Below are 144179 nucleotides of genomic sequence, written 5' to 3'. Positions count from 1 at the left end.
TGGTTTACACATCAAACATCTCAGTTTCTGTGGATCAGGCACTCAGGAACAGCCTAGTTTTGCATTTCTACTTCTGGGTCTCTCATGAAGTTATAATCAAGGTCAAGGTGACTGTTGGGGCTGCAGTCATATATATATATATATATATTTTTTGAGACAGTCTCACCCTGTCACCCAGACTGGAGTGCAGTGACGCGATCTCAGCTCACTGAGATTACTGGTACACGCCACCTCACCTAGCTACTTTTTGTATTTTTAATAGAGATGGTGTTTCACCATGTTGGCCAGGCTGGTCTAGAACTCCTGATCTCAGATGATCCGCCCACCTCGGCCTGCCAAAGTGCTGGGAGTACAGGTGTGAGCCACTGCACCTGGTTGCTTTTTTTTTTTTTTTTTTTTTAACCTTTTTAAAATCCACCCTTCTGCACACTGTTGGGTTACAGTCATCTGAAGGCATCACTGGGTCTGGACAATCCATTTCTAAGATTGCTGAGTCTGCAGGCTGTTGACAGGCAGCCTCAGTTCCTCAGTGGCTACTGAGAGAGTTCACTTCTTTGCTACAGGAGCCTCTCCAGAGAGCTGCTGGAATGTCTTTACAACAGGGTAACTTGTTTTATCCAGAACTAATGATCCCAGAGAAAGCCAGGAGGAAGCCACATGCCACTTTTAGACCTAGTCTCAGAAGTTACACTTTGTCCTTTCTGCCACATTCTATTTGTTAGAAATGAGAGTCACTAAGGGCAGGCTGTACTCAAGGTGGTGAACTAAGTTCCACCATTTGAAGAAAGGTAGAGCCAAGGATTTGTGTACAAATTTTGAAAACATTCTTATTCCATATGTCAAGACCCACCTTCAAACATGTAAACTTCTGTGGGCAAAAATTCTTTTTTTTTTTTTTGAGTGCAGGGGTGCAATCTCAGCTCACTGCAACCTCCGTCTCCCAGGTTCAAGCGATTCTCCTGTCTCAGCCTCCCAAGTAGCTGGGTTTACTCATGCCTGCCACCACACCCGGCTAATTTTTTTTTATTTTTTAGTAAAGACGGAGTTTCACCATGTTGGCCAGGCTGGTCTCGAACTCCTGACCTCAAGTGATTGTGGCAAACATTCTATCAGAATGGCCTCCGTGCTTCCTAAGGCTTTCAATTACATCTCATCCATAATTGAGCACCAGATGATTTCTTGTGCCTGCAGGAGATAACCAAATGCCAAAACATCTCCTTGAAATGACGAAGGCAACTCGAATTTCCCATGTGAAAAATCTACCAGGGTAACATTAGTGAGAATTCAGTTTACAAATGATCAGAAATCACAGATACTGTGCTGTTTTCTTAAACTGTGATTCCCCCTGTCCCTGTGACACCAAGATGATAAGACTATTCCAGCAAACAAAAAGCTCATTTGGTGCAAGGACAGGGAATACCCCCAGGTAAGTGTATTTGTTAACCTGTTTTGTAACAAACCATCCCCAAATTGAGTGGTTTATAAAACACATTTATTTGTTCACAGTTGCATGATTTGGGCAGTGCGGGGCAGGCATAGCTCATCTTTCACTGTGGTATGACGTTTTCCTCATGTGGCTACATTCAGCTGCAAGTTCTACTGAGACAGAGTGTCCACGTGGCCTCACCTTGTATATGTGACGCGTTAGCTAGGGTGGTTAGGACAGGTGATAATGCACTGGGCATTTCTCTCAATGTCATCTCTAGACAGGAATAGCTTAGGTCTCTTTATGGTGGTGACGCAGGACTCCGAGGGAGAAATAAACTGCTTCGAAGACCCAATCCCGTTACCGGAACAGCATCTCTTCTATCACATTCTGTTGGTTAAAGCAAATAATAAGGCTAGCCCAAATTTAAAGAGAGAAAATAGATTACACCTGTTCACAGAAGACACAGAAAAAAATAAAATAAAACTAAACCTTTCCTTTAATCCACACAGTGAAATTAAAACAAGTCATGTTTGTTACAATATCTAAGTACAGCTTTCTGCAGGAGCATTTTCCCCAGAGCAAGAAAACTTTATAGAAGCCATGTGGCAAAATGATTTTTATATTCTCAGAAGGGAACTCGGCAGTGAAGAACTTTGGTTTCCGGTGCTTTTTTTGAGGCCAGGAGTCTCTCATATCACTGCAAGCTGGAGTGCAGATCTTGGCTCACTGCAGCTCCCCACCTCGGGTTCCACCATTCTCCTGCCTCAGCCTCCTGAGGCCCCTGACCTCTGGCTAGGTATTATTTTTGAAGCTAGAGACAGGGTTTCACCATGGCCAGCCAGGATAGTCTCAATCCTGCCTGATGACATAATTATCCGCCTGTCTCTGCTAAATGTTGGTACAGGCGTGAAACCACCCGAGCCAACGGTTTTTGAGAGGGTCTCAACTTCTATCTCTCGAGGCTGGAGTGCAGTGGCGTGATCTGGCTGCGGCAGCCTCCATCACCCAGGTTCAAGCAATTCTCCTGCCTCAGCCTCCCAAGTAGCTGGGACTACAAGGACGTGCCACCATGCCCGGCTTTTTTTTTTTTGTATTTTTAGTAGAGACCGGGTTTCACGGTGTTAGCCAGGATGGTCTCGATCTCCTGACCTGACAATCGACCCGCCTTGGCCTTCCAAAGTGCTGGGATTACAGGCATGATCCACCATGCCCGGCCTCCCAGGGTGATATTTGAAAAAAAGAAATACATGGATGGGCCGGGCATGGTTGCTCATTCCAGCGCTTTGGGAGGCTGAGGCAGGAGGATCACTTGAGTCCCTGAGTTCGGGATAAGCCTAGGCAACATAGTGAGACCTCCATCTGTACAAAGCATTTAAAAATCAGCCGGCCGTGGTAGCGCATGCCTGTAGTCCCAGTTACTTGGGTGACTGAGGTAGGAGGATCACTTGAGCCCAGGGGATTGAGGCTGCAGTGAGCCATGATCACACCACTGCATTCCAGCCTAGGTGACAGAGGGAAACCCTGTCTCAAAACAACAACAAGAAGAAGTTTGTGTGTAAGGTTTTAGGTTAGTTGCAGTGAGAAGTACAAAACGAAATACTACCTTCATTTTTAACACCTGTAATCTCAGCACTTTGGGAGGCCAAAGCAGGAGGATCTCTTGAGCTCTGGAGTTTGAGACCAACCTGGCAACATAGCAAGACCTTGTCTCTACAAATAAAAAAATTAGCTCGGCGAGGTGGCTCACTCCGGTGGTCCTAGATCCTCAGGAGGCTGAGGTGCGAGAATCACCTGAGCCTGGCTGGTCAAGGCTTCAGTGAGCCATGATTGCACCATTGCACTCCAACCTGGCCAACAGAGCAAGATGCCTTCTCAAAAAAAAAAAAAAGATAAAACATGGTAATACAAATTCAATTACTCAATTTTGACGATGTCAAGTCAGTTAATAAAAGCACTATACTCAGCCTAGGCAACACAGTGAGACCCTGTCTCTACAAAAAATTTTAAAAATTAGCTAGAAGTGGTGGCATATGCCTGTAGTCCCAGATACTCAGGAGGCTGAGGCAGGAGAATGGCATGAGACCAGGAGTTCGAGGCTGCAGTGAACCATGATGGCACCACTGCACTCCAGCCTGAGCAACGGAGCAAGACCCTGACTTAAAAAAATAAAATAAGAAAGCACTTTACCATTCATAACATTTGTTTACAAAGCCCTATGAGTAAGCAAGATTTGTCACTTTTATGGTTGTATCTTTTGATAACATATCAACATAAAGCAAAAATATTTTACAACTTCAGTGCACTAAAACATCTATATTTCTTTTCCGAGACGTTTCCATAGGATACCTAGTTTTTAGTTAGAGGATGATTATGGATAGGCTAACATCTTTTCACATAGTAGCTACAATTATTCCTGTTAGGTAATAGGGATTGAGGCAATTTAGGAATTTAACTTTACATAAGGCTCGTTCAACCACACTGATTATTTGTACCCAAGTAACAGAACCATTTAAGAATGATGGGAAAGTTTGGTCAAATATTTATTTATTTATTTATTTATTTATTTATTTTTGAGACAGAGTCTCACTCTGTTGCCCAGGGTGGCATGCAGTGGCGTGATCTCGGCTCACTGCAACCTCTGCCTCCCAGGTTCAAGTGATTCTCCTGCCTCAGCGTCCCGAGTAGCTGGGATTATAGGTCTGTACCACGACGCCCAGCTAATTTTTGTATTTTTAATAGAGATGGGTTTTTACCATGTTGGCCAGGCTGATCTTGAACTCCTAACCTCAAGTGATTCATCCGCCTCGGCCTCCCAAAGTGCTGGGATTACAGGTGTAAGCCACTGCGCCTGGCCGTTTTTCTGACTTTTTAATGATGGCCGTTTTTGCAGGAGTAACGTGGTATCTCCCTGTGGTATTAACTTGCATTTCTTTGATGATCAGTGATGTTGAGCATTTTTTCATGTATTTGTTGGCCATTTGAATATCTCTTTTGAGAAATATTTATTCATGTCCTTTGCCCATTTTTTGATGGCATTATTTTTTTTCTTGCTGATTTGAGTTCCTTGTAGATTGTGGATACTTGTCTTTCTTCCGATGCATAGTTTGCAAATATTTTCTCTTATTCTGTGGTTGTCTGTTTCTTTCTTTTGCTGTGCAGAAGCTTTTTAGTTAAATTAGGTCCCATTGATGTATTTTTGTTTTTGCTGCATTTGCTTTTGGGGTCTTAGTCATGAATTCTCTGCTTGGGCTGATTGTTAGACGAATATTTATTGAGCACCAACCATATATGACAAACCATGTACTAGGTGCTGGGAATACAATGGAGAACTTACATGAATCACCAATCACACAAATCTCTTTTTATCTTTTTTTTTTTTTTTTTGCCTTACTTGAGAATTTGGGTTTTTGAGTAAACGCCATTATTCCCTTTTTTTGTTTTAGCACACTTTTATGTCTCAACCACCTAACGCACTGCTGCCCTGAGCAACCCGGAGGGGCCGGTTCCTGCACTTCGGCCAACACAACCTAAACCCCAACACGCCGAGGACGAATAAAGGCCAACCAACTTCCAACCACCCAGTACAAACGTCGACAGACATTTGTAGATGAGGCCTTGTCAAAATTCAGAGGTGTCCTACGTCTGCTTTCCCAATGAGACAGTTCCTTTTTGTTTGTCTCAGAGACTGGGAATTTTTTTTTTTTTTTAAAGACTGTAGGCAGAAAAAACACCCCAACCGGCTGTTGGGACAATCAAACGGGTCTAAGAAAATTCAGCCAATGAGAGTGCGAGAGTGCCTCTGTGTTGGCCAATGAGAAGAGCGCGCCGTGCGCAGGGCCGCCCAATGGGGCGCAAGCGACGCGGTATTTGAATCCTGGAACAAGGCTACAGCGTCGAAGATCCGCAGCGCTGCGGGCCCGGAGAGCAGCCCTAACGGCGCCTCGTACGCTAGTGCCCTCCCTTTTCAGTCCGTGTCCCTCCCTGGGCCGGGCTGGCACTCTTGCTTTCCCCGTCCCTCATGGCGCTGCTCCGACGCCCGACGGTGAGTGTGTTCGGCGACCGCTGTCGGAGGCGAGTCCGTTGGCCCCACAGCTCCCCTGTCGCTTCTCTCATTTGCTCCGAGCTTCTCCGTCCCAACTTAGACTGCTTTTCTCTTCTCCGGAGCTCCCCGCTTCGCCCACGTCCCTGGCCCTGCGGCGGGTCGTCTCCTGCCGGCCTCTCCCCGTCTGGATTCCGCCCTCCCTGTGCCCCTCCCTGCTCCGGGGTGGGAGAAGTGTAGGAAAGCGCTTCCGAGATGGCACCTGTCAAGCGAGCCCCCAGAGCACTGGGCCTAGTACTCAGCGAGCGATCCCCAAGTGCTCTTCATTGCCAGAGAGTTATCTACTTACACGTTCCTGGGATTTCCCTCCCCCTTTCTTACAACTCCTTGCCAACTAAGGGATCTGTGGTGGGGGCTGGGAGGAGGACTGGAAGGGTTCTGTAGGCAGTAAAGTGTGCGTGTTTCGTCAGGCAACTGCCAGGCTGTTTTTCTGATTGTTCACATTTCTTTTTGTATAACTTTCCCATTTATTTCTGCACGCTAAGTCTTCCAGGCTACGTTCACTAATACATGGGTTTGTCCCCTTAAAAAATTTATTTACTCAAATGTAATAGAGATTTTTGAATATAGTTTGGACCAACGTGGCAGACTGAGAGAAAAGGGTCCAAATTCATTTATTTCATCCTTGCAGAGATCAAAGTGTTACGGTGTTTTGGGTATTTTTCCTGTGGGCTTGAATTGTGCCGGGACCTACTTTTTTCCTTTGCTGAAAGCTAGAGGGCCCTGACACACCTGAGTTCCATCATCTTGGCTATAAGGTTAGATAAAAGCTGCCAATTTTCCTATCCAGATGAATTTAAATTTAGTCACATTAGCTGGCTTCTACCCATAAGCATTACATTTTCAAACACTTTTTTCAGATTGGTAGTTGCTGCTGGAAAAAGTTGAACAGCCTGACTTTTGAGAATCCTAATAGATTGAACATATTCAGCGTTTAATTAATATCCTTTTGTGGATCTAAGTCCAACTGACAAGTAATTTTTTATAATAATGTATTCTATAACGTTATTTAATAGTCAAAACCTTTCTGTTCAGGGAAGGCCTGAGTTTCCCTTGTCCCTCTATCCTGGTAGATCCACTCAGACCCCTTGTTGGGAGTTTTATTAGAGTCAGGACCCTGAACTCTGAGGGATAGGACATGCTGGTTTTTTGTTTTTTTCTTTTTTAATGAAATGTTTATCACTTCTATAATAAGCTTTTTTTGGTATGAATTGCTTTTCCTAGCAAGTTTTATTTCTAAGCACATTATGTCTAAAGCAGGTTAAAGTCAACTGACAATTTTTATTTCATACAATTCCCACCTTCCCTGAGTTTGGGAGCTAAAACTGTATTATCCAAGGAAACTACTTCCATTCTAAATATCCTTAATATAAGAGAAAATCCATTCTATGGCAGCCTCATTTTAAAAAGCTGCACTTCTAAAAGATCATGCATACAGGAGCATTTCTTATTTGTAAAATGGCATAAGAATCAAAGCTAGTTTAGGTTTTAAACATCTGGTTTTTAAACAACCAGACCTATTATTAACTATTAATATTATAGCTTTATAATTTTTCATCTTAATTTACGTATTACCAAGCTCTGTAAAAGAAGGTTTTTAAGTATATGCCTTTAACTTGCAGGGATCTCTACCAAGTGATGTGGGTACTATGATAAATAATCATTAAATAGTAATAAGCTTTGAAGTTCTCTTACAGGCCCACTTGAATATTCAGAATAGTTTTGCAAGGTTAGTGGGAGGATCTTTATTACAGATAAAGTAGATGGGTGATTTGCCTAATTTAGAGTGATGTTATTAATCACGAATAGCCTTTTTGTAGACTTCCTGAAATGTACCTTTTCCATCTTGCAAATAGATCTTGACGTATTGTCCTTTCCCAAAGCAATTCTAAATTTGAGTATCTAATATTAGCAAAGTATTTCAAATTCTTTCAAGGTTTCATTACCTTTTTTTTTTTTTTTTTTCAGGTGTCCAGTGATTTGGAGAATATTGACACAGGATTTAATTCTAAAGTTAAGAGTCATGTGACTATTAGGCGAACTGTTTTAGAAGAAATTGGAAATAAAGTTACAACCAGAGCAGCACAAGTAGCTAAGGTAACAATGATGAAGACTGAATGTGAATACAGAGGCCGATTCTGTATAGTGCTGAGTCTCACAACACTGGCTGTCTTGCCCTATTCATGTTTCTTTTTCCTTATAGAAAGCTCAGAACACCAAAGTACCAGTTCAACCCACCAAAACAACAAATGTCAACAAACAACTGAAACCTACTGCTTCTGTCAAACCAGTACAGATGGAAATGTTGGCCCCAAAGGTAGGAAGTTCTGAATTTACAAACATATTTAATGAGGTAGCCTGTTTTTAGCCAGACTACAAGGGTGCCGTTATCATTGCTGCACCTTTTAACGAACATTCATAGCTAGAACGCTCCTTTGAAGCAACAGTGTAGGAAATGAGTATATACACCTTTTAAATGATGGTACTTAATTTAACATTATGACCTTGAAGCTGGGCATGGTGGCTTATGCCTGTAATCTCAGCACTTTGAGAGGCTGAGGCAGGAGGGTCACCTGAGGCCAGGAGTTCAAGGCTGCAAGGAGCTATAATTGTGCCACTGCACTCTAGCCTGGACAACGGAGCAAGACCTTGTCTCTGGAAAAATAACAAAAAAAAACAAAAAAAAACTACGACCCTGAATAATAAAGTTAATTACCTTAATAACCAAATAAAGGATGGAGTGGTTGGGCAAATTCATGGAATGAGTGAGATTTTTAGGGGTAGAGAGAAAATGATAGGAAAGGGCACCTTTTTGGAGAACAAAGTAGCAACAAAGATCAAGGTACCAAAGCGGTAATGGACCTATAAGCATGTCCTTTGGTTAAGGAGTCTGAAATACTTAATTGAGTCAGGCGGCTTGTGTGAGGAACCAGAAGGTAAGGCTGGGAAGAAGGTTGCAGTTGGATTTGAAGGTCTTGGGGATTTGAATTTTTATCCCATTAGGCTTGAGGAAACAGAGTTTTGAGGAGTAGAGAAATGATGAAAACAATGTAGGGAGGTAAGTTAGGGGGTATTGCACTTGTCCAAGCAAGAGCTGATGAGCTCGAGCTAGCCCAGATCTTCCCTAAGCGCCTGCCCATACATTAGTATCAATACTGGGTATGAAGAAACAACATCAAATGTGTTAGGATGTCTCAGAACGTCTTTCAGGGCACCATCTTATATTTAGGAAAGAATACTTTGGACACATGGCTTGCATGCAGGAGTGGATCCTTAACCACTTGGATATTAAATAAACCATTTGTGCAGTAGATGAACAAAAAGTAGGAAAGTCAGGAGAGGGCAGTATCTTTGGTAAAGGTATCCTGTTTGGCTTCCGATTTGTTGAGGTAACAGAGGGACATCTGCCTGGAAATGCAGTTGGAAATGTGGCAGCAACATCTGAAGGCAAGGAATGGATTTGTCAGCTTTCTCCACAGAGATGATGGTTGAAAGCATGTTGCTCTTTATGAGAACTAAAGCTTAGAACAAATAGTTGAGATGGGATTTCCTTTAAGAAGCCTTCCCTTGAAAGTTTCTATAATAGTGACCTCCTGAAAGCCAAACCCAAAGGCTGGTATTCAGACCTTGATGTCTTAGCAGTTGTGTAGTGTTTTGCATGTGTAAGGGTTTGAATGTGGTTCCTCCCACATCGCAGGACGGCCATTTGGCAATATATATATATTTTTCAGGGGGACAGAGTCTTGCTCTGTCGCCCAGGCTGCAGTGCAGTGGCTTGATCTCTGCTCACTGCAACCTCCGCCTCCCGGGTTCAAGCGGTTCTCCTGTCTCAGCCTCCCGAGTAGCTGGGATTACAGGTGTGAGCCATCACACCTGGCTAATTTTTTGTATTTTTTAGTAAAACGGGGTTTCACCATGTTGGCCAGGCTGGTCTTGAACTCCTGACCTCAGGTGATCTACCTGCTTCCGCCTCCCAAAGTGCTGGGATTACAGGCGTAAGCCACTGTGCCTGGTGGTAATATATTTCAAATGGTTATTCTCTGTACCCAGTAGGTCTGTTTGTAATCCAAAGAAAATGATCAGAGGGATAATCAAGTACTTTTAAATAGTGCTATGATGAATGTCTCTTATAGAGTAGAGAAGTTCTAGTTAAATCCATTTAAGGAAATACTATGCAGCCATAAATATGATGTTTTAGTAGAATATTTAAAGGCATCAAAATGCTTGTAACATTAAGTGGAAAAATCAGATTATAACAATATATAAAGAGTGCAACCCCAGATTTCCTTTTAAAATGTACATTTGTATGCAGAATATTGAAGGGTAGTTATTTTTGAGTATTATGTTGGACTTAAGATTGACTTGCATTTTCTTCCTTAAAACTTCAGACTTTTACCATGGGTACCTATTACTGTTCAAGTTAGAGAAGAAGAAAAGAAGACTTTTTTTTTTTTTTTTTTTTTAAAGCAAAGAGCTCAAATATGAAAGAAACAAAGAGAAAAATAGTTTCCTCCTGTGACCTCCATAACTTCACCCTTTTTGTGTTTCCTTTAATCCTTGGCTGACTCCTTTTTCTCTTGCTTCCTGGCAAAATTGAGGCCACTGTTTGTTTGAGATAAAGCATTATGGACCTGTAGCTCAGTTCATATAAAAATCAGTTCCAGGATTGAAACATATAGCTACATGTTCTAGATTTAGAAGTTATCAGGAATTAATGAACAACAGTTACTTCCAATTCAAATACATTTCCCTCTGAGAAAGACAGTAGTGAAGGAATCTCTAAGTCCATGATTTAGGTAGAGCCACACCTTCTAGCAGGTGAATCCCTCTGCCTGCATGTCTCTGGTCAGCTCTCTGGCTTTTACTTTGTCACCTGCTCTATCTGCAGGGTTATCACTGTTCTTTAGAGCCAATCCCTGGAGGTGTGGAAATACCACTTGAGTGCATGGGTTTCTAGCAATTTTCCTGGAAAGATGATAACATAAGCCATGTGTCCATTGTGTCCATGATAGGAGATGTTCCCTGTCTTCTAACCAAATTTATACCATCCTTTCTGCAAAACTGGAGGGCAGGTTTCTCTCTTTGTAGCAGCTGACACAACTGAATCACAAAGTGAGTCCTTGGAAGAGTTCCAGCCCTTTACAGGTAGTCATAGAAGCTTATTATCCTGCAGGTTTTGAAGAAAATGGTGTTTTTTGCTGATTAATGAGGCTTTGGTAAACACAGTAGTTTGAAAGGACAAGGAAGGCTTTTTACTAGTCCCATGTTTGCTGGACACTGGGGAAACAAGTTGAATAAACCATTGACTCTGTCCAGAGGAGCTCCCTGTCAAGTTGGAGAACATAGGAGTAAAAGCATGGCTTTATCTGTCACAGAGAGAGATGCACGCTTATGAGAGGTATACTGAGGAGTCATAGCTAGAACAGATTACCTGACCAGATGAGTAGGATCTTATAAAGGGTCTTACAATAATTAAATTATGTTGGAGTTCACAATGAATGCTTTCAAGTAATTCTAAATTAAGGGCCAGTGCAAGAATCTTTGTCTTAACCTAGTGGCTTTTGTTGTTGATTGCTTCATTGATGGACGAGATCTCATTGTGTTGCCCAGGTTCAACTCAAACTCCTATGCACAAGCGATCCTCCCACCTCAGGCTCCCAAAGTGCTGGGATCACAGATGTGAGCCACCACACCCTGCCCCTGTTGGCTTTTGGATATGGCTAAACTCAGTTGCACTTCTGAATAGGAGCCAGAAAAACATTCGAAACTGCTATGATAGCACATGATAACCTCTGGCTCCTCAAACCAGACTTTTTGGTATTGACTGCCCTTCCAGGGGTGGGTGATAATGCTTGTCCTTGAAAAAGCTAACCTTCATCTGAAGCTGCATCTACTTATTACAATGCAAATCTGATTCCAGTCACTTGCTAAACTCCTTCAGTTGTTGCACCTTACCTTTGGATAAAATCTAAGCTTCTTAGCCCGGCTCTTGTTCTGCTTTTCAGCTCATCTTCTCACACCTCACAGGCTATCCTGCTGACATCTCAAATCAATTTGCACTTCCCTGAATTGCCTTGATTTTCTTTGGTTTCCTTTTGCCTGTTCATCTTCCTTAAGGTCTTACCGTCTCTGGTACCCTGGGTACCTCTACTCATTTGTCCTAGCTCCTTGAGGTTTCCAGGTGTCCAACTTCTATTCTGTTCTATGCTATTCTTTCCTTTCCTTTCTTTTTCTTTTTTCTTTTTTTAGACAGAGTCACACTGTATCTCTAGGCTGGAGTGCAGTGGCATAATCACGGCTCACTGCAGCTTTGATCTCCTGGGCTCAGGTGATTCTCCCACTTCAGCCTCCAAGTAGCTGGGACAACAAGAGTGCGCCAACATGCCTGGCTAATTTTTGTATTTTTTGTAGAGGTGAGGTTTTGCCATGTTTCCCAAGCTGGCCTCGAACTCCTGAGCTGAAGCAATACACCTGCTTCAGCCTTCTAAAATGCTGGGATTACAGGTGTGAGCCACCGCACTTGGCCTGGGTTCTCAAATTCTTGAATAAATGGCATGCATGCCTGCATAGCTCTTGCTCACCTGGTCCCACCTCAGTTTTAAGACCTTTGATTTAAGAGGGGAGGACATGTTTTAAACTGCTCTCTGTTGTTGTTGTTGTATCCTCTAAGACTGGAAATTATAATCATTGAGCTTTACTGTAAATTAAAATTATTCTATCATAAAGCCCTCTCTTTTTTTTTTTTTTTTGAGACAGAGTCTCACTCTATTGCCCAGGCTAGAGTGCAGTGGCGCAATCTCGGCTCACTGCAACCTCTGCCTCCCGGGTTCAAGCGATTCTCCTGCCTCAGCCTCCTGAGTAGCTGGGTTTACAGGTGTGCGCCACCACGGGCCCAGCTAATTTTTGTATTTTTAGTAGGGACGGGGCTTCACCACGTTGGTCAGGCTGATCTGAAACTTCTGACCACGCCTGGCTGCCTCCTCTTTTTAAAAAATATTTTATTACCTTAATATATATTTGTATAGCTTAGCATCTTAATAGGTTTTACTTGGAGAAGTACTTCTTTTTAAAAGCAATGATTTGGCCGGGTGCGGTGGCTCACGGCTGTAATCCCAGCACTTTGGGAGGCCACGGTGGGCAGATCATGAGGTCAGGAGATCGAGACCGTCCTGGCTAACACGGTGAAACCCCATCTCTACTAAAAATATAAAAAATTAGCCGGGCATGGTGGCAGGCGCCTGTAGTCCCAGCTACTCTGGAAGCTGTGGCAGGAGAATGGCGTGAACCCAGGAGGCGGAGCTTGCAGTGAGCCGAGATTATGCCACTGCACTCCAGCCTGGGGGACAGAGTGAGACTCCATCTCAAAATAAATAAATAAATAAAATTTTAAAAAGCAATGATTTATTTATATTTCATTAATAAATGCTTGTTTTAACGACTTTATAAATTTTTAATTTGTGTAATTTTTATAAATAATTACCCAGTCAGCATAGGAAAGTGAAATACTGAGTTGTGTACTTGCTCAGTCTTTGCTCCCTTCACCTATTTTATTTATAGACTGGAATATGCTTTTCTCCTTTTTAGTTGCCAGTCTTTCAATTTAGAATAAATTAGTGAAGAGAAGAAAACATTATACTGCAGAAGAGGCTGCTACTAAAGTAGCTCCAATAATCTTTGAACCCAGGTGGTCAAGTTTCTTTCATTTATTGAGCACCTACTACGTATCAGGGATTATATTGATGTTTGAGGTACCTTAGTGGGCAAAACCAATTAAATAAACGTAAGCTTTTAGAGCTTACATTCTGGCAGAGGTAAACAGATAATAATACACATACTATATAAACTATAGAATTTTAGAAGTATAGGTTTTATGAGAAAAAACAGAGATGAGACATATGGGTAGGGTGGGAGGACAGGGATTGGAGACAGGTGATAATTTTGTTTTTTGTTTGTTTATTTGGTTGGTTTTGAGGTGGAGTCTTGCTCCGTCCAGCCCAGGCTGGAGTGCAGTGGCATGATCTTGGCTCATTGCAACCTCTGCCTCCCAGGTTCAAGCTGTTCTCCTGCCTCAGCCTCCTGAGTAGCTGGGACTACAGGGGGGCACCATCACACCCAGCTAATTTTTGTATTTTTAAAGAAGAGATGGGGTTTTGCCATGTTGACCAGGCTGGTCTTGAACTCCTGGGCTCAAGCCATCCACCTGCCTTGGCATGAGCCACTGTGCCTGGCCAGATAATTTTAAATAGGAATCAGGATAGACCCCATTGAGAATGTAACATTTAACCAAAACTTGAAGAAAGTAAGGGAATTACCCATATGGACATAGGGGCAAGAGCTTTCTGGGTAAGAAGAACCTGGTTTGAGTGGAGCAGTCAGGGGAGAGAAGCAGGAGATGGGTCAGCGAGGGAAGTGGGGAGGGCCAGATTATATAAGGTCTGTAGGCCATTGGGAGGACTTAAGTTTTCAGTTTGAGTGAAATTAGTTTTAAACAGATAAGTGTCTCTTGAAGAACTTCACATACGTTATCTTGAATTATTCACCTCTTGGTATGAAATTTGTTTTGTCTTCAACATATTTCAAATGTGCTTATGATATTGATATTTAAGCCAGTTGGCTCTGCATGTATTTGTGGTTAAGGCTTCTCCTACATGTGCCTTAATTTTTTGGTGTAGGGTCCTTCTCCCACACCTGAGGATGTCTCCATGAAGGAAGAGAATCTCTGCCAAGCTTTTTCTGATGCCTTGCTCTGCAAAATCGAGGACATTGATAATGAAGATTGGGAGAACCCTCAGCTCTGCAGTGACTACGTTAAGGATATCTATCAGTATCTCAGGCAGCTGGAGGTGGGTGGGTCTTTGTGTTTTGGTTGTATAAGCAATGTGGAATTTATCACACAGCTGGGAAGGAAACAAGGTCAGCTTTTTAAACTTTTGATTCTACCCACAGGTTTTGCAGTCCATAAACCCACATTTCTTAGATGGAAGAGATATAAATGGACGCATGCGTGCCATCCTGGTGGACTGGCTGGTGCAGGTCCACTCCAAGTTTAGGCTTCTGCAGGAGACTCTGTACATGTGTGTTGCCATTATGGATCGATTTTTACAGGTAGGTGTGGCTTCAGGGACTTCACGCCAGTGGCTCATTGAACATTGCATTTATGCTTGGGAGACAGAAAACTAAAGTGGGTACTTCTGAAAAAAAGACCAAAAATCAAATTATGAGAAGCCAAAGAACTTTAGGGACTAAAAAGGGAAGTAATCCAAATGTGTCAAGCCTTTGATGATGCTGACCAATATTGGGCATTTCTGTAAGACCAGTCAACTAAAAAGCACTTGGGGGAAATATTGCATTGCCACAATCCTTCATCAGAGGAATATACCATCAGTTGGGCTGGAAGTCCATCTGAAGCCTGTAGTGCCTTTGGATGCTGGTTTTCTGGGTCTGCTTGCACAATTTCCATAGTTTGGTGCTCTTTGGTGTTAAGTTTTAAGTTTCCTCTTCTGAAAAATAATGAGTTTGGCTAGAGAACCTCCACATTTCCAGCCAACTATGGCATTGAATCACTGTAGAAGAAGCAGGTGGAAGAAGAAGGTGCTTTTTTTAAAGGAGCAGGGGTGTGTGTGGAGTGGACTGAGAATGTAGTGTAATAAAGAGTAATATAAGAAAATGAGAGGCAAAAATAATCTTCAGCATATTTATCAGTGAGTAATGCACAGCCCCTGACCTGTTAGAAGAGAAAGCAGATATAAATCGCCAGTGTGTTATCTACCGAACAATAGCCCTGCAGATAAGGATTTATTTATTTAAAGTCAACATTCAGGATAGGGGTTTAAGTCAGGCACAAATTCTGTCCAAACAATGTAATAAAAATTACTTTACAATAATGGCCCTAAGATACTACAAAATCCCAGGTAGTACGCATTCCTCTTTGGGCAGGAAAGCACAACAATATTTTATTTTTTATTTTTTTGAGACAGGGTTTTATTCTGTCGTTGCCCACGCTGGAGTGTAGTGACACAATCTGGGCTCACTGTAGCCTCAACTTCCTGGGCTCAATCAATCCTTCTGCCTCAGCTTCCTAAGAAGCTGTGATTATAGGCGTATGCTACCACACCCAGCTAAGTTTTTGATTTTTTATAGAGATGGGGTTTTGCCATGTTGCCCAGGCTGGTCTCAAACTCCTTAGCTCAAGTGATCCGCCCACCTCGGCCTCCCAAAGTGTTGGGATTATAGGCATGAGCCACTGTGCCCAGCCATGGTAGATTTTTAATAATGAGAGTTGAAGCAAGAAAAGCGCAGAGTCCCAGTTTGGGAGGGGAAAAAAAAAAGCAATTAAGGGAAACACTTTACCTAGCCTGAGAGTCTCCCTGACTCCAAAGCATTAGTGAAAGATTTTCTTTTTTTATTTTTTTTTTTTTTGAGACGGAGTCTCGCGCTGTGTCACCCAGGCTGGAGTGCAGTAGCGCGATCTCGGCTCACTGCAAGCTCCGCCTCCCAGGTTCACGCCATTCTCCTGCCTCAGCCTCCGAGTAGCTGGGACTACAGGCGCCCGCCACCACGCCCGGCTAGTTTTTTTGTATTTTTAGTAGAGACGGGGTTTCACCATGTTAGCCAGGATGGTCTCGATCTCCTGACCTCATGATCCACCCGCCTCGGCCTCCCAAAGTGCTGGGATTACAGGCTTGAGCCACCGCGCCCGGCCTAGTGAAAGATTTTCTAAGCTGAATAATGGGTGTGCTTTTGGTAAGGATTAAGGAAATTAGCCATCCATTAAATTCTCACTTTTTTTCTTTGGCCTCATCTCTATTCCGACCATGCTTAGTGTGTCAGGTCAGGGCTGCCACAGATACTCAAGTCAGCATGAAGTTGTGGGAAGAGTGACTAGGAGCTTGGTATTCAGGCTTGAATTCTTCCCTTCTTGGCAACTGAATGATCTTGGCATGGTGTCTGAATCTGTTCTCAGGACATCTATTTGTAATTGAGGAATAAAATATGTCCTTCCTAGGATTTTTATGAGGATTAGATGAGACAGTATGTTAGAATCTTAGCACTGTGCCTAGCACACAGTACTCAATTACAGATAGCTGTCATGATCAGTGGTGGAACAGTCAGGTCTCCTGTGCCCTTATGAGGGCCATGAGCAAAGACAATGTGCACGTTTCCAGGACTGGGTTCCCTTTCCTCTTTTCCCACCCAAAGCTTCGCTCTTCTTGTTAGGTGTGACTTTTGATACGTTAATTTTGCATTAGGTTCAGCCAGTTTCCCGGAAGAAGCTTCAATTAGTTGGGATTACTGCTCTGCTCTTGGCTTCCAAGTATGAGGAGATGTTTTCTCCAAATATTGAAGACTTTGTTTACATCACAGACAACGCTTATACCAGTTCCCAAATCCGAGAAATGGAAACTCTAATTTTGAAAGAATTGAAATTTGAGTTGGGTCGACCGTTGCCACTACACTTCTTAAGGCGAGCATCAAAAGCCGGGGAAGTAAGTGCCTCCAACTCTGTAAGAGACTGTTTTTGCTTGGTGTCTCGTCCTAGAAACCTTCACCTAATTAAAGGAAAGCTTATTAATTTATAGGACGCATCCTTTAGATAAGTCTTAATGCTTACCTCATCAGTTCTTAAGAGATAGGCCTCATGATCTATGTTTACAACATAGTGTGGAATAGAGTAATTCTTCAGAAGGATAAGTGAGTTAAGTGAATTGGAGTTCCTAGGCTTCATGCAGACTTTTGCAAGATAGTAATTACAGTTGTGATTCTTACTGTCCGTTGCTGTTGTTTCTTAGGTTGATGTTGAACAGCACACTTTAGCCAAATATTTGATGGAGCTGACTCTCATCGACTATGATATGGTGCATTATCATCCTTCTAAGGTAGCAGCAGCTGCTTCCTGTTTGTCTCAGAAGCTTCTAGGACAAGGAAAATGGGTGAGTGGTGGATTTAAGAAGAAATTAATTAGGCTATATTTTAGTCCCTCATAATATGAAAGGCCTTAGCATTTTTACAACACTGTCATTGAAGCAATTGGTTTGGTTTTGTTATTGACACAGGGTCTCTGTCGTGTAGGCTGGAGTGTGGTGGTGCCATCACAGCCCACTGCAGCCTTGACCTCCCAGGCTCAAGTGATCCTCCTACCACAGCCTCCCGAGTAACAGGGACTACAGGCATGCATGACCATGCCTCGCTAATTTTTGTAATTTTTTTGTAGAGACAGGGTTTTGTCATGTTGCCTAGGGTAGCCTTGAACTCGGCTCAAACAGTCTACCCACCTTAGCCTCCCAAAGTGCTAGGATTTCAGGTATGAGCCACTATGCCTAGCCTGAAGCAACTGTTTAAAGTTCAAAGGCCTAAAGGAAAGCTGCTTGCAGAGGGGCGTGGGGGTTTGTGCTTATAGTTCTAGTTACTTGGGAGGCTGAAGGAGGAGGATCATTTGAGCTCAGGCTCAGTTCAAGTCTAGCCTGGGGAACATAGAGAGACCCCTGTCTCTTGGGAGAGAAAGCAAGCAAGCTACTTGGAACAGTTCAAATAGAAGTGAGTTGACTATATATACCAGGGTGCATGTATGCATTATAGAGTTGTACAGAATGAGGAAGGCCACTAAGAACTGACAATTTCTTAGATATTATGTTAAGTGAAAAAGTTGTCAAGCACACGAGACAAAGGAAGGCCAAGGCCTGACTGATTTAGCCAGTAAGAATAGAATGAGCCACTTGTAGATTCAGAAGAGTAGCCAAGGTTGGCAGCTCCCTGGGTCTTTGTTTCACATGGCAAAAAGGATAATGTGGAAACAAATGGAGCTGGATGGCTGCAGTGCAAGCCACAGGTACACTGCTGTGGAGAAGCCAGTTGTAGATGACTGCTAAGCAGTCTTCTAGTCTGCAGGTATACCCTGAAAGCAGCACAGCTGAAAACTTCATCAGAACCTAGGGGATAAGAAGCTGTCTTGGCCGGGTGTCATGCCTGTAATCCCAGCACTTCGGGAGGCCAAGGTGGGCAGATCATCTGAGGTCAGGAGTTTGAGACCAGCCTGGCCAACATGGCAAAACCCCCGTCTCTACTAAAAATACAAAAATTAGCCAGGCATGTTGGTAGGTGCCTGTAATCCAAGCTACTCGGGAGGCCTAGGCATAAGAATCACTTGAACCCGGGAGACAAAAGTTGCATTCAGCTGAGATCGTGCCAGTGCACTCTAGCCTGGGGGATAGGGCGAGACTCTGTCTCAAAAAAAAAAAAAAAAAAAAAAATAGAAGAAACTGTCTGGTGACAGCCTCCCAGAGGAGATAGGGAGGTGAATGGGAGATGGCTGGGCCGCAGCTCTGCCCACACCTGCCATCCCCTCCTTTTCCAGGAGGATCACAAAGCATTTTGCCAGGACCAATCAGCTGTGGTTCAGGCCTTGGCCTGTCCTATATGGATATAGGCAAGGTCACCAGGGCAACATGGTGGAGCTGTTCACCTAAACAATGTATATTGTAGTTTACATTTTATGCAAGAAAGTGTGTGTGTCTGTATGTATATATATTTATATATTTGTTTAATTTTTTGGTACAGGAGAAATAAACCAGAAAGAATGAAAGTGGATACTATGGGGTTCTGTGGAACAGGGTGGAGGTTGAGGATGAGAGGGCTTCTGATTGTAACCTTTTATTGACTTTATAATACAGTGTAACTTTTTTGATTTTTGAACAATGTAAATATTTTATGCAAACTTTAAATTGTAATTAAGTGGAAATAAACAATGTAACCACATGTGAAACTGGTAACAGAACACAGAGGAAAGAATTAATTTAAGTACTTGTTGCTTGAGCTCAGGAGTTCGAGCCCAACCTGGGTAGCATAGCAAGACCCCCATCTCTACAAAAAATTTAAAAATTAGCTGAGTATGGTGGTGCACACCTGTAGTCCTAGTTACTCAGGAGGCTGAGGCAGGAGGATTGCTTGAGCCTGGGAGTTCAAGGGTGAAGTAGCTATGATCATGCCACTGCACTCCAACCAGGGCAACAGAGCAAAACCCTGTCTCAAAAAAAGAAAAAAAAAAAAAGTCTGTAACCTGAACACAGCATTCTGACTGAGCATCCTTAGTGGGATTTAAAGTATGACAAAACAAAGGACTAAAGTGGTAACATCAAGTTTACTTAGTAGGTTCATTGTTAATTTGTTGTTATAATTCTGGAACTATTTTATGTGTATTGTAGGATAAAACAAATTTATTCATGTTATTAAGGACTAAAATTTTCACTATAGGAAGAGTTTTTTAAATTATTAATTAGTTAATTTTTTATACAGGGTCTTGCTTTGTCATCCAGGCTGGAGTGTGGTGCTGCTACTAAAGCTCACTGCAGCCTCAATTGCCTGGGCTCAAGTGATCCTCCCACTTCAGCCTCCTGAGTAGCTGGGACCCAGCCACACGCCATCATGCCTGGCTAATTTTAAAGTTTTTTCTAGAGATTGGCTCTTCCTGTGTTGCCCAGGCTGGTCTCGAACTCCTGGGCTCAAGTGATCTTCTCGCCTTGGCCTCCCAAAGTGCTGGGATTACAGACGTGAGCCACTGTGCCTGGCCTAAGAGAGAAAATATTAACAATTAAAAACTAAAGGTTAGTCCTCACGTAGGAAATAGCAAAACAAAAACAAAGGAAAACCCCTATTATGTTTTGAAAATAACGGCAAATTCAGAATAAAGGGTCTCAGAAACAGTGACAACTCAGTAGTAGTGAGCATATTTAGTGCGCACATCTTGGATACTAAATACCATCATCTACTGTCAACTAGGGTTCATTAGTGAAATTGCTGATTTAAGGGCTATGGCAGGGGAAGTACAAGGTAAGCCTAGAAAAATTTGTGCCAGATAGCATACAAATTTTCAAAGATCAATGAGGTCACACCAAAGGACATAGGAGAGCTGGTCATGGCAGCATGTGCCTATAGTCCCAGCTACTCAGGAGGCTGAGGCAGGAGCATCCCTTTAGTCCAGGAGTCTGAGGCTGCAGTGACCTATGATTGCACCACAATAAAATGGGAAGGGAAGGAGGGACATAGGAATGGGCTTGAAAGGGCTCTGGCTGACTGAATTAGAGCATTAAAAAGAAAAATGACAGTAATAGATTGTAGTGTATAAAAAAAAGGATTCATGGGTCCATAATGATACAAAAAATAAAACAGGGGTTCATTTTTAAAAATCGGAATAATTAAAGTAGAATGGTAGAGTTAGAAACCACTAATTTTCAACCTGTAATGTAATAATTTATTCAAGCAAGGTGCATCAATGAATGCAAAAATCACTAGATGGAATAATTTTGGGAAACAAGATTCACATGGTCTCAAATTATCATCCCATAGATACTTGTTAATTCTGTAGCAAAACTGCACATCTATGATGAAGTGGTCTGGTGGTTTCCACCTTCACCCAGTGATTAAGCTCAGCATTGCCATTGGCAGACAACCTGAGTTGCTGTGCCATGTTGTGCAGTAAGATGTATACATTATCACCTATTCATGCTCAAAACGTTTGACATGAATTAAATCATGAGGAAATGTGCAAATCCAGAATGTGAGACATTTTAAAAGCAACTGCCTGGATGCTTAAAAAAATAGTCACTGGTGACAGTGTTTCTTATGTGAGAATGGTGTTATGGATAGGTACAAAAATGTACTTTTTAGAATATGCTTCTGAAATGTTTAGCAGGGATGTGCTGTGATATCTGCAAATTGCTTTCAAATGGCATAGCAAAAATTGTGTGTGAGTATACATATACAGAGAGAGGGAGAAGAGGAAAACGTGGTGCATGTTCATGATTGATCAATCTACATGAAGGATATCTAGAGGGTCATTCTTTCAGTTTTTCTGTAGATTTGGAATTTTTTTTAAATAAAACATTTGAGGCAAAAATGCCACTGATATATGGTACCAATGGCTCATTTTTAGTCACCTTACTCTTAAATGTGCTTTGCTGTCCCAGTTTTCTGAGAATTGATTTCAAAATTCTAGAAATTGTGCATTATTTCAGTTTTTACTCTTGCTTCCTCTTTTTTCCCTTCAAAGTATTTTAGGATTAAGATTAAATTGTGTAGACTGGGCAGTGGCTCATGCCTGTAATCCCAGCACTTTGGGAGGCTGAGGCACGTGGATGACTTAAGGCCAGGACTTTGAGACCAGCCTAGCCAACATGGTGAAACTCTGTCTCTACTAAAAATACAAACTAAACTAAAAATACAAAAATTAGCTGGGTGTGGTGGCACATGCCTGTAGTCTCAGCTACTTGGAAGGCTGAGACACAAGAATTGTCTAAACCCGGAAGGTAGAGGTTGCAGTGAGCCGAGATTGCGCCACTGCACTCCAGCCTGGGCGACAGAACCCAGGCATGGTGGCGCACACCTATAGTTTCAGCTACTAGGGAGATTGAGGTGGGAGGATCACTTAAGCCCAGGATATCAAGGCTGCAGTGAGTTCTGATAGTGCCACTGCACTGCAGCCTGGGCAACAGAGTTAAGACCCGGTCTTCAAAGAAAAAGATTAAATTGTGGTTTAATTTGCCAATAATACCATGCATATGAAAAAAATGTACTTTCGCTTTTAGAATTTTTGTCACAGAATTCTTAAAGTCAGTTGACATACCCTTTTTTTTTTTTTTTTTTTTTTTTTGAGAGGGAGTCTATCTCTGTTCCCCAGGCTGGAGTGCAGTGGTACGATCTTGGTTCACTGCAGCCTCTGCCTCCTGGGTTCTAGCAACTCTCCTGCCTCAGCCTCCTGGGTAGCTGGGATTACAGGCATGTGCCACCACGCCTGGCTAATTTTTGTATTTTTAGTAGAGACGGGGTTTCACCATGTTGGTCAGGCTGGCCTCGAACTCCTGACCTCAGGTGATCTGCCCACCTCAGCCTCCCAAAGTGTTGGGATTACAGGCATGAGCCACCATGCCTGATCTTTTTTTCCTTTTTTTTTTTTTTTTTTAAAGACACGGTCTCACTCTGTTGCCCAGGCTGGAGTGCAATGGCCTTAATAGCTCATTACACCTCAAACTTCTGGGCTCAAGCAATCCTTCCTTCTCAGCTCCTCAAGTAACTGGGACTATAGGTGGACACCACCATCCTTGGCTAATTTTTCATTTTTCATAGATATAGGGTCTCCCAATGTTACACAAACTGGTCTGAAATTCTTAAACTCAAGCAATCCTCTTGCCTTGGCCTCCGAAAGTGCTGGAATTGTAGACATGAGCCACTGGGCCCCACCAATTTATGTATCTTCTTACATGATAAATCCTACTATCAATGGACAGCTGTTCTTTTGCTTGTATTTTACTCTTTGGGAGGCTAGGTCACAAGGCTTGTTGTGGTGTTGTCTGAGTTCTCTCTGTTCTCTGGTGCTTAATTACACAGGGTTCAACAAGAGAATTGTAGGTAGTCCTACCTAGTTCTTCTGGATTTGATAGATTGTTGCTTTTTTAGCACAGTTTATTTCTTATTTCTGAATATCTTTCCCTGACCGACAGTATGTCTGTTTGGGTTCTTGAGCTCATAACAGAGACAGCTGGGGAGGGCTTTGACGCAGGGTTGTGTGAGATGTGGCCAGCACTGTAAAGGGACACTTTGTTTTAAGTGTCTCCTTTTTCATCCCCTTTCAGTGTTGTCACTTGAAGGACTCCTACCGGTGCAACCTCTTTAAAAGATCCTATGGGACCTTTGGCACTTGATTTAGCTAAGAGCTTCACAATGTCTTCATTTAGTCTGGTCTCAGGGCCAGAATCATCTTGCATTTACCAGCTGCTTTAGTGTTGCTGGTACTGTGGGAGTGCTTAGGACTTTGATTGAATTTCCAGAAGGTAAGAATATTTTTGTACAGCTTTTACATAAGTAATGTCATCATGTATGAGATGTGTTCTTCTAAAGAAGCAGAGGTTTTCTCTTTCCCCTCAGTCATGTGTGTCTGCTTCTTGTGTTTCAGAACTTAAAGCAGCAGTATTACACAGGATACACAGAGAATGAAGTATTGGAAGTCATGCAGCACATGGCCAAGAATGTGGTGAAAGTAAACGAAAACTTAACTAAATTCATCGTAAGTACTATTGTTTCTTAAGCTGTGGAATGCTTTAGGTTCTGGGTTTTGTGTATATGTGGGGGGTGTGTGTGTGTGCTGTCATGTAAATATATTAATAACGTGAGACTTTTAGCACAAATCCTTTATCCTTTATATATTTCTGATATAGTATGGTGTAGAGCATACGGATAAACTCTGAGAGCAAACTTTCTTTGAAACAAAATCGATAGGCTAGCCATGTCTAGGCCCAGTTCCTAGTCAGCCAGCCAGTTACTCAATGTGTTGAATTACTCTGTGCTCATACCAGTGTCCTGGGGAGGGCACTTTGCAAGCAGAGAAGGCTGCTCTGCATGGGATTGGGAAGAGAGAGGGCCCACTTCAAATGGCAGTGTGGAAGTAGGATTCAGGTGATGTTACTCAGCCTTTGTCCAGGATCTTTTGAGGCAATGATGGAAAAACACCTAATTAGCAAGCATGGTTAAGAGGGAAGACACCCATTCAGGGGGCATCCTGAGGGCGTGGTGTCTATCTCTGCATGGCCCACCTATGAGGAGGAACCAGAGGAGACTTAGTGCTGTCCTTGTGTGACACCAAACATCAGAGCTCACCAAGTGTGTTGTGGCAAAGAGCAAGGCATTTGAACCTCAGAAGAGTCTCAAGTGTCCTCACAACATGATTTGCTTCATGGTAGCGTACTGTGTGTTCAGTCCTGAGAGGACTGTCTGGGATTTGTTAAGTGCTAGTTGCCACCCTCTTTGATTGTCGGCTATTGCTGCCAGGTCTGGTGAACCTGTTATGTCTGATGGCACTTAGGTGTCATAAACACAGCTCCCCCTCCCATCCCTCTGGTAGCCTATGAGAGGAAGCCTGCTACTCGGACCTTGAAATCATTTGTTCCGATCACCTGTGCTACCAGCTGGGTTTTATTCATTAATGGGGATGGAAGGAAATGGTCAGGCACATATGATGAGCCCAGAGCTTTCACTGGCTTCAGCAATTGGGCATCGTCATTGTGATGGTGATTGTGGCCCGGACCTTTGACAGTTGTGAATTAGACTAGGAATAAGGTACCAGTGGGGGTTCCTGACATGTGCTTAATCACAAATTCTGCAGGCCATCAAGAATAAGTATGCAAGCAGCAAACTCCTGAAGATCAGCACGATCCCTCAGCTGAACTCAAAAGCCGTCAAAGATCTTGCCTCCCCACTGATGGGAAGGTCCTAGGCTGCCATCGCCCCTGGGGATGTGTGCTTCATTGTACCCTTTTTCTTACTGGTTTAGAACTCTTGATTTTGTACATAGTCCTCTGGTCTATCTCATGAAACCTCTTCTCAGACCAATTTTCTAAATATATATTGAGGAAAAATAAAGCGATTGGTTTTTCTTAAGGTATCCCATGTGTATTTATTTGTGTATTCTGTACTGAAGAAATCAGTGAAAGCTTGCTTTGACTAATTTCTTTTTGAGCTATTATGAATAGCATGTAAATTATTGCCATTATGGCTTGGGCAAGACCTTTCTACCATTTTCTCAAATGGAAAAACTAGAACTTGGCCTCAGTGAACACTAAACCTATTCCTAAGCTTCTTGAATACAAATAAGTCTATTATGAAAATTTAAAATGGAAAGATAAACATGACACTTTCCTTTCTAGAAGCTAGTCAGCTGCTCTCTCATTCCTGCATTGGAACGCCTGGCCCAGAGCAACCCTTGTAATGGGTCCCTCTCTCAAAGGCATGGGTGAGACCAGAGAGCCATCCTATGGGTCACAGCTGGAGAAAATGGGCCTGTGGCATCCTCTTCAAGTTGAAGCTTGGGATGCATTTTCTCTTTGTGCAGCTTCAGGTACATTATGGGCTAAATGGCTTTGTATTTTTTTGTTTGGTTGGTTTTTAATGGGCATTGAACTTTTTTTTTTTTTTTTAAAGTTCTGGGATACATGTGCAGAACATGCAGGTTTGTTACATAAGTATACATGTGCCATGGTGGTTTGCTGCACCCATCAACCCATCATCTACATTAGGTATTTCTCCTAATGCTATCTCTCCCCTAGTCCCCCACCCCGATAGACCCCCAGCAGGGGTCTTCCCCTCTGTGTGTCCATGTGTTCTCATTGTTCAGCTCCCACTTATGAGTGAGAACATGCAGTGTTTGGTTTTCTGTTCCTGTGTTAGTTTGCTGAGAATGATGGTTTCCAGCTTCATCCATGTCCCTGCAAAGGACATGAACTCATCCTTCTTTATGGCTGCATAGTATTCCATGTATATGTACCACATTTTCTTTATCCAGTCTATCATTGATGGGCATTTGGGTTGGTTTCAAGTCCATGCTATTGTGAACAGTGCCACAATAAATATATGTGTGCGTGTGTCTTTATAGTAGAATGATTTATAATTCTTTGGGTATACACCCAGTAATGGGATGGCTGGGTCAAATGGTATTTCTAGTTCTAGATCCTTGAGGAATCGCCACACTGTCTTCCACAATGGTTGAACTAATTTACACTCCTACCAACAGTGTAAAAGCATTCCTATTTCTCCACATCCTCTCCAGCATCTGTTGTTCCCTGACTTTTTAATGATCGCCATTCTAACTGGCATGAGATGGTATCTCATTGTGGTTTTCATTTGCATTTCTCTAATGACCAGTGATGATGAGCATTTTTTCATGTTTATTGACTGCAAAAATGTCTTCTTTTGAGAAGTGTCTGTTCATATCCTTCACCCACTTTTTGATGGTGGTGTTTTTTTCTTGTAAATTTGTTTCAGTTCTTTGTAGACTCTGGATATTAGCCCTGTGTCAGATGGAGCTTTTGCTGTGCAGAAGCTCTTTATTTTAATTAGATCCCATTTGTCTATTTTGGCTTTGTTGCCATTGCTTTTGGTGATTTAGTCATGAAGTCTTTGCCCATGCCTATGTCCTGAATGGTATTGTCTAGGTTTTCTTCTAGGGTTTTTATGGTTAGGTCTTACATTTAAGTCTTTAATCCATCTTGAGTTAATTTTTGTATAAGGTGTAAGGAAGGGATCCAGTTTCAGCTTTCTGCATATGGCTAGCCAGTTTTCCCAACACCATTTATTAAATAGGGAATCCTTTCCCCATTTCTTGTTGTTGTCAGGTTTGTTAAAGATCAGATGGTTGTAGATGTTTGCTGTTATTTCTGAGGCTTCTGTTCTGTTCCATTGGTCTATATGTCTGTTTTGGTACCAGTACCATGCTGTTTTGGTTTACTGTAGCCTTGTGGTAGAGTTTGAAGTCAGGTAGCATGTTGCCTCCAGCTTTGTTCTGTTTGCTTAGGATTGTCTTGGCAATGCGGGCTCTTTTTTGGTTCCATATAGAAACTTAAAGTAGTTTTTTCCAATTCTGTGAAGAAAGTCAATGGTAGCTTGATGGGGATAGCATTGAATCTATAAATTACTTTGAGTAGTATGGCGATTTTCATGCTATCGATTCTTCCTGTCCATGAGTATGGAATGTTTTTCCATTTGTTTCTATCCTCTCTTATTTCCTTGAGCAGTGGTTTATAGTTCTCCTTGAAGAGGTCCTTCACATTTCTTGTAAATTGTATTCGTACGTATTTTATTCTCTTTGTAGGAATTATGAATGTGAGTTCACTCGTGATTTGGCTCTCTGTCTGTTATTGGTATATAGGAGTGCTAGTGATTTTTGCACATTGATTTTGTATCCTGAGACTTTGCGGAAGTTGCTTATCAGCTTAGGGAGATTCTGGGCTGAGACGATGGGGTTTTCTAAATATACAATCATGTCATCTGCAAACAGACAATGTGACTTCCTCTTTTCCTAATTGAATACCCTTTATTTCTTTCTCTTGTCTGATTGGCCTGGCCAGAACTTCCAATACTGTGTTGAGTAAGAGTGGTGAGAGAAGGCATCCTTGTCTTGTGCCAGTTTTCAAAGGGAATGTTTCCAGGTTGCCTATTCAGTATGCTATTGGCTGTGGGTTTGTCATAAATAGCTCTTGTTATTTTGAGATGCATTCCATCAATACCTAGTTTATTCAGAGTTTTTAGCATGAAGGGGTGTTGAATTTTGTCGTATGCCTTTTCTGCATCAATTAAGACAATCGTGGTTTTTGTCATTGGTTCTGTTTATGTGATGGATTATGTTTATTGATTTGCATATATTGAACCAGCTCTGTATCCCAGGGATGAAGCTGACTTGATCATGGTGGATACGCTTTTTGATGTGCTGCTGGATTCAGTTTGCCAGTATTTTATTGAGGATTTTTGCATCGATGTTCATCAGGGATATTGGCCTAAAATGTTCTTTTTCTGTTGTGTCTCTGTCAGGTTTTGGCATCAGGATGATAATGGCCTATAAAATGAGTTAGGGAGGATTCCCTTTTTCTGTTGTTTGGAATAGTTTCAGAAGGAATGGTACCAGCTCCTCTTTGTACCTCTGGTAGAATTTGGCTGTGAATACGTCTGGTTCTGGACTTTTTTGTTTGGTAGGCTATTACTCCCTCAATTTCAGAACTTTTTATTGGTCTATTCAGGGATTTGACTTCTTCCTGGTTTAGTCTCAGGAGGTTTAGTATGTGTCCAGGAATTTATCCATTTCTTCTAGATTTTCTAGTTTATTTGTGTAGAGGTGTTTATAGTATTCTCTGACAGCAGTTTGTATTTCTGTGGGATCGGTGGTGATATCCCCCATATCATTTTTTATTGTGTCTATTTGATCCTTCTCTCTTTTCTTTCTCATTAGTCTGGCTAGTGGTCTATCAATATGGTTGATCTTTTCAAAAAACCGGATCCTGGATTCACTGATTTTTTTGAAGGGTTTTTTGTGTCTCTGTCTCCTTCTGTTTTGCTCTGATCTTAGTTATTTCTTGTCTTCTGCTAGCTTTTGAATATATTTACTGTTGCTTCTTTTAATTGTGATGTTATAGTGTCAATTTTGGATCATTCCTGATTTCACTTGTGGGCATTTAGTGCTATAAATTTCCATCTACACACTACTTTAAATATGTCCCAGAGATTTGGGTGCTTTGTGTCTTTGTTCACATTGGTTTCAAAGAACATCTTTATTTCTGCCTTCATTTTGTTAGTTACCCAGTAGTTATTCAGGAGCAGGTTGTTCAGTTTCCATATAGTTGAGCAGTTTTGAATGAGTTCTTAATCCTGAGTTCTAATCTGATTGCACTGTAGTCTGAGAGACTGTTAATGATTTCCATTCTTTTGCATTTGCTGAGGAGTGTTTTACTTCGAATTATGTGGTGAATTTTAGAGTAAGTGTGATGTGGTGCAGAGAAGAATGTATATTCTGTTGATTTGGGGTGGAGAGTTCTGTAGATGACTGTTAGGTCTGCTTGGTCCAGAGCCGAGTTCAAGTCCTGGATGTCCTTGTTAATTTTCTGTCTCATTGATCTGTCCAGTGTTGACAGTGGGGTGCTGAAGTCTCCCACTATTATTGTGTGGGAGTCTAAGTCTCTTTGTAAGTCTCTGAGAACTTGCTTTATGAATCTGGGTGCTCCTGTATTGGGTGCATATATATTTAGAATGGTTAGCTCTTCTTGTTGAATTGATCCCCTTACCATTATGTAATGCCCATCTTTGTCTCTTTTGATCTTTGTTGGTTTGAAGTCTGTTTTATCAGAGACTAGGATTGCAACCCTGCTTTTTTTTTTTGCTCTACATTTGCTTCGTAAGTATTTCTCCATCCCTTTATTTTGAGCCTATGTGTCTTTGCATGTGAGATGGGTCTCTTGAATACAGCATACTGATGGGTCTTAACTCTTTATCTACTTTGCCAGTCTGTGTCTTTTAATTGGGGCATTTAGCCCGTTTACATTTAAGATTAATATTGTTAAGTGTGAACTTGATTCTGTCATTATGATGCTATTTTGTCCATTAGTTGATGCAGTTTCTTCATAGCATTGATGGTCTTTACAATTTGATATGTTTTTGCAGTGACTGGTACCAGTTGTTCCTCTTCATGTTTAGTGCTTCCTTCAGTAGCTCCTGTAAGGCAGGCCTGGTGGTGACACAATCTCTCAGTATTTGCTTGTCTGTAAAGGATTTTATTTCTCCTTTGCTTATGAAGCTTAGTTTGGCTGGATATGAAATTCTGGGTTGAAAATTCTTTTCTTTAAGAATGTTGAATATTGGCCCCCACTCTCTTCTGGCTTGTAGGGTTTCTGCCAAGAGATCCGCTGTTAGTCTGGTGGGCTTCCCTTTGTGGGTAACGCAACCTTTCTGTCTGGCTGCCCTTAACATATTTTCCTTCATTTCAACCTTGGTGAATCTGACGATTATGTGTCTTGGGGTTGCTCTTCTTGAGGAATATCTTTGTGATGTTCTCTATATTTCCTGAATTTGAATGTTGTCCTGCCTTGCTAGGTTGGGAAGTTCTTCTGGATAATATCCTGAAGAGTGTTTTCCAGCTTGGTTCCATTCTCCTTGTCACTTTCAGTTACACCAATCAGATGTATATTTGGTCTTTTCACATAGTCCCATATTTCTTGGAGGCTTTGTTGGTTTCTTTTTACTCTTTTTTCCTCTAATCTTGTCTTCTTGCTTTATTTCATTGAGTTGATCTTCAATCTCTGCTATCCTTTATTCCGCTTGATCGATTCAGCTACTGATATTTGTGTATGCCTCACAAAGTTCTCGTGCTGTGTTTTTCAGCTCCATCAGATCATTTATGTTCTTCTCTAAACTGGTTATTCTGGTTAGCGATTTGTCTAACCTTTTTTCAAGGCTCTTAGCTTCCTTGCACTGGGTTAGCATATGCTCCTTCAGCTCGGAGGAGTTCGTTATTACCCATCCTCTTAAGCCTGCTTTTGTCAGTTGTCAAACTCATTCTCCATCCAGTTTTGTTCCCTTACTGGTGAGGAGTTGTGATCCTTTGGAGGAGAAGAGGCATTCTGTTTTTTGGAGTTTTCAGCCTTTTTGTGCTGGTTTCTCCCCATCTTTGTGGATTTATCTACCTTTGGTCTTTGATGCTGGTGACCTTCGGATGGGGTTTCTGAGTAGACGTCCTTTTTGTTGATGTTGCTACTATTCCTTTCTATTAGTTAGTTTTCCTTGTAAGAGGCCCCTTTTCTGCAGGTGTGCTGGAGTCTGCTGGAGGTCCACTCCAGACCCTGTTTGCCTGGGTATCACCAGCAGAGGCTGCAGAACAGCAAAGATTGCTGCCTGTTCCTCTGGAAGCTTCCTCCCAGAGGGGTACCCATCAGATGCCAGCCAGAGCTCTCCTGTATAAGGTGTCTGTTGGCCCCTACTGGGAGGTGTCTCCCAGTCAGAATACACGGGGGTCAGGGACCCACTTGAGGCAGCCTGTTCCGTAGCAGAGCTTGAACACTGTGCTGGGAGATCTGCTGCTCTCTTCAGAGCTGTCAGGCAGGGACGTTTAAGTCTGCTGAAGCTATGCCCACAGCCTCCCCTTCCCCCAGGTGCTCTGTCCCAGGGAGATGGGGGTTTTATGTATAAGTCCCTGACTGGGGCTGCTGCCTTATCTTCAAAGATGCCCTGCCCAGGGAGGAGGAAATCTACAGAGGCAGTATGGCTGCAGCAGCCTTGTTGAGCTGCAGTGGATTCCGCCCAGTTTGAACTTCTTGGCAGCTTTGTTTACAGTATGAATGTAAAACCGCCTACTCAAACCTCAGCAATGGCAGGCACCCCTCCCCCAACCAAGCAGGTGATTTCTGCATTCCCAGCTGAGGTACCTGGTTCATCTCATTGGGACTGGTTGGACAGTAGGTGCGTGCAGCCCACAGAGGGTGAGCAGAAGCAGGGTGGGTCGTCACCTTACCTGGGAAGCACAAGGGGTCGGGGGATTTCCCTTTCCTAGCCAAGGGAAGCCGTGAGAGACTGTACCAGGAGGAAAGGTACACTCCGACCCAGATACTGCACTTTTCCCACAGTCTTCACAACCACAGACCAGGAGATTCCCTCCGATGCCTGGCTCGTTGGGTCCCACCCCCACGGAGCCCAGCAAGCTAACACTCATTGGCTTGGAATTTTTGCTGGTAGCTCAGCAGTCTGAGGTCAATCTGGGATGCTCAAACATTGTTTTCTGTGGGGGGAGTGCATCCTCACCTCCAACCACTGACTTAAAAACCGTAAACATAGTCTCGTATAAAAACAACTTCCCAAGACGCTGGTTCAACAAGATGTTAATTGGTGTTGTAAGAGAAAGGAGTTAGTCAAATACACTTGTGAAACATTGCAAATGATTGGAAGATTCATAAAGGCTCTGTGCTTTGCAGTAAACTCATTTATCTCAGTTATTTTCCCCAACCTAGAGTGTGGTAAGAGCTGCCTCCTGCTGACAGAAATTCAGTGTCTGCTCCTGTGATTCAGGTGTGGTTGAGGACAACTGCCCCTGGGGAGGAGAAACTGGCTCCAGTCAGGGCTGGCTTTTTACTCTCTTCCTGGGCAGGCAGGACTGCCTGACTAGTGTGTCTTTAACTGTAAGTTTTGGATATCTTTATATGTTGAAATCCTAGTGTAGAGTTGATGAATATCCGTTATTGGGTTAGTGAAGCTTGTTCCCATGGCAGCCTTAGACAACTCTGATCACAAGTGTGAAGGGTAACGAAGTGAGGCCATGAAAGGCAGCTTTCCTGGCTCTGACAAGCAATTATTTCCCAGAGATGCTTGAGCTCAACTTCTCTCCAAGAACGCCTGAGTTTTGTAAGCATATCCAAAGACATGTTATAGCTTCCTTATTACATATTTTACTTAGTTAAATATTGCATGTTCTGACTCAGGAAATTCTTCCAGGATGTCATAAAGACCTTTAAGATACTTTTTTAGATGGCACAGCAGGCACCCCAAACTAAAATGTCATAAATGTGAAATGAGCGGCAGAAGTAGAAACCACATCATAAAAACACGGAAATTAAAAATGGGATATGGATTCATAGTATAGAAGAGCACTAACTCTGAACGTGGGTGCTTTGAGTTTGATTCTAAGTAGTTGTGACCTCTATACTTTAGTTTCTGTACCTGTGAAGTGGGGCTAAGAGTGTCTACCTCATAGGGTTGTGCTAAATAAAGTATGCCAAGCACTTAGTATAGTTTCCAGTACAAAGAAGATACTTGAACATAGATGTTATTATTTTAAGGAAAAGGTTAATGGTCTTGGAAAGAGATGGATCAGAGGATTCAGATTTGTTAGATGGAGCTCTTGCCCATTAAAGGAGTTTACAAGTTTCTAGCTGTTGAGTTCTATGCATGAGTTTTTTTCTTTTTAAAAAATATATTTTTATGTTTTTGAGAGAAAGATATTGGCAGTTGAAAGGCTAACACAATAGACCATCACATTACTAAGTATTTGTTGAATTGGAGAAAATGATTAAAAGCACAGGCCTTTCGGGCACAGTGGCTCATGCTTGTAATCCCAGAATTTTGGGAGGCCAAGGTGGGAAGACTGCTTGAGCCCAGAGGTTTAAGACCAGCTGGGCAACATAGGAGACCTCATCTCTACAAATTAGCTGAGTGTGGTGGCACATACCTGTGGTCCCAGCTACTTGGGAGGCTGAGGTGGGAGGACTGCTTGAGCCCTGGAGTTTGAGACTGCAGTAAGGTGTGATTGTTCTACTTTTCTCCAGTCTAGGTGACAGAGTGAGGCGCTGTCTCAGAATAAAAAAGCATAGGCTTTTGACTCAGAGTTCCAATGGTGGCTCCCCCAGGGAAGAACTGTGTGACCTTGGGCGACCTAGTGAACCATACTGAGCCAGGCTTCTGGTTGGAAAGGGTGCTCAGAGTGGAAAAGTATGGCCTAGTAGGGAAAAAGGCATCAAGATTAGTGGGTAGGAATAAAACCACATTACTAAATCCAGAAAGAACTGTAATCAGGCCCTGGGAGAAAAGCAAAACAGTGAAAGAGGGCAGAATTGCCGAATGGCTCCTCTGGTCTTTTGATCACAAAAGTGAGGGATGCCAGAAACACAGAGTTAAATCGTCCACCAGAGAAGCACCATTCATGCTCTGCTGTTGATTGCCCTGGAAACCAGAATCCAGCTCTACTGCCAGGGAAATCTTAACTGGGACACCACCTATAAAAGAAATGGTAGCAATTAGAGGCACAGGCAGACTTAGTGTGACCAGCTCCACTCAGGGAGGGTCTGGGGATGAGTTCAGGAGGGAGTCGCAAAGAGAGGGAATTTAGATATGTAAAAGCCATGCTCTGTGGAAGCCCATGGAGTTTGTAATTCATAGATGCACATCCATATTTTCTCTCACTCATTTTTGTGAACAGCTCCACCTGGCAGGAGGCCGCTCTCATTCTGGTGCTCTGGATAAGCTGCTGAGACAGCTCAGTGGAAAGACCAGCCCCCTTGAGTTGAGGCCACATGACTAAGCTCTGGCCAGTAGAATATTGGTGGACACGGTGTGCACATAGGGCAGGTCCTTTAAGAAGGAAACTGCACGATGCTTTTCCACCTCCATTGGGCTGGACTTGGTAATAGTGGTGAGTCAGGTTTGATTACAGTGGGCTGGGACCCCATGTTGGGAGGTCAGTGGGTTGGCACCCTTCATGGTTGGGGAGCAAGCTTATTCAAGAAGGCTTCACCCTTTGCCCTCTCCACATGTCTATGTATTGCTAAAAAAAACACTGTGGAAGAGATGGTCCTTTTGCATGTCTTTAAGAAGCCAGTTGGCCAGGTGCGGTGGCTCATGCCCATAATGCCAGCACTTTGGGAGGCTGAGGCAGGATTGTTTAAGCCCAGGAATTTGAGATCAGCCTCTGTCTCACAGATGGCCATCAATAGAGTGGATGCCACCCTTATATACACCTGTCTCTCTCTCATCTACCACTAAAGCTCGAACACCTCTGCCCTAGGGTACACAGTCAGGCCTTCTCATTTAGTTCACGGTTACTTGAAACCTTTGGTTGAAGGGGTATCACATTTTTACATTGTGTTTGATACTGCTCTCCATGTTGCTGTGTGTGCACATCAACACCCCTTATTTCAAACAGGATGGCAAGTTCCAGAAAGTGGGGGTGGCCCCGTTCTGTATGTTCTTTCCTGGTAAGTGACTCCTGAAGTGGTCATATTTACTTAACTGCACAGTGAACAAAATGGCAGGCCAGGCTAGATCCAGAGACTAGAGGAAACCCAGGTTAGTGTCTTAAAGACCCTAAAGGGGAAAAAAGGCATTTTTCTGATAGTCCCCATGTTGAATTTCTACATATATACAAATAAGTTTAAGATAAACCACTATTTCTCCAAACTTTTCTTAATAGTGTCAGCATTTCAGCATCTCTACACAGATCTAAGTCTCCTTCCCCTATGGGTCACTCACCTATTTCAGCACCATTTGTTGGGCATCTCCGTGAGCCTGGCACTGGCTGGGCACACGATGCAGGTGCTAAGGGCTTGGTCTGTGATTTCCATGGATGAGGGTGTTCGTGCTACTCATGGGAGATTTCACTCAGTCCCAGTTTTGTCACCTAGAGCCTGACGGTTCCCAGTTATACACAAGTGTAAAACGCCAATCAGGAGGAAAAACAAAGGCTTGTCCCAGCCAGCCAGGGGCTTGTAACAAGGGAAGATGGTCCTGGTGTTCCTGCCCTGAGAAAGTAGCCTGAGTGCTGGTGGCTGTGGGGACCCCAGCATGCTCCTCGGTCCTAGCTCTTATGGTATCTTCGTCCCACTGTGGGGAGTCCATGAATGTGAAAGTACTTTGTAAAATATATAGAGATCATTAGTGTCAATAGGATTACCTTTCCTCATTTCACCACATCATGGCTTTACTTTCCTCTGGTCACAACATGGAACTGAAGTAGCTTTTTAACGTTATTTGTTACTGTTACAGAATGGAGTTTGCTCCCTGTTCTTGAAGTAAAACACAGGAGAATTAAATGCCGTATCTTCATTTCAAATCTAGATCCATTTTTTTTTTCCTTATATGTAAGCCCTGGTAATTTTTTCCCATGGACTTGAGGATCCTGAAATGACTCAAAGGTGTATGCTGCTCAAACTCTAAGTTCCCAGTAGCTTAAGAATGGCCATGGCAACCAGAGGAGGAGAGGTAGAGAAATGGCAGTCTCTACTTACAACCATTCCATTATTGATGGGCATTACAGTTTCCGACTTTTCACTATTATGGCAAGAAAACACTGTTTTAGTTGGTTAGGGCTGCTGTAACAGAGTACCCCAAACTGAGTGGCTTAAACAGTGACATGTATTGCCTCAGTTCTGGAGGCTGGAACTCCAAGACCAAGGTGGGCAGGGTTGGTTCCTTGTGAGTGCTGTGAGGGAGAATCTGTTCCAGGCCTCTCTCCTGGGCTTGTGAATGGCTGTCTTCTCCCTGCCTGTTCACATGGTCTTTCCTCTGCATGTTGGTCTCTGTGTCCAAATTTCCCCTTTTCATCAGGACACCATTATATTGGATTAAGACCCACTCTAATGACTTCACTTTAATTTTGTTTGCTCTGTAAAGGCTCCATTTCCAAATAAGGTCATATTCTGAGGTACTGGTGGCTGGGACTTTAACATCTTCTTTGGAGGCGCACAATTCAACCCATAACAAATGTCATGAAAGCAGAAGGTGTTCGCGGATTCCTTTATTTATTTAGGAGGTGGGGGCGGGATGCGGAGGAAGTTTCCTATAGGGAAAGAGTTGAGAAGAGTCTGCAGGGACTGAGCTAGAAAGCAATGACATTCCGTAATTGGAAAAGAGCAGGGCACATCTGTAAGTACCTGGTGTGAGTTTTGTAAGAAAACCTACCTTATGAATGAGTACAGTGGACTACTACTTAGTACATTCATACATGTTTCTACCATCTCAAGATTTTTATATATACAGTATATGATCTGTTTTTATAAATGTACAGCTTGAAAAAAGATCCTTCTTGTAATAAGTACAGCATTTAAACACAAACCAACATGGGCCAGCCACATTCCAACTGAAGACCCAGAGAAAGCAAAGCCGGCAGCCCAGCCCCCAGCCCCCAGCCCCTGACCTGCTTGGCGGCCCTGATGGTCCCGGCAAAGTGTAAACCAGTGCCCCGCTGTCCCCCTGGGCTCAGCAGGCCAGCTTGCCCTTGGCATGTGCGTGGGAAGTGCCTGCTCACGCTGAGCCCAGTCTGCAGAGGGCGGGTCCTCCCTGAGGGAAGGTGGCAGAGAGGAATGTGTATATCAGGTACGGACAAAAGAGATGAAAGAAATGTGCTCTTCAACTAAAGGCACTTGTCAGCGGCCGCCTACAGCCATTCCCTAGGCCTGGTGAGCAAGCCGGGTGCTGTTTTGATAGAAGCCTATAAGGTCTGAGCAGACCTCACTTGTCCTCTCACCAGGTTTAAATACAATAAATAAATCTTAATGCATGGTGGTTTTGCCCTCCTGGGTTCCTATGAAGAGGCTACCTTTTAGGATCACTTACGGAGTGATACTCCCTGTCCCCAACCCAGTCTTTTCAGTGTCCTCCATGGGGAAGGTACCAGAATAGCTCCAGGCCTTGGAGAAGCAGTTGCTCATTGTGGATTGTAAGGGGAGCCCCTAAATATCTCCTCCCCTGGTCTGTGCCTGGAGCTCCTCTGCCCCATGCGTCAGAGTCATGGGCGCCTCAGATCTTGGTCACATAGTTGTTGGGGAACAGGCCCTGCTTGCCTCGTAGTCGACCCGTCCACCAGCCAGAAGGATCTGCAGGGGGAGAGAGGTGGTGAAAGTGAAGATGAGTAAGTCTGTTCTGCCCCAGCCAAACACACACTGCTCCTATACGGATTCAAGTGATGTGGCTCCATCCATATTGTTTTCCCTTTGTTCTTTAAATCAAGAAGTTTGTTGTAAAAAGATATCTACCAAATTAATAAAGCACTCAGCCAAGCCCATGGACTGCTTTACTAATGGATATTGAAGGTTGTCTCCCTGGCTTCTACACCATCTACTTTCATTATGAGGAAGCCACGAAGTGTAGGTGGGACAGCCCCTACCAGTTCTAATCCACTCAGGGTACAGCCTTTGTCTTGCTCCTCAAGTTGGTTCAGGGATGGACACATGACTAATTTGGTCTGATCAGAATAAAACTCAGGACTTTTGTCCAATGGCTAAGAAAAGAAGTTGCAGAGATGATGCAGATTTCAGACATGGTTTGGTATGTTGGCCTGGAATTGCTGCTGCCATTTTGCTACCATGAAGAAAAACAGCTTGAGAAGGGAGGGGATATAAAGAAGGGGGCAGAGCTGAAAGAAGCATTAAAAGAGCAGCTGGTGTCTTGATCAGACTGAGCCTGAGGCCTGGATCTGCCTCTACAAATTGCAGTTTGAGGAGCTCATAAATTCTCTTCATCTTCACACTAGATCTTACAGCAATGTGACCATGTGCTCTTTGGGAGGCTGTCCCAGCCAACCGGCCACACACTTACCTTCTTTGATAATATCAATAATGTCATTGGCATTAAAGCTGAGTTCGTCTGTGTCCTGAGCGTCATAGGCATACAAAGCCTTGCACTGTGGCACCTGAGGCTTGGGCTTGGGCTGGGGCTTGGGTCTGCCCCCTGCTGGGGGAGGCCTACTGGTCGTTTGTCTCCTGACCCTGTGGGGAGAGAGGAGCAGGTGAGACTGGGCCCCAACAGGAGGCAGCAGCACCGAGCGGTGGTTTGGCGCATGGTGGCTGGCACTGGCCTGTTCAAGTTCAAATCCATCCTTAGAAGACATATGGCCCAGGGCGTAGTCTTTAAACTTGAGGAATAAAAGTAATTTTTCTGACAAGGTTGTTGCAAACACACATAGCTCTTAAAAACCTTAGCTGCTGCTGTTACTGTGTCCCCAGCATAGAAGGCAATGTGGGAGACACATATCCATATAAAAGTATCAAAAGTATACCCATACATTTAAATCAGGAACATTCAGGTATCTGTCCCTCCTTCCTCAAGTTGGGAAATGGAACTTTTGCAGGTGCCACAGAAGCCTGTAGGCATCTCTCCTTCACTGCATTCCCCCCAGATTACCACCACCTTACAGTTTGTATTCATGATTCTCTGGCTCATCTCTACAGTTCGCCACACATGTAAATACCCCTAACCAATATCTGTGGTCCGACTGTATCAACTGTATGAAAGGCATCATATTCCACGGTCACACACTCAACAACTGGACCATGTGTCCTGCTGATGCCTGCAGCTGTAGTTCCTTCATCCTCGCTGCCTGATACTACACCACTGCACGAGTGACTGTGTCACAGTTTACTTCTCCAGGGCACTGTGAATGGTCACTTGGGATGGTTCCAGTTTTCACTATTGTAAAAAATGCTGCCGTGAGACTTTGCTCCCCATTCATATCCTTATTATGCCTCAGACCTCACTCCTGTCTACTCCCATCCCATCTGTCCACCCACCCTCATTACTCCGGAGACTTCCCTCCCACCAGCTCATTATTACTACTTCGACTTCACTCCCATCCCTCATTATTACTCCTCAGACTTCCCCTCCCATCCCTCATTATTACTCAGGCTTCCTTCCCACCCCCCTCATTCCTCCTCAGACTTCCCTCCCAACCTCTCATTATTACTCCTCACACTTACCTCCCACCGCTCATTATTACTCCTCACACTTACCTCCCACCCCTCATTATTACTCCTCACACTTACCTCCCACCCCTCATTACTCCTCACACTTACCTCCCACCCCTCATTATTACTCGTCATACTTACCTCCCACCCCTCATTACTCCTCACACTTACCTCCCACTCCGCATTATTACTCGTCATACTTACCTCCCACCCCTCATTATTACTCCTCAGGCTTCCCTCCCACCCCTATTACTCCTCAGACTTCCATCCTACCCCCGATTATTACTCCTCAGACTTCCCTCCTACCTCCTCATTACTCTGCAGACATGCCTCCTACCCCCTCATTATTACTTCTCAGACTTCCGTCTCACCGTCTCATTATTTGTCAGACTTCCCTCCCAGCCCTCATTATTACTCTGCAGACATCCTTCCTACCCCCTTATTATTACTCCACAGACATCCCTCCTAACCCTCATTATTACTCCACAGACATCCCTCCTACCCTCTCATTATTACTCCTCAGACTTCCCTCCCATTCCTCATTACTCCTCACACTTCGACCCTCTCATTACTCTGCAGACTTCCCTCACACCCTTCTCATTACTCCACAATCTTTCCTCCCACCCCCTCATTATTACTCCACAGACTTCCCTCTCATTTTGTCAATCAGTATTACTCCTCAGATCTCCTTCCCATTCTTTCATTATTACCCCTCAGAGCTCCCCTTTGCCCCTCCAAAAATGTTGCTGTGAATATTCTTATACAAGAGTTTATCCAGAGCACTTTCTCAACATCTGCACAACTGACATTTGCGGCTAGGAATTCTCTGTTGTGTGTGTGTGTGTGTGTATGGGGGTGGGTGAGGGAGGCTGTCCTATGCCCTGTAGAATCCCTGGCCTCTACCCACTGGATACCAGTGACATTCCCTCCACCCCACTGTCATAATTATTAAAAATATCTCCAGTGCTCTCACCCTAATCCAGATCTTCTAGCTTTAAAGTTATTCTTTCTATATACTATGCTGCCTTCAGTCACCATTCATATACCGTTTCAAAGGTATGTAAGTTCAACTTGTTCCTATTTAGTGAGATCTTTACACCTACACCTGAAACATTTATTTATTAAATATGTTCATAAAAAGCATTTAGCAAAAACAAAAAGGAAAATGGAAACATGGAGAACATTTCTTTTTTTTCCACTTTGCTTAAGGACAAACCAAAGTAAAGGCTATATTCATTTCCCTACAAAAGAAACTTAAGATTTCTCCCTAAAGAAGTTGGGCTGGACCTCAACATGGTGGGACTGGCTGTTAGGTCTGCACATCACTCACACCTACAGGAGCAAGGAGGAAAAGGGAGGGGCTTTCTGGGGCCTGAGTTCTGGAAAGAACCACCACACCCAGTTTTGAGCTGTGCTCTCAGGAGCCACAGCCTGCTGGCCTTGCCCAGGTCCTGTGATGACAGATGCTCATGGGGTGCTGATGAACAACCTGGATCACAAAGGGGTGGCTGGGGGGGACACGGACTGCCAGCAGGGTGGTGGACTGTCCCTAGGAGGGGCTGGGCTCCCCTGAGACTGGGCTTTTCCACCACCCCACATGGGAGGGAGCAATCCCCAAGGCTATTCAGGCTCCACTCCTCTTACCACCACCCCCCTGCACTTCTCTCTTAGTGCAGAGGAAAGGCATTTTGTAGGTTCTTAGTGTGACATCAGTCATTTTCTACCTAGTGCCTATTGGAAATCCCCATTCCCTGTTCAAGAAGTGCGTGCTTCTCTGAAAGTTGGCCAGGCAAGCAGGTTTTAAATTAAGCACCCTATATATTGGGGATATGTCAGCATTTGGTTAATAAGAGCCATTAGCCTGGATACCAGATGTCATGTGACTTCTCAGCAACAAGGAATGAAAGGGGGTGGGGGCGGGCATTACAACACCCTGGGAGGCAGGAAGCCTCCAGCCTGGCAGTCCACAGAACTGGGCTAGAAGTGCACGTGGAAGGACACAGATGCACACATGTGCACGCACACACACCCAAAACCGTCGTCCCTGTCTCCCTAGGGGACTGGTTCCAGGACTTCTCACAGATATTAAACTCCACAGACACGTCCCTCATATGAAAGAGTGTAACAACTGCATATAAACAATGTGCATATGCACATCCTCCTGTATGCGTCAAATCACCTCTATTTAACTTACAATACTTAATATAATTGCTATGTAAATAGTTGTTATACTGTATTGTTTAGGGAATAATGACAAGAAAAAGGCTTTTTTAAAAATATAGGACTGAGTAGGCATGGTGGCTCACGCCTATAATCCCAGCACCTTGGGAGACCAAGGCACGTGGATCACCTGAAGTCAGGAATTCGAGACCAGCCTGGCCAACATGGCAAAACCCCTGTCTCTACAAAAAGTACAGAAGTTAGCCAGGCGTGGTGGTGCACGCCTATAGTCCCAGCTACTTGGGAGGCTGAGGCAGGAGAATCACTTGAACCCAGGAGGCGGAGGTTGCAGTGAGCCGAGATTGCGCCACTGCACTCCAGCCTGGGCCACAGAGTAAGACTGTCTCAAAAAAAAAAAAAATTTTTTTTAAGTCTGTACATGTTCACTACAGAGGCAGCTATCTGTACTTTTTCTAAATATTTTCATTCCAAGTTTGGTTGAATCCACAGATGTGGAACCCATGGGCACAGCGGGCCAATTGAACCCACAGATGGAAATTTGTCCTGTCTTGTGCAGGGGAAAAATCCTGCCGTCCTTAATGCAGATTGACAAGGTCTCTGGAGCCCAAATACGGGGGCTTAGGTACGGGGTCCTCCTGCTGAAGGACTCCCCTCACTGGGGTCGGGGTAAGACAAGACGGATGGCTCCTGAGAGGTAAGACCCTCCCTGCCCTGGGCATCACTCACTTGTTCTGCCCCACCTGCTTCCAGCTTTGACTAAGACTTGTTTCTGTCCTTCATGTCTTCCTTGCCAGTTGTTTCCTTTCTAGGACACTTGACCCTCATGCTAGCTCAGCTGTTATTAGTTCGCCCCATCCTCAACCTGAAAATCTTTCTAACAGCTTTTCTCTGCTCTTGGAAAAAGGACCAAAACCCTTCATGGCGCCTACAGACTCTGCCAGGTGCGGCCCCTGCTCACACCCCAGCCTTACTCCCTTCTTCAGGTCACATTGGTGCCTTCTTACCTTTCTTCATGAGCCCTGGTTGGGGAGAGGACCCTTGTCCACATACTTCAAGTTTACATCATATTTACTGGTGAAACTCACAACAATCTCCCCATAAGATCAGGAATAAAAACAGAACTCACCACTTCTGTCCAATATTATCCTGGAAACTCTAGCCAGGGTAATCAGGAAAAAAAAAAAAAAGGCATCTAGATTGTTTTAAACTAGAGATCATAAGTCTGATTGAACGGATTCTTTCTGGTGATAAGATACCAAATTATAAACAAGACCTAAGGGGATGCAGGTGGACCACGCAAATAGCTGTGTGTGTGGCCACTGCATGGTCTTTGATCTCAAGGCATCAGAGGCTGCTTCCTCAGGATACGTGACTACTGGCCAAAGTAAAACCTCAGGAATTACCCAGGGAATCTGGGGTCCTCTGTAGACCCATGACAACACCTGGCCTAATTGTCCAGGTTGTGGGCAACTGCTACTGTGCTGGCAATGTAAGCCATCTGGCCCTTTATCACCAGGCTGAATGGGGTTCCTAGTACTCCACAAGTGAGAGGTGGGGGAGGCCAGGGCAGCTTTAGATGGGACATTTGCTGGGGAGCAGGGTGTGGACAGTGGGGACTGTTTGATGGCAGCCGGGAGGAGCGGGCAGGTGGGTGGAGGAGGGAGGACCTCTGCACTTTGCATTAGGAAGGGCAACACTGATGCTGCCACCATTGGCTCTTTCTTGTGATCACAAAGGGGCACAACTGCTCTGCTGGGGCAGCATATTCCCAAAGCGAGCCACAGTGAGAGCCATTCTCCCTGGCCAGCCTGCACATGGCTACACCCTTGTGAGGGCGAGCAGACAGGATGTCTTCTGGGAAACTGCCAGTAGGTGAGTGAAGTCTGGATAAACTCCCCTCAACTAGACCAGGCCTTGTGCTAGGCATTTTCACAGATGCTGCTTCATTTCACCCTCATGACACTCCTGTGAGATGACTGATGCAGGCTCCTGGAATTTCCTGCTGGTTTCACCACTGGCCACCATGGTGGCCCATGCCTAAGGCTCCTGGCACTGCAGCCACACGGAACCTTTCTGCCTCCTTGGTCTGGCTACGCTCCCCTGGCCTCTCCCCACTTCCCAGGCAGGACTGCTAACTCCTGCTCAGCCTTGGATCTCATTTCCATCACTTCTTCCCCAGACTCTGGCGAACCACCCGCCACACCCTCCCCTAGCCCACGGCTCCTCCAGAGCAGGGTGAATTGTAGCATGACGGTGACCTGTGTGGCTATCTGGCTGACTCCCCCTGGGATGGGGCCTCAAGCTCTATGCTGACAGTGTGTAGCAGGAGGGGGACATGGGCTTGAGTCTGTGTGCTGGGTTTGAGGCCAAGCTCTGCATCTGTAAAACCTAAGCAGATTCAGGCAATGGCCTAGGTCCTTTTTCTTTTCCATTTATTAACTTATTTTTATTTTTTTTGAGACTGAGTCTCGCTCTATGATGCAGGCTGGAGTGCAGTGGCATGATCTCGGCTCACTGCAACCTCTGCCTCCCAGGTTCAAGTGATTCTCATGCCTCAGCCTCCCAAGTAGCTGGGATTACAGGCGCCCACCGCCATGCCCATCTAATTTTTGTATTTTTAGTAGAGATGGGGTTTCGCCATGTTGACCAGACTGGTGTCCAACTCCTGACCTCAAGTGATCCGCCTGCCTCAGCCTCCCAAAGTGCTGAGATTACAGGTGTAGGCCACTGCGCCCGGCCTCTTTATTTTTAGCCATGAAGTTTTGCCACGTTGCCCAGGCTGGTCTTGAACTCCTGGGCCTAAGTGATCCTCCTACCTTGGCCTCCCGAAGTGCTGGGATTACAGGCGTAAGCCACTGCACCCGGTTCTAGGCCTTTTTTCTAATTCTAGGATTTTTTTTTTTTAGACGGAGTCTCGCTCTGTCGCCCGGGCTGGAGTGCAGTGGCCGGATCTCAGCTCACTGCAAGCTCTGCCTCCCGGGTTTACGCCATTCTCCTGCCTCAGCCTCCCGAGTAGCTGGGACTACAGGCGCCCGCCACCTCGCCCGGCTAGTTTTTTTTGTATTTTTTGCTAGAGACGGGGTTTCACCGTGTTAGCCAGGATGGTCTCGATCTCCTGATCTCGTGATCCGCCCGTCTCGGCCTCCCAAAGTGCTGGGATTACAGGCTTGAGCCACCGCGCCCGGCCTAATTCTAGGAAAGTTTTACAGAGAGCTCTGAACAGCACTGAGGAACACAGGAAATCTGTGCCATGAAGCTGTCGTGGAACACAGTCGGTGGAAACAGCCATTTTCCCAGACTCCAACAGCCTGGAAAACCCAGGCAATCTCCTCTGTGTCACTAGGTGGCAATCCTGCGTCATTAATGAGAAGAATGACTTCCTTTTTTTTTTTTGTTTTGAGACAGAGTTTCTTGTTGCCCAGGCTGGAGTGTAGTGGTACGATCTCAGCTCACCGCAACCTGTGCCTCCTGGGTTCAAGCAATTCTCCTGCCTCAGCCTCCTGAGTAGTTGGGATTACAGGCATGTGCCACCATGCCCGGCTAATCTTGTATTTTTAGTAGAGATGGGGTTTCTCCATGTTGGTCAGGCTGGTCTTGAACTCCTGACCTCAAGTGATCCACCTGCTTTGGCCTCCCAAAGTGCTGGGATTACAGGCATGAGCCACTACGCCTGGCCGGGAATGACTTTCAAAGAAACTGCCAGAAATTTGATTAATGAGGTCTTCTAGGAGGCTGGAGGCCCCCAACTCCCAGCCAAGGCAGTTGGTTAATCCAGGAGGAAGGGATTACAAAGCCCCTTACAGGGGACATGAAACCCGCATGCCCACCATGCCAGAACAGCCTCAGTCCAACTTGCGAGAGCTGATAGAACTTTCAGGCATTTTATGACCCAATTGTCAAACATGGCCATTATTAAAAATCAAATCACTGACAACAAAGAAATTGTATTAAAGCAAAGGCAATAAATGCTAATCATTTATCCCTTCCTACTTCTCACTGCACCCTCTGCGTCCCGGGTTCAAGCGTTTCTCCTGCCTCAGCCTCCCGAGTAGCTGGGATTACGAGCATGTGCCAAGAAGCCCGGCTAATTTTTATTTTTATTTTTGTATTTTTAGTAGAAACGGGGTTTCACCATGTTGACCAGGCTGGTCTCAAACTCCTGGCCTCAAGTGATCCACCCACCTTGGCCTCCCAAAGTGCTGGGATTACAGGCGTGAGCCACCACTCCTGGTCTACTTATTTTCCTTCTATCTACGCATTTGAAGTTATTAAAGTCTATTGCTGATGTGTGGTAGAAATACTATACAATGGTGTGAGACTGCCCATCTTTTCCCAACTCTGCACTCAGTAGTAGTCACACTGGTAGCTTGAAATTGGCCATGGGGAGAGAATTTTACTCGAGAAACTGGTAAATGTTACAGTTCAGGCCTTTTACTCGCTGGAGTGCCCACTGTTCACCAGAACACTACCATCCTACCATCCTCATGCTGCCCTCACAACAAAACAGGCTCACTCATGTCTAAAAATGCCTTGCCAACTTTTGTTTCATTATTTCCTTATTGTTAGTATTTTTAGAGACAAGGTCTTGCAATGATGCCCAGGCTGGGGTACAGTGACATGATCATACCTCACTGCAGTCTTGAACCCCTGGACTTGGGCCATCCTCCTGCTTTTAACCATCTGAGTGCTGGGACTACAGCCATTTACCCCCATTTGTTTTATAATGGCTATGTAGAATTTAGATAATTTTGGTAGTTCTGGTACTTTGTGATACAGTATTTGTATTTCTAATAAACATCACAGAATTAAAAATTGTGTTATAAAAATAATTATTTCATTGAGATAATTTTTTTTTTTTTTTTTTGAGACACAGCCTCACTCTGTCACCTGGCTGGAGTGCAGTGGAATGATCTCAGCTCGCTGCAGCCTCTGCCTCCCGGGTTCAAGTGATTATCATGCCTCAGTCTCCCAAGTAGCTGGGATTACAGGCACCTGCCACCATGCCCGGCTAATTTTTGTATTTTTAGTAGAGACAGGGTTTCACATGTTGGTCAGCCTGGTCTCGAACTCCTGACCTCAAGTGATCCTCCTGCCTTGGCCTCTCGAAGTGCTGGGATTAACGGCATGAGCCACTGTCCCCAGCTAGATAACGGGGAGTTGCAGCAAGATTTCAGACTCAACAATAAGTTATTTTTCCTTTTGACATTTCAATAATAAAGGCTCATTATATATAATATATATTGTTTATATATATAATATACATGTTAGTATATGGTTAAAAAATTATATATTACTAAGCAAATCCAGTGTTTCATTATATGTAATTTTGTACAATGCAATTTAGTTTTCTTATTTTAGGGTAAGTTGTACACATCACTTTATGTGTCTATTACCAATTAACATAACTACACGAAAAAGCTGACCTACAGCAACTTTTTTTTTGCACCAGGTTCTTTCTTCTGAGTAGGGCAATCACATTATAACCCAGAAGCAAATAACATTTCCTGATGAATTAAGCACACTACATCCAGTTTGCTTTGTGAAAACTTGCACTGCAAGAGTCCTGTATTACTGACCAGAGAAGAAACAACTGATCTATTTGCCCCAAGACATTAGGATGTCAGCTGACATTTGAGTCCTCACGGATGGCTGCCGAATCTCACAAGGTGCCAAAAGTCCACAAGGAAACAAAACCCCAAATGACATCAAAACTCAACTGAGGGCTAGTTAATTCCCTCTGCCCTGGCAATGTCCATCCTTTCCATGGGATGTTCATTGTTATGATGACTGCAGCTGAGATAGATGTTTAGTTAGAAAGAGACTGTAGAGGCCAGGAGTTCGAGACCAGCCTGGCCAACATGGCAAAACCCTGTCCCTACTAAAAATTAGCCAGGCGTGGTGGCTCATGCCTGTAATCCCAGCTACTTGGGAGGTTGAGGCATGTGAATCACTTGAACGTGGGAGGCAAATGTTGAGCTGCAGTGAGCCAGGATCGCACCATTGCACTCCAGCCTCAGTGACAGAGTGAGACTCTGTCAAAAAAAAAAAAAAAAGAGAGAGAGAGAGAGAGAGACTGTGGAATAGTGCAGAGCCGGAAGGAGTTTGTGACTTTCCTTCTTCAAATCATCCAAATGAGGCTCTAATGTCTAGTGTCTGTTACCGTTACTGCAGAACTGTGTGCCGCTGATGCTCTGTGCCCATGGAGAACAGGCACAGCTGCCAAGGGTGTGTGTGTGTTGGGGGCGGGCATCTCCCTGTCTAGTCTCCTTGTTTTGGCTTCCCTAGGCTGTCCATTCCCCGCATTAAAGCCAGCAATGCCTGAAGTGTAGACCTTCATGGAATCCACAGCTCTAGGCAGGCCAGAGATTTGAGTTGTTGAGAATAAAGCCACTGGGCCAGGGAATGTCACCTTTCAACCCTGGTAGAGCATTAAAATTTCCTTGTGAGACCAACCAATGAATAACAGTAATGAGACAAATACAAAATAACTTTCAAATAGCACTGTGCTTTATAGCACACAAAGCCCTTACTTAACCTTCAAGAAAACTCTGAGGAGTGGGTTTTCAAAATTATTATATTATTAGTATCCCTATTGTACAGGTGAAGACACCAAGGAGTAGAAAGATTAAGTGACAAGCCTGGGGTAGCACATAGAAGGCACATGGCTCAGTAAATATTGATGAATAAAAGAAAAAGGAATGAATGGACAAACCAGGACTCACATCCTGCTCTTATAGCTGCAAATCTTGTGCTCTCTGCACTCTAAATGCCACCTTTTGTGAATTTCTGTGTAGCTCCCATACCTCCTGGGTGGGTGTGCCTAGTCTATCAGGCGGAGCTGGGATTAAGCTTTCGAATATCACCTCTTTGTTCTGCAGATGTGAAATGTATGTCTTGAAATTCCAAGAAGGAAAATAATGGCATTTTATTCCACTGGCTCTTAAAAATATGCTGTGTTCCAAAAGGTTGAATCTATAAACATTACTGGAAATGTGGAAATGGATGCCAGGAATTCCTCAGCACCATGTCTGCCCGGGCCAGGATATGGCTGCTGCTCCCACAGATTATGGGTTGAGAAATATTGCTGTTGGACACTTGATGGAAATTTTAAGCCCCTTGAAAATATGACTCCATTGGGAGGATCTTGACAAGAGACACAGAGGCAGCATTTAACTATTTCTGTTGGCCCCTCCTTTGTGGCATGCCCAGAAGCCCCACCACTGAGCACCTGCAAGATTTTTCTGTTTTTCCAACTTCTAGTTGGATTAATCTCTGGAGTATCTTGAAATTTCCTGAAGTTGTCCTCCCACAAAATGGACCACAGGATTAAAAAGGTTAACAGACATTTCCAGTCTGGGTTTTAATGCTTCCAAGAATGAACTGCAGATAGATTATGTACATTTCAGTTATAGGAGGGAAAATTACGACACACACTGGATAGTGAGATCAGAGCAAAGGTGGATGGATGAACTGTTGTGTGTATTTTTTTGAGATGGAGTCTCGCTCTGTGGCCCAGGCTGGAGTGCAGTGGTGCAATCTCGGCTCACTGCAAGCTCCGCTTCCCAGTTTCATGCCATTCTCCTGCCTCAGCCTCCCGAGTAGCTGGGACTACAGGCGCCCGCCACCATGCCTGGCTAATTTTTTGTATTTTTAGTAGAGATGGTGTTTCACCATGTTAACCAGGATGGTCTCAATCTCCTGACCTCGTGTTCCGTCTACCTCAGCCTCCCAAAGTGCTGGATTACAGGCGTGAGCCACCGCGCCCGGCCTGGATGAACTGTTTATACGATTCTTGCCTAACCTCTTCTCTTTCCTTGAGAACCAGGAAAGATCTTTGACCTGAGTTAGACTTTTCAAAAGCTATACTAATCGATGGCAAGATCCTGATTCCCACTGCAGATCTCTCAGTGTTTCCAGGAGAATGATAATGATAGCTACCATGTGCACAAATACTGCAATGCAAGGGTAAAGAATCCAGTTGGGATGGTAATTAATTTAGTGAAATCTTCATGCTCTCTTCAAAACAACTGATTGAACCTAAAATAAACTGATAAAGACTTGCCTGAATTAACTTGAGGTGCTAATTACATCATTTGATTTTATCCATATTACATGATCCAAAATAAATTACAGAAAAAGTGCACTGAGGGATGAGAGAGGAAGGAAAGAGAAACCCAGAATGTGAGAGCCGGGGAAGAAAGACCATAGTAATCCTCCTTTTACAGATTGCTTAAAGTCAAGGTTACTGTTTAGAACTTTGATGTATATAGGAATTTTCATATTTATGGAAAAAGTACAAACTTGGGATCCTAAAATTCCCTGCATGCTTCAACAGCCTCCTGTGGGATAAATGCAATCAGGTTTTTATGGCAAACACGAAGAAGCTGTTAAATTTAGGTAACCATGGGGATCCATAAAATGCCACATCCAAAGTCTCTGGCCACATTAAACACTTTTAATTTTCACCTTTATGTGTTTTAGAAAATAAATACTAAGAAAAGGTTCAGCCCTTTGCCCAAGGTACTATTTTGTAAGGAACGTTTGCACAGCAGATTTAAGGTTACAAAGAGGAGGCTGGCTAAGACACAGTGTGCCTACTAATCGTGTTTTACATACAAGGAAATCTTACTGCCTAGTAGACAGGTGTGAAGGTGTCCTCTCCTTCCGGCCTCATGGCCAGCCTCTAAGACAGCACCACGTGTACCCAGTCTTTAGGCCTGAAGGCGGCAAAGGGTGCGATAAGACTTAAATAGGGAACCACATGGCAGAGGGCTGGAAGGGAGCAGCCTTGGTTAAGACACAGTGTTCCTAAATTGCCTACTTTTGGCTGACAGATGCTCCCAGCTGGCTGATGTGCAAGTCTGCAACTTGCAAAGTAGGCTGGAAAGATGGTTTTGCTTGCCAAAACCAAAGTAAGTAGGCAGCTAGCAGACAGAGCTAAGAGATTTGGTGCATTCTGTTGACTGCTTTTAATACCCTGCCTGCTTTGAGGGATCAAACTGGGCCTAGGGGGGTGACTTAGTGATGCTCACCCACCTGAAAGGTGTAGGTCTGGGTTAGAGATCGAAAATCCTGTGAGCCTAACAGCACCCTTGCAATTCACCTTCACATGGAGGCTTCCCTGGCTTTATCAATCAGACCACAGGTGCCTTCAGACTAATGGTTTTCAAAATGTGGTCCCTGGATCAGAGTATCACCTGGGAACATGGTAGAAATGCAAATTCGTAGGCCCTACCCCAGACCTACAGAATCAGAAACTCGGCAAGTGGGCCAGCAAGCTTTCCAGGTGATTCCAGTGCACACTAGAGTTTGAGAACTACTGGTTTAGACCAAGCCAATTAGGTAAACCATGGTCATGACAACTGCTAGGATATAGCTACTTACCCAAGAGTGGGGGGTAGTGGAAGGGAGGAGGAGAGGGAGACAGACACACACAGACACAGACACACACACACACACACACACACACACACACACACGCAGAGCGAGGTCTATATAAGGGTGGCATCCACTCTACTGATGGCCGTCTGTGTGATAAAACTAAGGTGCTTTCAGCTGGGCGCCGTGGCTCACGCCTGTAATCCCAGCTACTTTGGGAGGACAAGGCAGGCAGATCACGAGATCAAGAGATCGAGACCATCCTGGCCAACATGGTGAAACCCCGTCTCAACAAAAAATACAAAAAAATTAGCTGGGTGTGGTGGCGGGTGCCTGTAGTTCCAGCTACTCAGGAGGCTGAGGCAGGACAGTCACTTGAACCCAGGACATGGAGGTTTCAGTGAGCCGAGATCGCACCACTACACTGCAGCCTGGCAACAGAATAAGACTCTGTCTCAAAAACAAAACAAAACAAAACAAAAAAACAAAACAAAAAAAAACCAACTAAGGTGCTTTCATATTTGTAGCCCAAATGAAGTGAGGTAAGACTTGCCAGGGGAAAAGGAATGCTAGGAGAGAACATGGTGAACTTCCTAAGAGCTTTGTGGTCTTTAGAAGGAAGCTGCTAAGGCAGGAAAAACATCAAATAATAGGGCAAATAGGGCATAAAGGTTAATGCGCCAGGCACGGTGGCTCATGCCTGTAATCCCAGCACTTTGGAAGGCCGACGTGAGTGGATTACTTGCAGTCAGGAGTTCGAGACCAGCCTGGCCAACATGGCGAAACCCTGTCACTACTAAAAATAAAAAAATTAGGCTGGGTGCGGTGGCTCACATCTGTAATCCCAGCACTTTGGGAGGCTGAGGTGGGTGGATCACGAGGTCAGGAAATCAAGACCATCCTGGCCAACACAGTGAAACCCTGTCTCTACTAAAATACAAATAACATAAAATAATTATGCAGGTGTGGTGGCACATGCCTGTAGTCCTGGCTACTCGGGAGGCTGAGGCAGGGGAATCGCATGAACCCGGGAGGCGGAGATTGCAGTGAGCCGAGATCATGCCACTGCACTTCAGACTGGCAACAGAGCGAGACTCTGTATCAAAAAAAGAAAAAAAAAAATTAGTTGGGCGTGGTGCTGGGTACCTATAATTCCAGCTACTCAGGAGGCTGAGGCAGGAGACACTTGAACCTGGGAGGAGGAGGCTGCAGTGAGCCAAGATTGTGCCACTGCACTGCAGCCTGGGCAACAGAGCGAGACCCTGTCTCAAAAAACAAAGCAACCAACCACAAACAAAAAGGTGGATGGATGGCTGCCCCCCTCAGAGGAAGGAGCTGCTGCTTCTCTTCCTGCACAGGTCTGTTTTGCATTCATACCTCCTGATCCTCATTTGAAACTTCTCCATGGTGCTAGAGACAGGAGAGAGTGGAAAATGGAAGTGGGCCTGAGAGAGGGGAAGAGAAGAGAGAGTGGGCGGGAGCAGGCCGTTACTGGCTTTAGCAGACAGAGCCACTCCACCACGGAGATTCGTGCAGAGCTGGAAGATTCCTTACAAGTCTCTAGTTCATCCTCCATGAAGCGACGGGGGTCCTCATCATCATCACTCTGTCACCGTCATCACCACCCTCAAGCTAGCGTTATGTGAGTAGACTCCTGCCAGCCAAGTACCATGCTAGAGATTTTATGGATATTATTTCTAGTCCTCCCGACGACCCTGCATGCTTGATGGCATTACATTAGTGCTTAGACAAGGAAACTAGAGGGTAAGCAGCAGGTCCAGTGTTAGAGAGACCTCTCATCCCCTTATCTGACATTTGACAACACTACTCTGAACACTCCTGCCTGGTGATCGCCATCCAGCCGGTGCCTGGATGCTCCCAGGGACAAAATGCTCTTTACATGCGAGGGCAACTCATATTTGGGTTGCTACAATGTTCTTCCTTTACTGGAGCCAAAATCTACCTCCTGGCCGAGTTCACTAACTGGTTTTCAGCTGGTGCTAGTTCCATCCCTGTGACTCCACAGGATATGTCTTAACCCCCTTTTAAAACTGAGAGCTCTTCTAATATCTACACAGAGCTTCAGGCATCTTCACTTCCTCCAGCTAAAAAGCCTGGGTTCTCTTCACCACTCTTTATTTATATTCTAGAAAGGCAGAGAGGCTGTCACTCTAAAGCCACAAAAACTCATATTCTTCAACAAACATCATATAGAACACTGGGATGTTATTCTTAATGTTGCTGAAGACTCTTAAAGCTGTTGTATTTATGCAACTGCAGGCACAGACACAAATCAAAAGCTCCCTTATTCCTCAACCATGCAAGAAAAACAAAGAGGTTGCAGAGTAACTGTATCTGGGGCCAAAGGGCACCCATCTTCTGATGTTTCCAAGCTAAGCCTTCTCTGGAGAATGAAATGAGCTGTCTGCTATTAATGTGGCTGTACCTTTAGAAATACCAGCCACAGCCCCACAGCCTTGGCTCCCGGAATACAGCACTGAGGTGGAAAACTGAACTTTAGAATCCTGTACTGACAGCCCCCAGGAACCTCTGAACCCTTGTTCTGAATGATGGAGATGGAGCTTGCCAGCTTCATCCACGGGATGTGAGAATCTTACCCTGCAGCTCCCTGGTCCGGGACCTTGAGGAAATCCAGGCTCTCTGGCGTCTGTGACACTCGGTCTGAACCAGTAGACTGCTGCTGTGGCAAGGGCGGGCGGGCCATGGAGGTGTACAGGCTTTTCTGACTGGCCCTCTGGCTTCCAGGAGCATTGGGATGTGGCACGAACTGGTTTCTGATGACTCCGTTCTGATGGTATCCTAGAGAGAGAAAGAGAGGAGGAAATAAGGCTTACATTTTTGGATCCTTTCCCAAAAGTCTCTCCACATTTCTTCCACGTACTACAAGGGCAGCTTACTTAACTTCTGAGTCTCAATTTCCCCATTTGAAAAAAATGGAAGGCATCACTGCTAACACATTGTGAGAATTAGAGCTGATTCTCTGTTCTCCCCATTCCCAGGCTTTACTGAGGTATAACTGACAAATAAAATTGTATGTATTTAACACGTCCAACAATGCATGGTCAACTTCCCGGGATGTGCCCGGAACACAGCGGACACTCAGCACATGCTTGGTGACAACAGAATCCCCAGATTTCCTGGGGTTCAAAGCCCACAGTAAGGAAAGGTAAGCTTACAGCTGGCTGGGAGACACCTTCTTGGGCCTCAGAAAAATTATGAGGTTATGACTCAAGAGGGTTGGCAGGCAGCTGTTTAAACAGCTGGACATCCATTTTCAAGGGGTCAGTCTTGGGCATCCACTGCAGGAGCCTGCTGTGTGAGGCAGACGGGGTGCGCTACACAGGCAAGGGAAAAGTGGCCACCCAGTTGGCTCAGTCCGGATGCAGCAAGCTCTCTCAGCCAAACAGCGATGTCTAGTTAAAATCACATTAGCCAATAAGTAATGGGTTAGAGTGACAGGCTCCAAACCATGCGTCTTGGCTGACTCGGGCATTAGCATTCCATGCTACGTATGAAGAGGCCCTTATTCATTCTCCCACTGACAGATCTGGGCTGAGTGGAGAAAGAGAACAAGACTCTTCAAGGCCCACTGTGGTGAACCCCACCCAAAAACCTCTTCCAACCAAACGAAGAGAACTCTTTGGTACCAGTGGGATGACCCTTAGAGAAGGACCAGGGGTTCAGTTCCGGCTCTGCCTCTGATAGCTACACTGATCATGAGCAAGAGAGCTGATGTTTCATAGTCTCAGTTCTTCACGAAAGAACCACGAGATAGGTCCAGAATCTGCTTGGTGGCTTCCAGCTCCAACGTGCATTTTCTCTATATCCTTATTATTGCAGAAATAGGGTTCTTCCTGCCCAGTAATAATAGCTGGAATTCTTACTTTGAACCCCGGTTTTCTCAGGGTGGAGCTTTCAAGAGGGTGGCTCCTCATCCAGCCACGTCTCTAGCAATTTCCTCCCACAGGCCACCAGACCAGATCAGAACTAGACATTTGGAGCAAACAGCTGCCCTTCACCTTACCCCATTCCCTCAGTGAGTGAGAGCTGAATGGGCTCCCACAGGGTCTCGGGTGGAGGAGGGTAGAAGGACCCCACTTGCTGCTTAGGGTCCCAATGAAAGGAGAGGGGCATCTTAAGTGTGTGACATGCCCTTGGGATGTCACATGGCCCATGACAAAAGTGGGGTCCCCACAGGGGCCGCCCCACATGCTGCTCGAGATCCCCTTGTCCACGATAAGATCAGAAGTTAAGAGTAAGCATTTAGAAACGTTCATGGCAGTTTGACAGATCTATTTCATGCCGGTTGCATCTTATAATAAGAAATTTTGACTTATATTTTATATGCTTTGAAAATTCTTCTTCTACTAATTCATTTTTATTATATCATACAAATGTATGGTTTGTGAGGGACTGGACATTTTTTTTAAACCCCTCGAAAACCCCTGGTCTTCCACCACAGACAGTTTGAGAAGCACTGGTTGAATGGATCCAGGTCCCATTGTCTCATTCGACTGATGAAAGAACTGGCACTTAGTTGGGGAGCGCTGCTCAAGGTCGGAAACTCTGTGGCCTGATTGGATCTGAGGCTGCTTTGGCCAACCTAGCTGAGGCCAGTGAGTGTTCCAGGTGGACTTGGCCAGAATTCTCCACTGGAAGCAGTGCACACGCAGTAATATGGTACTACAGGGCTTCTCTTAAGTTCCTCTGTGCTTGGATTTTCTTCAAAGAAGAAAGGAGGAGACAGAGCTGGGTCAAGGCAGGACGGGGACTCCAAAAGAGACGAGGATTAGTTTCTCACTGTTGGGCCCCAGTGTCCATACTTTAGCATGCAACGGTGAGATTCCAGAGACTAAAGAAATGTCTTTTTTTTTTTTTTTTTTTTCGGCCGGGGGCGGGGGGGGCGGGGGTGCTGGATGGGGAGGGGAGACAGAGTCTCACTCAGTCACCCAGGCTGGAGTACAGTAGTGCGATCTCAGATCACAGCAACCTCCGCCTCCCAGGCTCAAATGATGTTCATGCCTCAGCTCTGAGCGTAACTGGAATCACTGGTGCACGCCACCATGCCCAGCTAATCTTGAGACAGGGTCTCACTCTGTTATTCAGGCTGGAATGCAGTGGCATGATCATAGCCACCTCAGCCCCCCACTTCAGCCTCCTGAGTAGCTGGGATTCCAGGCATGTGCCACTATGTCCAGCTAATTTTTATTTTTTCTTTTACGTTTATTTATTTTTGAGACAGAGTGTTGCTCTGTCACCCAGGCTAGAGTGCAGTGGGGGTGATCTCAGCTCACTGCAATCTCCACTTCCCGGGTTCAAGCAATTCTCGTGCCTCAGCCTCCCAGTAGCTGGGATTACAGGTGTGCGCCACCATGCCTGGCTAATTTTTGTATTTTTAGTAGAGACAGGGTTTTGTCATGTTGGCCAGGCTGGTCTCAAACTCCTGGCCTCAAGTGATCTGCTCGCCTCAGTCTCCCAAAGTGCTGGGATTATAGGTTTGAACCACTGCGCCCAGCTGCAGCTAATTTTTCCGAACATTTTTATAGAGATGGGGTTTTGCTACGTTGCCCAGGCGGGGCTCAAACTTCTGATCTCAAGCAAGTCTCCTGCCTTGGTCTCCCAAAGTGTTGGGATTACAGGCGTGAGCCACCGCAACCAGCCTCAAGAAATGCTTTTTACTCCTTATCTAAGACATTGGTACAAATAGAATTCTCTTGGCTGGGAAGATTGGAATCAAATAGTCTCAAAATGACCCTATCAGACTTAGAATCCTAAACTGCTTAATACCAAACACTCTGGGAGCAGTTTTTTATGAACTGAGTTTTGTGAGCGATGGAAAAACATTAAAAGATGTTATGTATTTTTGCAAGTGTTCTGCAAACACTACACAGATTTTTAGAGGCAGAAAGTCTAAGATTCAGGTTTAGAGTGTATGAATCTGTCAGTTTTATTTTTATTATTCAAAATGAGAGGCCAGGCGCAGTGGCTCACACTTTTAATCCCAACACTTTGGGAGGCCAAGGTGGGAGGACTGTTTGAACCTAGGAGTTCAAGACCAGCCTGGGCAACACAGTGAGACTCCATGTGTACAAAAAGTAAAAAAATGAGCCAGGTATGGTGGTGCGTGCCTGTAGTCCCAGCTACTCAACAGGCTGAGGTGGGAGGATTGCTTGATCCAGGGAGGTTGAGGCTGCAGTGAGCTATGATCGTGCCACTGCACTCCAGTTGGGCAACTGAGACCCCATCCCCAAAAAAGAAGAGATAAACATGAAATATAAGCATAAACTTTATAACAATTTTGTAATGCTCTCAGATATTACTTTGTTTTTTCGAACAGGCCTCCTGAATCCTCATCTCAGAAAATAAATAGAAAACAAATTTCTTCTATTCAGTCATTAAGCTGCTGTAACTTACAAAATACTGTGCAGTGGCCCCCTCCCCTCCTTATCCATGATTTTGCTTTCTACTGTTTCAGTTACCCATGGTCAACTGTGGCCTGGAAATATTAAACGAAAGTTCCAGAAATGAACAATTCCTAAGGTTTAGGTTATGTGCCATCTCGCTCTGTCCCGCCAGGATGCGAATCGTCCCTTTGCCCAGCCTATCCATGCTGTGTCCCCTACCCCGTCATCAGTCACTAAGCAGCCGTCTTGTTATTCATAACGGCCCCAGGAAGCTGGCAATTTGGATATGCCAAAGAGAAGCCATTAAGCGCTTCCTTTAAGTGAAAGGGTGAAAGTTCTCAACTTACTGAGGATAAAAAATTATGCAGAAGTTGCTAAGATCTACAGTAACAACGAATCTTCTATCTGTAACATTGTGAAGAAGGAAAAAAATTTCTGCTGGTTTTGTGGAAAACTCAAACTGGAAAAGTATAGATAGGTTTTGGTAATATCTGCATTTTCAAGCTCCCAGTGGGGGTCTCGGAATGCATCCTCCGCGGATAAGCCGGGGCTACTGTAGTGGTATTTGGCCAGAGCTGGGTAGTGGTGGTGTGGTTAGACCTGACAAACGCCTATTTCCGTAAAGCAGCATCCTGTGTCTTAAAAGCTGACAACAGTCTAGTTGTCACGGACAAGAACTCCTTTCTCTCTGTCAGAAGCCTTTCCTAAGAGAGCAATATTTCGAAGTAATGAAATCCAGATTGCGAACTCAGCCGCAGCTCAGTCTCACTGACTCCTACTTTTCTGAATTGTGAGGTCTCCAGCAGAGCTGCTGCGTTGTACATCTGGCACTGAAATGGTCCATGCCTGGTTAATATGTGTGCATTGATCTGCTAATGGGTTTCTTCCCAAACATATTTTATGTTGTGGGTCCAGATTTAGTGGTCCCAGACTATGGTACATGGCTGGCTTACCTGGGGGAGGAGGGGCCGCTCTCATTGGGTAGTTGGCATTTTGAGTCCCACCGGAATAACCTCTATTTTGGGTAGTGTTCCTTCTGGTAGGACCTGAAATAAACAAGCAAGACAAAGTTAAAATCAGCGCTACAGGTTGGTTTTATGGATCCTCATGGTTCTTTGCATATGGAAAATTTTTGAGAAGCTTGGATTCCAGTTCTCAGGTGGATCTGCAGGAGAACAGTTGCAGCGGAGAAGGGGCAGTTGAGGGAAGTATGTAATGGTAGCCACTGGGTGGGAGGGGCTGGAGGATAGGTTTATAGAGGTACACTTTTGAAATGTTAGACCGTGGCTTTTAAAGAAGGGCTGATCATCTTACAAAGGTGTTTCTATTTCTGCAGACTTTTTGAGACAGACGGAACATTTTAACATTTGCATTCATGTTCTACACGCTAAGTGGCTGAGCAGGTTCACTAACGCTGTGGGTCACCGGGGTTGGCAGGAAGCCCGTTCCGGCGCTGACTGCACGCCTGCCTATGTCAAGGGCCTTTCACGCAAGAGTGTGTGTTCTACGGTCCTTGAACTAAACAAAGAGACCACAAGGAGTAGAAGCAGACTTGTACCCTTGACACAGACATGAAGAATTAGCAACAAGCTGGGGCCAAAGGAACACACTGTGGGTCACAGTCAGGGCTGGACAGCAGGGCCAGAGGAGCCAGAGGAGATCTCTGCAGAGACATCTATGTGGGGAAGAAAATCAATAAATAGGGTCTCGAGTGGAACAGGAAGGAAGGTAGGATTAAACCAGCTGGAAGAGGGGTGCAGAGGGAATTTCTTATAAAGAGAAGAGCTGAAGAATAGAGAAGGGTGGGAGGTGACAAGGTGCACACTGCAGACACAGCAGAGGAGCTGTAGCTCTGGGGCCTGGGAGAACCAACCACGTGGGACCAGGGGCAAACGGATGTGGCCTGTTGGGCGCTTCCCTCCCAGTACCTAGGCCGCTCTCTCCACCCCAAATAAGGTAGAATCCAACACCTATTGGGCAGTTTCCACTCTGGGGCCTGCTGCACACACACCGCCTGCTGGTTATTTGCAGCCTTTCTTTGCCTGGCTCCATGCCCTGCGGTCTGAGCCCTGTGGACAGCCAGGCCTCTGCCTTCCAGTGGGGTGAGGCCTATAGGCCAGGCCAACAGGAGGCACTGGCAGTAGACTAGAATGTCAGGAGGGAGGTAGGGGGACTTCATGTGCCTCCTTCCTGCCTATACAGCCTTCAGTTCACCTCGTTCCTCCCTCTGCTGCTTCAGGTTTGCAGATAACAATGATCTCCCGCTGTTCCTTTTCCCTGGGTCCCTACTTTGTTCCCTAAACCCTGTCCACATCTTTTTCTTGAAAAGTCTCTTCAGAAATCCCCTGAAAAGTTGCTGTCTGTTTTCTGCAAGTACTAACGGATACACAGACATACACCAACATTTCCTGAGTGGTGGCTCTACACATATAAAAATATGATGGGCCGGGCGCGGTGGCTCACGCCTGTAATCCCAGCACTTTGGGAGGCCGAGACAGGCGGATCACGAGGTCAGGAGATCAAGACCATCCTGGCTAACATGGTGAAACCCTGTCTCTACTAAAAAAATACAAAAAACTAGCTTGGCGTGGTGGCGGGCGCCTGTAGTCCCAACTACTCGGGAGGCTGAGGCAGGAGAATGGGTGGCGGAGCTTGCAGTGAGCTGAGATCCGGCCACTGCACTCCAGCCTGGGTGACAGAGCGAGACTCCGTCTCAAAAAAAAAAAAAATGATGGCATTTATTGGTATTGTACTAATATGTTAGAGAACATGTTAAGGTGTACCTTTGCAGATGGATTTGAGAAATTGCTAATTAATTAATCAATTAATTTTTGAGGTAGAGTTTTGCTCTTGTTGCCCAGGCTGGAGTACAGTGGCGTGATCTTGGCTCACTGCAACCTCCGCCTCCTGGGTTCAAGCAATTCTCCGGCCTCAGCCTCCCAAGGAGCTGGGACTACAGGCATACGCCACCACACCCTGTTAGTTTTTTGCATTTCATAGAGACGGGGTGTTGGTCAGGCTGGTCTCGAACTCCTGACCTCAGCTGATCCACCTGCCTCGGCCTCCCAAAGTGCTGGGATTACAGGCATGAGCCACTGTGCCTGCCCTAGACACAGTTATTTTACATATGGCATCTTCATGTGTGTGATCAAACACACAGGCCAAATTTTAGAACAATATCACAGTATACATAGCATATATTATTCTATGCTGTGTACTATAGATATAAGTTATAAATACCAATTATAAATAGAAAAAGAATCAAAGGCCAGGGAAGGAGTTAGACTGGGGTTTGAGGTAGTGCATGTGTCTGTGTGTGTATGTGTGTGTGTGCGTGTGTGTATGTGTGTGGTGTTTTATTTCTTAGTGGCGTGATCTCCGCTGGCTGCAAGCTCCGCCTCCCGGGTTTACGCCATTCTCCTGCCTCAGCCTCCCGAGTAGCTGGGACTACAGGCGCCCGCCACCTCGCCTGGCTAGTTTTTTTGTATTTTTTAGTAGAGACGGGGTTTCACCGTGTTAGCCAGGATGGTCTCAATCTCCTGACCTCGTGATCCGCCCGTCTCGGCCTCCCAAAGTGTCTTCTTTTTCTTAATGAGACAAGGTCTTGCTCTGTCACCCAGGCTACTGCAGCCCTGACCTCCCAGGCGTAAGCCATCGTCCCACCTCAGTCTCTCAAGTGGCTGGGACTACAGGTGTGCACCACCATGCCTGGCTAATTTTTGTATTTTTATTTTTGTGTGTGGAGACAGGATTTTACCATGTTACTCACGCTGGTCTAGAACTCTTGGGTTCAAGCGATCGTCCGGCCTTGGCCTCCCAAAGTGCCAGGATTATAGGTGTGAGCCACTGCGCCTGGCCCAGTCAATTTCTTTAAAGGTGGCATAGAGGATGATGTTGGTATTGTGGACAAGATCTGACTGGAAAGGGAGGGGAAATTTGAAGCTAACGAACTCTGATTTGTTTTAATCACAATATTGTAATGCCAGGTATACTGACACATAAGTACTAAGTCCCTCAGAAACTTTTAACCTGCTCATTTTCCTTGCTGTTGCTTTAGTTTGAAATGTTCCATTCTGAAGAAAGCCTGAGCCCCAAGAAGCAGCAGGTGTACTGATTCTCAGCCCCCACATCTGTGCACACGTTTTCAGCATTCGCTCAGGAGACTCGGGTGAGCGGCGGCAGTTCTGGCCGCAGGGCCCATGGAGCACTTACGGGAGTTCTTGGGCAGTCCAGGTCCAATGCTGACCTGCAGCACTTTGTTACTGGGCTTGAGTACAGCCAGGTCCCCAAAGCCTTGGTGGAACTGCACTTGCCGGGAGCCCCCCGCACTCCAGGGACCCCAGTTCTCCTTTTTCAACTTCAGTTCAAGCCTGCAAAAAGCACACTGGGGTTAACAGGTCGAAGGAAGCAGTGAGAAAACGGTGCTCAGAGATCCTGCCACGGAGTTCTGCTGCTGGAAAAGCATAAACATGAGGCAAGACCGGACAATCCACACCGGGGCAGGGCCCTGAGGATGTGCACCGCATCCATGGGGTGGCACTGTCGCCGCATGACAATGAGCCAGAAGCAGGAGCATCTGAGGCCCGGTACCATGAGACACCGGGTGGTGAGGGAGGTACACCTCGCTAATGTGCCAGTGCCACTCTGTCAGGTGGCCTCAGGGGCACCTGCTGAGGGGACAGAGGAAAGAGACAATTTCCAGGTCACACCGCTGTGCTGTCATTGTGCTTCCAGCTGTTGTCCCTGCTCCTGTGCTTGTGGAGGACTGACAGATGCCAGACCCAGGCCAGCTTGAAGACTCTTTAGCACAGAACCTGGCTTTGTTTAGTCCCGTACTGTTCTTGCACCATGACATCCCACCCGGGGAGGAAAAAGACACACTAGCAACCAAGATCCAAATAGAAGACAGGATTTACCTGCACTTCCCAAACTCACCAGCCAGTTTTAATGCTTCTGTATTGCCCATATGCCTGCATTATGCAATCCTTATTCTGCTTTTAACTTATATTTTCTCATATCATAAGAAGGAAAAATCATAATTTTAAGTAGCTGCCTATTATAAGTTTCCCTCATCATGATATTAAGGCTTTGTCTTGGCCTCATTCTTGTAGCTGGGAAAAGATGGAGGATATTCCCATTTTATAGATGGGGACATTTAAAAAGAAAAGCTAAATAACTTTCTTTCTGTGTTTTAGACAAGGTCTTGCTCTGTTGCCCAGGCTGGCGTGTAGAGGCGCAGTCTCAGCTCACTGCAATCTCTGCCTCCTGGGCTCAAGTATCCTCCCATCTCAGCCTCCCGTGTAGCTGGGACTACAGGCATGCACCACCATACCCGGCTAATTTTTTTTTTTAATTTTTTACTTTTTGTAGAGATGTGGTCTTACTATATTGTCCAGACTAGCTAAATAACTTGTACTCAGCAAATCTGAGATTAGAGGGTCAACAGTATGCCAGTACCTGGTCCATTAGGTCATGTTGCCAAAAGAAATGAAGGTGAGGCCAGGCATGGTGGCTCAAGCCTGTGACACCAGCACTTTGGGAGGCCAACATGGGTGGATGACTTTAGGTTGGGAGTTCAAGACCAGCCTGGCCAACATGGTGAAACCCCGTATCTACTAAAAATACAAAAAATTAGCCAGGTATGGTGGTGAGCACCTGTAATCCTAGCTACTCAGGAGGCTGAGGCAGGAGAATTGCTTGAACATGGGAGGCAGAGGTCCAGCCTGGGCAACAGAACGAGACTCCATCTCAAAAAAAAAGAAGGGAAGGTGAGCCACCTACACAACACATTGGCCACCTATAGTCCTCAAGCCCCCAGAGGCCCTACCAATAAATAGGTTTTATTATGCATTGGTTTGGGGAATTTATGCCCCCACCTTTGTCACTTTCATCTGCTTCCAGCCTGATTCTACTCCTATCTGCTCTGCTAAATTAAAAACCCTATTTTTGGGTGAGACATAAAAATCTGCCTTTGTCTGCCTCATTTAGGAGGTTTTTGTCTAAATGATAAAATACACTAGTCTATGAAGTCATTATTTCACAGAAATGCAAAAGTAACCTTTTCCAAGTCTGTGACTGCTATCCAGACTGTCTTCTGCAGGCTCTAAGGCTCCACTGGGGCCAGCCAGACCCCACTCTCCTCCTTGCAAGCCTCCCCCAGCCCCATCCTGAATCCCAGGGGTGCGATCAAGGCCCCTTTTTAGCTACACGCAGAAGCTTGGGTCCCAGATCCGGACTTACGTATTGCTGAATTTCAGAGGTAGTTGCTTCTGGGTTTTCTCCTCGTAACGCTTTGCTAAGAGGCTTAGGAATTCAGTTTTGAAGACAGATTCAAGCAAACTGTCATACTCTTGCTCATGGAGAATAAAAATGTCATCCTGCATAGTACTGTAAAGAGATTGGACAAACACACTTGGTGAAAGCTGTGCTTCTGTTTACTCTATTTTTTTCCTTCCATTTTAAAAATCCTGCAAGATAGTGCTAAGATTTTAGTCTTTCTATAGTAATAATCTTTCAAACAAAAACCAACTACAATGGAATTACATAATGAGATTGCTGAAATCTGCTTTCAAAGAAAGTTTATAGCCCAACAAAAGGATAATCAAAGTACTTTTTCCACATGATTTTTAAAATGAGGAACTTAAGGACAATTTAGCCCATATTTTTAAAAAATCCATTTTCAAATCCAACTTGTGTTAAGACCATAAAAATCCAGAACGTTGTGAATAGAATGCAGCTGAAAAGGGATAACTCTACATTTAAGTTCCAAGTTAGTATTAGTATAATTTATGATATGGTTGTAGCTATTGTAGTAAATTTGAACTTGAAGAATTATAAGCTCGGTTATCAAGAGGGAAGCCAATGTCCTGGACTTCAAGGTACTTACTAAGAACCTTCTGGCAAACAGTGCTCTGCGGACACTGCAAGCCAGGAGCTACTAGAATGTACAGACACGTCCAAGTTCAGAGATGCAAAGGTCAGATGGACAAACAGCAAACAAGCAAAAATCATCACCTTCAAGCTAATGAATTTTGTCAGACAAGGAGAGAACACACCTTTGTAGGAAGCACATGTTTGGACAGGGTGAGATTGTGCAGAAATTTATGCCTGGAGGGGAGCAGGTGTTAGGAGCTAAAGGGTGATGGCAGAGAGACGCTGAGGCAGACCCAGCGCTGAGGAAATGCCTGGTGGTCAGGGGAGGTTGGTGAGAAAAAGTTCCATCTTCAGGCCTGGCTAGGCTTGGTAGAAAGCGACAATGTGTGTAATTGAGAATTTGCATTCTTTGTTAGATTTATCACTCAGGTGAATGGGGCCACCACCCTAAAGGCTGTAATATATAAGTTTATGAGTATCTGCAAGTACCACTGCCAAATACCGAAAACAGCCCTTTGAAGAATGAGATTTCATTAGGGATTGTAAGCATTTTCCCAGGCATTAGAAACAAATTAGGCAAACCTGCTTCAGTGAATTGACCATGGTCACATTTTAGTCTCTCCAAGCGCCACAGACACGGTTCTTTGAACACCCAGAGCCCTGCAGCATGGCTCACGAGCTCTGCTCTGCTCTCGGAGCTCCTGCTGTCACTGCACCAGTGGGATTACCAGGCTGTGACAAAGCCAGATGATGAGGCAAGGGGACCACACAGAGGACTGAGCTGTAGAGAATCTTTGAGACCCAGGATCCTCCTTCCATGTAAAATCTGACCCACTTAAAAGGAAACTCCTGTGCTATCCCTGTTCAGCCCCATTCACAGGTCAAGGTAGGGGCTGGGCCCTTGTTGGGATCACAGGGCTCCCTTGGACAGAGAATCTTGGTGGACTCTCCCAGGCTTGTCAGGAACCTTCTCTCCGGCCTGAGACAGGGAGCTAGTGACCCGGAGCTGATGGAACCAGTAGCCGTAGCCACAGCCTCTACCTTGGTCTGATGTTGAAGCTTATTCACCAATGTGCTAGTATTAAGAAGTGTGGTCTTAAGGAGGTGATTAAGTTACAAGGAATGGGTCCTCACGAATTGGATTCGTGACCTTACAGGAGTGCTTTGCCCTTTCTATCCTTCTCCCATGTGAGGACACAACAAGAGGTGCCATCTATAAAGAAGACAGTGGCCTTCAGCAGACACCAGATCTGCCTGCACCTTGACCTCGGACGTCCCGGTCTCTAGAACTGTAAAAACTAAATTCTCTTTTTTTTTTTTTTTTTTTCAAATTATGCACTTTCAGTCCTCCTACAGGAAAGGAGCTTGGTAATCCACAGGAGAAAAAGAGGTTGAAGGAACTGCAGCACAATTGAATAGGAAGGCATAGAATGGCAGCATGCACAAACCATGGGGGTGGGGTGGGGCGGTGCATGGAGTTCACTGGAAGCAAGAGGCCAGCGTCAGGGGAAAGGAGCTTGGCCCTTTCATGGCCAGCTTCCTGAAGAGCAGCCAAACTTTCCCTTGGATGTGAAGTCAGAACACTTTACCGTGGTTTATTTGGTTTACCAAATAATGGCCATTTGGGAGGAGCACTTGGTCATTATCATTACCCCAGATGTTTGTTTTCAGACATCCCCATATCATAGCCATGCTTCTTGCCCACTCCTGTGATAGCTGGGATCAAGGATAAACCTTGACAACCAGTGGTTTAAACAACAGACAGTTTTCATCTCCATCAGTCAACAGTGCATGCAAAGGCAACTCAGGGCCAACATGCCAGTTCTACAGTGCCTGGGAACAAGCACCTCCTCCCTCCCTTTAAAGGGACAGCCAGCAATCCAAAACTCCAAAAAGCACTTATGAAAAGCTGCTCAAAAGAGCTCTTCCAAGTCATTTTGAATTAGTAAAGTCTAAGCCTCCTAGCACCCTAGCCCAGGTGAAAGAACACGGCTGCAATAGGTAAAGCGCATGCAATAGACCAGAGTGAAACAAGAAGCTCCACTTTTTGGCCTCTGGGGTGGGGAATGAAACTCCTCCCTGTGTTGGCGGTTTGCTCAAAGCTCTCTCTGGCATGTCTGATCATGCCTGCTTGCCTGACTGAACTGTGGCAGGATGCTGATTATTCAACAGGGCTAAATGAGCCCAGCACAAGTCACCTTGACTGGTTTAATGTGCTTAGATTTATTAGGAGTTTCATTATTATCATAACAAAAAAAGCAAGCGGGCCAAAACTTCCAGGTCAATTATCAGCATGAATCTAGAAATGAGAAGAGATGTGTTTGGACACTTTGACTTTAACCATCAAATCCAAAGTCCCCTCCCTTCAGTGATCCAGGCATTGGAGCCAGGCAGACCAGCTTCACCCAGGCCAGGGTCTCAGCTCATTCTGCTCTCCTCAGCCCATGCTCCTGGACCTGAAAACAAAGCTTTTGTGTTTATTTATTCTAAAAAGTCAGACTTATCTTTGGACTTCACCCCTGACTTATTCCTATGCTGCAATTCCTTACAGATGTTTGACGCTGTACCCTGTGTTGGAAGACCTCTTCCTAGTCTCTGGTTTGGATCTGCCCTTGTTTTTTTTTCCCTCCGTCTTTGTGGCTTACTGTTGTATTGCTGACAACACTAGAAAATCTTGTTTTACTCTCTTAACCAATATATCTTTTCACAGAAATGTAGTTACAAAACACCAAGGAAAGTCCTGAAGGAGTTTTTTTTTTTTTTTAAGCTGAAAAGGCAATTTCCAAGGATAGCCCTGCCTTTATTTAAGCTTTTACAAAAGTCTTTCCTGCTTATGAAATATGCTGCTTTTAGTAAACTGGAAGATATGGAGGCGAATCAAGAAGAAAATAAACCTGGCCCAGAATTCTACCACTCAGAGAAACCAGGGGCACCAGTTTCAGAACCTTCTTCATTTCTCTGAGAAAGCCTGGACGCAGGTGCAGGCCTCAGCAGTGATGTGTCCGGCTCAAAGAAGCTTCACCTGACCTGCAGGTGCAAAGACCCACTCTCCTCTTTTGAGTCCCAAGAGTATCCTTTAAATCACGCTGGGAACACTTGTAGTAAGGCACATGTTTACTCAGCTGTCTGTTCCCCCTTCCAGAATGAGAGGAGCTTCCCAAGGCAGTGACTGTGCCTCATCCACCTTCGAAAACCAGGGCTCAGCACCAGGTAGGTGTTCAATCCCATGATGCTGACAACTTCCAGGTTCCCAGTGCTTACAGGCCCCAGCAAGCCACGATGCCAGTAATGCTTCAGGTCAGCAGGACAGGCAGTGAGGTGGGCTGTTTTTACTGCCAGAAAGTTAGGGGATTCAGGCAAGGAAACATTCTGGGCAAGAATGTTGTGACCAGGGAGCTGCAGCCTTTGTCTAAAGCACCGTCTTACGGGTTGTTTTTCCCATTGGAGACAAGTACTGGAAAATCTGTTAACCTAGACAGCCAGCCACACAACTTTTGGTCTCATCCTTCTTGTGGTCAGCTACCAGAATGAGAAGAAAAACGACAAGCCTCATCAGAGGGCCCCAAATAAGAGCTTCCATGGCCCCGAACTCGACACCTACAATAGCAAAGCCAAGAACATGGGTCATTACACCTGTGGTAATGAGTGGAATTGAGTTTTTCAAATAAGATTCCTTGTTTTTCAAATAAGACTGGGGCCAGGTCAGTAGCTGAACAAGAAGCAACTCTGGGAGGATCCTTCAAAAACCCAGGCATGGCCTTCTGTCAGCAGCCACCACAAGCCTCAGAAATCCTGTGTCTCAACTCTGTGTTGGTATGTGACCTCCTGACACTCTTCCCAAGTCTCCAATGAAGCCAGAAATGCAAGCATCAGTGTTTCACTTTAATTTTAATTTTTTTTTTTTTTGAGACAGAGTCTTGCTCTGTTGCCTAGGCTGGAGTGCAGTGGTGTGATCTCAGCTCACTGCACCCTCTGCCCCCAGGCTCAAGCGATTCTCCTGCCTCAGCCTCCTAAGTAGCTGGGATTACAGGCGCCCGCCACCACGCCCAACTAATTTTTTTGTGTTTTTAGTAGAGAGGGGGTTTTGCCATGTTGGCCAGGCTGATCTTGAACTCCTGACCTCAAGCGATCGGCCCGCCTCAGCCTCCCAAAGTGCTGGGATTACAGGTATGAGCCACCGCACCCAGCCTAAATTTATTTAAATAAGGATTTCTCCTGATCAAATTATCCTGGAGTCCCTTTGACAAACTACAGTCTTAATATCTCTCTGAGCTATTGGCCCTGTTTCTACCTGTTGTGATCCTATTCTTTCTTGTAAATGAAAGCTTCAAAAAAAATGTTAACCGTAATTCAACTAGACATATATCAGTATGTTTAGAAAAGATAAAGACTTCTAAAAATTTAATGTCTACTGGAGGATTAGAAAAACATTTTATTATAGAAAATTCTAAATTGTAAACAAGTAGGATAGTAGGGCCGGGCACAGTGGCTCATGCCTGTAATCCTAGCACTTTGGGAGGCTGAGGTGGGTAGATTCTGTGAGCCCAGGAGTTGGAGACCAGCCTGGGTAACATGGGGAAACCCTGTCTCTACAAAAAATACAAAAATTAGCCGGGAGCGGTGGTACCTGCCTGAAGTTTCAGCTACTTAGAAGACTGAGGTGGGAGGGTCGCTTGAACCTGGAGGTCAAGGCTGCAGTGAGCCGAGATTGTGCCACTGCACTCCAGCCTGGGTGGCAAAGTGAGACCCTGTCTCGAAAAAATAAAAAGTAGTATAGTAGAATGAACCACATGTCAGATTTCAAGCACCAATCCATGGATAATCACAATTATCTACAACGTCACTCTCTCCGCTTCCACTTTAAAATAACTTCCAGGTTATTTTAAACCAAAGTAAAGACTATGATATTATTTTTACTTGAGACAAGGTCTCACTCTGTTGCCCAGGCTGGAGTGCAGTGGTGTGATCATGACTCATTGCAGTCTTGACCCGCTGAGCTCAAGCAATCCTCCCACCTCAGCTTCCGGAGTAGCTGGGACCACGGGCATGTACCGCCACTCCTGGCTAATTTTTACATTTTTTGTAGAGATGGGGTCTTACTATGTTGCCCAGGTGGGTCCCAAACCTCCTGGGGTCAAGTGATCCTCCTGCCTTGGTCTCCCAAAGTGCTGGGATTACAGGCATGGGTCGCTGCGCTCAGCCTTCATTTTATCCTCAAATGTTTCAGTATATATCATTAAAAGATAACGTCTCTTTATATAAAATTAACCACAAAACCATTATCACACCTACAGAAATAAACAATAAATTCTTCAGACCAAATATTTAGTCATGCTCACATTTCCCTTGTATCATAACTTCCACTAAATGGTTGGTTGGTTTGAATAGGGAGATGTAGGCCCACTGTGCATTGACATTAGTTATAAGAGTTAGAGATGGGCTAAGATCAAGCTTATAGGATACTTGGATAAATCGTAACTAGGAGGCCATATGTTGATATCATTCCAGCCAATAGTCAACTAGTCAATCTCAGAAATACTGAAAAACACATACAGATGTTGCGGCTTTTTTCCTGAAGTACAAGACAACTGTTAAAATCCTTCTCTATGCCAGTACTGAAGTATTTTGAGAACACACACGCACGTTCAGTAGTCTGGTACCAGAATTAATTTCCACTCTGGGTTCGATTCTGCACACACATCACCCTCTGGTTGCTTTCCTAACTTGGTTCTGATTACTGGCCTAACTCAAGTATAAAGAAATGAGGGAACACTGTTACTCATCTTGGCAAGTGTGAGGTTCAGTGACTGCAATACGCAGACATCACAAGTTCAAATGACTCACACTTTCTTTTATTTTCCTTAGAATCAGAAAAACTTTTAGGCTAAGTACCTCATTTTACTACAGCCTCTAAAAAGGAAAGACCACAAGAAAGGAACCTTCCAGATGATGAATACTGAAGAGGAAGAAGAAAAAGCAGCTGGTATTACCATAAGAGATTATATCCCCAGAGGCTGTAAAAGAAGACAACAAACAAAAAACAAAATAAAAGGAAGAAATTTGAGTGTGAACAGTCCCTATAGTCCCTGCTTGATGACCCTCTCAAGGACTTACCGATAAGATAGTAAGTGTCAAAGTGCTTGATACAAGTGTAGCTCAAGGCCAGGCACGGTGGCTCACACTTCTAATCCCAGCACTTGGGGAGGCCAAGGTGGGTGGATTGCTTGAAGTCAGGAGTTCGAGACTAGCCTGGCCAACATGGTGAAACCTTGTCTCTACTAAAAATACAAACATTAGCCAGGGGTGGTGGCCAACGCCTGTAATCCCAGATACTCTGGAGCCTGAGGTGGGAGAATCACTTGGACCCAGGAGGCAGAAGTTGCAGTGAGCTGAGATCACGCCACTGCACTCCAGCCTGGGTGACAGAGCGAGACTCTGTCTAAACAAAACAAAACAAAACAAAAGAACCACACAAATGTAGCTCGATGAGGATAATTTATGGTCCCAGTCATGAGCTCTCCACCAGGGGTCTGAGGGACTGAAGACAGACCCGGGCAATAACACACAAAGTCACTCTCAGCACAGTGACTACACGTGCCCTAGAGCTGTGGTTCCCTGACCTTCACCTAGGGTGCCTGCCAAGCACGTTGTGGCCAACCTGGCTTAGTCCAGGCATGGCAGGTCCCCATGCGATGACAAGCAAGGAGCTTCCTGTTGGGTTCCCAGGGCAACCTCAGGGCCCAGCTAGCTAGGAAGAGTGTGGCCAGCAGGCACTGCCCCGCTCAGCTTGGGACCCAGCCAGTGAGCTGAATGTTCAGGAAGACCTTCTGAAAACCAGTCAGCGCCTAGAGCTTTTTTTAAAAAAACCAATGGCCTTGAAACCTACCTGAGGAGGGGCTGCAAAATGGACACTGTGGACTCATCTGCTTAGCAACTTTACCACATCCTGAGTTGGCATGTTTGACATACTTAACTGCCCTCCACCGCCTGGCCCTTTATCCAGGGAAATTAGGAACAGATAGAATCAGAAACCACAGAGACACAGGCAAGAATAGACGCAACGAGAAATCTGCTTTGGATTATCAGACTGGAGCTAGGATTTCCAGCTCGGTAGGTCAGACGCCTGAGCACATCAAACCCCTGGTTTTTCCTGAGCGCAGCAGTTTCGTCTTCTGTGTGGAGTAAGAGTTTGAGAGGCGTCCCAATTCCATGTTCATGTGAGAGCAGAACATCTCTAATGCAATGACCCAAAGCTTTTCCTGACCAAAGTAGTGTTAGCCTCAGAGGCCCAGGGACATGATTCTTGGAGGAAGCTATGGGGCTCGAGGAGGCCTTTCTTCCATTCTTAGCTTTCATGGATTGCGAGGATTTCCTCTGTCAGAGGAACTTAGTCTAGGAGTTCTTACCATGGGAGGACTTTGGGAGGACTTAGCATGGGATGACTCCTAGTCTAGGAGTTCTTAGCATGGGAGGACTTCTTAGCATGGGAAAACCTCCCATGCTAAGAACTCCTAGCCTAGGTCCCAGTGACGGAGGAGATGCTCTGACAGCTGACAGAGGAGCCCTTCTGCCGAAAGGAAGCCAAGGTGCTGCCGAGAAGAGCAAGGGCCCTGCCTGAGGCCTTGTGGAAGCAAACACCACTCCCCACTGCCTGAGAACTGGAGCAAAGAGAGCATCTCGCGATGACTCCAGGACTACAGAGAATGGAGACCAACTTGCACTCCCTAAGGAAGTCCCAAAGAAACTTCCCTTCCAGGACCCTCTGCTCAGGGAAATGGGTGAGGCTTCCAACCTGGGCGAGGTGGGTTGGGGGACAGAGCTCTGAACCCTTGGCTCCATTGCAACAAGAGAAATTCTTCTCGGAGGTGCTCCATATACTGGGTTCATTTCTAACATGTTATGGTTACAATAGATCTGGGTCCCGTTGATTCGGGGAGCTGTCCGGAGGCAACCTGTTCTTGGTACCTTCTTCCTGACATATCAAGACTCGCTGAGACTAGGGAGTCTTCCCTTTGGGACCAAGGAAAATTCCATTCTCTTGATCATGATTCTGACCGCAGGGGAGCCCCGCCCGGCCTTCCTCCTGGCTGTGTGGAACAGCGGACGGTGATGCTGAGGCGAGATGGGGCAGTCCTGCCTCTGCGCCTCCAGCCACTCACCTGAGGGACACAGACAAGATCCGTTCTATCTCGATTTTCCGCTTCAGGACTTCTTTCACCAGGCCCTTGTCTGGGCCCTGTTTGACTTTTTCTCGTCCGATTAAGTACAAGCACTTTGGGGTAAGAAGCAGGTCTCGCTTTACACCCTGTAAGGAGAGGAGCTTTAAGAAGCTGGACAGGCCAGGCACGGTGGCTCACACCTGTAATCCCAGCACTTTGGGAGGCCGAGGTGGGTGGATCACCTGAGATCAGGAGTTCGAGACCAGCCTGACCAACATGGTGAAACCCCGTCTCTACTGAAAATACAAAAATTAGCTGGGTGTGGGGGTGGGTGCCTGTAATCCCAGCTACTTGGGAGGCTGAGGCAGGAGAATCATTTTAACCTGGGAGGTGGAGGTTGCAGTGAGCCGAGGTTGCGCCATTGCACTCCAGCCTGGGTGACGGAGCAAGACTCCGTCTCAAAAAAAGGTGGACAGACACGGTCAATATGATGACAACCATTCACACGGTGGACTGCTGTTACCAGGACAGTGGGAAGCGGCCTTGGACAGTCAATCTTCACTACTGTTGGGACGGCTGTTCCTTTCATCACATGACCGGACCCATGATGGGAAAAGATGGCATTATTTGTGATTATTAAGATGACATGTAAAAAATGGCTTCACCCTTTTTGACTTAAAAACTGGCAAACTCACATGGAGTCACCTGATGCATCAGGACAGCAGCTGTAAAGGGGAAGTCACCAACAGCTGTGGCGAGCTTACCAAGGATGCACTACAGCGTGTTTCTAAACAGGCGGCGGTGTCTGCATGTGTTTTCTTGGGAGTTCCTAAAATTTTCTTATTAAAATACTGACATATTGTCATTTGAATGATAATTCTCAATAATCTAATATAAATCTACTCGGGAATTTGTGGGTAACCACTTTATAACGAGTACCGCTGCAAGAACTAAGCACCTGTGTAAACTGAGAGCTGCCGTCACAGCAGCTGGGGCCATGTACAGGTTGCAAGGAACGGTTTGGTTTTAGGAAAATAACATCGTGCTTCTGTTGTTTACTTCATTACATTTTTTTTTTTTTTTTACCTCCCTGTCCCTGCCAAAAAACCAAAAGCTCTTAATGGGTCCATGAGCTTCTGAAACTTCAGATTTGTCTATTAGGACCAAGACTTTATCAAAAGGTATCTAAGGGAGGAGGTGAAAAATCAGCTGTTTCTCCTGTGGCTAGAAAAGCCTTACTTATCAGCCACTTTGGGAAAATGGGTGAGGATACTCTGCAATATTACTTGATATTCTCAATCCTTTGATTCAACAATTTCACTCCTATCAATTTCTTCTAAAAATATTTGGAGAGAGATAGATATACAAAGATGTGTGAAAATATGCTCATTGAAGTTATGATAGTAAAAAAGAAAAACTCACTAAAAATAGATTCATGAGAAACTGGTTAAAAATAATAAGGCATCTGTAAAATGGAATACTATGCAGCCATGTAAAATAACTTTTTTTTTTTTTTTTTTGAGAAGGAGTCTGGCTCTGTGGCCCAGACTGGAGTACAGTGGCCGGATCTCAGCTCACTGCAAGCTCCGCCTCCCGGGTTTACGCCATTCTCCTGCCTCAGCCTCCCGAGTAGCTGGGAACACAGATGCCCGCCACCTCGCCCGGCTAGTTTTTTGTATTTTTTAGTAGAGACGGGGTTTCACCGTGTTAGCCAGGATGGTCTCGATCTCCTGACCTCGTGATCCGCCCGTCTCGGCCTCCCAAAGTGCTGGGATTACAGGCTTGAGCCACCGCGCCCGGCCGTAAAATAACTTATATTGCTCCCTGTATTACTATTGAAAATTCTCCCTGGCATTATTTAAACAAACAAATAAAAAACTACCTCAGGACATAAAACAGCATGCAATATGTATCTCAGTTTTTGTAAAACTAAATACACAAATGTATGTTTTCATAAAAACATTCTGAAAGATATGGATATACACAGAATGTTAACAGTGATTGTTTCTGGGCATAGGTATCGATTTTTCTTTCGGTTTATATTTTTTCTAAATTTTTCTACAATGACCATGTTCTGCTTTGGTAACAACAAAAGCAAAATAACAAGTTATTTTTTTAAAAAAGTAAGGAATCCGGTGATCTCAGAGGCGGGCAGTCAGCACGTACCTTGAACCTCCTGTCGTACTTGGTGACTGTGTCTGCAAAATCAATCTTCTCCCTCTTGCCCACGAACTGCTGGAGCTCTGGGTGCTCCTCCATCCCAATGTAATCCCCTATGAAGTTCCTGTTAATACTGTTTCTCCTTCTCTCCTTCTTGTTCAGTAAGATGTCTGAGGCTACGATTCCCAAGAGGGTGAAGATGGAAGAAGGGTAAGTCAGTCAGAAAAAGGAGGAAAATACTGTGAAAATATATAAATAAACTCTAAATGATGCAGTATTTGTAGCATGACATTATATGCAAAATAAAATGGAACTTAGAACTTCACGTAAGCTCAAATTTACTCTTCAGATTTGTTAAAATGAATGAAACAAAATTGCTAAAATACCTTCTTCTCTCATTTGAACATATTTCTTCCGGGCCACAAATTTCCTCCATGATTTCTGTATCACTCGAGCATATCCATCATACTTTCTCTCTCTCATCTCTTCTAAAAGAAATAGCTGTGAATGGAGAGAAGACAAATGTGAGCCAAGCCCCAAGCCCCAATCCCTGAACACTACTTTTCTTGTCATTCCAGGGACACTCAGTTTCGACAATGACATGCACAGGAAGCAACTTCTCTGATTCATGAACAAATACATGAAATGTTTACTGTGGCATGTTGTTTATTCCCACTATAAAATGACCTATACCTTTTTTCTTTTAATGGAAAACAATGGGAAATAGGAGAATCTGAGTGTATTCAGTTGGACCTTGCCCTGCCTTGCTACAGTCTCTGTGAGACTCAAACGAGCGATTCAGCGCTTCTCCACTTATCCCCCACCTTCATCCAAAGATATTATTAGGAAGCCAGATCAAGGGAGTAGGTGGAGCTGTTGCTGTTGTTTGGTGCGGCATTTCGGCATGCAGCCTCTAAACAGAATTTTCCAGTTTCTGCAGGAGCAGGGCTTGTGCTGCTGTGGAAGGAGGGCTGCTCTACTTTCAGTTCCAAGAAAATACAGACTTCCTGTCTCAGGATTCACCAAGGAGCAGCGGAGCGAGGATAATAACCACAGTGATTGGAGCTGGACTTGAGGTGTGCTAGTTAGGACTTGGATTTGCCCAGGAGGGCTGGAGCTGTTAAGGGGCCACATCAGCCTCTGCCAGGTCTTGAGAGTCGGGCCATTTTACCAATGAATGCTGAGGTTCACCTCAACCAGGCTTTGGAATAATAAAAGCGACAGCAAACAGCTGTAGTGAGCCGAGTGCCCACTGTGGGGCAGAAGTCACCCTAGATGATTTCCACGCAGTTTCATTCAACACCACAGCTACATGAGCCACATACTCTGTCATCTCCGTTTTCCAGATGAGAAAACTGGAACTAAGACTGGGTGGGGCTAGAAAGTGAACCTAGGTCTTTCAGGCTCTGCCAGGCTCCTCATTTAGACATGCAAAGCTTCCTCTGTAAACCTGCATTTGATCCACCTGTTAAATGGTAGGAAACCTTTTCATCTACCTTGAGAGTGGCTTCCATAACTCTCTAGGAAAAAAAGAAAATCAACCAATAAAAATGCAAAGTAAAGATGATGAATAGTCATTGCAAAAATGTTCCAGAAGTAAACAAGCCAATGTGGTTTGAAGGCAGCTGGGCTTGATTTGTTGTCTCCGTTTAGCCGGGTATATGCTTGGGAGCCAGACCTATCCTCTCCTGCCACTCAACTTCTCTCCTTCTCATAGCTCCATCTGTGCAGAAACAACAACCCAAACTCCAGACACCAGGGGAGGGGCCACGTAATTCCCCCGGCTTCAGTGCCGTATATAATGGACATAAGGACGGATTTCTAAACCCCAAGTGGAATGCACAGATGAGCAACTGGACAGAAAGTTTAAAATCTGAGCCCTGCAGTTAGTTGCCTGTTGTAAGAATATCCATTGATACTTCTTATCTTGTGTATTGGGTTTCTGAGTAAGTCTTGTTTCCTTCTTTCCCAGAACTATTTTGGGCGTATCACAGAAAATACACTTGTGACTCAGAAAGGATGAAGAGGCAAACGATTCCCAACTTCCTAGAGACTATCTCAAAGATTCGCTGGATTTTAGATTTCTTTTTAAAAGTCCAGGGGGTTAGAAATTAGGGAGGTTCAAGAAAAAAAACCTTGATAACATAGATGAGGAGAGAATAAAAACCAAACCAAACCAAACAATAACAACAACAGAAAAACATACAAAACAACCCTGAATGAGAAAAGCCAAAAGACATGGATACATGTAACACAAAACAAAAACAAACCCCATGGTGTCTGATGTGGATTTTGTTTTTTTGGTTTTTTTTGAGACAGAGTCTCGCTCTGTTGCCCAGGCTGGAGTCCAGTGGCGCAATCTCGGCTCACTGCAAACTCCGCCTCCCGGGTTCAAGCCCCATTCTCCTGCCTCAGTCTCCCGAGTAGCTGGGACTACAGGCACCCGCCACCATGCCCGGCTAATTTTTTTTGTATTTTCAGTAGAGACAGGGTTTCACCGTGTTAGCCAGGATGGTCTTGATCTCCTGACCTCTTGATTCGCCCGCCTCAGCCTCCCAAAGTGCTGGGATTACAGGCGTGAGCCACCGCGCCCAGCCATGATGGGGGTTGTTAAAGCAAACAGGTAATTTTGTATATTCAGCACATTTACTATTAAGGTAAAACCACATGGTAGTTTTTCTTTTTTTCTTTTTCCTTTTCCTGTTTTTGTTTTGTTTTGTTTTGTTTTTTTTAAGAGAAAAGGTCTTTCTTGATTTGTTGCCCAGGCTGGACTGCAGTGGTACAATCATAGCACACTGTAACCTTGAACTCCTGGGCTCAAGTGATCCTCTGACCTCAGCCTCCTGAGTAGCTAGGACAACAGGCGCGTACCACCACACCCAGCTAATTTTAAATTTTTTTGTAGAGATGAGGTCTAACTGACTTGCCCAGTCTTGAACTCCTGGCCTCAAGTCATCTTCCCAACTCAGCCTCCCAACGTGTTGAGATTACAGGCATGAGCCACTGTGCCCAGCCGGATTTTAAAAACCAACTTTTGTGAAAGTATTTGCCTGTCAGGGCTAGATGGGGATGTATGCGTTTGGGGCAGGGGAGAGAGCAGAGGTGATGGTGTGCGTGTGTGAGTGCACATGTCAAAGATGGGGGAAAGGAGAGTCAAGTAATGGTAATAACACAATTGAGTGTAAGGCAAGGAAAAGGACAGCCAAAAATAAATCTTGATTTTGAATATAACCCCCTCCAACGCAACTGAATCAGAAAAAATAGTATTACAAATATTGAGGCTGTTTTAATTATATATGAAAATCTCACAAGCTGAAAAGTAAAAGCGGGTATGAAACAAGGAGTTCTCAATTGTACCGATAAATCACTCCATCCCATTTTAGAAAGAACAGGAACTGTTCTGTGGGTTGCTTAATGGCAAATGACACAACATTTTCACTTTATATTTGGAAATGAAAATTCTTGTGAAGCTACAAATAACTCAAAGTAGAAAAATGCTACCACAAACGTTTCATAAATGGCTTCCATCTCTGTGTGCCACTTATTTATTTAATAATTTCGATGTCTCACAAAGCCATTCAGTTATAGCCATTATCATTCCTGCGTCTCAGGCTGATCCTACGAGGCAGGCAGAACAGTGGCTATGGGCTCACCCTAGAGGAGAAGAAAACTAACGGCAAGACTGGGATGTGCCTGACATCAAATGCTTCCCTTTTACTGTGAGTCCCCATACGATCTCCCCTTGGTCTCATGACTGATTTCTGCCAAGTTCATCACTGACTCTCGAAACGGGGTCTTGTGACGGTTAAGGGAGCCTCGAGAAACGATGATGCTAAACCTTGGTTCCAGCAGTTTCTCCAGCTTCAAAAGGAATGAATGTCTTTATTCTACAGCCCTGGAGCAAACTGTGCAGAAGAACTGAACAGAACTTCCTGTGGGCATGCATGGGGCTCACTGAGCACATTCTCATCAGGAAAGCAAGAAGTGTCTGTAAACGCAGATGTAGCAGTCTGTCTGTGAACTGTGAATGTGTATTATGAACGCCTTACTGGTAAGTACCGTGTTCTCTAAACCAGAAATTTCTCCTCCCACCTATTTTCCCCCTCACAGTCCTTTCTAGGCTCCTGCAAGGCCTTCTAGGTACAATCCTGGGAATTCCCACCCGGCACTCTGCGGCACCTTCCAGGAGGAATCCTGAGCCTATGTGTAACTGACTTGGTGTCAACTAACCATGGGTGGGACAGTGGAGTCCCTCTTTAGCTTAGATACTCTTAGAGACTAAGTAACTATTGAGCATTTTCTGCGTGAGACTTTGGGTATATAGAGACATATGGAACAAAGAGTCCCTGCCCTCAAGGAGTGTAGCAGCTAGAGAGCAGCGAGACAGTCAGCGAGGAAGGAGCCACTCTCTGACGCCCCTTTTTCTACCTGCTCAGTGCTCTGCAGGAAATGAACGGGGCGGTGATGGGCTACGGAGAGCACGTGTTTAGGGAAGGACCCACTCAGACCAGGAAGGGAGGGAAGGCTTGAGGAGACAGCATCGATGGCGTGAAGTGAAGAATGAGAAAAAGAAGCCAGGCAAGGGGTGGAGCAGGGCTGGCGGGGGCCCTGCGAGAGGGAAGAGAGTGGAGAGCCAGCCAAGCACTCACAGACTCGGGGGCTTTGATGAACACTTTACTCCTCCCCAGCTGGAACTGGTCGCTGTCCATGTTGACCGACTGCAGCAGGTGCAGGACGCCTTGCTTCTCATCTCCCTGCCAAGAGGGCCAGGTGGCTTTGGTCAGAATGGCATACCTGTGGGGACATTGGGGAGAAGAGAATCAGACTTGGGTGGGACCACACTGGCTTTCTACCTGAGCAAGGCGGCAAGAGCTCCGCTCTGAAGGTGCCCAGTGCTGCAAAGTTACTGATCATCTATTTGCCAGCTGTTCGAAGGCTCAGGCATGGACCGCCATGACTGCAAAAATCCCCAGTCTGGGATGCCCGTTCCAGAGCTGCCTCCCGCTGCTTCCCTTTCCCAGCATTCCCTTGTCAACACCCTGGTGAAAACCTGCGTACTCTTTCTACCACTGTCTAAAAATAGCATTGTGGAAGGTCACCAGGGGTGCTCTCTAGGCAAAATCAAATGGTCTTGTCTCAATAATAATCTCCCAATTTCTTCAGGGCATTTAACGACGCAAAGAGTTTTACAAAGCTCCTGCTAAGCAGCTATTATAACAATGGTATATCAACTTTCACCTTTGAAATTCTATGCATCTGGGTCATGAGGCCCTTGGGATCTGGTCCTTGGCTGTTCTTCAACCTTGCCTCTTCACTCTCACTTTGGCTTGCTGCATTTCTTCAAGAATGGCCTCTTCTTCATGCCCACCATGCCCTTTCCTTCCTCGGAGCCTCTGCCACTGCTCTTCCCTCTACTGGTGTGCTGCTCCCTAAACTCATCACTTGGCTGGCTCCCCCTTGGGTGTCTCACCTTCAGTGACACTCCCAGATAGGCCTTCTTGGACGAAAAATCAAAAACTGCTCCCTTGTTAGTTTCTCTCATAGCAAGTAATATTTTTCCTTCAGAGCATGTACTCTGATTTGTAGTTATATTCATGTTGGGGTTTATTTGGTTAATTTATGCCTCCCACATGAAGGTGAGCACTCCAGGAGACTGGATGCCACATCTGTGTGGCTCCTCCTGCACATCCAGAGCCTTAAACCATGCCTGGCACACAGCAGTCATAATGAACACTCCTGGCTAATGCAGATGGGTGCTCCCTCTGCATGAGGTGCTGTGACCGAAGCTTTTGATGTACGATCTCCTCATTCCTATAGCAACCTGATCAGGTTGGTTTTCCATTTTGCAGAGTAAGAGACAGAGGCAAATTATGACTTGCCCAAGGCTACTTAGCTAGTAAGTGTCAGAGATGGGATTTGAATCCCTGTCTGTCTCTTTCATTATGACACTGCAAAAAAGCCATGGACTGGTTCACATTTAAATTTTTTTTTTAAGATTATCCAGTCTACTATACATGCCTATTTTGTCAGAGGCTGATATAATCAAGGAGAGACAAGCACATTACAGTTTGTCAAACATGGACAGAATCATGGGCATGCGTGGGTGTGAAGTTGGAGGGCGTGGCCCACGTGCGAGCACATCCAGGGCCCAGGCACTAGGTCCCCAGGCCTTGAGCGAAGCCAGGGCCCTCCTTTGTTCCCAGAAACTACTATCAGGATTAGACTGATTTAGGACAGCCAAGGGAGAAGGGAACCTTGAGTGGCCCTGCCTTTAGGATCCAGGGCTCCCACAGGGCCAGCTGGTTGGGACTAAGGTGATTTTAGGAGCCTTCTCTGCTCCTCTCAAATGTCTGCATCTTGCCTGATAATATCATAAACTTTCTGGAGAGGTAAATCCTCCTATTCCCTAATTAGAGATAAAAAGCTTAAAAATGAAAATGCCGAGTGGAAGTCACACATTAGCATGAATAACTTTCATATATGGTATAATGACATTAATCAAAACAAATTAAGCTACACATAAATGACTAATAGCAGAACCTTTCTAGATGTGATTGGGGGAGTTAGTGAAAATGAGTAGGTGCTGGGAATCTAATTGGGTGAGGCAGAAAGTTCAAGGAGGATAGAAGTGAGAAGGAAAAGACTACAGACTTTCAAGGTGACAAGTTTCTAAGAGTACAGTTTTGCTTGGCTTGATCTAACCTAAAATTATAAACCGAAGTATATTTATTGTGCAACTGGAAATGGATCTTTATGGCAATTCACATTTTTTCCTACAAAATTAATGCTGCGTTTTTTGTTTTGTTTTGTTTTTACCGTAATGAACCTTGCAGAGACTTTCTCTCCCTTATCCTGACAAGGCCTCCACTGGTGAGGGTCTTGGCAATATATGGGAATTGCCTGGGGCTTCCTTTGCTTCCATGAAGCCTGATACATCCTGACCCCATCCTTTGGTATCGCACTGGAGACCAGGGCATGAACCAACTATACATGTCATCCTACCAAGGACACATGCCACTGTCTTTCTCTAGGATAATACTCGTGGGAGCAGGTTGCACAGGGCAATGGTGCCCCTGCCTAATTGGTGCCTGTGATAATTCTGGACAGATGGCAATAATAGCTTACATTCCTTTCATCACACATTTTCAGTTTAAGACTCAAATATGCTAATATTTCTTCTCAAGGCCTTTGTGCCGGCTCCTCTTTCTGCCTGGAATCTCTTCCCGGCTCTTGTTATCTCTTGGATCACTGATCCCAGGTTTCCTTCTCAGAGGAAACGCAGCTCGGACCCCAGGGACTCCCAGCTGCTGGCACTTGAGATTAAGGCTGTTTCTGACCTCCGAGGACACTCTCCACCACTCTGTGCTTTCCTGGGCTTCCTATTCTTTCTCCTCTCTTGCCCATGACGTGGAATGCCTTTGCTGACGAGGCATGCCTTTATCATCCCCACATTCTGAGAGGCTAGGTCAAGGTCAGAGGAAGCATGCTTGTGAGGAAGTGTAAATCATGCTACAAGATAAACTTTGCAAATCTGTTGTTTCTACCACATTCTTCCTCCTAAGCATCAGAATCCATATTTGGGCTTATTGCTGCCAACCACAGAAAGAAACACACATTGCCTAGCTCAGAGAGGTGTTTTCTGGAAAACTCATTTTCTAAGACGCAACATGGCTGCTATTTCTAACAGTTTTTTTTTTTTTTTAACACTTTATAAAGGCATAAAAGTTGTAGTGGGGAGATGGTGTAAACGGGTGCCTCCTGCTACTGTTTCAAGTAGCACAGTACTTACTTTAAGAGCATGAGGCCCACCCATGGGGGAATTAAGGCATTTTTTGATTTTTGCTCTCCAATATTCGGTCAAGAGGGATGGTTTTGATAAATATAAAGGATTTTCCAGAGAGGAAAATAACACACACTAAACACATAGAGTATTTCCTAAGCCAACACTACGCTCTGGGTAGTCTCTGAGCCATGGCTCTGTTTAGGCCTGTGAACTTCCTTTCTAGGGAGGGTGTATAATACATGCATATGTGGATAGTTGTGCTGGGTATTAATATATCCATTCTCTTCAGGCTTTTACTTTCTGTTTCTCATTTGGCAGCCTTTCTGTGGACACCTAGAAAGCAATTTTATGAACAAAGCCTTTCCTCTCACCTTTGGAAAAAATAAAGTTATATGAGATGGTTCAACTACCTGTAGACCATCACAGGATGAGACAGTCAGTGGTGGATTCTGGATGAATTCTGCATGACCAAGATCCCAGACTCAAGTGTCTTATGGAAAATGGTGTTCTCTCCAGAGAAATACCCCTGCCCATTCATATACCTGGACTTCAAGCCACTTTTGAGTGGACTGCTTCAATAACAGTTTTGAAATACAGTGTGGGGGACTGAAAATGTCCTTTTTATGGAAAAATTATCTCCTTCCAAACTTTATCCTCCCAGTAATCTTTTTTTTGAGACGGAGTTTCACTCTTGTCACCCAGGCTGGAGTACAATGGTGTAGCCTCGGTTCACTGCGCCTCCTGGATCCAAGAGATTCTGCTGCCTCAGCTTCTGAGTAGCTGGGACTACAGGCAACCGGCACCATGCCTGGATAATTTTTGTATTTTTAGTAGAGGCGGGGTTTCACCATGTTGGTCAGGCTGGTCTTGAACTCCTGACCTGAGGTGATCTGCCCACTGCGGCCTCCCAAAGGACTGGGATTACAGGCGTGAGGCACCTTGCCCGGCCCCAGTATTCTCAAACCAAGAAAAGTATGACAACAATAAAAAAGGCTACTTTTTGACAATAGACACAAGGCTATGTGTCTCTTCTGAAAGGAAAAGCTTACAGCAGGGGAGCTAAGAAGGGAGACATCCAAGGATACAAGCATTTCAGTGAAAGTTCCTCAACATAAAATGCATAAGAAATTTCACAAAATGCCTACTCAGAATGAGGCACAGCGTAAAGTACCATGCATGGAACCATGAAGCTAGCATGGTACTCGGGACAGATCCGGAAAATCAACAGAGTCAGTTCACAGCTCATGCACGTAGCACAGGATCCCTTAGACCAGCCAACCTTTTGTGGCACCAGGATTCATGGAAGATAATTTTTCTATGGACGGGGTTGTGGGGGTGGTTTTGGGATGACACTGTTCCACCTCAGGTCATCAGGCATTAAGATTCTCAAAAGGAGCGCACAACCCAGATCCCTCGCATGTGCAGTTTACAATAGGGTTTGTGCTCCTGTGAGAATCTAATGCCGCTGCTGATCTGACAGGAGGTGGGGCTCAGGCGGTAATGCTCGCTGGCCTGCTGCTCACCTCCTGCTGTATGGGCCAGTTCCTAACAGGCCACAGACCAGTACTGGTCCCCGGCCAGGAGTTGGGGTGTCCGGCCTTAGATGGTAAAAAGTGTGCACAGACTTCCTGGTCTCCTGAGATGGCAGCACTCCCAGCATTACTTATAAAAGTCAGTTTGGTTGGTTGGTTGGTTGGTTTTTAAAACAAGGTAGAAGGAAGGAGGTCTTTCAGAACTGGTTTCTCAAAAAAAAAAAAAAAAAAAAGAATAGATTAAAAAAGGTCTGATTAGTTTCTCTTTTCTTGTTCTCTTGAGACACGGTTTTGCCCTGTCACCCAGGCTAACTCACTGTAGCCTTGACCTCCTGGGCTCAAGTAATCCTCCTGCCTTAGCCTCCCAATGTTCTGGAATTACAGGCATGAGCCACTGCACCTGGACTGATGAGTTGTTTTATTTTTGTGGACACACAGTGGGTATATATATTTATGGGTTGCATGAGTTTTTTTTTTTTCTTTTTTACTTATTGCATGAGCTATTTTGATACAGGTATGCAATGTGCAATAATCACATCATGGAAAATGGCGTGCCCATCTCCTCAAACATTTCTTCTTTGTATTACATGAAATTCACTTGTACTCTTTCAGTTGTTTTAAAATGTACACTTAAATTATTTTTGACTATAGTCACCCACTTGTGCTAGCAAACACTAGGTCTTATTCATTCTTTCTATTTTTTTGTATGCATTAACCATCTCCACTTCCCTTCCCCTCCCCCCATTACCCTTCCCAGCCTCTGGTAACCATCATTTTATTCTTTATCTTGATGAGTTCAATTACTTTAATTTTTAGCTCCCACAAATAAGTGAGAACATGTGATGTTTGTCTTTCTGTGCCTGGCTTGTTTCACTTAACATAATGATCTCCAGTTCCATCGTGTTGTTGCAAATGGCAGGATCTCATTTTTTTTTTGAGATGGAATCTCGCTCTGTCACCCAGGTTTGAGGGCAGTGGCGTAATCTCAGCTCACTGCAAACTCCGCCTTGGGTTCCAGCAATCCTTCCACCTCAGCCTCTTGAGTAGCTGGAATTACAGGTGTGTACCACCACACCTGGCTAATTTTTGTATTTTTAGTAGAGGAGGTTTCACCATGTTGGCCAGGCTGGTCTCAAACTCCCAACCTCAAGTGATCCACACACCTTGGCCTCCCAAAGTGCTGGGATTACAGGCGGGAGCCACCACACCTGGCCTGGATCTCATTATTTTTTATTCCTGAATAGTACTCCACTGTCTATGTGTATCACATTTTCTTTTCTTCTTCTTTTTTTTTTTTTTTTGAGACCGGGTCTTGCTCCATCACCCAGGCTGTATGTAGTACAGTGGCACAATCTTGGCTCATTGCAGCCTTTGCTTCCCGGGTTCAGGAAATTTTCCCACCTCAGCCTCCCGGGTAGCTGGCATTACATGCATGGGCCACCACACTAGGCTAATTTTTGTATTTTTAGTAGAGACAGGGTTTCACCATGTTGGCCAGGCTGATCTCAAACTCCTGATCTCAAGTGGTCTGCCCACCATGACCTCCCAAAGTGCTGAGATTACAGGCGTGAGCCACCGCATCCAGCTTGTATCACATTTTCTTTATCCTTTTGTCTGTTGATGGACGCAGACTGCTTCCAAATCCTGGCTATTGCGAATAGTGCTGCCATAAACATAGGAGTGAAGATATCTCTTTCACATCCTGATTTCCTTTCTTTTGGCTCTGTACCTAGGAGTGGGATTGCTGGATCATATGGTAGCTCTATTTTTAGTTTCTGGAGGAACTTCCAAACTGTTCCCCATAGTAGCTATACTAATTTACATTCCCATCAACAGCGTAGGATGGTTCCCTTTCTCCACATTCTCGCCAGCATTTGTTATTGCCTGTCTTTTGGGTAAAAGCCACTTTAATTGGGGTGAGACACCTCATTGTAGTTTTACTTTGCATTTCTCTGATGACCAGTGATATTGAACACTGTTTCATATGTCTGTTTGCCATCAGCATGTCTTTTTTTGAGAAATATCTATTGAGATCGTTTGCTCATTTTTTGGATTGGATTATTAGATTTTTTTTTCCCACAAAGTTGTTTGAGCTCCTTCTATATTCTGGTTATTAATCCCTTGTCAGATGGATGGTTTGCAAATATTTTCTCCCATTTCGTGGGTTGTCTCTTCATTTTGTTGATTGTTTCCTTTGCTGTGTGGAATTTTTTTTTGAGACGGAGTCTCGCTCTGTCGCCCAGGCTGGAGTGCAACGGCGCCATCTCAGCTCACTGCAACCTCCGCCTCCCTGGTTTGAGTGATTCTCATGCCTCAGCCTCCCAAGTAGCTGGGATTACAGATGTGTGCCACTGCACCTGGCTAATTTTTGTATTTTTAGTAGAGACAGGTTTCACCAGTTGGCCAGGCTGGTCTCAAACTCCTGACCTCAGGTGATATGCCCACCTCAGCTCCCAAAGTGCTGGGATTATAGGCATGAGCCACCGAGCCCGGTCCCTCTTAATTATAAAAGGGTATTTTGGGGCCGGGAATGGTAGCTCATGCCTGTAACCCCAGCACTTTGGGAGGCTAAGGCAGGAGGACTGCTTGAGCCCAAGAGTTCAAGACCAGCCTGGGCAACCAAGGGAGACCTTATCTCTTAAAAAAAAAAAAAAAATTTTAAAATGATGATCTAAGCCAAGCTTCTTCCACTGACTGTGCCCTGTAGGGGAAACATCAGTCAATGTCTGGATACAATTCTGGATGTCACAACTCAGAGGAAGGTACATACTGGCATCTAGTGGGTGGAGGCCAAGAAGGCTGCTAAACATCCCACGATAGACAGCAAAGACTCGGAAGCAAAGAATCTTCCAGCCTAAAATGTCAGTGTCTGAGGCTGAGAAACTCTCTTCTAAGCTAGTGTTACCGATCTGTTTAAGGAAGTCTCGTAACTAACATCTCAGTTGTTTGTCAGCAAATGGATGGTGCTATGGTGATGCAAAAGCTTTACAAATATATTTTCTCAACTTCCTAAATATTTCTTTCACGTAGTCCTGCTTACACTATAGGTGTACTGATGTCTTCAATTCAGAGAACAAAGAGGATGAACCTTGTTCCTAGTCTAACTCACCTCCAAAATTATTAGGAAACTCAAATGTGGGGGACTGAGTTTCTGAGGCTTTATTATACGAAATGATTAGCCCTTTTTTAAAACCTCTAAATGGTGAGTCAGCTGTCCTAATCTCATAGCACAAGAAACAACAGCCCTAAATAAGAACTGTCTTATGAGAAATACTAGATTCCAAAGACAGTAATGAACCTCTTCTTCAGTCTATTAGTTCTTTGTTATATACAATCTGAATTAAAACAGACAAACAAAAAAAAACCATTATATCCAGCCCCTGCATAATATATCAGGAAGATGTAACTGTTTCTGACTCAAATGCTCAATTTGGCCCGGTGTGGTCATTCATGATGATGATCCCTACACTTTGGGAGGTTGAGGTGAGAGGATCACTTGAGAGCAGCCGGGACAACATAGTGAGACCCTGTCTTTATGAAAAGTAAAAAGTCATCTGGGCGTGGTGACGCATGCCTGCAGTACTAACTACATGGAGACTGAGGTGGGAGAAAATGGCTTGAGTCCAGGAGTTCAAGGATGCAGTGAGTTATGATTGCACCACTGCACTCCTGAGTAATGGAGCAAGACCTTGTCTCTAAATAAATAAATAAAACACTAAATTTGGCTTGCTTCTTTTTTGTTTCCCTATTCCTTAAAGGAAATTAAATGCATGCTGAAATATGGTGGAACGCCACAGAATCATTAGAGAAGTTAGAGTGATGTCACATTTTAGGGGTACTACATTTTATCCTTTTACAAACAACACAAAATAAGAACAATTTAAGTACGGGTCCTGCCAAATACATGTTAAGGGATATATAAAAACAAGTTTAAATTTATACATGGATTGTACAAGATTTTTGAGGTGAAATATTTTAAGCTTATTGTCTTAAGTGGGTTAAATATTTTCCTGAAATTGTCTTCATACTGTTAATTTGTTCAGTCAAGTTAAACCTCCACCCTTCCTGTAGCACAATTATCAAGAATTCCTGAACTTATGTGTTACACTAAACAGACAGCCTAATGAATAGTTATGGCTATTGATTTATTCTACAAGAAATAACAGTAAAAGAATTGTTACTACGATGCAATAATAAAAAGACAAAACACCCAATTAAAAAATTGCAAAGGGCCTAACAGACATTTCTCCAAAGAGGAAATACAAATAGCTAATAGGCACAGGAAAAAATCCTCAATATAATTTGCAATCTGGGAAATGCAAATCAAAACCACCATGAAATACCACTCCACACTCACTAGGATGGTTAGAAAATAACTTATGTTGGCAAGGATTTAGATAAATTGGAAGCCTCAAATACTGCTAGTGGTATAAAATGTAAAATGGTGCAGTCACTTCAGAAAACAATCAGGCAGTTCCTCTCAAAGGTTAAATGCAGAATTACCATATGACCAAGCAATTGCACTTTTTGTTTTTTTTGTTTTGTTTTGTTTTGTTTTTTTTGAGACGGAGTCTCGCTCTGTCGCCCAGGCTGGAGTGCAGTGGCTGGATCTCAGTTCACTGCAAGCTCCGCCTCCCGGGTTTACGCCCTTCTCCTGTCTCAGCCTCCTGAGTAGCTGGGACTACAGGCGCCCGCCACCTCGCCCGGCTAGTTTTTTGTGTTTTTTTAGTAGAGACGGGGTTTCACTGTGTTAGCCAGGATGGTCTCGATCTCCTGACCTCGTGATCCGCCCGTCTCGGCTTCCCAAAGTGCTGGGATTACAGGCTTGAGCCACCGCGCGCGGCCTAGAGACGGGATTTCACCATGTTAGCCAGGATGATCTCGATCTCCTGACCTCGTGGTCCGTCCGCCTGGGCCTCCCAAAGTGCTGGGATTACATGTGTGAGCCACCGTGCCCGGCCGCAACTGCACTTTTAAGCATATACCCAAAATAAATGAAATATGACCGCATAGAAACTTGTACACAGATTTTCATAGCAGCATTATTCATAATGGCCAAGAAGTGGAAACAACTGACGTTTATCAACTGATGAATGAATAAGTAAACTGCGCTATATCCATACAACGGATTACTATTCTGCAATTAACAGGAAGGAGGTATTTAAGTGCAACATCATGGATGAATCTTACGTTCAGCGAGAGAAGCCAGTCACAGAGGACACATACATGATTCCATTGCTATGAAAAGCCCAGCATAAGCAAATCTATAGACAGAAGGTAGATAAGTGACTGGCTGGGCCCGGAGGCAAGGGGAAAATTGGTTGACAACAAAGGGAAGCATGACTTCTTTTCAGGGTAAGAAAATGTCCTAAAGTTAACTGTGGTGATAGCTGCACAACTCTGTGAATATGTTAAAAGCCACTGACTCATACACTTGAAGGGGGTGAATTGTATAGATTTGAATTACAGCTCAATAAACCTGTTTTAAAAAAGGCCAGAGTCACTAGTTCATTACCTCTGTAGGAATTTTTGGAAAATGCGCCGATAGGCATAGCCAGCTCTTCTCACTCGAATGTTCTCTTTCAGACCCAGATATTCAACTTGATGCTTTACCCTGTGCAAAGGAGAAAATGGGGCCTGGACATTACTGGATAATCCTTTCACCCGTGTTCTCACCAGCCATTCCCCAAACCCCCAGTTCCAAGCTGTAGGGAAACATATTCAAAAGACTACAATTTATAGCATTCAAACACTGAGCTGACCTCTCAGATGACATAATGCTAATTTTAAAATATTGAAATACAGCAATTAGGCCAGGCACGGTGGCTCACACCTGTAATCCCAGCACTTTGGGAGGCCGAGGAAGGTGTATCACCTGAGGTCAGGAGTTCAAGACCAGCCTGGCCAACATGGTGAAACGTTATCTCTACTGAAAATACAAAAATTAACCGGGCGTGGTGGTGTGCACCTGTAGTCTCAGCTACTCGGGAGGCTGAGGCAGGAAAATCACTTGAACCCGGGAGGCAGAGGCTGCAGTGAGCCGAGATCACACCACTGCACTCCAGCCTGTATGACAGAGTGAGACTCCATCTCAAAAAATAAATAAATAAATAAAATATAGTCATTAAACAACAGGGTATTACATATCTGTTTCAAAGAATAACAGTAACACAAAGACCCATCTAACTATCACCTAGAGTATGAACAAAAATATTGGTTTATCAGAAGGCTAAAGGAAAGAACTTTTAACTTTTGAATTAAATGATGCTAGAGCTTCCTTCTTTTCTTTCTCTATCTTTCTCTCTCTCTCTCTCTCTCTTTTGAGACAGAGTCTGGCTTTGTCATCTAGGCTGGAGTGCAGTGGCACAATCTCGGCTCACTGCAACCTCTGCCTCATGGGTTCAAGAGATTCTCCTGCCTCAGTCTCTCGAGTAGCTGGGATTACAGGTGTGTGCCATCAGGCCTGGCTAATTTTTTGTATTTTTTAGTAGAGATGGAGTTTCGCTATGTTGGCCAGACAGGTCTTGAACTCTTGGCCTCAGGTGATCCACCACACCTGGCCCATCCTGGTTTCTTAATAGTAAAAATCTAGCAATCTCTTTTGAAAAAATAGACGTAAAGAACTATTAGGTTAATATTCTCACACATGAGGATTTTCATACCAGAAGATGGCCCATGCCCCACACCTTGGGGTTGCTGTTTTGGAAGGCCTGCTGGGTCTAGGGTGGAGCACGGACATGTGCCTTATGAAAACCCACCACTTGCTGGGAAACATGGTGTTCTGGATGCCGACAGATCCTGAACACTTGCTTCAGATCATCCACTCTGGGAAGTTAAATTGGCCCTGGGCTGCGTGCTATGCAAGCTGGCTGAACACAGACACTTGGAAACATGGTATTTGAGGCAAATTAGACATAAAAAGTAAAGTCTCTCTCTTTCGAAGACAGAATGTCAGGACTGTGCTGCAGTAGGGAGGTAACTCCTCGCGCTCCCTGTTTGGTACATCTGGGGTTATCTGTGCTGACAGTGGGGCTAACTCAGCAAAATGGGCCTTCAGGAGCTGCGGAGCTGAAAAGGCCATCAGAAGCATCCTCATTCCGATGTCATGCAGGTTCCCGACAGCCGTCTCCCCAGTAAGGCTCTCACAGAAACCACCATTTCCAAGTAAGCCTCATACTTGCAGATGTCTGCGGTGGGCCAGTCACACACAGTCCCTATTGCAACATGGTAGGGTCACCAAAAAAGGACAATGCTGTGATTCCTGCTGGAGCCCACACAGGCAGCACAGTGGTTAGGAGCCTCTGGCACTGCATTCCTGCTGTGCCACTGGCCCTGCCATGATGCAACTTCTCTGTGTCTCTCAGTTTCCTCTTCTGTAAAAACGGGAATGGTGGCATAAATTCTTTTTTTCTAGATGAGTACTTTCTATGGAAAGCACTTAGTTCGTAGCATGAGCAAAGTAAAGCTGTTATTATTCTCATCCATTCCCAGCTACAGTATGTAAACCAGGAAAGGAGAATAGAGAAGGAAACGGATTTTTCACAGTATGGGGGTTCTCAGGAGCAGTGTGATGTGCCTGGGCCTGGAGGGGTCAGTTGAATCCACAAGGTGCAGAGGACAAGGCAGAGGGCTGTGAAAGCAAAGGCACAAGGATAGGAAAGGCCAGTGGCGGGGTGCTGTAGGACAGGAGGAGGGGTACAGATGAAGCTCACACTGGGGGTGCAGCCTTGGCTGATGGGAAGGATGAGGTCACAATGGGAGTGGTGTTTAAGAGTCTCCAGTTTGATGGGTCTTACAGAGCCAAGAGCCAGAAATGCTGATTCCTCTAAGATTATTAACTTTTAAAAAGCCTCTATGCACAAAGAGTTAAGCCGGGTGCAGTGGCTCACGCTTGTAATCCCAGCACTTTGGGAGGCCGAGATGGTGGATCATGAGGTCAGAAGTTCGAGACCAGCCTGGCCAACACAGTGAAACCCCGTCTGTACTAAATATCCACCTTTGCCCATATAAGTCAGACAGAGACAGAGAGAGACAGAGAGAGAGAGAGAAAGAAATACGTCAATTAAAAAGGTAATTAAATTAAAAATAATTAATTTTCCTTTCTCTCATCCTCCAAATCTAAAACTCGCCACTGGCCTTTTCTCTAGTGAGAAAAATGCATGGAGCTGTTCATTTTAAGGTTCTGCTCATTTCAAAGTACTTTTCATAAATACTGGCTTCACGCCAGGCTTTCGAGGCAGGAATGCATCACCCATTAATTCAAGCAGAAACGTTCCTTTCCCATGAATCACATAGGAAGGAATATTCCTCATGTTAAAACATTGTTTCATTCATTACAGCTTCCACCATCAAGAAATTTTCTTGTAGAAATCAGTCTAGCAAGTCCTGTAATGTTTAAAATTTGGGGTCACCAAAGGGACACAAGTTGATTTTTGCATATTCCTGGAGCACTGTCACCTCCTCAGCAGTCACCGGCCAGACAGTGCCCGGTTGTTCCCTAGGCTATGCCAACTCCGTCTTGCAGAGAGAGTCTTTTTCCAAGACTGTCCCTGGCCGTTTACTCAAATTGATCAGGGCTAGAGAACTCTGCAAGGCAGCAATTCAGAACCCAAACAAAAACACATTTGCAACAGGAAAAGAAAAACCCCATACCCCATAAACTTGTGGGATGAGTAACCCTCTTCACCAGGAGCTTCAACTGGGTGTGTAATCCTGGCCAGTGAAGCACACTGCCCTTTCACGGACCCCAACGCTCCTGACTCACTGATGGAGTGAAACCATCTGTTACACAATAAACCCAAACCGGGATTAAGGGTGGAATCCCAGAAAGCGATCTTACTGGAATTATAAATCAATTATAAATCAATGCTCGACCGACTAGTACCTTGAACTTCTTAAAACCAGTTTATCTGAATGCGTGTCATTTTTGCTGCAATTCAAAGAAGTGGAATCATTAAAAAAAAAAAAAAAGAAAAGAAAAGAGAAAATACCATCCTCATCCTATGAGGATTTACTGAATAAAATGTACCACTCATTTAATTTCTCCATTTTCTGATATTCCAATGAATCAAGGTGGATTTTTACAAGAAGGTAGCATCAGCGTTGGTGAACTTCCAAGCAGCTATTACAAAATTTCTATTTTAGAGGTGCTTTCAGCAGAACTATCTACGTGGGGTAGAGGATGGTGTGCTAGGGGAGGTACTGCATTTGTAGGGCAAGTGAGATGTTTTCATTTAAGAGTATTTTCTGGGAAGGACAGGTGGATAGAGGTTGAAATGGGGGAAGGTGGGCTAAGACCCCCTTTGGCAATACCTCTGCTTCCAAGACTCTCATAATTTATTTCTAAGGTTGACTACAGATTCGATTGGAGTAATCATATTGGAGTATTGATTTAATATCACTGTTCTATTGTGTGTGTGTGTACATGTGGATGTATGCGTGGGTGGGATGTGCACGTGTGGGTATGTGTGAGAGGTGAGTGTAAAAGTGACAGAGACAGAGGCAGACTGACAGCCACTGTCTGGAAGCCTTCATTCTGTCAGGCGGAAGGAGATCCTATTCTAGATGGACCCTCTTAGAAGGAAGGAACTGAGGGCTAAGGAGATGAAGTCTCACTCTAACGACTTAGTGATATGTCAGTACCAGGACACAGGTCTTGCAAATCCCAGTCTAGTTCTTTGCTCTAGATCAGTGATTCTCCAAGTGCAATGCCTGGGCCATCATCACCAGCACCACCTGCAAGATTTTTAAGATGTACATGCACGGGCCCACTTCAGACTCACAGCATCAGAAACTCGGGATGGAGCCCAGAAATCTCAGCTTTAACAAGGCCTCCTGGGGATTCTGAGGCAGGCTCAAGTTTGGGAACCAACGTAAGAGGGCAAAACAAGATGTTTTCTATTTGATTGATTGACTGATTGATTGATTGATTGATTGACTTGGGGTCTCACGCCATCTCACCTGGGCTGGAGTGTAGTGGCTCAATCATGGCTCACTGCAGCCTAAAACTCCTGGGTGTAAGCATATTACATTTTTAGACGGGAAGAGATGACAATGCTGCTACCCTCTTAGTCTGAAAGGAGAAACTGAACTACACATTTCCCAAAAGCAGAGGCCAAACTAAGTACATCCAAGAGAAGGGATCAGATGGGGAATGCTTATATTTCATGTCCCAGAGAAACTGTTGAGGGAACTGAGAGGGATTAACCTGTAGAAGAGAAGATTCAAAGGAAACACGATGGTCACCTCGAACTAACAGAAAAGCTGTCCAGTGGCAAAGTGACGAGAATGATTTTTCTTTTCTTTTTTTTTTTTTTTTTGAGACGGAGTCTCGCTCTGTCACCCAGGCTGGAGTGCAGTGGTGTGATCTTGGCTCACTGCAAGCACCACCTCCCAGATTCATGCCATTCTCCTGCCTCAGCCTCCCGAGTAGCTGGGACTACAGGCGCCCGCCACCAAGCCCAGCTAATTTCTTTTTGTATTTTTAGTAGAGACGGGTTTCACCATGTTACCCAGGATGGTCTCAATCTCCTGACCTTGCGATCCGCCTGCCTTGGCCTCCCAAAGTGCTGGGATTACGGGTATGAGCCACTGCGCCTGGCCGAGAATGATTCTTACGGCATGTTTTCAAAGTGAACTAGAGAAGGACTGTACAGCCTCCTAAAGTAAGAATTGACCAAAGAAGAGCTGGTCATTTTAGAAAGTATGAGCTCCTCATCAGGGCCTGAATATCATTAATGGACAATATTATAGAAGGAATCTGACTACATTAAATCGAAAAATTTCAGAGATTGAATGGAAAAGATGCCTTAAGGGGCCAGGGGTGGGGGCTCATGCCTATAATCCCAGTACTTTGGGAGGCTGAGGCAGGTGGCTCATGAGGTCAGGAGTTCAAGACCAGCCTGGTCAAGATGGTGAAACCCCATCTCTACTAAAAATACAAAAAGTAGCCAGGCGTAGTGGTGGCACCTGTAATCCCAGCTAGTCAAGAGGCTGAGGCGGGAGAATCGCTTGAACCTGGGAGGCAGAGGTTGCAGTGAGCCAAGATCATGACACTGCACTCCAGTCTGGGCGACACAACAAGACTCTGACTCAAAAAAAAAAAAAAATTCCTTAAGAATATGCATCTATGGATGAGATTATTCAGAAACGTTGTGGATTGAAAAGATGGAAGCTCCTACATCCACGCAGCCTGGCTTCTTCAGAGGAGAGAAAAGACTTAGGCTGCACCCTGAAGTATTCAGTATTCAATAAAATGAACTTTCAGACAGTAAATGTTTGACCTACGTGTTTTTCTTACTATGGATCTGTTTCTTCCTCTAAAGGATCAGGTATCATCTGTCTGCCATGGTTTAGGATCTTGCTGGCAGGATGGAAAATGGCCACACCTATCCCTCGCAGGAGGTAATTGGCAGCTAGGAATTTTAGTCCTGGTCTTCCCGTGGAACCTAAACCTGGAGATCTTCACTCGACACCTGAAAGAGCCTATCTTCTTTTCTCCAAGAGAGAAGACAAGAGGTAGCAATTCCAGTAGGCTCCCATCCTGGGACTGTTATTAGGTGACGATGGCTGGGGTCCTCTCTGTAGTTTAAGTGTCTCCCCAGCCCTCCTTCCCATGCTTCTGTGGACAGTGGGATCAGGCCTCTGAACAATGTGTGTCTGGGTCCCCCAGTGGGCCACAAAATTCACACCCTCTAGCCTCCTACTCAATGCCGCCATTTCCTCCTGCCCAGGCCACTTCCCTAAATGCTAGTTGTGGGAGGAACAGTGACATGGGCTTCCTTGGAAGTCAGGGCGGAAAAGGCTCGATGAATTCTTATGCTCCACATTTCCTTTTGACATCTTCCCTTTGACATCTTTCCTCCCAGAGTCGTTCTGCTCATCAGCAAGGTGTTTAGGGGGAATGCCAGAGCCTCCAGTGTGTCCCGGTGTCTTCATGAGGCATAGCAAATGCTGGACCGTATTTCTACCAGGTCTTCCGCCCTTCACTTTCCACCCCAAGCGAAGCATTCTAGGCCACATCCTGTGGGTCCGATCAGGGGCTGGGTGTACTAAGAATGTCTACACAGAACCTCAAACTCATTTTAAAACCATTGTGACTCTGCGGTATGAGGTTATGTTTTGTTTTTTTTCCATCTGCCCCCAGACTAGCCAAGATCAACACTACAAACTGCTAATTCTGAAATGAATGGCACTGCTAACATTTTAGGAAATGACACAGAGGAGAAACAGTATATAGCCTTTGTCCTGAAAAAGTTAAGACGCAAGAGCACGACAAAGACATGTGCGGGCAACTGACACTGCTCCTGCCTGTGACGGAGGACAGCTCACCTGGAGCAGAGGGAAAAAGGTCCCAGCCCCACCTAAGCTGGTTTCCCCCTATACCTGCTTTCCTCCCAGTCTCTGGGCTTCTTGGTTTCATTTGGCTTGATGCAGCGAATGTAGTGAGGCGTACATTTCATCAGGGTGCTCACGAGGTCATTGGCTTGTTTCTAGAAAGGAAGAGCAGTATCAGCATCACGGAACTTTCACTACAGAAGATCAAATTTCAAAGGAGGCTTGTAAAACTCTAGTGTAGAAATATATAGCTAGGAATTCATCTTCATGACAATCTGCTCATTAAGCTTAAGTCAGGTCTACTAAACTTTCCGAAAGCTCTGCCTACTTTTATGATGACTTTATCACTCCTAAATGGGTTTGAAATTCAATCTTCAAAAGCAACTAGGCATTTTTAATACAGTTAAGAAAACAGAACAACAACAAAAAGCAAAAATCCCAATAAATCTTCACATACAACATGATTTTCAAGTGGTACAGTGAAGCACGTCAGTTAACAAACTAAGTTCATTTTAGACTGATAGAGGGCCTTTGAAGATATATTGTTCTCATTAACTTTTTGCCCCCAAAATTATTTGTAAGGATAAATCATCAAATCCCCTACATTCTCTTTTCTGGCAATCCGACTAATGAAGAATCACTTTGCTAAAGTGATGAAAATTCACAGTTGAAGAATTGGACATTCATAAAAATCTGAGAATTTATAAACTTTTGATATGCCATTTCATTCAGTTTCTTCCTCAATATGTCCATTTAAAAACCTGCGGAGTCAGAACACTTTATCTGTGGCTGATATCTCACTTCTTCGCAAATCTAGAATATTCCATATAAAACCATCTATTAATGCCTGTGTGCTGGGTACCCAAAGTATAAATGGATTCAAGCAGAAAAAGCCACATAAAGCAGAAATCGCTTACGAAGTATTTTGACCCCTGAGAATCCCAACCTTTGTTTGAAGAAACGGGAGTAGAGCTCACATCAGCATTCCCACCCCACAGCTGAGCACGCCCTGTGGGTCCAAGGATGTGGTACACATGCGAACTCCACTTCCAAGCAAAGCAGCATGAAGAGAGAAAACCTCTAAAAGAAAAAAGCCAAAAGGGACCTCCAAAGCCAGAAAACCGTTACAAAGTCAGCAGAAGGGATTTGCTTGCAAGAGACAACCCTCTCTCAATTAGGACTTTTCTGTTTTCATGGGTTTCGGAAATCTGAAACCCTTGAGAAAAACTATTGAGTATATTCAAAGCAAGATATTCATTGGTGAATGAAATTCTCTGTTTAGATGTGCAGGAAATAGCTTTCTTTGCGATGCTTGAAATTGAGGACAGACAGGGCTGCAGAGGTTGCATGATCAAAGCAAAGTCCTATAATGAAAAAGTAAATTGTCTCTTATGTTCTTTGATGATGTAGACTGCACTTGACAACAAATTTGATGATTTTTCCAACACATCAGGTAGAGCCAGAGAGGGACTGCAGAGTTGAATATAACACAGCTTTTTTTTCTTAAAGTCCCCAAATTCTTAATTTTTTAAACTTTATTTTAGATTTTAGTTTTGTATTTAATTACAACTTTTTTTTTTTTTTTTGAGACAGAGTCTTACTCTGTGGCCCAGGGTGGAGTGCAGTGGCATGGTCTCAGCTTATTGCAACCTCCGCCTCCCAGGTTCAAGCGATTATCCTGCCTCAGCTCCTTTCCTGAGTAGCTGGGACTACAGGCACATGCCACCAGGCCCAGCTAATTTTGTACCTTAGTAGAGACCTGGTTTCACCCCATGTTGGTCAGGGCTGGTCTTGAACTCCTGACCTCAGGTGATCCACCTGCCTCGGGCCTCCCTGTGCTGGGATTTCACAGGTGTGAGTCACTGGCGCTCTGGCCTACAACTTATAATTTCCTAAGAATAACTTGGCAAACTCTTTTGTCGTAAGTATTTTTTTTTTTGAGACGGGAGTTCGCCTGTCAGCTTCAGGCTGGGAGTGGCGGGCTACCCGGCCACGTAAGCTCCGGCCTGGCTCACGCATTCTTCCTGCCTCAGCCTCCCCGAGGTGGCGGGCGCCTGTGGTCCCAGCTACTCGGGAGGCTAGTTTTTTGTATTTTTTAGTAGAGACGGGGTTTCACCGTGTTCGCCAGGGTGGTCTCGATCTCCTGACCTCGTGATCCGCCCGTCTCGGCCTCCCAAAGTGCTGGGATTACAGGCTTGAGCCACCGCGCCCGGCCTGTCCTAAGTATTTAACAGCATTCCTTCTTTCTCACCTCAGCATAAGAAAACATACAGAGGCAAGTGTGACTTAAGTTTATAAGTCACTTGCCATAGTCCTCTCCAGCTAAAATAGTGACAGATAACATTTACTGAGTTTGCAGCATGGATTAGATACATGGATTATCTCATTTATGCCCCACAACAACCTGAAGAGGTAGCTACTATTTAATACTATTCCTGTTTTTAGATGAGAAAGCTGGGCCTTAAAGAAACAAAGTATTGCTCAAGATGACACAATCTGCATGCAAGAGAAGCAAAGCTTGAACCGACATCCACAGGCTACCAAGCCTGTTCTTTGGCAACAATGCTATCCTGCCTTGCTGACAAAGAGATGGGATCTTTTAGTGTGATATAAAAGGAATTAACTGGGTGAGGTAGGGTTAGACAGAAGCCACCAGGCTGTGAATAATTTCAACAAACAGAAATACATCTTAACCATCAAAATTATCCTGCATTTCAATAGCTATGGGTCAACTTTATTTATTTATTTAATTTTTGAAACACAATCTTGCTCTGTTGTCCAGGATGGAGTAGAGTGGCATGATCACAGATCACTGCAGCCTAGGCCACCCAAGCTCAAATGATCCTTCCACTTAAGCCCTCTGTGTAGGCTAGGACTGGAAGCACATGCCACCACACCCAGCTAATTTTTTAAAAAAATGTTTTTGTAGAGATGGGGTCTCACTATATTTCCCAGGCTGGTCTCCAATCCTGGCCTCAAGCAATCTTCCCCCCTTGGCCTCCCAGAGTGCTGAGATTACAGGTATGAGCCACTGTGCCCAGCCTTGGGTCAACTTAAGATGTCTGCTGAGGTGGTTGTGAAGCAGTAACTCAATTTAATCCTGATTCCAGCCAAGAAGGGTCCCTGAGTTAGGACAGAAAGGCACCAATAGCACTTGCTCAACAGAAGCAGGTGTTAAAATATACAGACAGCACAGTGAGAAAGGGCTTAGGGTGAAAGCTCCTCTTCTACCTTCAGAGATGACAGCAGGCCTGACTGTGGGTCCTGGCACTTTTATTTGCAAGCTACATGACTAATCACTAGATTTCTCTGGCCCTCAGTTCTCTATCTATAAACTAAGTAGGTTGAACTAGAAGACCTCTAATTTAATCTAGAGATTGAAATAGACATTAAAAAACAAACAATCAGGCCAGGTGCAATGGCTCACTCCTGTAATCTCAGCACTTTGGGGGGCTGAGACAGGCGGATCAATTGAAGTCAGGAGTTTGAGACCAGCCTGGGCAACATGGTGAAAACTCATCTCTACTAAAAAAAAAAAAAAAAAACCCCAAAAATTAGCCAGGTATGGTGGTGCCGCCTGTAGTCCAGCCACTTTGGAGGCTGAGGCAGGAGGATCGCTTGAATCTGGGAGGCGGAGGTTGCAGTGAGCCAAGATCACATCGCTATACTTCAGCCTGGGTGACAGAGCAAGGCTCCATTTCACACACACACACACAAAACAAAAACAAAAAACAAACCAAAAAAACCCCCAACCAATCCAATCACCTACATGATGCCTACACCTCCTCTGTCATGTCCCTTACAGCTCCAGCTGCACTCAGGTAAAGCTGTAACCAGTCCGTCTTTGCCACCTCTGGGCTTGATTCTGTTTCTCTGTACCATCAATCTTTCACTCTAATTTAAATATGGGACGAGTATTCCTTATCCAAAATGCTTGGGACCAGAAGTGTTTCGGATTTTGGATTTTTTCAGATTTTGGAATATTGGCATTATACTTTCTTTCATTTTTTGAGACGGAGTCTCGCTCTGTCGCCCAGGCTGACACATCAATGGCACAATCTCGGCTCATGGCAACCTCCACCTCCCGGGCTCAAGTGATTCTCCTGCCTCAGCCTCCTAGCTGGGATTACAGGTGCTCTCCACCATGCCCAGTTAATTTTTGTATTTTTTTTTTTTTAGACGGAGTCTCGCCCTGTTGCCCAGGCTGGAGTGCAGTGGCGCAATCTCGGCTCACTGCAAGCTCAGCCTCCCAGGTTCACGCCATTCTCCTGCCTCAGCCTCCCGAGTAGCTGGGACTACAGGTGCCCGCGAACACGCCCGGCTACTGTTTTTGTATTTTTAGTAGAGACAGGGTTTCACCATATTAGCCAGGATGGTCTTGATCACCCGACCTCGTGATCCGCCTGCCTCGGCCTCCCAAAGTGCTGGGATTACAGGCGTGAGCCACTGCGCCCGGCCTAATTTTTGTATTTTTAGTAGAGATGGGGTTTCACCATGTTGGCCAGACTGGCCTCAAATGATCCACCCACATTGGCCTCCCAAAGTGCTAGGATTACAGCCATGAGCCACCAGCCTGGCCTGCATTATACTTTATAGTAGAGTATCCCAAATGTGAAAAGCTGAAATCCAAAATGCTCCAAAATTTGAAACTTTTTGAGCACCAACATGATGCTCAAAGGAAATGCTCATTGGAGCATTTCAGGATTTGGGATGCTCAACCTGTACTGGTCCCTTCCAGACACAACAATATCGAATTAAGTAAAACCTCAAAATCAAGTGCTATTAAATATTACTATATTTATACTTTTATTTATAATCAAGATAATAAGAGTTCCCATCAAATGAATATTCTATTAGTTAAATCCTACAAATCAGTTTACATGTTTAAATAATTACAAGATTATGAAATATATAACACTACGATGACCTTGAACACCAGTTTAATTTTTCTTTCAAGGAACTCAGAACCTTTTTAAATGCTTATGCCTCAGGGATCTTGTTAAGATGACAGTGATGTCTGCAAAATACTGTGGATATGGAATGTATCAGAGATTGGGCCATGGCTTTGTAGCTGTAAGAGGTACTGGGAGAAATTTTATTCCTATGTGGAGGCAGACAGCCAGGCAGACAGAGGTCACAACATCCGCTGAGGAGAGTGTGCCTGGAGGTGGGAAAACATGCTGTACTCTCTTTAGGTAAACTGGCTGACTTCAGCTTGACCTCCCTAGAAAAGGGCCTGAGACTTGTAAACCTAAACATTTTGGAAACACCCCACAATGGTGGCACTTTGAACCTTCAACCAGACAAGCGTATGAAGGAAAAGAAAGGGGACAAAACTTCGAGGAGGAAAAAAGTGTCCCTACCCTTGCTCTCCTTTTTATAAATAATCCAGACCACTTGGAAATGAGTCATCATAACCTGGATGATCCGGGCCCCTTGGATGTGAATGTGACAGTCTTATGACTCGATTTTCCAGCCCAGAGTTAATCCTTATCCAGCACTTTGCAGTAAAGGCATGAGTCAGAAACTTCACACAGACAGTAATATCTGGGCCTCATGAGAATTTCATCTGTTTTCTGCCTTCAGCTTTCTGCTCCAGTGAGCCTAACCCAGTGGCTGTCCTGGGGCTACTAAATTTCTCTAGTTCTTTCAATATGATGTTCTTGACACTCAGAGGGCTCTACCCTACAGCTGAAAGCCCAGGTTGGACTCGGTTGCTTGCAGCACCTGTAATCCCAGCACTTTGGGCGGCTGAGGCAGGAGGATTGATTGCTTGAGCCCAGGAGTTCAAGACCAGCCTGGGTGACATTGTGAGAACCCAACTTTACAAAAAATGAAAAAGCAACAATTAAGCAGAGACCAACAACGGTGATATAGGAATGGGGCTAAAGGGGAAGAATGTAGTCAGAGCACATATATACATCTTGTGTTCAGTATGCCTTAGGCACTGCGTTACATGCTTCCGATGAATTATGAAGCTGAAGCATCACAGTAATCTCTTAAGATAGACACCAATATCTCCATTTTACAGGGAAGCGGTGAGGGCACTGAGAGCATAAGTAACACCTTGGCAAGCACACAGCGAGGAAAACCCAGAGCTGAGATTCAAACACAGGCAAGCAAACTCAAAGCCCTGCTGTCACTCAACCATTCCTTTGATTGAAAAACTGAGGAAGTATTTAGCTGGTATAATTTTTTAAAAAAATTATTCTTAACCAGCATGATTTTTAAAAATAGCTTAGTGAATATTTCTTAGAGTTACAAGATTAAGTGTGTGTGACACAATGACAAAAACTTTTTTTTTTTTTTTGAGATAGGGTCTCGTTCTGTCCCCCAGACTGGAGCAATCACAGCTCACTGTAGCTTTGACTTCCTTGACTAAAGTGATTCTCCTGCCTCAGCCTCCCAAGTAGCTAAGAGCATAGGTGTGAGCCACCACACCTAAATTTTATTTTTAGTAGAGATGGGGTTCTCATTATGTCGCACAGGTTGGTCTCAAACTCCTGGGGTCAAGTAATCCTCCCTCCTTGGCCTTCAAAAGTGTTGGGATTACAGGCCTGAACCACTACATGTGGCTGACACAGACTTTTTTTTTTCGAGACAGAGTTTCACTCTTCTTGCCCAAGCTGGAATGCAATGACGCTATCTTGGCTCACTGCAACCTCTGCCTCCCGGGCTCAAGTGATTCTCCTGCCTCAGCCTCCTGAGTAGCTGGGATTACAGGCGCCCACCACCACGCTTGGCTAATTTTGTATTTTTAGTAGAGACAGGGTTTCTCCTCTCCATGTTGGTCAGGCTGGTCTTGAATTCCCGACCTCAGGTGATCCGCCTGCCTCGGCCTCGCAAAGTGCTGGGATTACAGGCATGAGCCACTGTGCCCGGCCCACAAACTCTTAATTCAGAGTGTAATTAGGGACAACGAATTTTGCCACACAATGGCTCAGGTACCACAGAACCCTGCCTACTTCCTGAGAAACACTGTTAAGATTTCCTTCAGACTTTGAGACACCACGTGGCCAAATGTGTCTTCAATTCCAGGCCTGCAGGGCCCAGCGAGGAGGGACGCATAAATTGCCCCTAAAAGACCAAGTAGAATTTCTGGCAAGTAACGTTCCATAACTGGCAGGTTTTTGGGCTTGGCCTGGAAAACTGTCATCAATATCCAAAACATGGCTCTGAACCACAAAATTTCCCTGATAGTTTAACATAAATTCTTCCAGATTCTGTATAAAGCCATTTCCTCTTACAAAGTAGCTGATTATCAGCTGCTGACTATTAAGCTATGAGGTACTTAAACCATTTAAGGTTTTGGTACAGCCAAGTCAAATTCAGCTTGTGTCCTGGAACCTTTTAACAAGCAGCGACATTACTTCTGAGCATCTTCTGTAACCATCTCCTCACATCTCGCTGACCTCATATCCTGGCCCAGGGGTGCAGTTCCTGACTCTTAGGAAGCCCTAGTCCTTTTAAGAATCTATAAATTTCCTAAAATAGAACTAACCTTTATTTTGCTTCCGGCAGTAGTTGGGCGCCCTTTCTTGTCAGCTTGCAGATTTTCCGGAAATAAAGACTTTATGAAAGGCCTGGAAAAGGAGAAAGAGAATGAATTAGCAATCTGTAAGTACCTTGGGGTCTGAAAGCCTGCCTTTTTAGAGGATGGGGTGGAGAGCCGTACCCAGGCATATAACCTTGGCTACAGAAAAGCCATCTGACTCATGGCACAGGCCATCAAGATGTGACTTGGGGAAATGAACAATGGACGGAAGACATGAAAGGAAAGAATTCTAAGATATAAGCAACTTGGAATCAAAGACTGCAAAATAAATTTTAAAACGTTGCTTTCCAACGTCCCTAGTCACAGGAATTGAGGTATATCTTGACAGTAGAACATAACGGAGGGAGGTCAGTAGGGGATTTCAGGTTTTCTTTTGTTTTTGAGACAGGGTCTCGCTCTGTTGCCCAGGCCGGAGTGCAGGGGTTCAATCATGGCTCACTGCAGCCTCGACCTCCCAGGCTCAAGCCATCTTCCCACCTCAGCCTCCTGAGTGACTGGGACTATAGGCAGGTGCCACCACATCCAGCTAATTCTTGTATTTTCTATAGAGATGGGGTTTTGCCATGTTTCCCAGGCTGGTCTCAAACAACTGGGCTCAAGAGATATTCCTGCCTCAGCCTCTTGAAGTGTTGGGACTACAGGCGTGAGGCACTGCGCCCGGCCAGCATGTGTTTGTTAACACAAGCAAGCTAGACCAGAACTCAGGGAATTATATGAAATATCTGGATTCAGTGCAGATGCTGCTTTGCTCTAGAGCAGTTTCCGAGCCTGGGCACTGGTATCTGCGGCTGAATAATTCTTTGTTGGGGGCTGAGGAGGGGGCCTCTTCTACATATAGTGGGATATTTAGCAGCATCCATGGTCTCTGTTCACCAGATGCCAGTAGCACACTGTTTCCAGCTCTACACAGAAAACCCTGACAAACTGCTTTTGAGTATGAGCAATTTTAAGTGGAGCAGTAACAAATCATGAGCACTCTGCCTCCTGAATATACTTTCTTTTTTTTTTTTTGAGACAAAGTCTCACTCTGTCGCCAGGCTGGAGTGCAGTGGTGTGATCTTGGCTCACTGCAACCTCTGCCTCCCAGGTGCAAGAGATTCTCCTGCCTCAACCTCCTGAGTAGCTGGGACTACAAGCGCAAACCACCACACACAGCTAAGTTTTGTATTATTAGTAGAAACAGGGTTTCACCATGTTGGCCAGGATGGTCTCGATCTCTTGACCTCGTGATCCACCTGCCTTGGCCTCCCAAAGTGCTGTGATTACAGGTGTGAGCCACCGTGCCCGGCCTGTATATACTTTCATTAGTGGTGCTATTTGAGCTGCATGTGTTTACACATCTGCCTCACTAGCAACAGGACAGGGACAATGCCTTCCTCATCTTAGTGTCCCTGGTGTGTCTGAAGCATAGCATGGTACACAGTTGGTCCATAATATATATCTGCTGACTGGGTGAATGACGGGATCCATGTAAATTAGCAATCTGACATTCAAACTCAAACTCACTTCCTCCTCAATGACTTTTTGGGCATCTTGAATGTTCCAGGAAGTCTCCCCAGCAATCTACTTTTAACTTGACCAGACACGACTACAGATTTTGACATCAAATGTGTTTATAAAATAATAGGCCATGTCTATATGACAGCAGTTTATATGCAAGCAATAATAGCTCTTAAACTTGGCAGGAATTTTAATAAGTTTTTAAAAACAATCTCCAGAAGCAAGTCTGCACCTGACTGCCATAAAACCCACAAGCCAGGACTTGTGGCTTACCTAACCATCTCAGAGAAGAACCGATCAATTTTGTATGTTGTGAATAAAAAGAAATGCAAAATCTCAAAAATGGTGGTGTGACTGCAAAGAAGGGCAGGGATGGAGAGCAGAGGGTGATGAGGGGCAGGGAGTGGCAGAGACAGAATTAAATGGAGCAGAACAGCTGTCCAGGGCCTGAAAAGGAAACTCTTGCTTTGCTTTCATTGCAGTCAGTCCTTTATTAGGAAATTATCAGGCTCGCTGCTGTTGATTAGAGGAACTGGCCTTGCTGTTGTGACAGCTTAAGTAATAGAGACCAGAAGGGCAACTCTTACTTGAAATAAGCTCTAGAAATTGTTAGATCTGGCATGCATGGGCCTTGCCTTGCAAGCATGGACCTGCTCATGTAAATTACATCTTCTTATGTGTTATCCAGGATCTTGAGAACCTTTTCAGGGAAGAGGGGAGGAAGGCAGAGGTGGTCCTGACAGTTCTAGCAGTGTGCAAGGGGGATACCCCCACTGTTCTACCCCTATAGCTGAAACAGGGTCTTGGGAGTTAAAATGGATCTCTGAGTCACTCCTTCTTTAGTTGTCCCTCCCAGAGTTCTCAAGCCATTTCTTAAGTACTTCAGGGACTCTGGTTAATGTGGGTCTTGCTAAGCCATTAAACATCTTTAAAAATTCAAAGACCATGAAGAAGAGTTCAAGGGCAAAATGTCATAGAACCAGACTGTTCCACTCTTAAATGGTCAGAAATGGCCATCCCAATCCAAAGCCAGTGGGCTCACTTCTCCCTGATAATAGTATTGAAAGGTAGAAAGTCTGATGCCCTCAAGGACCTGTAGATGGCACTTGGAATTTGGGTGCATGAAGTGTTAGGGACATAAAAGGGACAGACTGATATAGAGAAAAGAAAGCTATTTTGAGAAACCAAAAAGATCAATAATAATCCAGACCCAATAGCATGAAGGAACAAAATCCTAACCACTAAACATCACAGGTGTTTTGTTTTGTTTTTGTTTTTTCTTTATTAGAGACACGGTGTTCCTATGTTGCCTGGCTGGAGGGCAGTGGCTATTCATAGGAGTGATCATAGCTCACTGCAGCCTCAAACTCCTAGGATCAAGTGATCCTCCTGCCTCAGCCTCCTGAGTCGCTGGGACTATAGGAGCACACTACCACACCCAGCTCATAAGTTTGTTTTCATATTGAAAATTTCGTCAAACCTATATCCCCTGTCAGCTATGGCAAAACATACTTACAGCTCACTGCTCTGCATAAGCTCAATGAGATCCATAAAAAGCACATCCCGGTTCCTTTCACAAAAGCCATCCATGTCATAGGATACCTGGCCAAGAACGGAAAGAAATCTAATTTCATTGAACAAAATGTAATTTCATTGAACAAAATGTGATTCATTGAACAAAATCGTTTATTGAACAAAAAATCTAATTTCACCAAACAAAAAACCCAAGTTGCCATGGCTATCCTCACCACAACGTGTGGATTTCCAGATGTTGCATTTGGGATTTCATTGTGCACTGTCACAGGAAGGTTGTGCATGTCTTACTTGTTAGCTGACTTAGCGGGGATGACCTGCAGATGCTGATGAGTATCTGCCTGCCTGGATGGCCCAGGTGATCCATAATCAGAACTCCAGCTCTCAAGGCCCCATACCCCTTTTTCAGTGGATTCATTGGGGTGTCTAAATGACAAACTCAATTCTTTTCCTAAATTTTAGCTAAGACAGAGCAAAAGTGAAGCCCCTCATGCTCAGTAATTCATTGCAATGAGCCATGTCAACTGAGGCTTTGCAATTTCTCCCAGAAGCAGTATCGAATTTGCACCAATCTGCCCAGAAACTCATGCTCAGATACTCTGTTTAACAAGAGGTCAGCTGGGATGATGGATGAGACCAGGGGATTTCCATAGGACCAGGAAGTCCCCAAGACCATGACCTCAAATTACTTTTTTATCATCTGCAGCCCTACACAGCCTGGCACCCACTAGGCACCCAATACTCATGGGTTTTATGAGAACAAACACCAAAAGTGAACTCTGGGCCTTGATTTATACTCCCAGTCGGCATGGGGAGACAAGGAATGCCAGTCTGTGATTCCAGCAAGAGGCAAGACGAAAATCTATTTCTTCAGCAGCTAATATATGTAGCAGGGTGATTCATGTTCCAAAAATACACAGTAGTATGGTGAGATTTAGTGCTGGAGTGACTCCCAGCTGGCCCCTACCCTGCTCAAGCTTCAGTTGACTGTTCCAGTGCGGGTCCTGGCCAGGACTGGCACCAAGGCAGCGGGATCCTTTCAAAATAGGCCTCCAGCGCCATAGACCAGAAAGCAGGAGCCCACTTCTCGGACACTGGGAGATGGTGCAGGCAGCCACCGGTACGCAACGCACAGCGCCCTATCCTTCCCGGCAGGGTCATTGTTCAGAAAACGTAACCTTATTTTCATCTGTAGATAATAGAAGCATTTTTCCTTGGCACTCATACTAAAAATAAAAAACTAGTAATCCCAGGGATCTGGGTTAGCTTCTTCAGCATGTCAACTATTGATGAGAACACTCTTTGTAAAACGAACTCCAGAAATCACTTGCTAGAGAAGCAGCCCTTCACTGCCTTAGTCTGAGCACCCACAGAAAGCACGTGTCGGAGACGCTGGAAAGGCCCGCGCAGCCGCAGTAGAGGGCCAGGGGGCGGGTCATGCGCACCCGCAGTAGAGGGCTGAAGGTCCTGCCAACGGCTCTCTTGGTGTCTCAACGTTCTGGTCAGCAGCTTTTTGCCGTTTCTCTCTCTCCACTTCTTGAGCGAGCAGCCATGAGTTGGACTGTGCCTCTTGTGCGGGCCAGCCAGAGAGTGAGCTCGGTGGGAGCGAATTTCCTGTGCCTGAAGATGGCCCTGTGTCCCCGTCAGGCAGCGCGCATCCCACTCAAGGGCGCCTGGCGCTTCACCTCCGTGAGCAAGATGGCGACTGTGAAGAGTGAGCTTATTGAGCGCTTCACTTCTGAGGAGCCCGTTCATCACAGTAAGGTCTCCATCATAGGAACTGGATCGGTGGGCATGGCCTGCGCTATCAGCATCTTATTAAAAGGCTTGATCGATGAACTTGCCCTTGTGGATCTTGATGAAGGCAAACTGAAGGGTGAGACGATGGATCTTCAACATGGCAGCTCTTTCACGAAAATGCCAAATATTGTTTGTAGCAAAGATTACTTTGTCACCGCAAACTCCAACCTAGTGATTATCACAGCAGGTGCACGCCAAGAAAAGGGAGAAACGCGCCTTAATTTAGTGCAGCGAAATGTGGCCCTCTTCAAGTTAATGATTTCCAATATTGTCCAGCATAGTCCCCACTGCAAACTGATTATTGTTTCCAATCCAGTGGATATCTTAAGTTATGTAGCTTGGAAGCTGAGCGCATTTCCCAAAAACCGTGTTATTGGAAGCGGCTGTAATCTGGATACTGCTCGTTTTCGTTTCTTGATTGGACAAAAGCTTGGTATCCATTCTGAAAGCTGCCATGGATGGATCCTCGGAGAGCACGGAGACTCAAGTGTTCCTGTGTGGAGTGGAGTGAACATAGCTGGTGTCCCTTTGAAGGACCTGAACTCTGATATAGGAACTGATAAAGATCCTGAGCAATGGAAAAATGTCCACGAAGAAGTGATTGCTAGTGCCTATGAGATTATTAAAATGAAAGGTTATACTTCTTGGGCCATTGGCCTATCTGTGGCTGATTTAACAGAAAGTATTTTGAAGAATCTTAGGAGAACACATCCAGTTTCCACCATAATTAAGGGCCTCTATGGAATAGATGAAGAAGTATTCCTCAGTATTCCTTGTATCCTGGGAGAGAATGGTATTACCCATCTTATAAAGATAAAGCTGACCCCTGAAGAAGAGGCCCGTCTGAAAAAAAGTGCAAAAACACTTTGGGAAATTCAGAAGGAGCTCAAGATTTAAAGTTGTCTAAAACTACCATTCCGAAATTATTGAAGAGATCACAGATATAGGATTATATAACGAAATTTTGATTAAACTTGAATTCCTAAAAGATGGAAACAGGAAAGTAGGTAGAGTGACTTTCCTATTTATTTAGTCCTCCAGCTCTTTTATTTAGCATCCACGTGCTGGATGATACTTATTTACAATTCCTAAGTGTTTTTGGTACCTCTGATGTAGCAGCACTTGCCTTGTTACATACATGTTGTTAGCATTTGGTTCCCAAAAAGTAGGATGTAGGTATTCCTTGTGTTCTAGAAATTCTGAGTCTTTTCATTAGATATATGCTATTTCTTTCATTCTTGCTGTCTTACACCTATGTTCATTTATACGCTGTAAAGTAGTAGCTTCTTCTACAGTATAAAAATAAAAGTATGTACATACAAAAAAAATATGCAGTAGTATATACAATCTTTTGTTTTGCTTCCTTTGATAGTCAATAAGTTCTATTTGTTGAATGAATAAAATACGGCAAGGCATATGATTTGCTTCATGAGAAACTGGATCACAGACCCAAAAGCTTAAAACAGATAGACATTAAAATGGATATTGGCCATACCTTCCCAGCATAATGATGAATGATGAAGCCTTGGTTCCAACTGTTGAAGTGCTCATGACTCCCAATCTGCATCTGAAGTTTCTGGAGCAGTGTCTGATCTGCCCCCTCACCCACCGCATGCATCGTGGCACACACATCATCCAGGATGCTCATGATGCCAGGAGGGTTCTGATGGGAGCAAGAAGGCAAGGCCCTAGTCACTGACCTCTCCAAAACAGACAATGCTTATCAGGTCCTTTCTTAGGGAAGGAAACAGCTCCCCAGACTTAAGATACCATCTTGAAAGTCAGTCTTCCCCTTCAGGCAAGAATGCAATTAATAGTCCCAAATGGGAAGTCACCACTTAGATCTAAAGAGGGAGGAAACTCCATTTTCCAAAAAGCTGTTTAACTCCCTGAAGTTTTATCCAACAGTCATGCACAGATCATTATCTGCTCACTCATATTCATGCCAAATTGACTTATGAATCCAAAAGTAAAATAAAAACATTTTCCTTTGACCTAATCTATTTCTTAATGTTCTCTTTCAGCATGTTACCCATATAGGCATCATTTATATAGTTATTTAGTGTACACACTCTATAATGCATTTCCTTTTTCACATAGCACTATTTTATAAGCATTCCTCATGTTTATAACTGAAACCCCTGGGCAACAGAGCGAGATGCCTCTCAAAATAAATAAATAAATAAATAAATAAATAAATAAATAAATAAGTTGTCTACGGATGTTTTCACTGTTTCCAGTGTTTGGCTTATATATAAAATCCTATAGAGATATTTGTTCTATATCACTTTTCTTTTATTTTGAATCATCTTTTTTTCTTTTGAGACAGGGTCTTGTCTTGCTCTGTCACCCAGGCTGGAGTGCAGTGGCACAATCTCAGCTCACCACAGCCTCAACCTCCCAGGTTCAAGTGATCCTCCCACCTCAGCCTCCAGAGTAGCTAGGACCACAGGTGCGTGCCACCATGCCTGGCTAATTTTTGTATTTAGCTAATACAATTTTTGTATTAGCTAAATTTTCTGTTTGGAAACAGGGTTTCACCATGTTGCTGGGGCTGGTCTTGAACCCCTGTGCTCAAGCGATCCACCTACCTCGGCCTCCCAAAGTACTGGGATTACAGGCATGAGCCACCATGCCCAGCCTGAATCAGTCATTAAGGCTAAAGTCCTAGAAGTTGGACTAGAACACAGGGCCAGTTTTATGGCTCTTCACATGCTAAGTCATCGTGTGATAGCTGTCTTCTCTTAGAATCAGTAACAACTTCCATTTGTAAATTGACATTTTACTCATATCCACATGTTCATATTTACTGCCAGAATAAAGCCCTACTGTTTTCTTTTCACACATACAGAAAACTAATACAATTGCTCAAATTCTCTGCAAATCAGAGTTGTCACTTTGCCTGTTCTAAAACAACGACACAGAACAAAAACTCACTTAATGTAAACCTGTGAGCAGTGAAGACATACTAAACCAACACTTACCACTTTGTTCTCTATGAGGTCACATACAATTTTATTATTAAAGTACTCAATGGGTGTCCATCTTATTCCCTCTTGAACATATTCTTCCTGTAAGACAGAAACCAGGAACTCACATTATTTCCCAAATAGCAAGAGCTCTGCACAGACAGACCCTGAATGTACAAAAATTCCCATGAAAGAGAAAAACCTGAATGTCCTTCAACAAATACCAGGAACTTTAATTTCTTATTTTCTAAGAGGTAACAGGAAAGGAACACTTTATGACTTGGTGATTTTTATGTTTAGTTTGAACCCTATGAAATTGTTGCCACACAATTGTTTCTGGCCAACGAAAACTGCAATTTAGTAGCACCGAACTCATAAATCCAGTTACAAAAAAAAAATCACAAAACTTAAAATTTAACATAGGGCTGGGCGCAGTGGCTCACATCTGTAATCCCAGCACTTTGGGAGGCCGAGGTGGGCGGATCACAAGGTCAGGAGTTCGAGACCATCCTGACCAACATGGTGAAACCGTCTCTACTAAAATTACAAAAAGTAGCTGGGTGTGGTGGGGTGCGCCTATAATCCCAGCTACTTGGGAGGCTGAGGCAGGAGAACTGCTTGAACCCAGGAGGTGGAGGTTGAAGTGAGCCGAGATTGCGCCACGGCACTCCAGCCTGGGCGACAAAGCAAAACTCCATCTCAAAAATAAATAAATAAATAAAAATTAAAATTAAATATAGGACAGGAGTAGATTAGCATCCAGGTACTTAATGGGAAGGTTCTTCAGTCTATCAGAGGCTCATTTAACTTGAAAACCATGACACTATCCTGGTTTTTTCTTCTTTCCTCACTGGTTTCACTTTGCCGGCTTCCTTTGCTAGCTCTTTCTTATTTCCAGAACTTTATATGTGGTGGAGTCTCAGGGGTCAATCTTTCAGCCTTCTTGTTTTCTCAGCCCTCCTTCTCTAGGTGATTTCTATCAATCCCATGGCTTTAAATACATCACCTACAGGCTAATGACCCCTGAATTTATTTCTCATCTATATCTTGTCACGGGGTTCCAGACTCAAATCCATTCCACACACTGGAATCTTCGCTTGGATGTATAATAAATGGGCCTCTCCAACTTAACCTGTTTGGAGGAATTCTGATTCCGTATTTCCCATGACCTCCAAACAACCCCTCTTCTCATCTCACCCTCCAGTAAATAGTGTCACCATCAGCCCTGTTATCCAGGGTATAAAGCTAAGAATCACCCACGATTGCTCCTTCTTTCTTGGCTATTGCTAATTATTTTGAGCAAGTCCCATTCTCTCACTCTCCAGATACTCCCTCTCACCACCTGGACTGCTACCGTCGCCGTCTGAGTCTCTACCACATCTAACGTAGTCTCCTGCAGTATCCCCATCACTGGTTTTTTAACTTCCATTCTAGTTTGCTTTCCCCTGCCTCACCCCACTCTATAAGCCTACAGAGCCAGAGTGACCCTTTCAAAAACACAAACAACAAATCAGATCATGTCACTCCTCCCTCAAAATTCTTCAATGGGTCCTCATTCCACTTACTATAACACCCAAAGTCTCAGCCATGCCCTACAATTTCCCATATGATCTAGCCCCTGCCTCCCCGCTCCCATCTCATTGGCTATTGTGCTCTTTCTTGGTTGTTTTTCTCTTGCTACTCTAAGGGTTGGGGAAGGCTAGAGGTTCATGGGAAACCCATATGGAGACGACCAAACCAGTTTGGAGACTACTGCAGGAGAGTGGGCTAGACGTGGTAGGGACTTAGATGGCAACGGTAGCAATGGGTTTCATGTGAACCTCTAGCCTTCCCCACCCCTTAGAGTAGCTACAGTAAAACAACCAAGGGTGGGTTCCAGGGCAGAAGGTCACGTGAAACCCGCTGGTATGGTGTTTCCTAAGCACAGGCATAAACACTTCCATAACGAAATGACCCCAAAACAGCCTTTGATGTATACAGTGGCTTGAATAGTATCCCCCCAAATTTCACATCCACCTGGAACCTCAAAATGTGTGAGGTTTGGAAGTAAGGTCTTTGTAAATGTAATTCACTAAGGACCCCACCGTAAGGCATCCTGGGTTTAGCGTCAACTCGAAATCCAAAAAAATGGTGTCTTTCTTTTCTTTTTCTTTTTCTTTTTTTTTTTTTTTTTAACAGTTCACTCTCCATAGAGACTGTCAAAAATCGTCAATGCTGACTATATTTCAAGGCGTCATGGCAGGGTATTGTGAAAAGTTTTCAATTAGCAATAATCATGCCTCAGATAAACCTCACTGGCTAAAATATTGCCATTGCACAAAGCTAAAATGGTATCTTCATAAAAGAAAAGAGACGGAGATTTGGATAGAGACACAGGGGGACATTGGAAAAGGCTACGTGAAGACACAGGCAGAGACTGGAGTCAAACTGCCAGAAGCCAAGAAATGCCAGGAGCTACCAGAAACTAGAAGAGGAAGGATTCTCCCCTCTATCCTGAGAAGGAGTGTGGCCCTGAGGACTTCCTGATTTCAGACTCTGGGCTCCAGAACTCGGAGGGAAGAAACTGCTACTGTTTCAAGTCACTCAGTTTGTGCTGCTTTGTTATGGTGGCCCCAGGAATCCTAAACAATATGCTATCAGGAAACGATGGAAACTGCACCGAACTATTTATTTATTTATTTTTATTATCATTATTTTGAGACGAAGTCTCGCTCTGTTGCCCAGGCTGGAGTGCAGTGGCACGATCTCAGCTCACTGCAAGCTCCGCCTCCCGGGTTCAAGCGATTCTCCTGCCTCAGCCTCCGGAGTAGCTGGGTCTACAGGCACGCACCACCATGCCTAGCTAATTTTTGTATTTTTAGTAGAGATGGGGTTTCATCATGTTGGCCAGGCTCGTCTCGAATTCCTGACCTCGAATGGTCTGCAGGTCTCGGCCTCCCAAAGTGCTGGGATTACAGGCATGAGCCACTGCACCTGGCTACTATTTATTTTTGAAACAGAGTCTTGCTCTGTTGCCTAGGATGGAGTGCAGTGGTGTGATGATGTAAGTCTCGACCTCCTGGGCTCAAGCAATCTTTTCACCTCAGCCTCCAGAACAGCTGGGACGATAGGCTTATGCCACCACGTCCAGCTAATTGTTTTATTTTTTGTATGGATGGGGTCTCATTTTGTCCGGCAGGCTGGTCTTGAACTCCTGGACTCAAGCAATTCTCCCGACTTGGCTTCCCAGAGTGCTAGGATTACAGGCATGAGCCACAGTACCCGACCTGCACCCAACTTTAGAAGAAACTACAGCAAGGCATATTACCTCAGGTAAGTATTGAAATACGAGCTTTGCTAAAAATGTATGTATTGTTAGGGAAGATTGAGAATGGAGTAAATCTGAGAAAACCAAGTCTTTTATTTAGAACACAATATATGCCTCAGACAGTTGGGGCTGGAACTAGGCTCCCATTTCCCACGTGCTCAGTGAGTCAGTATAGTAAAAGCAGCCAGGCTTACGTCCAACGTCACAGCATCATTTGCTTAAAGAAGAAGGCAAATGCTGCAGATGGTATTTATATTTCATGGATTAAAATACCACAATGGCGTATGGTTTTTCTGCCTGACTTTATTAGGTGCATTTCCTAATATAAGAGTGGAACCCAAATCTATTATCAAAAGACAGAAATCGATACCCTTGTAAACAAAATAAATTATAAATAGAATAGGATGAAGGACGAGGGACTGCTTACCTGTTCTGCCTTTAATGTCAGTTCAATAAAAATCTGCTGCAGTTTTTCATTAACAAAATTGATACAAAACTGTTCAAAGCCATTTTTCTGGAAAAAAAAAAAAGTTATTCACATGTAATTGTTTCACAAAATCATTTAAAAGTCATTTCTTGAGTGATTTATTGAAATGTCTTCATGTGAAAAGCTTTCATAGAAATGTTGGATGCATCAGTAGAAAAAAGTTTATATTTAGGAGAAACTAATTTGGTAAAGGTACGTGAAGAACTCACAAAGGCCAAAATGAGCCTGAGTGGTATTTTTGTTGTTGTGGTGGTATATTTTCTGTTTTTTTGTGTTTGCATTGCCTAGAATTCTTTCTTGCAGGCCAGATGAAATATGCCACCCTCCTCAACCCCTACTTATTCAAACTGGCCTTACCTGGAATATTTCAAAGCCATAGATGTCTAGGACGCCAATGTTGTATTCTTCATGGTCTTTCTGCATGGCTTTATTGATCGACTAGAGAAAGTAAACAGCATGGCAGTGAAATCCTTTCCATTTATACTAAAAACGGGCATGCGTTGGGGAAAGGGAGGCTGGACTCTACATAGCAAACACTACTGCTTGCAGGAAACAGAGGACAACGTGAAGGCAGGAGACCTGCTGCATTAACAAACTCTCAGTGCAAAGGCAAGCGCTTTGGAAAACCACCAGGATTCAGAAACGCGAGTACAGTAGAAACAAAAAATGTTTGCTTAATGATGATAACCATTAATTTCTGGCTGAGTCAGCTTCTTCAGGAGGTCTTAACAATTAGAAGAATATGTCATCTTGGATGATCGAAGTAAAACCTATTTCACACGAAGAACCCACACTAAAGGATCTATAATTGTCATTTCAATTGTCTTCCATTCACCTGTCATTTAATGATGACCCAACACAATATGCCAGGGATGCTAAGGACAAGACAATCCTTGTTCCCAGGAGCTTATAGAGAGGGTGAGCTATCTGCAGATAGTAACAATAGTCATTATCTTTGAATTGATAATAGAACCTGCTTACATCTATTGAACATTCACCTCTGCCAGGGTTTGCTAGGTGCTCTTAATGTGTTGTTTCACTTAATTCCCATTTCAATTCTCAAAATGGCAGTGATACCATTATTTTCCCAATTTTCCACACACCAAGGCTTGCTTAAGGTTGTTCTATGTAAGAAGCAGGGTCTGGGACTAAATTTAAGCAGTATGATGCCTAAATCTGTGTTCTTAATCACTGTGAGAAGAGGCCAAGCAATTCATGGGAATAGACTTAATGATAGCAGGGAAGGTTTGGATAGAGGGGTTGGTGGGGGATGCAGTGGGGGAGGAGTGAAGCGAAGAATTCTTTGAGGTGCTGAATACCTGGATGAATTCTGAAGTACCAGAGGTGTTTTCCAGGTAAACAAAATGATATATCATCTTTTGTGAGCAAACGAGTAATCATACACAACACATAGTCAGTGCCCAGTAAATCTCACCTCAAATTAGGATCACTTGTATGAGTATTCATGTACTTTTACTACTTACAAAAAAACTAACAGATGACAGGAAGGAAGGTAGGTAGGAAGCCCAGCGCTGGAAGGTGCTCTGAACAAACAGACAAGATACGTGGATTCTAGTCCCAGGCTGCACTGCCCTCTTGCTGATTGGCCTTGGGTAAAACCACCATGGCTCAGGCCTGATATTCCCTTCTCAGTAAAACAAGGGATCTGAACAAGCTAACTGCATGACTTCTGTTTGGTATGACCCTGACCTTCCCAAGCAATTTTATACTTTAAATAGCCACTAGAACTACCTAGAATACTTCTCCTACCCTGTCCTGCCTGACCCTACTCTAACCACACTAACCGTACTTTAAGCCACATAGATGTTAGTGCCTGGAATCACATACAGATCTTTTGGATCGAACGGCCCCCTGTTGTCCCTTGACTAGGGTCCTTCTAGTTTGAATATATAAACATCAAAGGAGCAAACTAGCTAGGAATCTAGGGCCTCCTAGATCAATCACATAACAGAGTGACCTTGGGCAAATTCCTTAATCAATCTATGCCTCCCTTAGTTTACCTGTAAAGCAGAGATCATAGTACCTAAGTCACAGGGTTGTTGTAAGAATTAAGTGACGGTTTTTTCTCTTTAAAATACTTAGAACAGTATCTGGGCACTTATATAGTTAGTGCTATGTAAGTGCTTGGCATTATTATTTTACCATTTAGAGGCTACAGTGATTAACACAAGATTGTTACTGGCAGTGCTACACTGCTGAAAGACTGATTGTCAGCATATATATGTGATATACATATATAAATATATATTCATATGTAAGAGTGTGTGTGTATCTACATACACATATATATGTGTATAATTACATATAATTACACCATAACCAAAAATATCTAATAGTTTCAAAATACATGCAGAAAGTTTTTGATATTCCTCCCTCCCAAAGGTGGAGCCTCATTCCCCTCGCCTTAAGTGTGGACTTTCCTTAGTGACTTGCTTCTAATAAACAGAATGTGGCAGAGTGACAATACTTGAGTCCAAGATCAGGACATAAAAAAGACTGGCTTCTTGCTCACGCTGTCTTTCAGATCACTCACTCTGGGGAAAACCAACCATCATGTTATGAGGATATTCAAGGAGAGGTCCATGAAGCAAGGGACTGAGACCTCCTGCCAACAGCCACACGGGCAATCCATCTTTCAGCCATATCTTCCAACCCTAGTCAAGCCTTCAGACAACCACAGTTCCAGTCAGCGTGAACCACCAAGCTCAGCCGATCCCAAATATCTGACCCTCAGAAACTGAGAAAACAAGCACTTATGGTTTCAAGTCGCTAGGTTTTGGGTTAATTTGTAACACAGAAGTATGTGGAAAACATATTCCTAAATCTTTAGGCCCACAAATCAAGAAAGGCCCGTGAACGTGGGTCTCCTCTTTTTCTGGTCTCTAGTCCTAGCTTTACCGAATATTTTGTCCAGAAGAAACTTGTTACCATACTAGATTTAGCTAAGGTATCTTGTTGGGCAGTTCTAGAAGGAAATGCAGGATTCAGTGATTGCAGAGTGAGAGGACAGAAAGCGAAGTAAAGTAATGGGTGAAAGGAAGGAGCCAGAACAGGAACACAAAACCCTTAGTCATTTGACATTTTTTTTTTTTTTTTTTTTTGGAGATAGGATCTCACTCTGCCCCCCAGGCTGGAGTGCAGTGGCACAATCTCGGCTCACTGCAGCCTTGACCTCCCAGGCTCAAGTGATCTTCCCACCTCAGCCTCCTGAGTAGCTGGGACCACAGGCACCTGCCACCACACCTGGTTAATTTTTGTGTTTTTTGTAGAGACGGGGTCTCACCACGTTGCAGAGGCTGGTCTCAAACTCCTGGGCTGCAGCGATCCTCCCACCTTGGCCTCTCAGAGTACTGGGATTACAGGTGTGAGCCACCGCGCCCAGCCTACTAGTTTGACTCTTTATAGCTAAGATATGAAACATCACCAACATCAACTTGTGTTACTTACATCTACCAAGAAATCAAAAACCCGGGAGTGCAGGGCCTTGGCGAGCGCATCCCGGGTGTAACAGGCCTGCTCCACATTGAGGGTCACGTGGATGGATTCGGATTTGCCTCCCCACTTGCTATCCATCTGCCGGCTTGTTAGCTTTTCTTTCAACCGGTCCTGGTTTATCCCTAGCAGATATGCAGGAAAAGCTAAAACTGTAGAACATAAAACAAAACATGACAATCTTTCAGAATTGGGACACTTCCAATTCATCTCACAAACATATGGAGGCACTTATGTGCACATGCACATGTGTATACATAGAAGGCACAGTCACAGGCCCCAAGAGCTTACGTTCTAGTGAAGGCTGCTTATCAGTAATCCCACACACATCCATCTCCTTTGTTCTTCCCAATTGTTTTATTACATGAGTCAATTCCTACGATGACTGAGACTTACAATAATACAAATCAGGGATCCAAGAAGGATGGCAAACCTATCCCTCCTACCGAGATCACAGTTAAATGCCTAACATGGACATCTCTCCAAGCTTCCAGCAAGACAGCCCGGAAGGAACTTAATCAAGAAACATTTCTTTGGCTCCAAATATTGTTTTCTTCCTTTTTAGTACAATGTTTTCATAGCATCATTTTTGAAGCACCTGATATTACTGAACTAATAATTACCATGTTTACTAATCCCATGTTTATTGAGTATTTAGCACGTGTAGGGTTACTAAAGAGGGAGGAAAGAATAGAAAATATGTAAGAAATCTTGAAAGCAATCTAGACAAGGCAAAAAATAGTTTGCCAAATAAAGAACCCTTAGAAAAGCTGAATATGTAACACAGACAGACAAGATGTGGAGAAATTAGAACAGGAAGATATTACTACTTGCTGGGGTAGTCAAGAGATTTGAGCTGGGTATAAAGGATAAATAGGATTTGTACAGATGCAGAGAGGAGAAGGGAGTGTACCAAGGGGAGGAAGCAGAAGTGTGGGAGACATGATAGAGACGAGACGCGAGCTACAGTGTGTGGACTAGCACTGGCTGCTGCTGAAAGTTCAGGTCAGATTAAAAAGGTTAGGACAGATTCCAATGCTGGCGGTCCTTGCATGGTATGATATATTTGGGCTGGAGGCAAAAGGGGGCCTGATGGCTAATAAAGAGGGGCATTATAAGAAGATTCCTCTGAGGGTAGCATATAGAGTGAAATGAAGGGGATGTTCATATCCTGCCCTAATGTCACATGGTATGGTAGTTTGTGGTCTCTGGATAGAAAAACAGAGACTTCCATAGCTCAACATCTTGTTTCAGACCATGAAACTTAACTAAGGAGGGCTAGTGATATAAATGGGGTTTTCCTGATTTCTGGGCAGAACGTTCTCATATAAATAAATGACACCATTCTTCGACATGAAAGAATGCTCAGATTTTTGCAATATGAATGGAAGATTTTTATAGATGCAATGGAAATTTTGAACTTGGCTATGAGTTTTCTTTTTCTGCATAATGCTTCACCAAAATTATCTGATAAAAGAATTTTGTTAAAGGCCTTATGATAATGCTAAAAAATCACAAGCCTCCCAATAAAGGATAATCTGTTTGAATTTCACAGATGGTGTTAGAATATAACGAGCTGACATTTCTCAGTGTACACCTTCCAATGAGATTAAGTCAGTGAATACATTTTGAAAACGTATAATGCCAGAACAAGACATTTATCCTCTATATGAGTGTTTCATAAACATGCTTTGAGCAATAGAAGGGCTTCCTTTTAGAAAAGACATGTAAACAAAATCAAATGCACTGATCTGAAAATGGCCATTGTACTTAGTTTTAGTGTTAAACACATGTCTAAGAATCTGGGTGTGTCTTCCAGTGAACTAAAACTTCCTGTGCACAGAGTAAGGACAGATCACATTCATAAATCAGATTGGACCCATGTTGGGTTGTTGTGAGAATCAAGAGACATTCACCAACATATCCAACATATAAGAAGCCCTCACTAAGGGAAGAGTATCCTGTTGGTTTTATTATCAGAGTGATATCTCACTTGATGCAGTGGACATCATCCTCAGCAGTTTACAGGACAGTCACAAGAGCTCCTCTCATTGTTTATAGGAACTATACAGTGAATAGGTTCATAAAATGAATAATTAGCCTCAATCTCTCTGTTTTGTAAATACGGCTTTCTCCTAAGCCCTAACCATGTTCCCACATGGTTAAAATATTTGACTAAGATGTTTATGCCATTATCTTTATGACCTTTGCTAAAGAGATACAACAATAAGGGCTAAGATGAGAGTCACGGAGACAAAAGAGCGAGAAGGGACTGACAAAGACACACGCTCTACTTCCATCTTGTGGTCCTTTTCTGCAGAAGAGGGCATGGAGAGCCGCAAGCACTCACAACACAAGGAATGGAACTGGGCCAAGAATCACAGCCACAAGCTTAGGGAAATAGCGAAGGACACTAGAGCGGAAATACAGCGCTTGGCTTGAAAAAGAATCCATGCCATGTTTTTCAAACTTTTATGGCCTCATATTTTCTTCAGTGCCTGCCCTAATGCTGAAATTACAGGGCTGCTAATATTGACTTTCTTCAGGCTGTGAGTTTCCAAGAGGCAGTTGTGAGTGTGTCTGGAAAGGAGTGTCAGTATGGAAGCTTGGAGAACTGGAGAGGGAGAGGGAGGGAGGAAGCAATGATTAATTTTAAAATGTGGGTGTGTAACTCTGATATAGTTAATCAGAGTCATGGAAAACATTGAAGAACCTGCTAAAAAGTAGTATTTCCGCACATTTAAATAATGAAGATAGATTACTATTACTGCATTAAAGTGTAAAGCAAAGTTAGGTTTAATTTTTCCACCTAAATTTGAAATATAGGGAATAGAGAAACACCAAAAAGATGTAGCAAAAATAAAATTCAATTTTTACAAATTTAAAAGACTCAGCATGGTAAAAAAAGGTTTATCTGTCCTTGGTGTTGAGTTTCTGTGCTTTGTAATCCGTGAATAATAATGGGGTAAAGGAGGGGCGCTATCAAGTCTACTTTTCCTCTCCGCTGTTATCAAAATAGTGACTTGTTCTTTCCTTAAAATTCTTAGGTTAATTTGGTATTTAATACCTGCCACCTCACTGCATTGCTGTTGGACAGCCTAAGGTGAGGTTTGTTTGGCTTCACAGCCACATAAAGATTTGACCAAGGAAATGCTACACTTCCGTTAGTCTAAGGACAGGTAAAAACAAAACTTGTTTGGCCAGGTGTGGTGGCTCACGCCTCTAATCACCACACTTTGGGAGGCCGAGGCAGGCAGATCATCTGAGGTCAGGAGTTTGAGACCAGCCTGGTCAACAAGGTTAAACCCCATCTCTGCTAAAAATACAAAAGATAGCCAGGCGTGGTGGTGCGCACCTGTAATCCCAGCTACTTGGGAGGCTGAGACAGGTGAACTGCTTGAACCCAAGAGGTGGAGATTGCAGTGAGCCGAGATAGCGCCACTGCACTCCAGCCTGGGTGACAGAGAAAGACTCTGTCTCAAAACAAAAATAAAAAACAACAACAAAAAAAGCTTGTTGTTATTAATGGCTATTTTGCTTTAGTAGGCCAGTTCTGATGAAAATCTTACCATTTTTTTTCCACACTGCAACAGCTAGAGAAAGTCTGCTTTTTTCTGTTTTAAAGGCATGGACTACCACTTCCCTCTACTTCATAGATATACTAAAATATGAGAAAGACAGAAACCAAGGCTACTCATTTCAGTAGTGTTCATTCAGTCTTGTAACAGCAGATCAGAAACCATATTAATGTCCAACAACAGATAATTGGTTCAATAAAGAAATAAAAGTGTAGCCAATGAATGGAATGCTATGCAGCTATAAAAATGATGGCCAGGTGCGGTGGCTCAAGCCTGGATTCCCAGCACTTTGGGAGGCCAAGGTGGGAGGATGACTTAAGGTCAGGAATTTGAGACCAGCCCCGGCAACTAAGCAAGACCCCATCTCTCTTAAAAAAATAAAAAATAAAGCTCCTTATGAATTGGTATAGAATAATCTCATATATATATATGAGATTTTATATATACATATGATTTTATATATACATATATATATATATAAAATTTTTTCCTAGGAATCACTGGAAGATAATATAATTATATATATATTTATATATTTTTTATATATATAATTTTTTGTTTCCCTTTTTGAGATGGAGACTCGCTCTGTTGCCCAGGGTTCAAGTGATTCTCCCGCCTCAGCCTCTGGAGTAGCTGGAATTACAGATGTACGCCATCAGCAAACCTGGCTAATTTTTGCATTTTTGGTAGAGACAGGATTTTACCATGTTGGCCAGGCTGGTTTCAAACTCCTGACCTCAGGAGATCCACTGCCTCAGCCTCCTAAAGTGCTGGTATTACAGGCATGAGCCTCCATGCCTAGACTAAGACACATGTTAAGTGAAAAAGCAACTGTAGAACATTGTGGTATAAGCCCCCATTATTGCACAAAAGTGGGGAAAAAAGAGTGGTTGTGTGTAGTTGTTCCAGAACACACATCCTTTAAAGGGAACACAAGAGACTGGGAACCTTGGTTACCTCTGACTAGGGGAACAAGTGGACTAGAAAAGGTACAGAAGGGAGAACATTCAACTGCATACCCCCTCGAGCCACGTTAACATATTACCAAATGAACAAAACCCCAAATCAAAGGAAATTATTGACGGGGGGGAGGCCCATTTCCTAGACCTCTCTGGCTTCCATCTCAGCCTTTTCCGATCTCCATGCCTCCATTGCCTCTGGTCAGGGAATTTCATGGGCAGTTGCCAGTGCTGAGCCTTACCCATCTGGCTGAGAAATACTAACTCTGGACATCAGTGTGCAATAAAACACTTCTTGCTTCAGACATCTAGGGAACTGTTTGCTGTCTCAGTGTCATGATTTTGTTGTCAAGCATCAAGAGGCAGTAAATTATTTTACTATCCAAGAAGGCAAAAGAAATCCAGTCTACTTCAACAGAAACTACCACCAAACCAACACTGTTACCATTAAAAGGCCAAGTGTTAATGATCCTACTGGAAACATATGTGCATTTGTTAAATGTCAAGGATAATGTACACAAAGTTTAGAAACACAGTTATCATTATTATGATTATTAGGTCATGTTTTCAGACTTTATGGACACCCTGTATATTTATGGTTTTCTACTCCCTTCCCTGGTAAACATAATTCATCTTTTTCTTTATCAGACAGACATCAGAAGTTAGCAGAACTTCCCTCTTTTATCAGAAAAGAAAACAAAAACATAAAAAAAGAACCTTATTTGGAATGGAAATATCCCTACTGCATTGTCAGCAATGAGTGGGATACTATTTATTACTAAGCATCTAAATTTATCATCCTTAAAGAATGCTGAGAAAGGAAGAATGTCTTCCTGGGTGGTTAAAGGATGTGTGGGTTCTGAGAGCAGCCTGCAAACTGTTGATGCCTAAGAGGCTAAAGTCATGTGCCACTGTATTTATGGTAGATTTTGGGCACATATAACCAACAACATCTCTCTGCAGGAAGAACCCTGATTTTTTTTCTCAAAGAGTAAAAACGACCATTTAGGTGTGGAGGCTCCAGTTATGCAGATGTGATCATTAAAGGTGATCATCAGAAATGTCAACACAACAGTCAACGTCCATCTTTTCCTGTGCTCAGAAATCCAATCTAATCCAATCCGTGGAACAAACTGTGAAGCTGTGAACTTCCCCTATTTACATATATTATATTGCTTGCTCTTTAAAATCTTTAAGTGAATTTAGATCCTAAAGACCAGTTACTTAAAGGTTTTCATAAAGAGACTAAATCTTTTGCATTAAGCCATTACTCTAATCCCCATTAAAGAGATCACTTTATCTTTAAACCGAGATGTGAAATCCTCCCAACTTTCCCCAGGTTAATGATAAATTGAAACGATTCCATTTATCATCGATGGTGTGGGACTTGGAAAGGCTGGGGATAAGGAGAGGGGCAGGTGCATACAAGAGGTCTGACCTCTCGTGAAGCCATTCTGTTCTGCCACAGAGGACATGTAGATTTCTCACTTCTTCCCAATATTCCCATTTAAGATCTAAGCAAAGGAAAGTGCTGAGTTACTTCTAATCAGAGCTAGCCACCCCTCATTCAATCAATGGCCACGTGCCAGGGCTACGCACACTCTTCACTCTCCACAGCTGCGTAGTTGCCAACTTCTTTGAAGCTGATGTTTCCCAGGTGGAGAATACCTGCCACGATCTGCAACACCAGCGTCTGCTCTTCTGCAAAGATCCCAATCACATTCATGGCATGCTGGAAGAGAAAAGAGAAACTATCCAGAGAAGCTGGTCATCAGCTTTAAAAGCAGCCAAGGCAGAGCAGTTGCTCTAAATAAGTGTGTGACAAGTACAGACGAGTCAAAAAGAAAAAAAATCATAGATTGGGTTGTGCAGTCAGTCACATGTGGCTGACCTTGTGATGACAGCCGGACGTTCTTGTACAACATGACCACTGCCCAGTGTACACACTCTTCTCATGTCTCAAAGTCATGCTGGAAGGGCAGTTCTGTCTCTAAGCAGAGCATGCCGTCCTCCAGGAATAAGGGAATACTCCAGGAGGAATGAGACTCGGAGGAGTGGTAGTTGTACACAAAGTCTCCAAGTCCTATCTTCATCCTTTGATGTGTTCTTATTGCCAGCTTCCCTTCGAAGGTCACTGCTGACCTTTCCACCTACTCCAAGTGGACTCAAGAGATCTTTCCCTTCATCAGGAGGGATAAGAATATGTTGTACTTGCAAAAGGATCTAATGAAAAATCTCCAGGAAATCCAATAAAAGCATCATTTAAAAGTACAGTTTCTGAGGTCCCTTAAATGCAATAAATACCGCTAAAATGTCTAAATCTTAGAGAACCATCTCCTAAGAAAACTATACTCTACTATACTCTAGGACCAGTGTGCAGACTCCTTACTGGCACTTTTTCTCCCATGTGCTCTGAGGCCATGTGACCTGTTGACACCATTTTGTTTCCTGGCACCCAGGACACAGTCTGTCTGAACTTTCTGTCCCTTTCAACCACAAATGTACTGAATCCACACTACTCATTCAGACTCTACTGCTCAGTTCGGGATCTGAGTTGAGGAATAGTCACCAGCTTGAAACAGACTCAAAGGACAGTGGTAATGAAGGCCTTTGAGGCTAAGTGGGTGGTCAGCTTACCTCTAGAAAGTTCTAGATTGACTCATTTTAGTTGCTGCTCACAGGATGGAACCCCTCCATAATCTACCAAGTTTTATAACTTGGCCCATAACATACATGCAATGTGAAGGGCATGGCACAGAAAAAGGGTCCTCTGCCCTGCGCAGTACAGAGGGGAAGAGAGTCTTCAAAACCAGAAAAGAAATAAGAGAAAAGACTAAATATGTTCCAAAATTTCTAAACCTATTCAGTCCACAGACGTGCTGTTTGCTTAGCCCTTCTAAGATAACAGCTCACGAACAGAGTAGGCCATCAGCAAACAGGTGTGCTCAATGTACGCATCATTTTTGCCTATTTACCAGAGCTCCTGCAGGGGGATAATGATGAATTCATGTCTTTTTACCCATCTCAAATCATTAAGTGGTCCTCAGGCAACTGGCACATGGGTATGAAAGGGCACTGGAACATGAATGAGCACACAGAGTGCTCACACAGAACAAGGCAGACATTTTATGCAGCTCTTCGCTTTATTAAGCTTCACTGCCCTTTCGGCCACAGGAAATGGCCAGCTGGGAGACCAGAACCCGCCTGGCCCTGCGCCGGCACTTACCAGAGTTTCCTGAAACTCCCGCCTGTCGTCAATGTCATCAACCTTGTATGAGCCCGAGAGGCTCAGGTAGTAATAATAGTCCATGCTGGTGATGCCAAGGCCGTGCTTCTGCTCTGCAGAGGCGCCCTCGATGAGCTGGAGCACGAGAACACAGGTTGAGCCATGATGTGGACCACAAGGCACCCGAAGTCGCCTCATACATCCTGCAGTCACCATTCCCAAACCGAGTGATGAGGACTTTCTATCTCTGCTTTCTAAAATTATAGGCAGTCCTGGCTCCCAAATATGTACTTGTAGTAGCCCCATGTCATCTCTGCACATTTTGATTCCTAACTCTGGAAAGACCTGCAAGAGCTGAGGATTTTCCCTGGTCCACTGAAAGGAACTCGACTGCCACCCTTGGCAGAGTGGAAAGCAAAACAGATTTTCATTACTTAGCTCCTGCCCAACTTGCTACAGCTTTTTCAAGTGGAGCTGGCTTTTCCATGCTTCTCACTGCAGGGTGCATGTTAAAAAACTGCCATGCAGCTTCTCGCTCTCTGGTATTCTGAAACCTCCTGATCAATGACTGTCCCTTGGCTTTTCTTGTTTTTTATAGACAGGGTCTTGCTCTGTCACCCAAGGTGAAGTGTAGTGGCACAATCTTGGCTCATGACAGCCTTGATCTCCCATGCTCAAGCAATTCTCCCACTTTAGCCTCCTAAGTAGCTGGGACTAAAGGCATGTACCACCACGTCCAGTTAATTTTTTAACTTTTTGTAGAGACAGAGTCTCACTCTGTTGCCCAGGTTGGTTTCAAATTCCTGGGCTCAAGCAATTCTCCCACCTCAGCCTCCCAAAGCGCTGGGATTACAGGTGTGAGTCACCACGCTCAACTCCTTGGCTTTTTGTTCAAACTCTGATGTCTGCCTTGGGCCTGGGCAAGACCCTCTTACTGGGCTTTAACCAGTGGTGTGCAGGAAAATGTTTAACCCTTGAGGAAAAAAATTGATTTATAGTGTTTGTCAATATTCATGGTATAAATACTCCCACTCTGACTGATTTCAACTACCAAAGAAATGTCACAGAAGGAAGAGGGAAGAGATGTGCATCGCCCATGCGAACCAGCTCCAGCACACCCTGGCTCTAACCCAATAATATTTAGGAAAATAGGGACAGCTCCCCATCCATGCTTCCCACCTTCGTCAAGTTGCACAACGCCGTCCTGGCTCCCCTCCCCACACGGGGGGCCTCATCTCCATTACTGAGAAGCTCTAGGTCACCCCATGACATCAGGCTTCCTTCGTTTCCTGCCCTGTCTCCTGAACGTTCACCTTTTGGTCCCACCCCTTCCTTTTTTTCCTCTATTTTCAGTCCTCTCCCCACCCATATACTGAAGATTCCCTCTAACTTGCATCTTCAAATCTATCTTCTCTAACTCTCTTCTAGCTACAAACACGCTACTCTTTGCCTTCTTTTTTTTTTTTTTTTTTGAGATGGAGTCTCGCTCAGTCGCTCAGGCTGGAGTGCAGTGGTGCCATCTCAGCTCACTGCAAGCTCCTCCTCCCGGGTTCACGCCATTCTCCTGCCTCAGCCTCCTGAGTAGGTGGGACTACAGACGCCTGCCACCACGCCCAGCTAATTTTTTGTATTTTTAGTAGAGACGGGGTTTCACCGTGTTAGCCAGGATGGTCTGGATCTCCTGACCTTGTGATCCACCCGCCTCGGCCTCCCAAAGTGCTGGGATTACAGGCATGAGCCACCACGCCCCGCCAAGAATTACTTTCATGTCAGAATCTTGAAGCCCTGAGCCCACCAGTTCCCAGCCTCTATTCCGGTGGTTTCTGACCTAAGGGCAGAGGACTCCTGGGGAAGGGTTAGGGTTTGCATTTATTTAAAGAAGTCCTGGCATCCATTATACACTTCCATCTAGCACTCAGTATTATTTCTGTGAAATATATAATTTTTTTCACTTATCTATACATGTTGCTTTAATACGATTTTAAAAATGACTGAATTCACAGAAGTTTTAGACATTTATTATACTTTTTCAATCAACAGATACCAACTAAAAGAATTATTTGGCATCACCTAAGATATGTGTGTAACTGAAAAGACTGAATGTGAGCTATTACACAGTTTAATGCCCTTCTAATACAGGGATCCGCAAACTAAACATGAAACAAAACAAAACAAAAAACAGTGACCAGGCCTTTCTTCGAAGAAAGTCTAATGTGGATCTTCAATATAAAATACTAATAACTAAATAGAACATAAAAAATTTGGTTATTAACATCATTGTATTTTTTAAGTACTTAAAAACTTTTACAAAAGTAGCTGAATCAGGGCCAGGCACAGTGGCTCACGCCTGTAATCCCAGCAGTTTGGGAGGCTGAGGTGGGTGGGGCACTTGAGTCCGAGAGGTAGAGGCCAGCCTGTGTAATGTGGTGAAACCCCACCTCTATGAAAAATGCAAAAATCAGCCAGGTATGGCGCCATGTGCCTACGGGCCCAGCTACTTGGGAGGCTGAGGCAGGAAGATCATTTGAGCCCAGGATGCAGAGGTTGCAGTGAGCCAAGATTGTGCCACTGCACTCTAGCCTGGGCGACAGAGCAAGACCCTGTCACAAATAAAAAAAATAAATAAAATAAAAGTAGCCGACTCAGATGACTGCTGAGGCCTGTAACATAACCGAAAAGCACCCTGCACACTGCTCTGGCCCCAAACTCTCCACGACTTCTGAGGGTCTAGGTGGAAACTTTTCAACTTGGCATTGAAGATCCAAAACCTATCTCAAATCTTCCCTCCCACAGCTCACGTGCTGGAGATGCCTGCCCTGCACACAGGCTGAGGCCGGGCTCCCTGACTGACTTTCCCTCTCCCACCTCCACTGCTTTAGCGCTGGACACCTGTCTTTCCTGATCAATCCCCTCCACTCTCCATCCGGGTTCTACCTCCTTCATACCTCTCCTACTATCCGGCCAAACCTGCCCACATGAATTCCTTTGGCAAAGACTCCAACACTCCTCATTTTGTTTTGAAGTTACGTCAATACTTCCTTGATGATTTAGCTTTGGGGGAATTGTTGTCTTATCACTCCAATTAGAACTCATTCTCCTTGAGGGCAGGGGCATTCTCACAATTCTGCACATTGACTTGCACATGGTACCATAATCAGTCCTCCCTGGCTTGCCAGACTACACTCTATGCCTGAAGTCTGAGAAATATTTTAATGTAGAGAAGGGACAGGAAGTGGGCAGGAAAAAAGTAGAAAGGAAAACCTGGTAAAATATGTGAAAACTCCGCTCTCCTGGGTTCCTCATCACCACCCTAGATTTTTCCAGAAGGAAGTTGGAGATCTTTCCACCATCTGGTTCCCCACCTGGACTGAACTGGATTTCAAAGTATTTTCCCTGCAAGAAAGTTAGGGATTTCCTTCAGTGGTTGGTGAACAAAACATGATGTCCCAAACAGGCTTTGAATACAGTATAGAATTCAAGGAAATTCATTAATAAAAGACACATTCTGAATTACTCCTAATTTGAGTCTAGACTTCCTTACAGTTTTCAATCAGACAATAACCCGTGCTTTTGTCCAGCCACACGATTCTGTTATGAGCGAGCACCTATCATTCCAGCATGACTAAATAAGGATATGCTCTATTCCTTGCTCCTTTCCCCCAGTAGGTGCCCGCCTGCTCAACCAGAAGGTGTAAAAAAGGAGGCAGAAAAATGGCATGGCACCCTTTCAGAGGAAGAGCGCTCTTGCTCTGTCAGACTTCATCTCATGGCTTTGAGCAAAAACACTCAATCCCTCTTACCTATGGAACATCTAAAATGTTTATCCAAAATGAAAACACTTTATAAAAAGTAAAGTTCTTTCCAGCTACTCATGGGCCTAGGGATTTTTGTCACTGTCATTGTTACGAAAATTCCTCTTTAAATGACTGCTAATAGGGAACAAAGGAGAATAAAAACCTAGACTGCAGTTGAAAAGGTATCTAGGTTGCTATTTTAATTATATATAGCCAGGCACGGTGGCTCACGCCTGTAATCCCAGCACTTTGGGAGGCCGAGGCAGGTGGATCACTGGAGGTCAGGAGTTCGAGACCCGCCTGGCCAACATGGTGAAACCCCATCTCTGCTAAAAATACAAAAAATTAGCTGGGCATGGTGGCAGGTGCCTGCAGTACCAGTGAGGTAGGAGAATCGCTTGAACCCGGGAGGTGGAGGATGCAGTGAGCCGAGATCATGCCACTGAACTCCAGCCTGAGCCACAAAGCAAGACTCTGTACAAAAAAACAAAATAAAATGAATAAAAATTATATAATTATTATAACAATTATATATTATATATAATTATTATAACAATTATTATATATAATATATATATTTAAATTGTTCTTTTTTTCTCACTAGAACTTAATTTCTCTCCTGTCCTCAGAAACTTAAGCACCCTCAGAGGCCAGAAGAGTAAATACAAATAAAGGAAAAGAGGGAGCCATGTGGTCTATGGCCAGACTGGAGAAGATGCCCAGCCTCACCACATTCACATGTAATAACATAAAAATGTGTACGCTCACTAAATCCACCCATTTCAGGAATGAATTCAGCTGGGTTTTATGTCTGTGACTGGAGCTGTAAACTCATTAAGGGCAAGAAAAGTACTGTGCACACTGCAGATGTGTGAGTACATGCTGTGTTCCTGTTCTTAATTATTCTAGGTGTCAAGAGAGACCACCAAAGAAGGCCGGCTTCTGACTGTCTACGTGTCTTAATCTGATGACCTTCTTCCTCCCGGCAAAAAACAAAAACACTCAGCAGCACCAGGCAGAGAACCAGTAGCCATGGCTCTGCGGAACGTCAGTGGCACCTGGGCAAAGCTTGCTGAACAGGAGCTCCCGTGCTTCCTTTGGTGGCCGCCTTCACCACGCTTTCCTTTTAGCATGTGATAGAGGGAATAATTCAGTGCCTGTCCCCCATTCCTCATCAGTTGAGGGAAAATGAAACCAAACAGAACATCTGACCCAGGAAAGGCAGGTGTTGGACGGGCAAGCTCCCAAGTCCTCCTTAGCAGCGGTGCTCAACCTTGGCTGCCCCTTAGAAACACCTGGGGAGCCTTTCCAACATGCTGTCACAGTCCAGGCCACGCACATCAGACTCTCTAGAACCAGGGCCCAGAGCTGTGTGGTTTTCAAAAAGTCCCCAGCTGATTTTTATGTGTGGTCAAGGTTGAGAACCACTGCTGTAATAAAATAAAATGCATATGCATGGCTCATAATTATCACATAAAAGTTAACCTTTCTAACAAAAGGTTAACATATTTATAGGACTGCTGTATAGCAGCCTTGGGGGGAAGGCAGGAAATTGTATAAAGGGAATAGAATGTTGCATTTGCATTTTGATAATGAAACGAAAAGAAGTTTCAACTCAACCCTTGGTAATGATTTATTTCCTATGTTGGGTGCCAGATACATAGATGTTCATTGTATTATTTTTAAATCGTGTTTGAAATATTTCATAATACATTCTTTAACTTGAAAAGATTTATAAGTGTTAAATATATACATTCTTATGCTTCATAATACCTGTGCACTTTTAAAAGTGAAATTACTCATAATTCTACCCTGATGCCACTTCTTCATTCTCTTGCTAAATAATCACTGTCAGATGTCAAACTTGGATTTATATATCTCTTAGTTACATTTCATATCATGTGCACATTTAAAAAAAAAAAGGAACATATTGTAAATATTGTTCTGTAATCTGTTTTTTTAATTTAACAACATATTCTGAATATCTTTTAAAATAAGTAGTTATTTAAGCAGGAAACTTATGTAATTTATTCTAAAAGTATTGTTGGGCAAAGATAATGAACGACTAAAATTTTAATAACAATTGCCCCATCGCTCTCCTGGAAGAATGTATCAGTTCTCAACCAATAGCATGTTTTCTTGATTATTATCAATCAACTTAATGTTTGCCCATGTGAGAGACAGAAAATGATATGTGGTTTTCATTTACATTTCTCTCATCCATGATGGTGAATAGTGGGAGACAGAGAGAGAGAGAGAGAGAGAGTGTGTGTGTGTGTGTAGGTGAGTGTGTCAGTGTGTGTCTGAATTGTCTCTCCCCGTCTTTCCATCAGGATTGTATAAAATTTTGCAATTAGGAAAATAATAAATGTTGAGTGTTTTTGTTATTTACAGAAATTGATGTATCCTCCAAATATAATGAACAATTTTATATTGCAAAAATCAATGAAGATATCAATTTAATTATTTTTTTCTGGTCTCCAAGGAATCCAAGACAGGGGAAAAGGCAAATAAAGAGTTAAATTTGGTCAAGTCCATTTTTACAAGATTTAGATTGAAAATTAAGAAAAAAGTTCAAGTGGAAAATTTGTTTAATTCTTCTTTCCTATTTTATTATCCAGAAAACTTCAAGATAACACAACTCAGGCATTGGGCCCAAATATGAGAGACAAACAAATGAGTAGTTTGAATAATATTGGAAAGCAAAGAAAGTAAGGGCAAGTCTAACAGAGAGAACCCACCAGGGAACTTGACAATTATTATATGAGCACATAGTAAAAATTCTCTTGGAAATAGAAGCTTCTTTCCAAAATAGACAGTGGAAAAGAAAATTGTTTTTCTCCAGAATTCCCACTTATTTATTTTAAAATGTTCCAGAATCAGCCTCACAGATGGCTCCGTGAATGCTTTAGTGCCAGACATGATCTATGGTTGAAATAAGATGCAAAATCTATATAAATCAAGGTTACTGGGTAAACATTTGTTTCTCTGTAAATGTGGCTTTTGTTAAGGGGAACATACTCATATTCAGCCTTGCCAGCTTTCCTATTTACCCCCTCGGGAGACACTCAGACAGAAACATGACTAAAGAAGCCTTCACAACAATGCATTTGGTTGATATTTTCATTACCAGTTAGGTAAGCCAGTTAAGAGGCAACCTGTGAGGCCAGGTCCAGTCACTTTGGGATGTCGTTAGGTTATATGAGTAGGGCATAAGACAGATGCACAAAGCCAGAGGGCTGGGGTGGGCAGGCAGCTCGCTCTGAGGGACAGAGAGGAGGAAGTTTGTCTCTAAGGTGCCAGATCAGTCCAACTCTCTGCACCCTTCAGAGTCTATGGACCAAGTTCTAAGAAGCAAAACCACTGCCAGTGGTTGATACCTGGGATACCCATCTACTCTAGTTATTTCTTGGTCTAGGAAAGCAAGTCTTTTCTCCAGGGCATAAAGACAACTCCTCCAAGGCCAAAGCTGCCACTTTCATCATTTATTTTCCTTACGAAGGCAACTGATGTGGAAAATGATTTTCAAAATTATCTTGTTTGTATCCCTGGGGCACAAAAAAGGGTAAACTGCAGCTTGGTGGCATGCTGCTATAGAAAAGGAAGGAAAGATTGAAGAGGTGGGCTCCTGATGGCATGTGAAAAGCTCCCATTTCCCGTGGGATACTGGACTTCAGTCAGAAACATCAGCATTATCAATCAAGTGACACTGTCTGAAACAGGGAAGAGACTTACAAATCGGCTGGAGTTGTTGTTCCGGACGGTCTTGGCGTTCCCGAAGGCCTCCAGCAGTGGGTTGGACTGTAGGATAATGTCCTTCACGTGCTGTCCCAGCAAACAGACTGGAGATTAGGAAGGTGTGAACACCTACCACACAGTATGCCAAACTTTCTCTAAGGAGCTGGCTTCTGAATGCATTAAGGCGAGGGGCCCCACATCCATGTGTCACTGGCGGGGTTTCTGGAGGATTTATTCTTTCACCATGACAGACCTCAACCTGTTTGTGTATTTGGGTCTTCCAGTTCTCATGGCTTGATACAGGATCCCCAGGAGCCAGGGTGCCACTGTGAATCAGGAACTATTCACACAAACGTTCTCAGCTTGGGTTTCCAAATTGATTGCTGCAGCTTCACCTTGCACTTGTGGGAGTGCCAGGTATCACAGCAGGAAAAAAAGTGAAGTGGTACATGAAGGGGTGTCTCCTTGCTGTTCTGACCAGGGTCTTTCTTCTCACTACCCCTTCCCAACTAGTCTACCCACCCATCTCATCCCATCTCCAGCTGCTTCACTGCAAGTTTTCTTAAGGAAAATTAACCCACTTCTCCCCCGCAAACAAGGTTATGGAAATACAGCCTGGTATTTCTCAAACTTTAATATTCATGAATCACCTGGGGATCTTGTCAAAATGCAGATGTGGACTTAGTAAGGTTGGGGTAGGGCCCAAGAATCTGCACTTGTAGCCAGCTCCCTGGTGTTGCTGGTTTTGCCAGCATTGATACACACTTTGGGCAGCAAGGGTCAACAGTGGATTGTGTGGAACAAGTCCTGGCCTACTAGGGGGGAAGGATTTGTTTTTCAAACATCCCAGTTCTGTGCAAAAGTGTGCAAAACACACCATAGACATGAGACAGCTCAAGAGATAGAATTTGATGTTGGAGAAGTCTTTCAACAAGTGAGTCATTCCTTGTACTTCTAATTATTCACATGCTATGGTTAAACATGTTCCAGAAATAACAAGTCTTCTGGCTTGTGCTCTTTAGCTACTGACTAATTCCAAGCCAAGGGCTCTGTATCATTGTCCTCATAGGAAAACAGGAAGAGGAAAATCAACATTAACTGTCTGCAGTCTGGCTACCAGGTCGTAGGGGTGTAGCAAAGAGGAGTAAATTAATGCACTAACTACTGACTGACTATGTAACAGCCAAAGTGTTCTTCTGGCACTCTCTTGAACCTTCAGGAGAGAAACTGCCATGAGAAATGAGAACTGGGCTTTCACTGTGACTGGGGAATCATCCTTAGCAACGGCACCAACGGCAATTCTGGGGGTGGTCCTTTCATGGGTCAGTTTCAAAGCCTAGAAACACACTTTCAACTCTCTTTTAAAAACTCATGGATTTATAAAACTCTGCTTTTCTTTGTACAATCAATTTTGAGTTTGTGGATCTTCCTTAACTCTATCTTTTTTTTTCGCTGGCCACACATGCCTATACCATTTAACAACACTCAGCTTCTCTCAGGAAGAGAACAAAAGACAGAATCTTCTTCTATCTTTTCCCTTTTTAAATTACAGACTTTAAAAATGAGAATCTTTATATATCCATCCATCCATCCATCCATCCATCCATCCATCCATCCATCCATCCACCTATATGTATTCATCAACAATCAGGGATGTCCAACAGAATTCTGTGGCATGCGGCAGGCATATTAGGGAAAAGAGAAAGAGCAAACCAAGGTAAAAGAGCAGCTCATCGGCCGGGCACGGTGGCTCACGCCTGTAATCCCAGCACTTTGGGAAGCCAAGGCGGGCGGATCATGAGGTCAAGAGATCAAGACCATCCTGGCCAACACAGTGAAACCCCATCTCTACTAAAAATACAAAAATTAGCTGGGCGTAGTGGCACATGCCTGTAGTCCCAGCTACTCAGGAGGCTGAGGCAGAAGAATCGCTTGAACCCAGGAGACAGAGGTTGCAGTGAGCTGAGATTGCACCACTACACTCCAGCCTGGCGACAGAGCAAGACTTTGTCTTAAAAAAAAAAAAAAAAAAGAGCAGACCATCTGTAAAACAGCACCCTGGATTCTTGTCTCCATGTCAACCCTCTCAGGATCCAGTACAATCACAGGAATAGAGAAAAGCAAGTGCAATCACAGGAATAGAGAAAAGCAAGTACAATCACAGGAATAGAGAAAAGCAAGTACAATCACAGGAATAGAGAAAAGCAAGTACAATCACAGGAATAGAGAAAAGCAGTACAATCATAGGAACAGAGAAAAGCAAGTGCAATCACAGGAATAGAGAAAAGCAAGTACAATCACAGGAATAGAGAAAGGCAAGTGGACTGAACCACATGAACCCAGGTTCTAGAGCTGCCCTTACTGTCCAATATGGAAGCCATAAACTACCCCAACTGAGATGTAACTATAGAATACACACTGTATTTCAAAGACTTAGTACCAAAAAAATAAAATATCTCATTAATTTTGTTATATTGATTATATAATACAATCTTTTTTTACATATTGGGTTAAATAATATTATTTTAAAAAGTAATTTCCTTTTTCTCTTTCTACTTCTTTTAATATGGCTACTAGAAAATTTAGAATTACACATATGGCTTGCTTCATCTTTCCACTGGGCAGAGCTGCTCTCCATCTTCCTTTCATTCAGAGAAAGAGGCCACTTTAAGAACCCTTCACTCTGCAACCTTAGTTTGCTCTTTCTCTTTTCCCTGATATGCTCACTACATGCCACAAAATTCTGTTGGACATCACTGATCGCTGATGAACAGATATGGATGGATGGGATGGATGGATGGATGGATGGATGCATAAATATTCTCAGTTTTAAAGTCTGTAAGTAAAGAAGGGAAGAGATAGAGAAGATTCAGTCTTTGGTTCTCTCCCTGAGAGAAGCTGTTGTTAAATGGTATAGGCACGTCTGGCCAGCAAACAAAAGATAGAAAGAGTCGATCCACAAACTCAAAGGAGGACTATTTGGCTCTGCCTTAAGCTTTCTGATCTACCAGTACATGATAGAACACTATTTAATTAATAGATAGGGGCCAGACATGGTGGCTTACGCCTGTAATCCCAGCACTTTGGGAGGCCCAGGTGGGTGAATCGCTTGAGCTCAGGGGTTTGAGACCAGCCTGGGCAACGTGGTGAAACCCTGTCCCTACCAAAAATAAAAAAAATTAGCCAGGCATGGTGGTACACACCTGTGGTCCCAGCTACTTGGGAGGTTGAGGTGGAAGGATTGCATAAGCCCAGGAGCAGGAGGCTGCAGTGAGCCGAGATCGCCCCACTGCACTTCAGCCTGGGTGACAGAGTGAGACCCCATCTCAAAAAAAAAAAAAAAAGAACCACAATAAAGAGAATTTTGTGTGTCTTTTAAAAGTCTACAGCCGACCACAGCAATAACATTAAACAGTTCTGATTTTAAAAACTAATCTTTGGAATGAATTCTGTCACCAGTGGTGCATAGTGGTGATGAGCGCCAAGCTTGGGCTGCCCCTTACGGACCTCAGCTCTCCATCACCATCATCCATGGCTCTGGGGAGCAGGCTCTACTCATTCCTGCCAATGCTGATTTTAATTTTCACCTCTTGAGTGCCCTCATTCTCTGGATCTTTTCTCTTTCCTAACATTTCCTTTACACTCTTTAATCTCTCTTTTTTCCTTCTCTTTTTCCCCTTTCTCTGTCTATGTCCTTTAAAATTTTTATAAGTTTCTTGAATTGGTAAGTGGTTCACATAATTCAAACCATGCAAGTTTCTAAAGGGTATACAGGAAGGGTAGGCCCTTCTCCCAATCCCCCAGCTTCCCTCCCTCAAGACAACTGTTGTTGACAGTTTCTTGTGTATACTTCGAGGGATATGTGACACATATCCAAACAAATAGAAATATACACTCTCTTTTGATCCCTCAAATGGCAGCATATATTACACACAATGTTCTGAACCTTGCCTTTTGTAATTAATGATATATGTTACAGACCATTGTCTATCAGTACATGAAGCCTCAGTTTTATTGGTGTATAATATTCTATTATATAATGAACCACAAATTATTTCACCAGTTGCCTAGTGATGAACACTTAAGTTATTTCCAGTCTTTTGCATTACCAAAATTGCCAGAAATAACTTTATACATGTATTATTGTGTATACATTTCAGCATCTCTAAAGAATAAATTCTTTTCAGAACTGCTGCACTGAATGGCAAATATGTGTAAGTTTAATAGATTTTGCTGAAATGTCCTTCATTAAAATGTACTAGTTCATCTCCTACCAGCAATGTATGAAAACAACTGCGTCCCTACTACCTATCAATCAAGTGTTTAAAACATGGTAAGATTTTGGCCAATCTGATAGGCAAAAAATAGTTTTCTAATGTAGTTTTTATTTGTATTTTTCTTGTTATCATGATGGTGAACATACTTTCATGTTTTGTGAGTAATTTATCTTTCCTTTTCTATGAGTTGTCTTCCATGTCCTTTGTTTATTTTCCTTTTGGGTTGCTGAACTTTTTATTGATTTGTAGGAGTTCATTATATATTAGGCACTTCTACCTTAAAATATGCTATTCCTTAATCCCAGCACTTCGGGAGTCTGAGGCGGGCAGATCATGAGGTCAGGAGTTTGAAACCAGACTGGCCAACATAGTGAAACCCCATCTCTACTAAAAATACAAAAATTAGCTGGGCGTGGTGGGGCACGCCTGTAATTTCAGCTACTCAGGAGGCTGAGGCAGGAGAATCGCTTGAACCCAGGAGGCAGAGGTTGTGGTGAGGTGAGATCGCGCCACTGCACCACTCCAGCCTGGGCAACAGAGCGAGACTCTAGTCTCAAAAAAATATATACATACACACACACACATACACACACACACACACACGTGCACGCGCGCTATTCCTTTCCATTCCAGATTTCAAGTTTCACAGTTATAGAAGAACCAGTGTCTTTTCTGTGGAAGAAAAATTCTTTTCTAACAGCAAATGGAGCCTCTAACATTTCCCATAGCATAAGGTATCATAATGGGCCACTGCCCACTCACCTGGACTTTGGGGCCTCCTCCAGACACTCTGGAGATGTAGCTCATGATATATTTGGCAGCCACTGTTTTTCCAGCACCACTTTCACCACTAAAGAAAAACAGACAAAGTGCCCACCTGAGAAGTGGATTACAACCAGCTCCCTTCCTTGTCCCCCTCCATCACACAAAACAGACAAAGACAAAACAGACAGAAAAGAATCCTTTTTTTTTTTTTTTTTTTTTAGTGCAATACCAGTAGAGAAAGGCAAGTTACAGCAGGATTAAGTCGCCCATGTGAGTCGGATTAACATGGTGTGGATAATTACCACTGTGCACACCACTGACCATTAAGGATTTTACATGCCCAATAATGGGGGATATGATCAGGAAAATTATGGAGTGTCACAAGGGTGGAATTCTGCATAAATTACAACTGACATGAAGACTGTAAACACAATAAACAAGCATATGAAATCACGGTAAGTGAAATAAGTCATTCAAGTTATATATAAAACATGATTACAATTTTTTTTCTAAAGTACCTAAGAAAAAAAGACTGGAACTACCACAAAAGGTTAACAAAGGCTTTGGTCAAGGCAGAGACTATGAGAAACTTGTTTTAATTCATTAGTTTTCAAACATTTTGTAATGCATATGCTATTTTTGTAATTTAAAAACAGAAAAGAAAAAGTGGGCACTCTGAGGTTTCAAACCATGTGCCTTGAACTGATGCAAGCTTCCTTATTTTGGAAGTTCTAAAATTAAACCTTGAAGCAATATTACACATCCTGAGTAACAAAGGCCACCTTCCGCTGGGTAGCCTTCCTGCACGGGGAGAGCCTTTGTTAATAATATACAGTCTGCTCTTCAAAATTCCCATTCTTCCTTCAAAATCCCCCTGAATTGATAATGACCTCAATTCAAAACATGCTTAAGTCAGTCAGATTTTTCATCTTTCTGTTGGTACCCTTTGTGTTACCAGGATAGAGTTAAAGCACCCCATGTCATATAAAATGATGACGGGAGTTAATATGAAAAATTCAGGCTGTTACAAGTTCATAGGACAATAGTTTTGTTTGCTCTTTGCAATAAAAAATTTTAGGGTGCAGGGCAAATGTTCTGTGAATATCCAGCCCAAATCAATTGTTATCAATTGCTGAATTACCCAATAAAAGAGAAAACATTTGCTTAGGGAAAAACCAAGCAAGGCGACCCTCCCATTCTCAAAAGGAAACTGAAATTTGAAATAATTTTACACTTCAAAACAAAACAAAACAAACGAACAAAGAATTGAGCTGGCCATATAGAAAAACTCAGAACTTCGCTGAATTTCCTTGAACTAATAATATGGTTTTAAAGAAATTATGGGGAGGTGGGAACCATCCTCTGTTCAGAGCTCATGACCTTCAAAAGTCTGAACCCATCTATGCAATTCACTCACCATCCTAGTGCTATGCTCCAGGCTTCATGGTCACATGAATAAGAAAACCAAACTGAAATTTCATAAGCTACAGTAGCAAGTAGAAAACCAGCAAGCCTGGGACAAGCTGTCACACTGCTTCCAGAGGACATGCTTACTCACAGTCAGTAAGTAGGTCTGGCAAATTCATCTCCATGGGGAAATTATATTTCAAATGGTTGACATACTCAGATGATGTATTTACTAGATCCAGGGTCAATACATGCACTCTCTCATTTGAATTACACATTTTGGCAACAATGAAACTCCATTTTATAAGTTGTAAACAATGTAAACATTCAAGAATATTGGAAAGTTCAAGATTACAATGGTACAACCACCCAATATAATACTGCAGTCATTTGAAATACTTACGAAGACTATGTAGCAACATAAAGATAATGCAGCTAAAGTTAAGTGGTAATGTGAAATACCTATAAACTATATTCATAACAAGTTTACAACTATGTGAAAATAACGTATGGACAAAAACAAATCCACAAGGAAAAAGAAATATTCCTGACTTGTTAGGAGGCTGAGAAAGGAATGGTTTTTTGTGTTTTTTTGAAATGGAGTCTCACTTTGTCGCCCAGGCTGGAGTGCAGTGCACAATCTCGGCTCACTGAGACCTCCACCTCCCAGGTTCAAATGATTCTCTTGCCCCAGCCTCCCAAGTATCTGGGATTATAGGTGTGCACCCCACACCTAGCTAATTTTTAAATTTTTAGTAGAGACAGGGTTTCACCATGTTAGCCAGGCTGGTCCCAAACTCCTGACCCCAGGTGATCCGCCTGCCTTGGCCTCCCAAAGTGCTGGGATTACAGGCGTGAGCCGCAGCGCCTGGCTCTTTTTTCTTTGGATGTGCTTTCTCATAATGCTTACTTTTTTTTAAAGATTTTTAGGCCGGGTGCAGTGTCTCATGCCTGTAATCCCAGCACTTTGGGAGGCCAAGGTGGACAGATCACTTGAGGTCAGGAGTTCGAGACCAGCCTGGCCAACATGGTGAATCCCCGTCTCTACTAAAAATACAAAAATTAGCTGGGTGTGGTGGCAGGTGCCTGTAAGCCCAGCTACTCAGGAGGCTAAGGCAGGAGAATTTCTTGAACCCAGGAGGCAGAGGTTGCAGTGAGCCAAGATTGTGCCATTGCACTCCATCCTGGGCAACAAGAGTGAAACTCTGTCTCACCAAAAAAAAAAAAAAAAAAAAATTGTTTTCAAAGATTTTTTGAGATTTGTGTCTTTCAGAGTTTTTAAAACAGCTTTTCCAGAGAAAAAGGGAGGGATCACACCCCACAATGATAATCACCACTGATCAATTTCATTATATTATTATACAACTTCCTATATATCACCATGAGTATGTATATTTTCCTTAAGTTTACACTGTCACATTTAAGCTTCGTTAGAACAAGCTGGAAAAGAGAGAGAGGGTGAGCACGAGCAAACCCTATTAGAATCAGAATATAAAATAATATATATAAAGTGGAATTTATTAAATTTAAAAAAGAATTATAAAATAAAAGTAAAGTAATCCTAATAATCCCCCCACTGTGTCTTTGGTTAATACTGTATTCAGACATTAAATATTTTGTCTCTTTTGTTGGAAACAAAAGAAAGTAAAAATAATGGAAAGTAGCTCTTTTCATACATTAAAATAAGTATACCATTTCCAAAAATAGGGTATCTGCATTCTCAGTAACTGTGATCTTTTCCAGAAGACTTAAAATAATTAGTTCTCACTAAACATTGATCGGAATTTTCATTATTTGGTTTCAATTTACAGACACTTAAGAAGAATTTTTATTGATCAGAAGCTGCTGATTTGGTCAAAATATGGTACAATAATGGAATGTTACAGAATGACTTGAAACTTACAGTATATACAACCATAATTATACTGGGCTATTTGGGATGAGAAAATACTGCTTCTTCTTGGGGACTAAAACCCAAGTTAAAAGAAAGTGAAGGTATCAGACAAAATAATAAATCCCAAATTATTTACTTTACATCTCACAGCAGTTGTTGTAGGGCAACTTGCTTTGTTTATGCTTCCAGGCAGCTCTTCCTAATTTAATTGACTTTTAAAATGGACATGCACACACACACAAATACTCTAGAAATTAGGAAAATATGCCAGTAGTTCCCACATCTGGCAGTCTATCAGAATCATCAGAGTACTTTTTAATTGCCCATGTCTGGGCCCGTCTTCTGACCTGCTGGATCCCAGTCTCCAGGGACAGGGTCTAGGAATAGGAATTTCTAACAAACTCCCTAGTTCTTGTATAGCCAGCTGGGATTAAGCCAAGCAATTTTAAATCAAAGTCATAACAGACTTTATAGGAAATATTAATTCAAATAGGAAGTATTGTAGAGTGTGTGTCTGTGTGTGTCTGTAGGTCTGTGTACTAACTATAGAAATGGAAACATATGGTAAAATATCAACGAAATGGAAAGAATGTTCTGCGGAAAAAAAGCCATTTACAATGGTATAATCCAAGGACCATAATTATTTTTCTGAGAAAGGTTATTCCTCACTTAAAAGTCAATAATATTTCCTATTCACTTCAACTTATTCAGCAAATGCAAAAATATTTCAGTTCCTTTTTCTTTTTTTCTTTTTATTTATTTATTTTTTTTGAGATGGAGTCTTGCTCTGTCACTCAGGCTGGAGTGCAGTGGCACGATCTCAGCTCATTGCAAGCTCCACCTCCCAGGTTCACGCCATTCTCCTGCCTCAGCCTCCCGAGTAGCTGGGACTACAGGCACCCACTACCATGTCCGGCTAACTTTTTGTATTTTTAGTAGAGACGGGGTTTAACCTTCTTAGCCAGGATGGTCTCGATCTCCTGACTTCGTGATCAGCCCGCCTCAGCCTCCCAAAGTGCTGGGATTACAGGCGTGAGCCACCGCACCCGGTTGTTCTTTTTTATTTTTATTTTTTGAGATATTCCATAAAATAAGTAGGATCAGCTGTTATCACTGTTGGAAGATTCACCAATGCACTCCCATCCCCCATTTCTGATCTCAAAATCTCTCTCCTGGTTGTTTCTGTACCACAGGAACTGGTGTTCCCTTGTAACTGGCTGAATCAATGTAACTGAAATGTCACTTTTCCAACTTTTTGTTTGTGGTTTAAAAAGGGTAGACACTTAAAACAAAAATGATGCCTACTTTTGTTCACCCAACAAGCATTGTCTAACAACCCCCCTGCCCCAGTGTGTTAAGCCGAAGGCTAGAATGAGATGTGGCTCCTGTCAGAGAAGAAGTCACTCACTGTCTCACAGGGAAGTCAAGTATACAAAGGCTATTAATAACACAGTGGAGATGGGGGTATGGTTTCAGGGATTTGTGGGTGGCAGCTATCCCTGATGAGAAGATTCCTAAACAAAGTCACAACTAGTTACATCTCAACAAAGACAATCAAATTAGCCAGGTGGGCTGTGTTGTGTGTATGTGCACTTGTGTTGTACACGTTAGGGGTTGGGATGAAGCCTGAGCCATACATAAGAGGCAAAAATTCTGGGGGGTACATGTGAAGGGAATCATGGGTAAACAGGACTTGAGGAGACAGCGGCTCACACCTATAATCTCAATAATTTGGGGGGGCCAAGGGAGTTGGAGAACCAGCCTTAGCAAACAGCAAGATCTCGTTTCTTAAAAAGAACAAAAACAAAACCAAAAAACACAAAAGAAACAATAATAATAATAAAACAAATAAAAATAAAAACAATTGGCTGGGTGCAGTGGCTCACACCCAGCACTTTGGGAGGCCAAGGCAGGTGGATCACCTGAGGTCAGGAGTTCAAGAGCAGCCTGGCCGACATGGTGAAACCCTGCCTCTACTAAAAATACAAAAAAAGTAGCCAGGCG

The 144179-nt window shown here is 44.0% G+C and overlaps 3 protein-coding genes and 1 non-coding gene across 5 annotated transcripts; 2 read left to right on the top strand and 2 right to left on the bottom strand.

The window, feature by feature from the left end:
* Positions 1 to 4801: 4801 nt before the first annotated feature.
* LOC101025984 (G2/mitotic-specific cyclin-B2) lies at positions 4802 to 24954 on the top strand. The gene is made up of 9 exons (XM_003900996.5): positions 4802 to 5471; positions 7497 to 7625; positions 7732 to 7845; positions 14201 to 14371; positions 14475 to 14633; positions 16778 to 17014; positions 17318 to 17458; positions 23470 to 23580; positions 24676 to 24954. Exons 1-9 carry the CDS (start codon positions 5448 to 5450, stop codon positions 24784 to 24786), a joined length of 1197 nt encoding a protein of 398 aa, XP_003901045.1. The 5' UTR covers positions 4802 to 5447; the 3' UTR covers positions 24787 to 24954.
* An 11131-nt stretch (positions 24955 to 36085) lies between these two features.
* LOC101026682 (unconventional myosin-Ie) lies at positions 36086 to 139035 on the bottom strand. 2 transcript variants are annotated; one of them, XM_031661248.1, is made up of 24 exons: positions 138872 to 139034; positions 133830 to 133919; positions 129562 to 129693; positions 126301 to 126435; positions 124674 to 124806; positions 118493 to 118689; positions 115382 to 115462; positions 114965 to 115051; positions 111246 to 111332; positions 109757 to 109924; positions 106445 to 106530; positions 103375 to 103456; positions 95922 to 96028; positions 89053 to 89151; positions 78872 to 79016; positions 74609 to 74723; positions 74229 to 74398; positions 72063 to 72208; positions 63271 to 63417; positions 61243 to 61400; positions 57984 to 58076; positions 53224 to 53425; positions 37902 to 38071; positions 36086 to 37180 (listed from the first exon to the last, which is right to left on the bottom strand). In XM_031661248.1, the coding sequence occupies exons 1-24, from the start codon at positions 138914 to 138916 to the stop codon at positions 37104 to 37106; spliced, it is 2952 nt and encodes a 983-aa protein (XP_031517108.1). In that variant the 5' UTR covers positions 138917 to 139034; the 3' UTR covers positions 36086 to 37103. The 2 variants fall into 2 exon arrangements, with proteins under 2 accessions (XP_031517108.1, XP_031517109.1); XM_031661249.1 differs by lacking the exon at positions 89053 to 89151 and having other exon boundaries at positions 138872 to 139035.
* On the top strand, positions 107882 to 109591 carry LOC101026324 (L-lactate dehydrogenase A-like 6B). The gene has a single exon (XM_003900997.5). It carries the CDS (start codon positions 107899 to 107901, stop codon positions 109156 to 109158), a length of 1260 nt encoding a protein of 419 aa, XP_003901046.1. The 5' UTR covers positions 107882 to 107898; the 3' UTR covers positions 109159 to 109591.
* Positions 113414 to 113554, bottom strand: LOC116272497. Its single transcript, XR_004181167.1, has one exon. It is a non-coding gene; the product is annotated as a U4 spliceosomal RNA (small nuclear RNA).
* Positions 139036 to 144179: the final 5144 nt, after the last annotated feature.

Source organism: Papio anubis, unplaced genomic scaffold (assembly GCF_008728515.1).
Source record: "Papio anubis isolate 15944 unplaced genomic scaffold, Panubis1.0 scaffold117, whole genome shotgun sequence".
NCBI lineage: Eukaryota > Metazoa > Chordata > Mammalia > Primates > Cercopithecidae > Papio > Papio anubis.
The sequence above is the reverse complement of the archived record's forward strand: the minus strand, read 5'-3'. Positions and strand labels throughout refer to the sequence as shown.

Excerpts from the sequence above, each read along its gene's own strand:
- LOC101025984 (XM_003900996.5), top strand. The coding sequence starts at position 5,448 with ATGGCGCTGCTCCGACGCCCGACG. Across the intron at positions 5,472-7,496 it reads CGCTGCTCCGACGCCCGACG|GTGTCCAGTGATTTGGAGAA; the intron begins GTGAGTGTGTTC and ends TTTTTTTTTCAG. Across the intron at positions 17,015-17,317 it reads GAGCATCAAAAGCCGGGGAA|GTTGATGTTGAACAGCACAC; the intron begins GTAAGTGCCTCC and ends GTTGTTTCTTAG.
- LOC101026324 (XM_003900997.5), top strand. The coding sequence starts at position 107,899 with ATGCGCACCCGCAGTAGAGGGCTGAAGGTCCTGCCAACGGCTCTCTTG.
- LOC101026682 (XM_031661248.1), bottom strand. The coding sequence starts at position 138,916 with ATGAGCTACATCTCCAGAGTGTCTGGAGGAGGCCCCAAAGTCCAG. Across the intron at positions 133,920-138,871 it reads GAGGAGGCCCCAAAGTCCAG|CACGTGAAGGACATTATCCT; the intron begins GTGAGTGGGCAG and ends TTGCTGGGACAG. Across the intron at positions 79,017-89,052 it reads TTCCAAAAATTCCTACAGAG|GTATGCCATTCTGACCAAAG; the intron begins GTAATGAACTAG and ends ATGTCCCCACAG.